Source organism: Euleptes europaea, chromosome 8 (genome assembly GCF_029931775.1).
Source record: "Euleptes europaea isolate rEulEur1 chromosome 8, rEulEur1.hap1, whole genome shotgun sequence".
Taxonomy (NCBI): Eukaryota; Metazoa; Chordata; class Lepidosauria; order Squamata; family Sphaerodactylidae; genus Euleptes; species Euleptes europaea.
In genome coordinates, this window is record NC_079319.1 from 26,454,211 (window position 1) to 26,598,389 (window position 144,179).

At 43.5% G+C, this 144,179-nt stretch overlaps 1 protein-coding gene across 1 annotated transcript; it reads right to left on the reverse strand.

The window, feature by feature from the left end:
* Window positions 1–10,697: 10,697 nt before the first annotated feature.
* SDC2 (syndecan 2) lies at window positions 10,698–98,831 on the reverse strand. Its single transcript, XM_056854005.1, has 5 exons — window positions 98,767–98,831; window positions 18,559–18,670; window positions 14,266–14,402; window positions 12,865–13,006; window positions 10,698–11,917 (listed from the first exon to the last, which is right to left on the reverse strand). Exons 1-5 carry the CDS (start codon window positions 98,824–98,826, stop codon window positions 11,754–11,756), a joined length of 615 nt encoding a protein of 204 aa, XP_056709983.1. The 5' UTR covers window positions 98,827–98,831; the 3' UTR covers window positions 10,698–11,753.
* Window positions 98,832–144,179: the final 45,348 nt, after the last annotated feature.

Sequence of the window (144,179 nt, forward strand, 5' to 3'; positions counted from 1 at the left end):
GAGGGCAATTTTTGCGAGTCCTTCTGCCAGTGTAACCCCTGTCACCTACTGGGAGAGAAAAAGTATCTGCAATAGATGCTAATATGAGGGATATGTGTTGCAGTCACTGAGAATGGAAAATGCTTTGTGTGAGTGGCAATGAGGCATTCAGTGATTTCCCTCTTCTTAATTTCCACACCGACTCCTTGCCCCATCAGCAAGCAGTGATATCTTTTCACCGTGTATGAAGAAACCCCAGAAAAATGTGCTTCTTCTCTCCCACACACACACCAGACAGAAGCAAACTAGGTGTGGACGTGGTTAAAAAGCTGTACTTGCTAGACCAATCCAGACTTTTGTGGTTTGAAAAATTAAAGGCTGGAGATGCATGAGCATCTTAGTACTGTGCTCAGTGCTGTATGTATACATAGACTAATTTCGATGGAAGGATGGAAATATTGTGGACCAAGATATCATCTGATTCAAGGCTCATCTATGGACCCAGCTGTTTGCGATGCTAGATGTCTGGTTTGTTTCCCTTAGACGCACTGGGTGGGGGGTAGAAATACAGTTTGGGGCTGCAGCACTGGAAAAAGAGGGGGGTAACAGTAGCTTGCACAGCTGACTTCTGTCTGGCTTAGCATATTAAAGGGAAAAACTGCACCAAGGCACAGCTGCTTTTGTGCGCAATGTTGCACACACCGGAGTGGCAAACATACATCACACTTGACTTGTCGCATACTTGTAGGGATGTTACCACATTTCGTGAACATGCTGTTTTGATTTGAAAATGCCATGTCTGTCTTGTTTCTCCCAGCTCGGGAAGAAATTGAGTCATCCTTTTTTCCTGATCGTAACCACAAAATCAGATCAAAACATCACTGCTAAAACTGACTCCGGTTTTTGTGGCAGTTGCTTTTAAAATAGTGTAAAAGAAACCAGGCTAGCCCAATCTCATTAGATCTCAGAAGCTAAGCAGAGTCGGCCCTGGTCAGTATTTGGATGGGAGACACCAAGGAAGTCCAGGATTGCTAAGCAGAGGCAGGTAGGGTTGCCAACCTCCAGGTACTAGCTGGAGAGCTCCTGCTATTACTACTGATCTCCAGTTGATGGAGATCAGTTTACCTGGAGAAAATGGCCGCTTTGGCAATTGGACTTTATGGCATTGAAGTCTGTCCCCTCCCCAAACCCCGCCCTCCTCAGGCTCCACCCTGAAAACCTCCCACCAGTGGCAAAGAGGGACCTGGCAATCCTAGAGGCAGGCAATAGCAAACCACCTCTGAACTTCTCTTGCCTTGAACACCCTACAGGATTGCCAGGAGTCGGCTGCAACTTGCTGGCAGAGAGAGAGAGAGAGAGAGAGAGAGAGAGAGAGAGAGAGAGAGAGAGAGAGAGAGAGAGAGAGAGAGAGAGAGAGAGAGAGAGAGAGAGAGAGAGAGAGAGAGAGAGAGGGAGGGAGGGAGGGAGGGAAAGAGAGCAACAAATCAAGACCACCAGTCATGAAAATTGGGCAAAATAAAATGCCTCAGGACAACAAACATGGAAAGTACATGAGAATGGCCATATCTGTACAGTTCTTTATAGTTGGCAAACTAGTTGGTTAATTATGTTTATAGACTTTGGAAAGTCAGCACCAATGACTTCCGAATTAAGGATGAATTTGCACTAATGTCATACATGGTTTGTTGTTGGAAGTCATCTTTATTGAAAGGTGAGGTATGATTTAAATATGAACCTACCCAACCACTGTGGTCATCTTTGGAGGGCCTGCTTTGGGTGCCCCTGCCTTCTTAGATGGGGGGCAACTCGGGAAAGGACCTTCTCAATAGTGGCACCCACATTTTAGAAATTTTCTCCCCAGGGAGAGTTGCTGATCTCCTTGTTCTGCCACTGGACAAAGACTTCCTTGTTTTGCTTGTCATTCCTTCAGTGATCCCTCCTTCCTCCCCAACGTTTTGTTATTTTTATCTTTTGTACTTATTTCAAGTTCTGGCTTTAATGATGCATTTATGTGTTGCTTTTATTGGCTTTTTAAGATAAGATTTTAATTTGTATGTTGTAATTCGGTAGGCACCTTGGTGGCCCTGTGAGGGCAGAATGGCAGGGTAAAAATCTAAATAACAACAACTAATTCCTCTTGCGGGTGACATGCCAATGTACTTCATTTTATGGGCTATATAAGTAGGTGCTTTAAACTCTCTTACCCAACACATTTTTCTCCTTTTGGGAAAATGATTCCCGTAACTAGGTTGCCAGGAAAGCCATGTTTGTGCTTTAGATACAGCCATCCTAAACCTCCATGAACAAAGACTCAGATTTCATACATGTTATTTAGGAATGGCTGTGCCACAATAAAGAGGTTGACTCTTACCACATCACAGTCCTGTGTGTATTTCTGCTCTTATTATAGCTCCTCTTCTGGAATCTGGTTTCATATGAATCCTGTGACAGGAATCACTGTGGGAACAGTTGTCTCATGGGGGAAAAATAGATTATATTGCGCAAATGAGCTTTACTCGTTAATTTCTCCAGGAAATGATTTCCAGATTATTTTCCTGGGATAAGCAGATGTCCCATCTATTTCTTATTGTGACAAGCAGTTTACAAGTCAACAATATTCCCATTGACTAGAATGAACTTTTCTAGGATTCAGACTGCCTCTTTAAAATAGAACGCACTCTTGAAATAATTAATCTATCAAATCTATTTCGTGTCAACCAAGTCAGAGAACCCATTTTTATGGGTTTCTTTAAAAAAATACAATTTGATCTTACAACCCTGGAAAATTTACCTTCCAGACCTTCCCATTCAAATAGAGGCCACCAGGGGTTAGAGGAGGGGAACGTGAAGACAGGCAGATATAGGTTGGCTGGCTGGTGGGTGGAAAGGAGATAAGGAAGCAGAAAAAGAGGAGAGTCTATAGGGGCTTCCAGGAAAGGGAAAGAGGACGTAGTTGGGAAAGGAAAAATGAGATGCCCTCCCCAGTTCCTTACTGGTCCCCCACTGGTATATTCAAATAGCAAAGTGTGGGCCCATCTGCAGATATCTGTATCCGTGGATTGTGGCCACTGAGAAAGAAAACAGATACTTCTGCAAACTTGTGGAACTTCCCAGGTTTGCAGAAACATTTGAAACTAAGATTTAAATCCACCCGGAAGTAAAGTCTTGTTTGTGCAATAGTGCATGTGGGGGAGGTACCAGGAGCCACAGTGGCCCCAGGGGCAGCAGTGGCGATAGATTAGGGGTGGAGTTGTGGCGGGCCTGGAAGAGGAGGCTGGGTAGGGTTGCCAACCTTCAGGTACCAGCTAGAGATCTCCTGCTATTACAACTGATCTCCAGGCGACAGAGATCAGTTCCCCTGTAAAAAATGGCTGCTTTGGCAATTGGACTGTATGGAATTGAAGTCCTTCCCCAAACCACACCCTCCTCAGGCTTCGCCCCAAAAATCTCCAGGTATTTCCCAATCTGGAGCTGGCAACCTTAAGGCTGGGAGCCATGCTGGGCCCATAGATGATGGGGGGTGGCCACAAGCTGTGTCAGCCCCGGTGAGGATGGTAAGTTAAGAGAGGGAAAGGGATCCCCTCGCGAGTATCACAGGTCACCCACTTGTTTCAATCTAGACTCCGTGAATTCTCTAGTCTCTCGAATAAAATATATCGGATAGGACTACATGTCACTTTCCTAGAGTGGGAATGTGAACCCAGATCTCCCAAAACCTAGCTCAACACTCTTAACCACCAAACAAAAAACATTAGCTTGGTGAAGCACACGTTGATTTGGGAAATAGAACTCACATTTCTGCTAATGTGTTCTGAATTCCTGGATAAATATTATTTTAGCAGTGAACTGACAAAAATGTATGGGTTGGATTTTTGCTCCGTTCTTCCATTTTGTTCCTTTCATGCCTGTGCATTCCTCTGGCGGAACACACCCTCAGCTGATGCAAGATGCGCCTTTTTCATCACAGAAGGCACATGATACTCACAGGCACTACTGGAACAGCATGATAGGATTCACAGGTTTTTAGTATATTTTATACCTGTTAATGTTTATCTTTAGTTGTTATATAAAGCACGTGCACCTTTCCTTTCTCAAATGTTGCAAACTATTCCCTGTTGTTTAGGCCAGACACTTGCCTTGTGACCTTAAATGCACAGGGAGCTGGCAAAATAGTCTTTCTGTTAAGTCATTTGGAAGGAAGGTGATTTCTTCTGCACCTGCTTTTTCTTCCAGGTAACATTGTTGTCTTTACTAATTCTGAAGTTGTTTTTAAGTGCTTTGGAGCATTCTTGAAGCCTGCCCTGTGATTCTCAACTGGTCAGCCAGGGCTAAAGTATCCCTTGCATGATTAACAGAGCAATCCTAAGAAATGTAATGGCCCATTGCCATCAATGGGTTTAGAAAGGGGAGATGGATCGACTCTACTAAGGAAGCCACAGCTCTCAGTTTGAAAGATCTGAGCAAGGCTGTTAACAATAAAATATTTTAGAGGTCATTCACAGGCTCACCATAAGTCGGAAGAGGCTTGATGGCACTTCACACACACACACACACACACAACTGACTTACTACTACTGCAACTACTGATGGTGGTGGTGGCAGTAGTAAGTCAGTAGTATTAATAACACCAGCTCAGGTCCTCATTTCAACTTCTAGGATTGCCCTCTTTCTGACAGGTGAGGCTTTCCTCAATGCTTTTCCAACTCTATCAAACAGGTTCCCTCTTCAAGGCCATAAGGCTTTCCCCTGTTTTCAGAAGCAATTTAAACTTTTGGTGAGGTTTTAAAGGAGTATGACATTATAGACCAGATCTTTGGAGTCTTTTTTGCTGTTGACGATATGCTGTTGTATATTTATTTTTAATTGATTTTGTTTTAAGGCAATACAACTTTTAAAGTATTCTTAATGTTAATGGCCTCAAATGTCTGCTTTTGCACATAAGCACATGGCTCAACTTACATTTTCTGTTAAAGTATACAACCAAATTATAAAGGATATATTTTCCAAATGATGGAACCCTTGGTTGCTTAACAGAACACAGATTATCCATTACATTTGTGGGAAACAGTAATTTAATTTCATTGGTTCAGTCATATGGCAGTTTTGATACACTTCATCATAGCTTTAAGAAACATGTTCTGGCGTTCAATATTGTCAGTCGCTCAATGTACATCTACAATATGGCTCATGAATAATAGCCCCCTGTCCCAGCTTTGCCATTAAATGCCAAGATAACGATTTCTCTCTTCGCTCCTGCTCCCCTGCACACAATAGAGTGGATTGTATTCACAATATTTCTTTGGTTGGTTATTTCCATTTGACAGGAATATTTGTCTACCCCCTTCCCTGCGGGTTCAACAATTCACAACCATTCTGGCACTTCTGTAAAACAGTCTATTTATACTGAAAATGCAGGCAACCGATCTTTTCACTAGAAACATTTGCTGAGAATTTTGGCTAAAATTATATTCTGATCAACCACTCAAGCATGTAGAATTTAAGAAGAATAATGGTTGCAGATTCCTAATAAAATACTTCAGAGACCAACACCCTTGTGTAAATAAAATAAAAACTATTGTAATAAGACACACATGCAAATAGGCACAGAAACTGTTTAGAGAACCGTCAACAAGAAAATCCCAGGTGTTTTGAGCAACAGTAGCTCAGATACCACCTCCTTTGGGTTGCATCGCCAAGCTGACTGACTCGTAAAAGACAGTGGAGTCCTCTTTCTGCCTCATACTCTCTCCTTAAAGCTTGCCTTACGAATCATGCCAGAACTTACAAAACATAAGTGCAATAAGAGACAAAGACCTATTTATAAAAACACAAAGCAAAAGCCAACAGCCACCTACTAAGGGTTGTAAGTAGGGTTGCCAACCTCCAGATATTAGCTGGAGATCAGCCGATAGAGATCAGTGCACCTGGAGAAATTGGCCGCTTTGGCAACTGGACTCTATGGCATCGAAGTCCCTCCCCTTCCCAAACCCTGCCCTCCTCAGGCTACACCCCAAAAATCTCCAGGTATTTCCCGACCCAGAGCTGGCAACCCTACTTGTAAGTCAACATGTGTCACCATCTACCACAAGTATATTGTTATTCTACAATGCAGGACACAGTATCAGCCTGACAGAAAAATATATTACAGTGGGATGGATCCAAAGAATGGTGAGCAAAACTCTGCTTGCCGAATGGATCTTCCCTGCCTCCCCACCCCCATCTTCTGTACCCCCTTCAAAACTGCTCTTTAGGATCGGACAGACTCTTGGGGACAGTATGGGTCACAGCACAAGGGAAACCTGGGGAAATCATAGACACACACATACACCATCCATGTAAACAGAAGTGTCCTTTAGCCCACTGGATCCAGTTCAACGAATTTTTTAAAAATTTGTTATCGCATCACCAGCTTCTGATTTGATCCTCTAACTGAATCAAAGTAATAAGTAGTGGCAACAAAAATGGGTAAATATTTATTTGAATCTACCTAAAATTATCATTGGAACATGTAATTAAAGCACCATAAAAATCACAACAAATGGCACGTGCTTACTGCAAGATTTAGTGTTTCATCATTATATCTGTCTTGTCTGGATTAAGTAGTTCAACTGAATCCAGTACCCAACTTTGGCTAGCATGGAGACTCGGGTCAAAAAATGATAGGAGAAAGGTAGCTATTGTCAGCATACCTGAGAAATCGAATGTTGTATCTCTGTACTACCTTATCTAGAGGTTTTAGATACACAAATGCAATTCAGCACTTGGACTGTAATATCAAGGAGATTCACAGAGGTTCACAGATGCACATTCATCAATTGAAGACTGCAATGTCAAGAAGATTTGTAAGTATCAAACAGCCAACATACATCATAGGCAGAGATTTTATATAATCTGACATAACCTCCAAGACATTGCCAGGGGTATTCTTCATGGATATTTGCTGCTGTTTCGACACTGTTTTGCGTCGGAGGCATGTTCTTGGGAGACTCATGAAGCCGCCTTATAGAGTCAAACCATTAGTCCATTACATTCAGTAGTCTTTTGACAGGCTGTAGTTCTCCAGGGTCCCAGGTAGAGATCTTTCACATCACGTAATACCTTTTAACAGGAGATGCTGGGGACTGAACATGGATCCTTCTGCATACAAAGCAGATGCTCTACCATTGAGCCAGGGCCCCTCCTCAACAGTGAACTGTTACACTATCACAGTCATTTAGTGACTTCCAGTTCAGCACAAGCCATAGTTTGCCATAGGGGTGAATCCACCCCTATTAAGCAGAAAGTGAAAGAGAAAACACTCCTGAGAGGGTGGGTCAGTCAGGAGGGGAAGGGAAGGGAAGATTACAAGAACAGGAACTTTAACACACAGCTGACAATTACTGTGCTAGAACACAGATGTTTAGGGCACTGATACTGAACTGGGATTTTTGCAGTTTCCTTGATACTTAAGTTAGCTATGGGTGAGCATTAAGACCAGAGGAAGCTTAAATTGTTTCCCCCCCCCAAAGTGTTTAGGGTTGACAGGTCCCTCTTTGTCACCGGCAGGTTTTTGAGGCAGAACCTGAGGAGGGTGGAGTTTGGGGAGGGGAGGGACTTCAATGCCATAGAGTCCAATTGCCACAGCGGCCATTTTCTCCAGGTGAACTGATCTCTATCAGCTGGAGGTCAGTTGTAATAGCAGATCTCCAGCTAGTACCTGGAGGTTGGCAACCATAAAAGTGTTGCAATCAACTCATTTGGAGTATATGTATTATAAACCGTAACCCCAGTCTAACACTTTAATTTATCCTTTCCCTGTATAAAATATACCAATATTTTCCCTTTTCTATCCTCTTTTAAATGCTTAACAAAAGAATATTTTTAAATTCTCTGTATTTTATGGACAGACTTGGAAAATGTCTTCCCTAGAAAACAGACTAAATGGGGCAATGAAATACTTCATTATAAGAACTGAAAAATCCAATGGAAATGCAAAACAAAAGCTTAATTCCAATACTAAACAAAGCATCATCTCTTAAATTCAACATCTAAACACTGTAATTAAATTAAATATCCCACCTTCAAGAAATCTAGTCTATTATAAATAATCTGGTTTTATATAGAAATCAATGTCAGACTATAGAAATGAAATGCGACGCTTGGGAACGGCAGACTTTACTTTGGCATTTTAAACTCAAGCACTTCTGCCAGAATCCTACTTCTTGGTTATTCTTTCAGGCTGCTGTCACTCTACAAGCTGGAACTTTACTTTTATTGCTAAACCCCATTTTAAACTTGCTTAGCTTGTGCCAGATAATAATAAAAAGGCATCCAAAGTACAGAACTTCTGTGCACTTTCAAGGACATTTATTAAACTATTCTAGAGCAGAAAATCTCTGATTTAGCCTCTTGCAAACTGTCAGCAAGTGAGTATTAGCTAGCCCAAATGATGACCTACCCCATCTGAATGCCTACTGAACAATGGAAGAAGGGGGGAAAAACAAGTTAAAACCTCATTCCATGGCAACCTCTGAATTAAGAGGAACACAACCTAGAAGAAAAAGCCATTTGTTGAACATGTGGTATAATGGAAAACGATTTGTCGCCTGAATTTCACTAAAGTCTGGCTCTTTCCTCATCCAGCCTGTCGTAGTTGTGTCACCTCACTGGGCTTTTTGCTGTAAATTTTCCATTTCAGTTTTTAAGTAGATCTTTGCCTCTGACAAAATCCTCATTTCCTGCTCCTCTGACTGCATCCCAGTTCTCACAGTCCCTGTGTTGGCTTAGTCACCTTTCACATGAACTTCATTTTTATATTTTAAGCCCCTGTTGTGCATGGCTGTATTGCCCACCCTTCCCCTCTTCAGTTTCCTGTTCCACTTTCTGCACTATGACTATCCCAAAAAGTGCTCCTAAAAACCCTTATAGTAAATGCTGCTTTCCTCGCTTGTGTTCCACTTTAACCAATACCCTATCTTTTCTTTCTCTCCATCAGACATCTTCCTCTCTTGATGCATGAACTGCTTGATGGATAAGCCACATGTGCCTAAACCACTCTCTACACCACTTGCTTCCTTTCTCTCTATTCTACCTTCATGCCAGTCAGGTTTCTCCTCCTTGTTAAACCTACATGGTCTCTCTTAAAATCGCCATTACTTCAGTTATTAGTTAACTTTCATCTGCCTCATCCTTGCTACTCCTTCACCAAGCCCCGTGTGCACCCTTATTCCTTTTCTACCCAATTCACAGCAACTATACAGGGACTCTTTATTTTTGTTGTCTGTGCAGCACAATGCACATTGTCAGCATAGGCTGGGCTATATGTTCATTGAGTATCTGGGAAGCCTAGTTGCTGCTATGGTAAGACTAAGAGGATGTGCGTGTGCATGTGCACAGTGGGAGGATGTTCAGGGAGAAAGTGGCAGGTGTTTAAGGGTTCTGCTTACCAATCTGCCCCAATCTGGGATTCCCTGCCTCTGTAATGTGGCAGAAACATGAGTGGTAAACCCTGGCCAGGGAGAAAGCATTGCAGGAGGAAACCAACTGGGGAGAAAAAGGTCAATGACAACCAGTGTGGTTTGAACACATGAATCTGCCTCGTTCCAAGTCAGGCCATTGGTCCATCAGGGTCACTATGGTCTACACAGACAGGCAGCAGCTCTCTGGGATCTCTGGGAGAGGCTTTTCACATTACTTACCAGGGGGTCATTTTAATGGAGATGATGGGAATAAACCTGCAATCTGCATGCAGAGGTGGTCCTCTACTGCTGAGCCACAAGGTGTTCAGTGTGTCAGCCTAGAATTGGGGAGCACCAGGTTCCAATTCTGACTCAGCCGTGACACTCTTAGCCCAACCTCTCTCACCTAGTTGTTGGGTGGATAAAGTGGGGAATGGAAGGACCATGCAAGCCACTCTGGTATAGTGCAAGCCAGTGTGGTGTAGTGGTTAAGAGCGGTGGACTCTGATCTGGAGAGCCGGGTTTGACTCCCCACTCCTCCACATGAGTGGCGGAGGCTAATCTGGTGAACTGGATTTGTTTCCCCACTCTTACACATGAAGCCAGCTGGGTGACCTTGGGCTAGTCACACTCTCTCAGCCTCACCTACCTCACAGGGTGTCTGTTGTGGGGAGGGGAGGGGAAGGGAAGGAGATTGTAAGCTGGTTTGATTCTTCCTTAAGTGGTAGAGAAAGTCGGCATATAAAAAACAGCTCTTCTTCTTCTTCTGAGGTCCTTGGGAGGAAAGGAAGGATTGCAAGCTGTCTCTTATTCCTGTCTCATTCCTTTGAGATGGTAGCTACTGAACAAGCAGATCTTCTGAATGCTTGCCATATGCATTTATGAATGTGGAACAATTCTGCCTCCACTCCAGCTCTTTAATTTCTAGATGTTGCTGGTTTCAAGGGCCGAGTCAGAGAACAAGAAAAACAACATTAATGCACGCTGAGAACGGAAACTTCATATTCATGTAAATTTGACCTGTACAGAAGCAGCACATATTGCTACGTACTTAAAATTTCATCAGTGTTAAAAGATTCAGCAATGATAGGTACAGTTAACTTTTAATGAGGCTAGATGTCTCTCTCTCAAGAAATTCTTGCTTTAACCACTACTTGTGCAAACAGCTTTGGGGGCCTTTTCTTCCTAACAAATCCTTTCATCATGTAACTTTTCACAATGTCGAAAATGACTAAGCTGTTATCATGAGAAACAGTAGAAAAAGAATTCTGCAATAAAATATTTCAGTATTAGGCCACATGATTTATTCAGTAGTGTTTATGTTCCCAAATTACAATTTATGTCTATCCATGTAAGACTACAAAAGTTACCATTAGAATTGTCTGTGCTTATAAAATACCAACATTTTCTTTTTCTTTAACTGTTATATACTTATTAACACCAGTCTGCAACAAGTTACATAGAATCATAGGCACTTCAAAGGCTTTAAAAGACGTTTACAACTTAAATGCATTTTTGAAGAACAGGAAAAAAAATTAATCCGTACTCGTACCTTCAAATTGCCAAAAATTAACCAACAGTGGCCATATAACTTTGCAGCAACGTCTCAGAATACTGTTCGAGTCTTTGGGTTTGTGTAGGCTTGTCAGTAGCTTACTACAAATCTCCTATAAAGAAGATTTCTTTTGTAAGGATATGACTACGCAGTTTGCGGTAATAGTCCAATTTTACACATTAATTTGCTGCTGTAAGTTTCAATGAAGCTACAGGAACATTGAGAAACAAAGCAAGGTGTAAAATGGGTTTCCTGACACTAAAATTCATACAAAGTGGAGGTTAAAGTTTACATAGCTGAAAAAATACATTTACACTAAAAGCTACCATTATCTGAAGTATCCGAAGACAGATTGCACCATGACAACTACAAAAAGGCATTTTTTTGGAAACAGATAAATTAATGAAATAAAAACTAACTTGTAAGATCAATCAGACATGCTGACAAAAATTAAACAACTTTCATCGAACCATAGGATAAAACAATCATTTTCATTTATGCATAAAGTTTCTTAAATGATTCGGTGAACAGCAATGGCGATATAAAATAATGTTTTGCCACTGTTATTCACAGAACACTGCAAAATGTTAAGATTTTAACTTTACATTTTCTTAAAAGGAATACATGAAAAGTTTTAAATACAATGGGATTTTTTTTATCATAAAGGTGCCATAAAGGCTCTTTAATGAAAAAAAAAAGTTCTTCATTATTCTATGCAAAAAAAAAAAGCTTTATTTAAAAAGTTCAGTGATCTCTTAAACAGAGACACTTAAGTAAGAGTTTTATGCATAAAACTCTTTAGTAGGTGCCTTCTGGTAGGCAGCACTGGATGGTTTACGTTCCCCGAGGTCATAGCTGCCTTCATCCTTCTTCCTCATGCGATATACCAAGAGCAAGATCAGAAAGACTGCAAAGAGAAAGCCGATAACTCCACCAGCAATAACAGCTGAAAGGGAAACAAAAAAGACGAACTCGTTTTAGATGGAATGCCAAGGAATGATGCATACTTCCAATCTGTTGCTCCCTGAGAAAAATTTAACAGTATATTGGGCTCTTCACATTTAAAGAAGGTTCAAAAGTAACACACGTTGTCCACAGTAATGTTTCATTCACTTAAAAAAAAAACCCTCTGTTTGTGACTCAACTGGGTTCTTAAGCCAATGCAGACCACAAAAACTGTTTTAAAGCCAAAATAAATACAATGTCCTCAAAAAATTTCAATCAGAGATTAGAAACTGTTCTTGACATTTTGACAGCCCCGCTTCTAAATATTGGAAGTTGAGTCCTACTGAATTCAAATGGGCTTCCAGACTAGTACACATGCTTAGACTTGAAATCTTAAGACCAAATGTAGACACACAGATACATGAACATATAAAGCTGCCTTGTACTGATTCAGAGAATTGGTTCATCAAGAAGTGGGTATGGGACTATTATTCAGCAAAAATGGAGCATGAGGGGCACTAAACTCTGCCTTCTCCCCTTCCTCCTTTCTGTGTTTTGTTTCTTGAAGAACTTTACCACCACCTCAGCTCCAAACTTGGGCTGGAATGCAGCAAAGCAAGGTGGCAGGAGAGACAAGATTAAGCTCCTCACACCCCACCTTGCTTGAGATGCGGACATGTGTACAAATATTCCACGCCCCTGCTGTCATGTCTAGTTTGGGGCCTGGACCACAAAGCGGCAGCAATCATATGAGGTATGGAAATGCTGCCATCTTCTTCCATACTATGTCTCAAGGAGAAAAGTGTCCCAGTGTTAAATATCAGGTAGGGGAATATGTATAATAAGAGTAAAGGCACAAGTTTCAAATGATGTACTTTCTTAACTAAGAACCTGGAAGTCCCTGCTACTTGTTAGGGAGCTGCAGAGCTCTTAATCCACAACACTCACCTGCCAGTACTTCTGTTCTCTGGAAAAGGTTTTCTGAATGTTTTTGAGTGACTACATCTGCATCTTCACCAGGCTCAGTTTTAGTATTTTTATTTTCAGCATTAGGCTTCAGCATCTTCTTTTTATCAGTCTCATCAGGTGACTATATGGCATGAGCAGTGTTAAAAAAAAACAGGCACTTAGTCACGGCAGAGTTATATGAACACTGATGACACATACAAACTTCTCCAAATGATCTAACACCACACATTAAGTTCAACATTGTTCTAATTACGTAGAACCTTAGACAATCATTTCTAAATTTGTTACTGGAAGCCCCAGAACCTCTTTCAAAATTATGATTCAATTCCATCATAAACTTTATTTTACACATATGAAATAAGATTACAGCAACTGATCAGGTTTATTACTGTACATACGATGATCCTTTATCTAACCATCTTCAAATCTACTCTGCAACATATGACACAAAAACCATTTTCTTGGGGGGGAGCCTGCTATCTAAACTAAAGATGCTTGAATGGAAAGGTCTGGCATAAGGGTGTGGGGAACCTCTCCAGTGTAACACGGAATCCTTTATTTTAACCAGGGAGATATGTTTTTAAAAAGCAAAACAAGATTTGCATAAAGAATCACAGAATTGGAAGGGTCCATACAGACTAGTTCAACCCTCTGCTCAATGCAGGATCAGCTTAAAGCATACCTGACAAGTGTTCATCCAGCTGCTGCTTGAACACTGCCAGTGAGGGGGAGCTCACCACCTCCCTAGGCAGCCAATTCCTGCTCTCTTACTGTAAAAATATTTCCCTAATATCTAGCCAGGACCTTTCCACCTATAATTTATACTAATTATTGCGCGCTCTATCCTCTGCTGCCAACTGGAACAGCTCCCTGCCCTCCAAGTGACAACCCTTCAAATACTTAAAGAGAGCAATTCATGTCCCCCCCACTCAACCTCCTTGTTTCCAGACCGAACATTCCCAAGTCCCTCAGCCTGTCCTCATATCTTTCCATTACTTCTCCTTTAGGTTTGCACTTCTGCCATTTAACAAACAGGGTTCCTGGCAACAGAAAAATACAACAGGAAACTCATAATACTTATAATCATAGGAAGGGACCTCCTAACTAAGAAGAATTGCTTTATATCTTCTCTAAGCGGTCGGTGGTTTCAAAATGGCAAACCAGAGTTCTTCTTTTATTTATTTAAAACATGCAAAAATCTTAATATTTATTTAAACATTAATAGCTGCTATGACGCAAAATGGAATTGTCTTTATGGTTAATCCACAGCTTTGCAATAGAAATAATAAATTTCAAATACCCTTTAAAGCAAATGGAATTCGAAGCTATAACAGTGTGACTAAAAAAACACAATAGAACACAAAAACAACTTGCACCTACCTTTGTTTGCAAAGGTACCTTGGTCTGTGTTTTCAATGTAGTTCTCTCAGTTCTAGGGGCATCACTAGTTGGTGGTATCTTTGGAAGTGTTCTAGATGTTGTATCCACCATTGTGTCATCTTCTTCTTCTTCAGCCCCTAAAGCATTTTGAATAGTATTAGTTCTGTACACATTTGTCCCAAATCTAATTATTTTTATTTTGAAGATTTGGGTTAAAAATGAGTCCTCAAGGATTGCTTACAATCAAACATTGTCAAAGTAAACAAACACCACAATAAATATATTAAAAGTGTCACACCAGCATCCTCAATATATGAAAAATGGATAAGAACCAAACATTCAACCAGTCTCCTCATTTACTTATTATGTGAAATATTTATATCCTGCCTTTCCCCAAAAGGGCCAAAGCAGCTCCCCAAATATGTCAATTTAAATATTCATCAGAAGTAATAAAACAGCCATCAAGAGTCTCCAAGAGGGTCCCACAACAGAAAAGCAGTTGCCTTCTTTATAAAAACCATGATCAAGCAAGCCTACCAGGGCATCTTAGGCAACAGAAAAAGATACTGCTCTTCATAACACTAAACTTAATCTCCAGAGGCAACAACGTTCAGAGCCAAGTTTCATCTGATGGCCTGTACAGGAAGGTAGAGGTGGGTTCTAGTTAGGGTTGCCAACCTCCTGGTACCGAAGGAAGGTTGTAAGAAAAGCAAGAACAGCACTGATGGCTAACTGGATATATAATAAATACCAAAAGGCAATGAGACACAAATGTACAATGCACAACAACAAAAGGCACGATAACAGAACACAAAGTCCTGAAAATGAGTCAGCACTCCTGATGAAACGCTCAAGGCAAGAGTTGTTCCGCTCCGGGTGTAGAGCATCTACACGAGCTGCGGATCAGAGTGGAGTCAAAGATGCCCAACAGCAACTGGGACGGAGATTGTGATCAAACAGAAGCATCCATGAGATGGGATAGTCAAAGCGATAGTGAAATGGGATTCATACCTGGTTCCCATCTTGGCGATGCTTCTGTTTGATCACAATCTCTGTTCCAGACACTGTTGGGCGTCTTCGACTCCACTTATCTCGCCTTGAGCGTTTCATCAGGAGTGTGGACTCATTTTCGGGACTTTGTGTTCTGTTATCATGCCTTTTGTTATTGTGCATTGTACATTTGTGTTTCATTGCCTTTTGTGATTCATTGCCTTTTGGTATTTATTATATATCCAGCTAGCCATCAGTGCTGTTCTTGCTTTTCTTACAACCTCCTGGTACTAGCTGGAGATCTCCTGCTGTTACAACTGATCTCTAGCCGATAGAGAACCGTTCACCTGGAGAAAATGGCTGCTTTGGCAATTGGACTCTATGGCACTGAAGTCCCTCCCTTCCCCAAACCCCGCCCTCCTCAGGCTCTGCCCCCAAAACCTCCTGCCGGTAGCGAAGAGGGACCTAGTTCTAGTGGCTCTGGGGTGCAATGTAAGAGCTGGGAAGCAAGATGCCCACATAACTGTTGGAATAATTGTTATCCTGCTACTTATAAAAGGCTACGATGGTATATAAAAGCCACCACTGGATTTTCTTCCCCATCACTGGTGGAGTGGGTATGTGTCTCTTATTCTTAAGATGTGTCATTCTTAAGATCTCAAAAGGGAACTTTTGTGTTTGCTTCTTGCCTTTTTCAAGCCCCCCACCCCCAGTAGCCCATTCTTCCCACTCTCTTTTGAAGGCTAGGATAAAAACACAAATCACACAAATATATTTTAGACAACAGCCCTCCCGCCCTCCAAGGCCACAAACTATTTTGAAGAAAGAGGAGGACCTCACTAAAACCATCCAATCGGTAGTAGAGACGGGCGGTGTGTACAAACACAGGTTGTTGGCTGATATGCCATGGGGGTGGGGTGGGGGGGGGAGATTGGGTCTGCTACTGTTAAAAGGAAGGAAATTAAACATGTCACTGGATATGGGTAAAGCAGCTTTTTGGATGCCGCCAGTAAATAACTAAAAGGAGCAAATATTGTTTACCAAAATTACCACAGCTAGAGCCAAAAGAATACAAAAGGTCACTTAGCTGCTTCAAAAATTATCTTGGATCAACGAAAAGGATTAAACTACTCTTCCCTGTGTACTGTCTTTGCATGTGAAGGAACCTCTTTTCCAAGGGGAGCATTCCATGATGCAAACATCCTTTGCAGCTTAAAGGAACAGTTTCGCCATGTAATTTGCCGCTTTTGCAGACTAGCTGTTAATGATTCTGCTGCCAGCTGATCAACAAGGGCTAAATTTATCTTGTGGAATTTGTTTAGCTGCAAAAGGACTGGACTGATATCAGACTGATTATCTTGCGACTCCTCTACATTGAAACCCAAGCAGTCATTATATTTTCTCTTATCCCCATAACTGATTGGATTCCCATTAGATGTGCCTGGCAGTGCACAGCTTTCTACGTTTAATTTTCCATTACTCAAATGCATTTAAGTCAGTTGTTCGGGGGCAGGGGAGGCTACATTAAGCAAGCAGTCTGTTATGGCCATTTCATATCTAATACATTAACCAATTATTCAACACCACATCTTTGTTTGGTCTCATCCACCATTTACCGAATAAATCCAACAAAATGTAAGAATTTAAATCTGTGTTTTGGCACCATGTCTAAACTTGAAAAGTACAATTGACCCAACAAGACATTTCAGCATAATTCAGGAGTACTGTATACATTCATAAAAGCCAATGAGATTACTACAATGGGGGAGAAGGAGAGCTCCAATATTAATAATCATATACTCAGCAACCTCCTTAAATCCCTCCATCTCTTTTCTCCCTATCCTGTGTCAGCTAGTTCCACAAGCTACTTATGAAATGTGTGAAGAAGTACTTTTGTCTTTCTTGAATTTAATATTCATTATGTTTCCTTGGGTGTCCTCAAATTTTATCCTGGGAAAGAGAGAAAAGTCTCTATCCACTTGCTCCATCTATATATCTAACAGCGACGTGTGGCCCCCCCATCTGTGGATATCTAAAACTGCGGGTTGGGTCACACCGACGCTAAGCAAATTTTCGTGCAAACTTGGGAGACACCCCAGATATGCAGAAAAATCTGACTCCTTTAAAAATACATTAGGGGGTTTAAATCCCCCCCAAATTTAAAAAAAAAATGTTGTCTATGCATGCGCAGACAACACATTTACCATGAGTTACCTTGAATTAGGTAATGAGGGGAGTTGGGATTCCCCCCCTTTGACCCTTGTGGGGACTCCCACTTGTATTATGCATAATTTTAAAAACTTTTATTCCCTCAGCATTCCCCCACCACCATCCAACTTTCTTCTAGACTGAATTGTTCATGTTGGTTGTCCTTTTCTTCCTATGGAAGAAGGAAGCCCTTTAAATATCCTGGTCCCAAGCTGTTCAGGGCTTTAAAGGTGAAAACCAGTGCCTTGAAACCTGCATGGAAGCCCACTCTTAGATAGTGCAGATCTTTCAGCACTGGTGAAATGTCGTTGGATGGGTACGTCCCAGTTAGTAATTTAGATGGAATATTCTGAACTGGCTGAACTTTCTGAAGAATTTTCAAGGACAGTATTACGGGACTCCAGCTTGGATATTCCAAGAGCATGGATGTGAAAAGGTTCTCTGTACACAGGAAGGGATGGCAGCTAGGACACATTTAAATTCAGAAAACCTCTTGGCTCTTTCTGCTCAATGAAGATAATTTTTAAACTTATGAGTTCTAAGAAGAGTTGGTTTTTATACCCTGCTTTTTCTTTACCTTTAAGGAGTCTCAAAGCAGCTTACAATCACCTTCTCTTCCCCTCCCCAGAACAGACACCCTGTGAGGTAGGTGGGGCTGAGAGAACTGTGACTGGCCAAGGGTCACCCAACAGGCTTCATGTGTAGGAGTGGGGAAATCAACCCGGTTCACCAGATTAGGGGTCACTGGTCATGTGGAAGAGGGGGGAATCAAACCTGGTTCTGTAGAGTTCCCCGCTCTTGATCTCTACACCATGCTGGCTCCCAATTTTAAGAATTTTACAGTACATTATATCAAAATGCTTGGTCTGGGCCGGGGAGGGCAGGTTATAAATTGAATAAATAAAATAAATAAAATATACTGAATGGTCTGCACTTTTGCAGGATCATGTTCCACTCTTGGCCATATTGACTAAGGTCTGCTTAACACACAGCACAAGATCCAGGTGTATAAATCCACCTGTGAAAACCTGCAGAGGAACAGTGAATTTGCAGCGTATATATAACATATTTTTCTTCATGAGCACACTAGCTTACCTGAGCCAGACCCAGAAGTATAATCATCATCATCAATTGGATAGACTCCTGATGCCTCTTCAATGGAGCTGTTGTCAAGGTACAGATCTTTATCAGAAGTCAATGCTGCTCTCTGGAAAGAAAAGTGAAATGCAAGAAGTGACTTCACTACAGCTTTGCAATTTAATTCAAGTTGTCAAGACGAACAGACAGTAGTTCTTGTAATAAATATTAAGTTGGCAACAATTTTTAAAACACCGTATCCTTTCTGTTGTTTATGACTATATTTCTACTTTTAGGGTTGCCAACTCCCTGTTGTGAAATTCCTGGAGATATGGGGGTGAAGCCTGGGGAGGGAAAGGTTTGGGGATGGGAGGGACATCAGTGGGGATGCAACGCTTTAAGACATTTTTGAGGGGAGTGAGAGAAAAGGAGGACTTTAGTTGAAGTCCGACAACAGAGACCAACACATAAAATAACCAACATATATGAAGAGTGCCTAATAATTTAAACAGAAACTAAAACCATGACATTTCATAAAGAAACTACCCTTTGAGACAAAAGGACAAGGGGGCAAAGTGACTATCCCAAAGAAAACATGACACCACTACAGGAAGGCTCTGTCTCTTGATCCCACAGACTGTGGGGGCAAATTAAGAGGATGTCAAGCGTGGGACACCTGAAGGACAAAGATGGCAAGTTCTGAATCTGCCTAAGAATATCCATCAAAGCCAATACTAAACTGTATTTAAGAAGAATTCAACAATAAATGAGGCACATCTTCTCACCTATTTCTGTTAGTCATGCTTACTAATTTAAAATATTATCTTGCTTTTTCAAAGCTCAAGGTGGCTATCAAAATTTAAATATATACTTCAACCAATAGATTGGAATAGCATATACAGTTAAAACAAGCTAAATATTTGAACAACAAATGACAAAATTGGCAGCCGCACACGTATGCCTTCTCAAACACAAAGGCCTAAAGTTGATAAGTCAGGGGTAGTATTCCCATTTTCTCAAAATGGACCAAAAGCCTCCCATTGTGTTTCTTTCAGCCTTCGGATCAGTTTGACACTGCAGCTTGCAATGACATATACTATACAAGTAGCAAAACAGGCCAAAAGAAAAGAACACGTTTGAATCAAGATGAGAAATGCTGAAAAGTTCTTGCTGTTCCATCCACTCTGCTATAGACAGCAGAAGCAATAGCTCTTGATAGCTCAACACTGAAGTGGAAGCAGACTATTCTTCCAGTAACACCATCTTCAGAAATGATCAAAGTGCAGAAAAGCTACTCATAGTATTATCAAAAGTAGATTTGTAGGATGGCTCAGAAGTAGGATGTAAATTTTTTTGCGTTAAAAGGCATCCAGCATATTTTGAATAGAAGCCAACAGATATTTCAATATCCTGTAGATGTCCAAACTGCCAGGAAAAAGGAAATTTGCTTTTCAAAGAGAAAACCAGTTCTAAGTCTATATACAATGCTACAGAAGCAGCTATTGTCAATGCTGGAGAAAGTGTACTTCCTCCATCTGGTTCTCCAGACTCTAGTCTAGACTTGAAGAGTCTGGAATAAGCAATGTAAAGATCCTGGAGAAGCAGAAAAGAGGAAGTACAGATGAACAACACGCACAAAAAAACACATACAACCCTCCTTCCAAGCTTTCTTTTACATTTGGTCAATTGTACAGATTAACAACACATTTATTAAGAAATAATACATAAGCCTCTAGTTTGGACCCATATCCAAGCAGTTCCCAGCCATGCTAGTATTACCCCATATTTCAAAAACCGTTTTTATTGATTTATGTAGCACCAGCAATGTGTGTGTCATCTGAGGGATCAGGAAATCTTCATATATTCAAGGGTGGTAAAGTTGGGAGGTACATCAACTTTGTACCAGATTGTGGCCCTCTTCAAGATATGAGCAACCTGTCAGCTAAGGCTTTCTGGCTTTCTGCCTCAGCCCCTCCCCCCCCGCCGGCATCTACACCTCAATGGAGACTAATCGTTATTAGTCCGGCTAATCGTTAGTGTGTTACCAGGTCCCGCGGAACAATGCCTGGGAGCCCTGGAAATCACCTAGCTATTTCACGCGTTAGTTTCAAGAATAGGTTTTTCCATGAGTAGTTACCGGCAGTTACCTTCCGCATTGTTTCCTTGTATCTGAACCATCAAGACAACTCTGCCGCACCTCGTCCTTTTGTATTATGCCCTGAACCTAATCAATCCTATTGTATGTACCCTATAAATGTACCAGTGTTTCCCCATGTCTGTATTCTAGCCTTATGTTTCTATGGACTTACTGAACTCGCTGGCTTTCTTAATAAAACTTTTAAACTTGCGACTACGTCTGGAGTGAAGTTCCTTATGAAAGAAACGCAATGAAGTACTGCAGTCTGACACAACCTTCCAAGTGCACAGGGCCAGCCTAACAAACCCATTAACTTGCTCCCATGGATATAAACACATAATTCTGTATCACAAAAGGACATGAGCTGGAACAGCAAAAGTTACACTCCTTGTTAAATATCAATATATCTAATTCTCACCATGACCAAATCTGTGGATGCTTAAATTCAGAGACTGAACTCATGCCAAGCCAGACCTTTCTACAAACCTGAAAACACCCCATAAAACTCAGAAATCTTTTTTAAAAATAGGGGATTTAAACCCCTACAAAATAATAGAAGCTGTGCCTGTAGCTTTAAGAACTGAATGTCCTCAGTAGCTAGGCAAGCACAACAGTATCGCCAGCTTTCAAGCCTTGGTTTCTGTCAATACAAGATGGGGAGGGGTTAGGCCCTTGCCAGGGCTGTTTTGACTTTGAGGGAAGGCTCACACAACTTGATACCACGCAACTTGCATGGCTTACCCAGGTCCAGCTACTGTTCAACAGCAGCCACTCACAAAAGTCACTGTGGTGTGGTTAAAGTTTCAGACTAAGATCTGGGAGACCCAGGTTCAAATACTCTGCCATGGAAGCTTATGGGGAGACCTTGAGCCAGTTACACATTCTCAGCCTAACATCTCACATGGTGGTTGTGAGGATAAAATGGAGGGCAAGAGAATGGTGTAAGCTGCTTTGGGTCCCCACTGAACAGAAAGGCAGGATATAAATGAAGGAAAGTAAATAAATAATCAACACTGAAGATGGGGAGGAAAAAAGATAGGCTGGTTGGTTGGTGGGAAGGAGAGAATCAGAGAAAGGTGAGGATATGTGAGTTGTAAGGAGGAGAGTAAGAGGAAATAGGGTGGGAAGGAGATACAGTGGAAAATAAGATGCCTTCGGCAAGTCCTTGTGGTTCCCCCACTTACACTTATTCTATTTTGCTGCAAACCAATGCATGTCAATTGTTTAGTAAGCTATTACATGTATGCTTGTTCAGGAAAAGTATCTATCTTTACCCCTACCATTCTCTTCTCCCAAGCTGTCAATTAAGGAAGAAGTTCATGGAGACACCTGTCATATGAATCAGCACTTCATGTGGGATCTATGGCTGCAGCTGCTGCAATCTGCACAATGAAAGTGGCTGGGATTCTCAACCAGGCTTCTGGGATAAAGAGTGGGCTCAAAAGGGGACATAGTAGTGATCCCCTTATAAGCGGCTCACATAAGTAGTAGTGTAGGCTCACTGAAGACATAATGGCTTGGATCCACACTCGCATTTCTATGGGCACAAGTCTTTGCATCCATGGATTGTGATCCTCCCTCTGCAGCAGCTCGATATGCCCCCCCATCCTGTTTCTGGGGAAGAAGGGACCCCCAGGAACAATGTTTCAGGAGATTATCAAGCTGTCATGGGAGGGGGAAGGCAGGAAGAGTCATACTCTGTAAGAGCAAGGCCCAAGGAGTCCTTTGCCCGTGTGGATCGAAGCTAGTAGTTCCTAATTGTCTAACCATAGTTAGAACATGGGCAGCCCATTCTTAAAGGGGGGTAGATCCGTGGTGGCAGGGAGCAGTGGAGCCACGCCACATCCTCTGAGGCTTCCTGGCCGCCAAAGAGGGGAAAAAAGGAATTAAAAATTAAAAATGAAGAAAAGGGGGGAAATTCCCCATTTAAAAAGCGAGGCTGCGCCACCAAAGGTGGTAGTGCAGCCCCACTGCCACTCTAGGGTGTGTTCCTGGGCCGAAAGGGTTGTGGAAGCTGCCTAAAGGCTGCTCCACCCCCAGGAACGCCTTCCCCTTGCCGGCGCGGCCGTTCTCTTCTGGGATTTAATTCCCGGACTAGCTGTGCTGGTGGCAGGGGCTGGCAGAGCTCTGTCGTTTCCAGATGCTGGCGTGTTTGCTCTCGTGCCACTGTGTTTGCCACTTTATCCCATGATAAAGTGGCACCTATGGCGGTGCGGGATCATGCCGGCTCCTATGGAGATTAGCCCCTCCCCCAGAATTGCAGTCTAACAGGACCTGCTCATATATTTCTCTCCCACTCATTCTATTTTGTAAAGCCATAGTTAACTACAAACCATAGTTTGCAATCCTCCTTAGAAAGGTCCCCCACCCAAAAAGTTTTTTGCCTTACAATGCTGCTAATGTCTAAATATGAAAAAATACTGGGGGGGGGGGGGAGAAGAACCATAGAAAAGGAAGGAACATGTAAACATGTGGGAGGCTCCTGATCTTTTAACCATTGTTAGAGGAAACTGGGCAATATTACATCTGCACTGGCCCTTGGTCTCAGGAATTCAGACATGGAAGTACTTCTCATATAAGCAGTCGTCTACAGCAGTTCAAGTCCTAATTAGCATGACTCTATTTTTCTCATCTTAAAAACACAGAACAATGCAACAGACACGGGTTATTAAGATCCTTCACATAAGACACGTAGTTTAGGCCATAAAAAAACTGTCTGCTGCACTCATACAGGGATTGTATTCTCGTCCATCAATTACTATCCCACTTACATTGATATTCTTAGAGTATAATGCTGCAAAACCCTGTGACCTAAATTCTTCACATATTATACACCAATGATCACTGAAGCCCTGTCTGGTTACTGAATAAACAGGAATAAATCCAAATCTAGTGGATGTGCAGCAGATTAGCGTCCACTAAGCACTAAATACAGGTTACTTCCATCTCAAATATATGCTGATTTGAGTTTGCACATCTGGGAGTGATTAGTTCATTACAAGTCATCAACAAATTAAAAAGGAATTTTACAGAACTCATGTCATCCTAGACCCAATGGTAAAGACATTTCCCCTAGCTACAAAGAACAGAGTATTATGTAGGAAGGTTTTTACTGTTCATTGTGAATGTGTATCTAAACAAAAGCATTCCTAAATTTGGGGGAAAGATCACTACTTTGCAACAGCAGGAGGAAAGACATGGGAAAAGCAATAGAAAAAAATTACAAGTTCTGCAGAAGCAATTCTAACAGAATAGCTGTCATCTCCAATAGGGCTACACTCAGGGATGAAGTGGCATTCATTTCAACAAAACAGGAAAGGTATTTAAAACATTTCTTTAGCCTGATGTGCAAATGCAGTTTAAGGGAATATCTACCCTACTTAAATTGACATAACGGTATTTTCCTCCCACAGAATCCTGGAAAGTATAGTTGTATTTCAAGGAGGATTCGAAACTCTCACAGAATTCCCAGCACCCTCACTAGAACACACGACTGAAGGATTCGTTGAGGGAAGACCAGTTTTAAAGTGGTATGAAGCAGCCGTTCTCAAATTTCAGTGAAGAGAGGACCCCAGCTCTTCCCTGGCAAATGCCACCCACGAAACAACCACTTTTCAAAGTGCACGAAAGCAAGTCTCACACTGTACATCTCATGGGAGCGTTCCATTCCCACTGCATTCTCAAAACTATACATATTTGAGAAAAACTGATAACATTATCAGGTTGTAGGGTAATTATTAAACTCTGGACAGCTGTTTCCAGACAATACCTTCCTGGGATACATTGGGAAGGTACAATTCTAGGAGATAAGTGGATTTTAAAACGGAATTAAGACACCGGGTTCAGTAAGTGCCAAACAGGATAGATGGAAAGAGAATACAGTCTCTTTATGGATGCCTTTAATTTAGTAATCCACTTTTTTGACAACAGGAAGGAAGCCGGCATTTTATTAAATTGATACGTTTTTGCCATGATGCTTCTACATTGGGTGCGGTATCTCAGGCAGGGAACCTCCCTCGGCTTATAAGAGCACTGCCCCGAGAGCTGTGGTGGTGGCAGCCTGGTGTGGCTCAGGAAGAAGCAAGTCGCAGCCTTACCAGCTGGCAGGTTGGCTCCCCCTCCCATGTGGAGAGGGATACCTATGAGTAGACAGGGCGGCCATTACCTGCCAGGCCATGTTTAAGTGGCTGGGAAAGTGGCTGATGTCAGTGGACTGCCCTACACGGGCTGGGAGAGGGAGCTGTCAGGAGGAAGAAAAATAAGGTATTAGAAATCCCCCTTTGTCTAATTTTTAGGGCAGTGGGCAAGATCAGGAAGCAGGCCTCCAGAAGGACAGTGCCCTGACTCCCTGACGAGAGCCAGCATGGTGTAGTGGTTAAGAGCGGTGGTTTGGAGTGGTGGACTCAGATCTGGAGAACCGGGTTTGATTCCCAGCTCCTCTACATGAGCAGGGGAGGCTAATCTGGTGAACTGGATTTGTTTCCCCACTCCTACACACGAAGCCAGCTGGGTGACCTTGGGCAAGTTATAGCTCTGTTAGTGCTCTTTCAGCCCCACCTACCTCACAGGGTGTCTGTTGTGGGGAGGGGAAGGGAAGGTGATTTTAAGCCGGTTTGAGTCTCCCTTAAGAGGTAGAGAAAGTTGGCATATAAAAACCAACTCTTCTTCTCCCCAGGCAAGGGAACTGTGACCAAATCCAAGAGCTGTGGGCAACCACATTCTTCACATGGTAGCATGAATGTCCGAAACATCCATATACTTCGTTGGCTGTCTCTAAAGTACATTTCTCAGTCATTCAAACACTAGTTCTAATCAGAATAACAGATTATCTGTGAGTAACTTCAATGCAATCCTATGCAGAGTTATATCAATCTGCGTCCACTGTAACTCTGCACAGGATTGCACTGTTAATCAAGGACTACAATGGTAAATTACAGTTTGCTCTCTTTCCTGTGGCTATAAGAAGCTCTATGCACCCTGACCTCACTCGCTGTCCCATTTTGGACTATGCCCTTTATGGCATAGAAAAGCATAACTGTTACAACAAGATAGCCTCAGCTTTTCCCAAATGCATTATATTTGTACCGCATCACAAACTGCAACACTTCTGGCTCTGATAATTGAGCATAGCATTTTAAGTTTACAAGTTGTTTAGTATTTTTAGTACGTTCAGTCCTGCAATAACATAATGACTTTCACAAGGCCGTACAGTGAGCCTGCAGCAGAGGCATGATTAGGCAAAAAAATTTTCCTGGACTAGTCAAAGAGAAAACCCCAGCCAATAATAAGGAAGAGGATGTCCCCACACTATGTAGCCAATCAGATTTGGTCACACTGAGAGCTGAAAGTGCTTTATCGATTAGCCTCAGGTATGATCTCCAGAATGAGGTCCTATAGTGGTCAGGCAAAGTATATCCAAGTTGCAGGCAATGCTTCTGGTATGCTAGTACGAACTGCATAAAGCGATTTTTTTTAGGAAACACGAAGTTGTTCCAGTCGCCCTCAGACTCAACACATGTCTCCCAAACTCAAGTTCAAAGCTCTTAGCTGCAGGACCACCAAGACACTCAAAGAACACAGCTGGTAGTTACAGAGTTACCTTACCTCATGGCTTGTATTTTTAGAATAAACTAAGTTTTTTTGGTCCATATGTAATAAAGGCTTGCTAAGATGTACTAGATTCTGAGTTTCTAGTAGGAGTTTTTTTTTTAAGACTGCACAAATGAATAACTGTGTGAGATGTAGTTTTGTACTCCATGGACTTTATATAATTGATTTATTAGTATGTGCCTTGGCTTCTTCAAAACCAAGGCAGTAACATTCTACAGTGGATGGTTTCTTACTAAGAATTTGGCTTCACTTTCAGCATGCCTTACCAAGCACACTTTCCACATTGTACAATGATGAGAGCACAGACCCATAACATCTGTCCGGAAAAAAAAGTCTCCTCTGAGGAAGGTTAAATGGTACTCAAAAATCAAATTAAAGTCTACCACTTCCTCTTCCAAGCTTTTTCCTTGCACCAAATGACAGTGAGAGAATTTTAATAAGGTCCTCAAGATACATACTGCATCTGTTAATGTGTTTATACAATGTCTGACACAACAAAGCTTTAAGCCCAGACTAGAAAAGCTTGCAGTTCTCTGTTGGATGACTAATGCCCTTTGGCTGAAGAGTTTTAGCTAATCTCATGGCAGTTAAAAATTTTTGCTGCCCTGACAAGGAAAAGACACAAAATTTAAGGAAACTACAGCAGAATGCAGAAAACAGTTTTATTGCTCCAAAGCCAAGAGAAGAGCTAGATTCCAGCCCGGTAGCACCTTGTGTGTATAAAGTGCCGTCAAGTCGCAGCCGACTTATGGCGGCCCCTTTTGGGCGGGGGGGGGGGGTTCATGGCAAGAGACTAACAGAAGTGGTTCTTAGAGACCAACAAAATTTCCGAGGTATAAGCTTTCGAGAGTCAAAACCCCCTTCATCACAAGGTGAACAGAGTGCTTCTTCTCCATTCAACATACATCCTGTCCCAGACCCAGGTTTCCTTAGCCCAATGTAGACAGTGCCATTCGTTCACTGAATGCAGAGGAAGGGAGAGTGGGTGCGAGCATGCTGACCATGCCCCCTGGCTCTGCTCAATCCCCTGGTCATCTGCAGGGTGCATCCATGCAGAGGAAGTGGCCATGCGTACACCTCACACCCCTTGATCATTTTCTGAACGTTGCTGATCACAAGGAGGGAGAGTTTGCGTAGCTACTTCCTCTGTGCGGTCTAGGGTTGCCAACCTCCAGGTGGTTATTCAAAAAGGTACATTGTTTACTCACCGAGAAGGTCCTTTCCGCTCTGAAGTAGAAGGTCATCTTGTAGCTTGGGTGTTTCTTGTCCCATTGCTAGGAGAGGCAGGACTTAAAACTAAAGTTACTTCCTGTCTCGGGGCGAGGAACGCCCACACTTCCAGTATTCTAATAAGAGCTCAGGAGAGACAGGTAAACGGTAACAGTAATAACAACAAGTAACAGCTTAACAGAGAACAAACATGAAAAACTGCATAATAATTTGAATGCAATATAATGCTATGGTGTGAAGGTACTGTATTTGTTACACTAATGTAGCTCTGGCTGAGGAACATATAGCCACCCGTGGAAGATGAATTACATCTCCGGGTGGGCAAGATGACCTTCTACTTCAGAGCGGAAAGGACCTTCTCAGTGAGTAAACAATGTACCTTTCCCGCTCTGAAGGAAGGTCATCTTGTAGCTTGGGATGTCCAAGAGCTATTAAATTGGGTGGGAGACTATGTCCTCATCTTCCACCACATGTTGCAAAATGCGTCTGCCGAAGGCGGCTTCTGCCGAGGCCAAGGTGTTAATTCGGTAGTGTCTAATAAATGTAGATGGATTAGACCAGGTGGCCGCCTTGCAGATTTCTTCGGTGGAAGCCTGTTTGAAAAAGGCCGCTGAGGTGGCCGCGCTTCGTAGGGAGTGTGCTGTAATGCCCGAGGGGGCTGGAATGCCGCTGGCGATGTAGGCTTCCCTGATGCAGTTGCGAATGGTTGAGCTGATAGTCTGACGGGACATAGGCATCCCTTTGTTGGGAGCCGCTATGGAGATGAAAAGGAATTCCGTCTTTCTGATGGAAGCAGTTCTAGAAATGTAGATATGCAGGGCCCTGCGTAGGTCCAGTGTGTGCCAGGTTCGTTCTTTCGGAGTGGCTGGATTAGGGCAAAATGAAGGTAAGTTGATTTCCTGGGCTTGATGAAACTTGGAACGGACCTTGGGAACAAAAGATGGATCCGTTCGAAGAACCACTCGGTCCTTGTGGAAAATGCAGAGGTCCTTGCGAATGGAGAGCGCTTGCAGTTCTGATACACGCCTAGCTGAAGTGATGGCTATTAGAATCAAGGTCTTCATTCTAAGACGTAGAGAAATCCCCCTCATAGGTTCAAATGGTTTTTTGGTTAAGGCTAATAGGACTGTATTGAGTCTCCAGGTGGGGAAACGATGTATGACAGGAGGAGTGGACTGAATGACCCCTCTAATGAAGGCTCTGACCTGTGGGTGTGATGGAAGTGATACCCCGTCTAAGGTAGGACAAACTGAGGCGATGGCCGCTATCTGTTTCCTGAGAGTAGAGGCCCTGAGGTTTTGTCTTACCCCGTCCTGAAGGAATTCCAGAAGTTGAGGAAGTGTTGGTGAGGTGGGATTGGCTCCTTTCCTGTTACACCACCTCGTGAAGGCCTTCCAGGTGTAGCTATAGATCCTCTTGGTGGAAGGGCGTCTGGCCTGTAGAATGGTGGAGATTACATCTTGGGAAAGTCCGAGTTTTAATAACCTAGACCTTTCAATCTCCAGGCGGTCAGTTGGAACCAACCTGGATTTGGATGCGTGATCAGTCCTTGACTCAGGAGATTGGGAGTTATCGGCAGCTGCCACGGGGGGCAAATAGACATTTCCATTAAGGCTGGGAACCACGGTCTGCGTGGCCAGTTTGGAGCTATCAGGATGATGTCCGCTCTCTCGATGCGTATCTTTCTTATCACCTTCGGGAGTGTCGGAAAAGGTGGAAAACCGTACAGGATTCCCTGAGGCCATGGTGAAAGGAGAGTGTCCACTTGCTCCGCCGCTGGGTGAAAAAATCTGGAGAAAAACCGCTGAACCTGACGATTCTGTATCAAGGCGAACAGGTCGACTTCCGGAGTCCCGAAGCGGTCTGTTACCGCCTGGAATACCTGAGGGTCCAGAGTCCACTCCCCTTCCTGTATAGATTGGCGACTCAGCCAGTCTGCTTCCAGATTGAGAATGCCTTGAATGTGCTCCGCTCTTAGGGAAAGAAGATGTTTCTCTGCCCAAGTCAAGATGAGTGAGGCCTCCTGATGTAGGCACTTGGATCTCGATCCTCCCTGTCTGTTGATATAGGCCTTGGAGGCCACGTTGTCTGTGTGAATAAGAACATGATGATTGTTCAGGATGTGACGGAACTTTAGAAGGGCTAGGCGGATTGCTCTCAATTCCAGTAGATTGATGTGTGCTTTTGTTTCCAAGGATGTCCAGGTGCCCTGGGCAAAAGCTCCTGGGGTTGTTGCGCCCCAACCCTCGAGACTGGAGTCGGTGAACACCTGGATGGGTGTGTCGTGAAGGTAGGGTTGACCTGAGGTCAGGTTTATTGAGTGTGTCCACCAGGTTAGGCTGGACCTGGCTTCCTTTGAGAGTGTGATGTACCTGTCTATCTTGTGAGATATGAGGAGCTGGAAGGGTCGAAGCGCATTCTGGAGAGGTCTGGAGTGGAATCGAATCCAGGGTTGCAATCCTATGCATGAAGTCATCAATCCAAGAAGGCGTGCGAGGGCCATGACTTGATGGTGTGGAGACCTGATGGTTGTCCTGACTATGGCTGTTATTTTGTCTGCCTTGTCCTGTGGAAGGGAGACAATATTTTTGGTCGAATCGATGATGGCCCCCAGATGAAGTATGCGTTGAGTAGGTACCAGTGAACTCTTTTTTCTGTTTATCAGATAACCGTGGGTCTCCAGCATCTGAATGACTCGGGTGGTATGTTCTGTCTGTACTGGGATTGGACTTTTGTAACACATGGCAGTGTTAGTAACCTGTGTTTGCTTCCTTACAACCTCCAAGTGGTGGCTGGAGATCTCCTGCTATTACAACTGATCTCCAGCTGATAGAGATCAGTTCACCTGGCCCCTTTGGCAATTGGACTCTATGTCACTGAAATTTCTCCCCTCCCCAAACCCCGCCCTCCTCAGGCTCCACCCCCAAAACCTCCCGTCAGTAGTGAAGAGGGATCTGGCAACCCTAGTGCGGTTGCCCTTGCAGATGACATGGGGATTGTGTAGAGACCGGTGGTGAGGGCCAGCACACTCTCCCCCAGCATTTAGTGAATGTGAGGGGCTGTCCTCTGAGCTAAAGTCTGATTACTGTTCAGGTTAGGATGAGATGCAGAAGAAAACAAAGAACTTTCTAAGTTAATATTCTATAATAACACTCTGCTTAAAATCGTGACCCAAGTACGCAGAAGGCAATATAAACAGGAGAGCTATGGAGATGTTTTATGGGAGGCGGGAGGCACATATGAAATGCCCTTTCACATCACAGGTGTGTATTTAGAAAACATATATGCTACTTCTCCAGAGAACTGCTCGAGGCAACTCACAAAGTAAACCATGATACAAACTCCATTAACATCATTCATATTAAAAGGTAAAGGTCCCCTGTGCAAGCACCGGGTCATTCCTGACCCATGGGGTGATATCACATCCCGACGTTTACTAGGCAGACTATGTTTTATGGGGTGGTTTGCCAGTGCCCTCCCCAGTCATCTTCCCTTTACCCCCAGCAAGCTGGGTACTCATTTTACCGACCTTGAAAGGATGGAAGGCTGAGTCAACCTTGAGCAATTCAACCCAGCAATTCAAAACCCAGCCAAATCATAACAGCAGCATGAAAACAGCAGATCATTTAACAGCCTAAAGTGATCCTCCTAAAACAGGCTAACCTGGACGGCCCAGGCTAGCCCTACGTCAGAGGTTAAGCAGGATTGACCCTGGTTAGTACGTGGATGGGAGACCAACAAGAAAGTCCAGGGTTATTACGCAGAGGCAAGCAATGGCAAACAGCCTCTGTTCATTTCTTGCCTTGAAAAACCTTACAGGTTTGCTCTCAGTTGGGTGTGACTTGACTGCACTTTCCATCACCAAAACAAGCTAGAAGCAGATTGTAAAAAATAATTTAAAATTATTTAGTTTAGCCTGGGTAATAGAAAAATTTTGGTCTGGCTTCTACAAGAGGTAGGTGGCAGGTAAGCCTCCAGGTGGAGGACATTGGCCAGGCAAGGTAACACCACTGAAAAAGTCCAGTCTCTGGCCACCACCTGCCTCACCTCCATAGGTAAGGACACAGAATCCAGGGCTTGGCAGGAGGATCTTAACTGGTAGGCTACGTAAGTTGCACATATACCCCTTTGAGAAGATCAATTTCCTTAGGCCATCCGAATTTTTGTGTTCCATACAAGTTGTTTTTGAAGTTCTTGCAGAAGCCTTTAACAGATCAGTGAGATAAAAAAACCCCAAATTCCTTAGACTTGGGAACAAAGAAGCAAAGAGGCCTAAAGATACAGAATTTGGAGCTACGTCGTGTGAGAGGCCAATTACTCTGAAGCAGAAAAGACCTCAGCTGCTTCCACAGTGAAATTATGTGCCACCAAAATCCTGTCCTCTTTCTGACTCTATTCTATAACAGTCAAATTATGCATTCAGATATCACAACAAAACTCTGATTGGGATGAACCTGGTTTGTTGCTGGGCTTACATGCTTTTTTCTGCTCCCTCCTCCCTAGGTTTAATCACAGTTTAGAATCCTGGTTTGTGCAGAGGAAACAACTTCTAAGTTTACCAGGAATCTGCATCTAAAGGTCATGGTAAAAAGGAGTTGGATTCAAGGCTCTTTCAACCATGATTTGTATATAAAGCAAGGAAGTTCATGGCAAAAAGTCAGGTTTGTGCCTGGGAAACTGATCATGTGCAGAACTGCTAGGCCTTTGTGGGAGGGGGGGGGAGAGCTTCCTGCTTTCACGGTAGGGTTGCCAACCTCCAGGTAATAGCTGGAGATCTCCTGCTATTACAACTGATCTCCAGCCAATAGAGATCAGTTCACCCGGAGAAAATGGCTGCTTTGGCAATAGGACTCCATGGCATGGAAGTCTCTCCCCTCCCCAAACCCCACCCTCCTCAGGCTCCACCCCAAAAACCTCCTGCTGGTGGCGAAGAGGAACCTGGCAACCCTATTTCATGGCCTGTATGGGTGAAATCTTGTGTGTGAAACAAGAGGAAACCTGTTGCATCCTAAAGATTTTGTTATTTCTTTGAGTAAAGGGCAAGAACTGAGTGATTTACTCTCCCCAATGTAAAAGGCCTGCATAGTTTGCAAAGTGACCTGGAGATGTTTAGCTCCAATGCCAAAAAATGATGGGCCTTACAGACCACAAAAGATCTACATCTCTGCACTCTTGCTCTAATTTACTGGCTCACCAGGCAGATGCCATTTCCTATACCTCATTATTGTTACATAGGACTGATACTTGCATCCACACCAAAAAAGCTAAAACAGAAAATAGAATCTCTCTCTCTCAAGATCTCTGAATTTAGTAGGTTGCTTCACATCCCCTCTTTCAACTGTATAAAGTGACACATAGCTTATATAAAAGGGCTTCGAAGTACCAAAGGGCATTTGCAGATCTCCCTTATGTAAGTATGAAACAATACTAAGTCAGCATTTGTATGAGCATCAGCAGTGGATTAAAAACCCTGGCATTTGCCTGTGGCAATGAGAGCACAGCCGTAGAGCTGAAAATCGCATTCTGGACAATAGCCTTGCTTGGCTCGCCATCACGGTTACTATAACATCCCAGAGTCGATGCCAGACAGATTATTCACACTGTTTATATCTAAGGAAAAGCTTCTTCCCTAGCACCAAGCATGTGTGTAACTTGGGGGTCCTAAAATCTCTCATCGCAGATGAAAAATGGCTTGAGTGTTCCCCAGCCACTGAGAACATGAAAAGCCCCAAATCCTTTGTTATTGTTTTAAAATATATCTATAGAGCCATGGCACAGAGCTAGAAAAAGGAGAACCTCTACAGATCCTCCAGTCACATGGTTCAAATCAAAGCTGCCCCAAGCACATGCTGAAATTGTCACAAAGGTTCGGTCAGCAATTAGATGCTGAAATTGTACTGCCTTTGAAAACCATCTTCCCCACAATGAACAACCAGCACTGTGTTCATATGGAGGCACACCCTCCGGTACAGCAGCACAGTAGCAGCTGCAGTTTAACTACTGCAGCCGACATCGCTTTGGTGGTTCACACACAGGTTCAAAATTGCCTTGGAAATTCCCGGCTATTGCAACTAACTATTCACTGCATGCAAAATTCTACCAGGTTTCCTTTAAAATCCTGCTTATGGGTAAGGGCATGAGGCTGCCCTCTTCCAGGTGAGGAAAGAGGAAGGGCATCGCAGAATTGAAATGCAGGTTGAGAGACAAGCAGCAGTGGCATTTCATTCTACTTGCTCCCTTGCACACCAGCTATTTTGTGGAAATCTACAAAATGTGAGCCCACGCTTCACAAAATACAGTTGGAAAAAGCCTGGTGGATTTGCCCAGTCCAACACTGGAAAGCCAGTGCAATGGGGAAGTTGCAGAGTTAGACTAGAAAGACCCAGGATCAGATTCCTGTTCCAAAAAGCTTACTGGGGCATTCCAGGTCAGTCATCGTTTTCCAGCCTAACCACAGAATAATTATAAGGGGAGGAAGAGCTTTGTATCCACTCCAAACTCCCTGCAGGATGGGTAGGCTAAAACTAATACACACAAGCCAAAGAAAAAAGCCGTGCCTAAAAACAACTGAGCTAAACATATGCCTCTGTGATTATAACCATAGAACTGAATGTTGAGCGCAGAATTCAGCAACCTGAAAATAAATCTTGAATTTTTTGAAAAAATGGCCAACAGGTGTTTTGTGCAGTGCTTGACAAAGTAGCGGGGCTTCAGTGCTGTATGTGGCACATTGCTTCTCACCCTATTATATGTTCTCCAGCAGAAGGCAACATACATAGCCAAGAACACATGAAGCTGCCTTTTACTATCTGAGACGATTGGTCCATCTAGCTCAGCATTATCCCCAATAATTGACAGAGGCTGCCCAAGGCTGTTTTCCCCACCAGGGGTTTCTCAAGAACTTTCTAACTGAAGAAGAAGAGTTGGTTTTTATATGCCGACTTCCTCTACCACTTAAGGAAGAATCAAACCGGCTTACAATCAACTTCCCTTCCCCTCCCCACAGCAGACAGACACCCTGTGAGGTAGGTGGGGCTGAGAGAGCTCTAAGAGAGCTGTGACTGGCCCAAGGTCACCCAGCAGTGGAGCAACAAACCCGGTTCACCAGATTAGAGTACGCCACTCAAGTGGAGGAGTGGGGAATCAAACCTGGTTCTCCAGAAAATGAACCCGAGATCTTCTGCTCCCTTTCTCTAGAAATGATGCAAAATATCGCACCTGTCCACTTTTGAGTAGCAGAATACATTTGTACCAGGTTTTCCTGGCAGAGAATCTGCATTACCCTAGTGCAGAACTCTGATTTTAAGGGTACAGTGCAAGCAGGCCTGGTAATGCCAACAGACCTTTTCAGTGTATACCCAGCAAAAACACAAAAACAAAACAGAGACTACAAGCGTCCTAAGGAGTTAATTCTATTACTAAGGTTTATCTTGTGGTGTAGTTTACCTGGCTATTTACCTCATGCATACCTAAACTTTCTCCCCAATCAGGACCCAAAGCAGCTTACATTGTTCTCCTCTCTTCCATTTTATCGTCATAACTTCCATTTGAAGTAGGTTAGGTGGAGAATGCATGACTGGCCAAAGGTCACCCAGCAAGCTTCCATGGCAAAGCAGGGATTCAAACCTGGGTCTTCCAGATCCTACTCAAGACACTCCAGCCACTACTACCACACTAGCTCGGTTGGTTAGCATAAATTCCATTGCTGTCCCCCCCTCCAAACCAAATCAAACATTCTTATTCTTTGACTAAAACTTGTGAGCTAAAGTAAGCAAATGCTTAGGATTTTAAGAAATAGGCGCATTTCTGGAAATCTAACCAAAAGCTCCCAGCTGCACAGTGAAACTATAGTTGGAGTAGTAAAAAAGGGCACAAACCTTTAACACTGATAAATTCCCCTCTAATTCTAGATGTAAAGATCGGAGCGTTGGTTTGCCTCCACACTGACGGAGGGTGAGCAGTCAAGCTTCAGAGAAGTCAGAGAAGTGGCTTCTGAGAAACTGCCTGAAATTCAGTCCCTGAAGTACCACTCCAGGCTGAAGTTTCAACAGATAAGTTGCTCTTCAAACTGCAAACAGCGAGGCAGTCAGCCAAGAGCCAAGCCACTGTGTCACAGAGAGATTTTCCTCAATTAGCATAGCAATTTTCTGCACATTTTACCAAATGGCGGGGAGGGGAAATATCAGTCAGCTCCCTTTAAAAACAGAACCTTGGTATCACCAAGCAATCCATTTAAGATCAAACTGGAGAGAGGGCTTCCCTTTGTTTTTCAAAGACGTCTTTGGAATGCATTTATAGTTACAGAGGCTGAGGGAGTTACACCATCCTCCACCCCACCCATCCCAAATCCTGATCTGGCTTTACCCATCAGATCCATTTTATACCTTTCAGAAAACCTGATACTTTCTTTTCAATGCAGGAGAAAGTGAACGAGTGCGAAAAGGGCAACCTTGCTGGCTTGCATGCCAATAACTCTTCACCTAAGCCCATGTTGGCGAACCTATGGCACGCGTGCCAAGTCCGGCACGCCGAGCCCTCTCTGTGGGCACGTGCGGGGGTGACAGGGGCTTTGAAGGGAGCGCGGAGCTGTTCAAAGCCCCCCCCCTTCCCTGGACTCCCCACCGCCTGGCTTTGAAGGGCTTTGAAGCCCTTCAAAGCCGCCGCCCCCCCCTTCCCTGGACTCCCTGCCCGCCCCTTGCCGAGCTGGGAGGAAACCTCAGTATTCAGGTTAAATTGCCGTGTTGGCACTTTGCGATAAATAAGTGGGTTTTGGGTTGCAGTTTGGGCACTCGGTCTCTAAAAGGTTCGCCATCACTGACCTAAGCCTTCCTTCTGCCGAAGCCTAGTGATAATTACTGCCAGCTCTCAAAGTGGTCGAAATTGCAAGGCATCCCCCCACGAAAACCTGCTGATACTGGTTAAAAAACAAACAGAACAGAACTAGTTAAGTAACTTTTTTAAAGATTCAAGAAACAGCAGCTAAAACAGCAGCTACAGACATGGAACGGGGGTGGGGGGACAAGAATGTCTATTAAACTGCAATCTAGACATATTTCCATGTTTACATTCACAATCGAGGTCAAAAATAAAATTTTCAAAGTCTCATTATTTACCCTGGGAAACAAGCTGAAGCAGTTTTTGAGAGGGGTAATGAAGCCGGGATTCCTGCTGGGTGATGTGCATCCTATCCTTTCCACAGAAAGACCTTAAATAGTTAGAAAAAAAGGGATATAAATGTAAAGGTAGTCCCCTGTGCAAGCACTGAGTCATTCCTGACCCATGGGGAGATGTCACATCCTGACATTTACTAGGCAGACTATGTTTAAGGAGTTGTTTGCCAGTGCCTTCCCCAGTCATCTTCCCTTTACCCCCAGCAAGCTGGGTACCCATTTTACCGACCTTGGAAGGATGGAAGGCTGAGTCAACCTTGAGCCGGCTACCTGAAACTGACTCGTCGGGATAGAACTCAGGTCGTGAGCAGAGCTTTTGACCGCAGTACTGCAGCTTACCACTCTGCACCAGTGTGGCAAGGCAAGGTCTCGGCTACGCCACTAAAGGCTGCTCCCCACCTTTGTTAAAACAGAGATTGGCTCCTCCCATGTTGGGAACAATAATTACTGGGATCAGCTGGCTTCCTGCCGGCCCTACCTATCCATTGTGCTTTGCAATTTTTTTAATGAATGATAAATATAACAGGATGCTGGTAAATATATTAAATGTCCTTCTTGGGAAAAGTGGGCTTTTTGTTTCTAGCATTATGGAACGCAAGCTCTTTGACAGAGTTTTTGGCAGGATGTAAGGTACGAAAGGTTGAGAACCACTGATCTAGTCCACCTAGCTCAAGTCACCTGAGATCCTTTCAACCAGGGATGCCACAGACTTAACCTTCTGCAAACCACATGCACTTACGACCAAAGCCATGGCTTCTTCCACAACATGTCACCCATTCAGCAAAACCAGCCGTTCAGCTTTGACAGACATGGGAGGAGCGGAAACCAAACACGTAGAACTCATTCATAGATCCAGTCTTCAAGCAGCTGGAAAAAAAAGTGACCAAAAATGTACCCTGTGCTACCAAAGCTGCACAGAATTCCAGCCTGAGTGGATTTGCCTTAAAAATGCATCCTTTACTATTCTGGTATATGCCGTATATCACATAAATAAGAAACAACAAAGAGTAAAAAGTTATTAAACAACAGCCTAATGTCTATACATATTGTTGCTGCGAAGAGAACAGACATTAATCTTGCTGTGTTTCTATATTCAGAGCACCTAAGCTGTTTATCCCCCTCTCGATCTACTTTACAGGGCTCCCGGGTAATTTATCTTTGTTGGAACTTAAAAGCAAAAAGATATTACTAACTATGTGGCTTTTTCTCCTCCAGCATGCAATGTATTATGATCAGATGATCTGTAAACAGGAACTCCTAATTTGGTGCCTACCGTCGTTTTCCCAAAGGGCAATCCAAAGATTTAACGTGTTAAAAAGACACTTCTGACCAATCATATAGAAAAGTTTAGTTGTCACATGAGAAATAAGTTTTATTAATCCAGTTCCTGAGCTGACTTCTTTAAAAAAAAATGAAAGCATGCTTAGGTAATAATTTTCCATTTGTGGGTTCTGGTTTTATAACATAAAACTCACTGCAGAATTAAAGACAAAACTTAACATTTTGGAATGGCCAAAAATATGAGAATTGCATATGTATAGAAGCCAAGATTCTGGTTTCTAAGCTATATACACGGCAAACCATTTATCAGGGAAGTGGGTATTTTTGTGCAAGCAAGGTAGAGTCTATGTTTTCCACAGATTCTTCCATCCAGCTGCATCCCTCCATGATGCATCCTGACTCTCACATGTTTTCAGGGATGGCAGAGAGTTACAGCAAAAAAGGGGTAGAATTATAAACAGAGAATCACCTTTTTCTGATCTAGCTGTGAGGCACGGGTGGGGTGTAGGGAACTGTGAATGAAAGCAGTGATGTGGGTTTTCTGGGAAAATCTGAATCAGCAAGTTTCCTGAGTCAAACGTCAATAGTTAAACCATGTTAGCAAAATTGAAATCATGTTAGCAAAAGAAGGCAAATGCACCGGGGTTTGTCCATGCTTTGCATCCCACGTTTAGCCTATATAACATGACTGAATTGCAGCACGACAGCCCTGACAACTGTAAACAGAGACTATATTTACATATACAGGCCAGAAAATTTTTCCATGGATCACATCACTGATTTAAAGTCCATGGGCATGCCACACTGTGAATCTCAGGCTATAGCTTTAGGATTACAAGCGAGGTAAGAACATCTAATTAACAGAAGGCTTAACAGAAAGATGATGAAATATAATATACCCAATAAAAGAACAGTGAAGGACAGGCTCATAATCATATTTTGGACCTTAGTGTTCTTTCCCTCTGGGTGGTCTCTAAGAAAATCATTTCTGCCTTACGCATATTGTAGGGCAGTGGGGGAAAGGTTAGGAATATCCCAACGTCCTGCTCCTGCCACCTGTCACCCTGACAGAGCATGTCTTAAAATAGTCACTCCATGTCGTCACATCAATCCATTTGTGCACTAAAGAGAATTTAAATAGCGTTGTCAGAATTTCAGGCGCTGTACAATTTTTACAACGCTGCACAGTGCCGTGGGAAATGCTACAGAAAGATGCAGATTAAATATGGAAGTTGAGAGATTTTCTGATGCCGTGTCTACAATGGTTTAGTCATCATTAAGCTTGAATAACCAGTCCACAATCTGGTTAAGATGGGAATAATGAGGGCTCAGGTTCCAGACCACACCAGTCCTGTCAACAAAGAAACATCTGAAATTAGAAAGCAACACTGGTTGCATCCAAGCAATGCCGTTACCTGTGCTTTGGGCCTAAAAACCAAGGGATTTTATTTATTTATTTAGTACATTTCTATGCCGCTTCTACAGAGTCCTGTTCAAGATGGCTGAGCCGCTGGACATAAGCAGCATAAAAATAATCTATTAAACAGAAGCAGGCCATTAAAAAGTTGACATTCTAAAACCCCTAATTGAAAACTTGGGTAAAAATATGTGTTTTGGCCCGGCGCTTAAAATAAAGTAGGCACCAGGCAAGCAACAATGAGTAGGGCATTCTGTAAGATACACAAAATTAACTTTCTAAACTCTAGCTCTAAGTCCCCCCCCCCCAAAAAAAACCAAATTATTTAATCTTTGGTGTTTGAAAGAGCTAAATGTATATACGGTAGTTTACTCCTATTAATACAATCATTGATTGTTGTCAAGGTAAAGCAAAACTTTGACAGTTTAAAATACGATAAAAGCAGGGGGGGATGTTTTTGGGTTGATGCTGTTGCCCGTTCAGTTTGGATTGTTCAGTTTTGACTGCTTTGTTGCAAGCTAAGCAATCTTTTTTAAAAACAAAAACAAAAACCAGTGCCTTAAGCTACTGTGGTCAGTGGGAAAGGGATACTACAACCATGTCAATAAAACACATAAACAAAAAATAAAAAGTTTGTGAATTCACATGCCCAATACCAAATCCAAAAAAAGGTCCTGCCTCTTATAATTTTCTTTCCAATAATAAAACTCCAACAATAAACCTGTTCTAATTAGTGTCCCTTATACACAGTTAAGGGCATTACATTAAGACATTCCCAGTCCACACATTGCATTGTCAGAATTTGAAGACTGATGTTTGTAGAGCCATATGCCTGATATGATGCTATGTGCATGAAGTGCCGTCAAATCACAGCTGACTTATGGCGACCCCTTTTGGGGTTTTCATGGCAAGAGACTAACAGAGGTGGTTTGCCAGTGCCTTCCTCTGCACAGCAACCCTGGTATTCCTTGGTGGTCCCCCATCCAAATACTAACCAGGGCTGACCCTGCTTAGCTTCTGAGATCTGATGAGATCAGGCTAGCCTGGGCCATCCAGGTCAGGGCATATGATGCTATACTGTAGCAAATTTTAGCTACTGAAATCTCTCGCTTATTTAATTCTGTAGGTATATGCCAATTCTGAGTGACGTGTAATGAAATGAACGTATGTAGCTTAACACCAAACTGGATTTCTGGTCCACCTAGACCAGAATTATCTACTCTGACTCCTTGAAGCCCACCAAGGGCTCAGACAATTGGTGGGCAGCAACTCTATTTTAAATAGTTCAAGTGTAGATGAAAGGGATCAAAGCTAAAGCAAAGCACATGCTCTGCCAATGAATCATGTAAAAAAACATACTCATGTTTTATGCCACTGTTCAGATCATAGGTCTTAGATGGCATATGTCAACCTCAGAGAATAACAAGCAAGACTTTATGCTCAAGTGCTTCTGCTGGAGCTTTGTTTGAAGGCTATTTCCCAACTCAACCACGTCTCTTTCCAGTGTGTCAGAAGCTACTCGGCAGGAAGTTCATTTCTTTGTGCTCCTGAATTAAAACATCTCTTTGCAACACATACCTGTTGTTTAACAATATAAACAACTTACCAGGTAAATTTTAAGCTGTGCAAGACCAAAATGTATTCCAAGCATCAAAACTGATAGCATTTTTTTGTTAAGAGTCATCACAGAGCTTTGGAACTGAACACTGTATGTACTCCTGAATGTGTCCTGTTTTGACTTAAAGCTCTGAAAGCAGTAATTATTGTGCAACCAATACAGCTTGAAGATTGGAAGAAAACGCTCCACAGCCAATGCTGACGCAATTCTTCAGACCCATCTGAAGTACTGTTGCAATTGATGGTTACCAAATAACTAATCTCTCTATTCATATGTAGTGATACCAGACTATGTGGTTTGCCAGTGACATTGGATGGGGCCACTTTTTATCTGGCAGAAGAAGTGGGATGGAGAAGGTATCATCAGAAGCAACATCAGCATGTATAAAACGAATCATGTTTTGTTCAGATACACATAGCAGCTATGACTAATCCAACTGTGCAGCACACCAATACTAATAGCACAATACTAATAGTTTGATTATATACACATTCACCCTACTTAGTTCACAATTAGTGTTGGATCATGGCATGGAAAGAAGATCTCTACACCCACATCTGGAATAACTTCTCAACTGTTTTGGTAATCTCTGTTGACAGCTGCTATGACAGTCTGCTTAGCAGCAATGTTTCAAGCATGGATATAGTTCTTCTACTGTACTGAGTGCTCCAGGGTCATTCATTCAAGACCTTTTCAGAAATGTGCTCAGTGAATGGCTTTCATTAGGCAAGGAAAGTACGATGAATAGTGGGGGTGAATTCTGAAGAACATGTTGCAGGTTTCACTGGGGAATGAAGTACTAGGAAGACTACAGCGGCCAAGTCAGAAAAGGAAAAGGAACTGGGAACATTACAGGCAGCTGGACCAAGACCTGGGCTGAGCATCTGTCCCTCACTTTCTTTGGGTAAATTAAATCCTAGGCGTGGCCAGAGAAGTGAATCTTTGACTAGCCTGTGGCTTGAAGATGTGGTCCTGTGGAAGCCAGGGTACTGGATTAAGTGACAGCCCAGGACAACCTTGTGGCTTATCACCTGCTTCTAGGTGGTGTGTCAAACTGTATTTTGCTTTGTGTACTTCATTTTGTAAGCCACGTTGAACCTTCAGAGTGAGAGAAAAGTGGGTTAAATGTACATATAAATAACAAAGGGTAGGCAATGGCAAACCACCCCATAAACATAGTCTGTAAACGTTGGGATGTGACATCACCCCATGGGTCAGGAATGACCCGGTGCTTGCACAGGGGACTACCTTTACCTAAATACTGAGGAGAAATTATTGTCCTCATTCAGCTCTAAATTATAGAGGCTGCCCCAAAGAAATAATCTCACAAAAGTTGAAAGCAACCATCTACAGAAAATACTGTAGTGTGTGTGTATTTAAAATGGAAGGGATATTTTCTCTTTATGTTGGTTTTGGATCCCTTATTTCCAATTCTGTGAATATCATCACCTTTAGCACGAGCATGTTTTCAGGGTTCTCTTTTCTTTCCTTTTACATATTACTATGTGTAAAATTTTCAATGAAATATTAATTTTAGCATTGTAAGCCAGAAATGTTTGAATAGGAAATTCCTTCTTTGTAACTACATCATTGTGCCAAATCTGGAAATATAATCTCTGCTCAGAATACCATTAGAAAGGCTATGGTGTACAAGACCAACATGTCCAAGCCCAACATTCAACATAGTTCATTTAAATTTTAAATCACAACTAATAAACAGTGAAGCTGAGAACACAAAGTTTGTCTCAGGATTAAGAACTACAAAGCTTCTAAAGAAAACAAGGTCTTTAAGTGGAATTATTATTGTTTATCTATCCACCCATTTTTTAATTAGACAATGGGTCTAAGATGTCTTCTTATAAAATGGCTGTTTTAGACCTCATGCTAGATAGAGCATTGTGAAATAAAAGGGAAACTCAACCCAAAGATGTTCTTCCACTTGCGTAAACAGAAGAATGAGAACAGATATAGAACTTTCTGTAGCACTGGGCAGACTCTTGTTTAACCTTGTATACAACAAGACTAGTGGCTATTACCATTCCAATCACAGTGCTTTGGATCCAATCCAGTCTTCAAACTAGGTACTGGACAGCATCTTGAGATATGAAGTGAGAAGAACTACAGCGCACCACAGATTTCCCAACAGATTTCCTGAAATGAACTACCGGAACTTTGCCCAACATTTCAACCTAGCTTAGCTACTCAGTGTGCAAGATTTATGGGGAGCAAGTGAATTCTGAAGGCCAAATGGTGTGCTTTGTGAGGTGGAGTATGAAGGAAACAAGGGGAAATGGTGCTGCTGAAGTCATCTTGTTTGGGGGCTTCCTTGAGGCACCTGGTTGGCCACTGTGTGAACAGACTGCTGGACTTGATGGGCCTTGGTCTGATCCAGCAGGTCTTTTCTTATGCAGAAAGAGAACAACAGCAGGATTTCCATAATTTTGCATTAATCAGAAGAGTATTGTGACTATGGGCTATAATTACTCAGTAAAGAACTGGGGGGGTTTCTTTTCTTCACACCACCAATGGTTATTTATTGCATTTATTTCCCATCCTTTTCCAAGGATCTCCGGGAAGAATATATGGCTCCAACACAACCTCCTGCCTCATTTCAGGCTCACAACAACTTGGTGTGGTAGATTAAGCTTGAGAGAGAATGACTGGCCTATGGTCATTTAACAATCTTAATAGTTGAGCAGGGATTTAAATACAAGTCTCCTCAGTCACAGTTTTGTGTGTGTTTGTATTTGTGGGAGCAGGCAGGTAAAAAAAATGGGCTAGTAACTTTAAGACTTACTGGCAAGACTTAAATGAAACAGATTTGGAAAGGTACAAATTAAGACACTTGAAAGAAAATGAAGTAACGTTTGAGCTGAAACTTTGAATGACTCTATCATTATATTGCATTTTCAACCTGGCTCCTAGAATGCAGATCTAACACCAATCAAATGGGGCCAGATACAGATGGGGAATTTTTCAGCAGATGGGGTAATGCCTAGGTTTACAGAAAATTCAATTTTAAAAATGAGGGTGGAACCCCCAATAAACATTGCCGAGGAGGGTAGCCTTTGGTGGTAGAAGAGCAAGGGTGTGCAGGGAGAAGAAAAGGTGGGGAGGGCAGTGAGGATTGGTAGGGGAATAAGGTGGATAGTGGTGGTAGCCACCAGCATGGGGAAAAGGGGAGGGAAGAGGCGAGGTGGGCATGCAACAAGGTGCCAACATTGCCTGGGAGCAAAAGGAGGAGGCAGCAGCACTCCTTTCTTCTTCCTTCCCTGCAAGGGAGAAAAGGCGGGGAAGTGGCAGTGTGACCAGGAAAAAGAAATGGTGGCTCCTCCCTGCCATGAGTTCTTTAAGGATCTCTACTTGTTCAACTCTAAAATGAAACCTATTGAATGCCTTGCAGAATTTGCACCTTGAATTGCTCCTGCAATCTGCCAGCACAGAGCTACCTGTTGGGCTTCAGTGTCTTCGTTATTAAGACAGACCCTTGCCAGTTTCAGAAAAGCAAAGGAAGACTGCAGTGCCTGTGAGTGCCAGGGCTTTCAGTCTTTGTAGAAAGATCTGAGGCCTGCCAGGAACAGAAGAAGCAGACAATCATTCTAGCTGTGACAATTACCTTCTTAAAAAGAACCAGTTTCTTAGACCTGTGATATATAAAGAAAACAGCAACGAATTAAACTTTCTAGGCCAATTTCCTCCCCTCTTTTCCACAGCGTCTCATCACATCCATTACCAGGTTTTCCACTCAAATCAAAGCTGCTACGCCCAGTCAATTAATAAAATGAGCCAACTTAAATCTTATTGCAATAATCAGGAAGTGCTTCATTAAACACCTAAAACCCAGTGCTTTTAGCTGGGCGAAGACTGGAAAGATGTAACACCTCTTTAAGTGACTCCCCCTTAAAATATGTCTTTTCATACCACACCTTGTTTGGAGATGGAGCAGTAGCTCAGAGGTAGACCATCTGCCCTCCCTGCAGAAAGGCCCAGGTTCAATCCCCAGCAACTCTACTTAGAAGAACGTGGTAGACGTACTGTGAAAGACCTCTCCTTGAGACCCTGGAGAGCTGCTGTCAGCCAGAGGAGACAATACTGACCTTGATGGACCAGTGGTCTGACTCATATAAGAAAGCTTCATGTGTTCATGTAAAGGTAGAACAAGGACCTGAGGGATAACATTTCATTTGGTGGGAACTCATAGAAACAGGGATAAAAGAAGTTACAATGGTAGACGCATATCTTTTAAATAAGGCTCAGAGCAAACCTCAAAATCAAATTAGTGGGTATTTTTCTAATTAAAAGTTAATTGGAACACTTTTTTTCCAGACGTACCTCTAAAGAACAGCAATAAAATTGAAAGTGTACTGTGTTCATAGTGATAATTAGTTTACAGAGATATGCTCTCTGCTTCAATAGTGAAATTAGTCAGGATTGACTATGATCTGTATTTCTAATTTTCTGGATCACCTCCAACAAGGAAGACATTAACACTATTCAACAAGTAATTCTGTTTTAAACAGGGTTGTCATGGCTTTCAGATACAATTCTTTTCCATCCAAGCTGAGCATATTCCCTCCTTCGTGCCTTGTTCTCCGCCTTAAACCCGAATTCTTGCAATATCAAACACCACAAGAATTGCACAAACCTGTATATTCAAAGGTTTTAACCTGAAGCCTTTTGGGCAAATGAAGATTTGCATTTCTATCATTTCAGGTTCTCAGTAAAGGCTTTTAAGCTTGTGCAAGTCTTTCGGAGGTCAGAGCTGTAGTGTTAAAAAAACCAGATTACCAAAAAAAAAGTTTTAGTCCTTTATTATAAAATAGCTATTCATGGATTCCTAAAATACCTACAATTCTTTTCATTCAGTACTAAGAAATTCTAATAAGCTTAATGAATTGAAGAAACACTATCCCTTAACAAAGGCAAGATGCTTCAAGAAAGGGGAGGAATGTTCATTCAGTATCTCACAGCAACAAAACACTCTAAAGAGAAATTTAAAGATAGGTAAAGTAGTAGATGTGCGGGAGAAGGAGTAGAAAAATAACCTCTCCCTTAAGACATTTCGATTATAGTGAGAAATGCAGTCAGGCAAATTCCACAAAATATTTGTATCTCAGTACAGAGCGAACAAGCCTATGCAAAATTGTTGCAAGAAATCAAATACAGATATTGTATGAAGAAACCCTGCTGTTTAAGAGGGGATAGAGTGTGAGCCAGAGAATGTAGTCATTGTATCCTATTTGTTAAAAAGGTATTTCAAAACCTTCATGGTTCCAGGTTGCGACTAAACACAAGCCCCATTTCTGGACCACTTTATCCATTTAATGCAATCTCCTGTTGCCTTTGAGAAATTAAACTCAGATTGAACACAAATTAACAGATTTAAAGGAAAGCAAAATCATCACAGTAAACACAGAACTCAGAAGAATATGGACCCATTCACAGTCTCTCTTTCAAACATGTCATAACTTTAATTTTTAATACTGAAATCAGTCTCTCTAAATTGAAGAAAACCAGCAGCACATTGTGAAACCTACAACTGTGTCTTAAGGAGATGAATTACCTTTTAAAACATATAATTTCTGTGTTGCTAGGAATCTGAGATCTGGATTTTGGGTTTTTATTTGCTTTTAATTCAAGGAAGTCACCCAGGACTACTAATTTCATTGGGAAACAGGTAGGATATTAAGCCTTTTCTCCCGTGCACTTTCCCTAATCTAAAAATCCTGCCAGTTGATTGGGTGAGGAGCAGATAGTTATAGCATCTTTGAAAAAGCTAAAAGATTAAAGCAAACAGATGACAGGACCCAGAAATCCAGGTATAATCCATTAAATACTACTGCTGATATATCAGGAAATGGTAATAGCATTTACAAACAACAATGCCAGGAAAACAGTTTTATCAACACAAATGATACTATGCACAGCAGGAACTGTTGTGATATGAGATGACTGGTAACACAACAGAACAATCCCTGCTATGCGAGAAGTGTTCTGTCAACGGCAGTGCTTTTTCACTGCAAGCAACGCAGGGAAGGCCCTACTTAAAATGCAGAGGTACATATGCAAGACCACACAAGCTCAAAGTATGTAAGGCCTGATGATTTATAATACTACAGAAATTATCTAGTATCACCTGTTTGGCCCAATCACATAAAAGAACAGCAGTGGAGAAATCAAAACAAGTCAAAATAGAGACTTAAAACTGATTTTGCAGAAGGGATTTTTTGTCATTTTGATCCTCCCACTGTAGAACTCTGGTAACTTGAAAAGCCACTTCTGAAAACTGGGGACTCTTTTCAAAGCTAATCTCATGCGAATTCCTGCTCTGTTTCTTTACTGTACCTCTCACGTGGCCATATACAAGGCCCCCAACCCTCAGGAGCAGTGGAGAAGGGGGAAGATTCGCATAAATTCCTCCCATGAGTTCCATTTGCCACACTAAATCCAGCTTGGCTCCTGCCGTCTAGTCATTTTAGTCAAATAACTGAAAAAATAAAGGGTGAAGGACACAAAGCCAAAAAAGTTACAAATAACAAGTTACTTTGCTCAGCATGCTGAAAAGATAAAATGCTTACTGATAAATGTGCCAAGGAATCAGAATGGGCCAAAGACTATAATGGACTGCTTCTATGGTTTATTTCCGGGGGGGGGGGGGAGAGAGAGAGAGAGAACAATTTTCGTGGTTTTCTTCCTCTCATCACTGACCCCCAATTTCCCCTGCATTCTGTTACTGAAGTTTCCTGTCCCCCATAAGTTGACATTTGTGGAGCTCAATGAACTGCAGTAGGAGGGGGGAGGCAAGAAAGAACCACGCCACTGCCAGAAATGTCTTCCATTAGCGGGAACTGAACTTTGGACCCAACCAGACGTTAATACCAGGCTAGAGAGAAACAACATAGTGGGCCAAGAGAAATAAGATGCAGCAGACTATGACCTGTGAATAATATCTAAGGCTCATCCCTATTCAAGTTTCACAGGAAAAGATATGGAAGTGCCATGACACATGACAACACTTAAAAACATACAAGAAATATTTGTAAATGAGAAAAATGAACACGACCTAGCGAGACTTCTCCCATTCTGAAATATTTCACAACAGTAACATCAGACAACACTGTGCATAAACAGAAAAGCTACCAACTGCTGAAGGAAGATATTATCAGACGGGAGTAAAATTGTGATAAAAGCAGCTTTTATGTGGTATATCAGCCTCCTGCAGGCTTGGACTGTAAGCAGTCAGATTTACAGAATCTGGCCAGAGAAAAACATCCCAGAAGAAGCTTTTAATATATTGTATAGCTAGATTACTGCTGTTGAGACTAATATTGCTTGTTCCTGATCTATTCAAATTGTGCGTTTGTAAATGAACAGTTTATTACAAATGGTTATATTGGACTCAAATACTTTCTCATCTCAATGAAACTGACTCCACGAACTTCCCACTATTCCAAGAAATGAGGAGCATGAAATAGTGTTCAATCCAGTCAAAGAAAGCATGTAATTTGTCATCTCAAGATCATGAGGTCCAGTTCAACTTCATCAGATATCATTTATGGGCTTAAATTACCAGATCTTAGATTACAGTTCAAAATTAGCAGAAGCTTGCTAACAATTTGAGTATTTAGACAACTGAACCAACTGCAAGGAAGAGAGAAGACTCTCCCTTGAAGGAGGTCTTCAAGATGAGGCTTGACCGCCATCTATTTGTGATGCTTTGGGATATCCGCATTGAACAGGGGATTGGTCTAGATAGCCTATAAAACCCCTGTGGGCTCTAGGATTCCATAAGGGGAAGGGATGAGGAAAGAGAGCTTGTAGCTACACCCTTCTACATCCACTGAAATCAATAGGCTTAGGAGGGTGTAATTCTGTTTAGGATTGCTGTCTCCGGAGGACATGTTTTATTATGTCTTGTTACGCCTGATGTATAGGGAGCCCAGAGCTAAATTTCTGGGTGGGATATTGAAAGGAGTAAACTTCTTTGGTTCTTGTAGGTTATCCGGGCTGTGTGACCGTGGTGTGACCACGGTCACACAGCCCGGATAACCTACAAGAACCAATGAACTCTGACTGCGAAAGCCTTCGACGAGTAAACTTCTGTTCCGAATCTGACAAATTGATTTTCCTACTATCAGACTCTGATGCTCACGTGACTTATAGAATGTCTCAATTTGCCCTGGCTGTTAAGAAAAGAGCTCTCGAGGTCGCAAAGAAGGAAACTGTTTAGGTATAGCCAGTGAGAGCACTTTTAGTTTTAATTGATTTTTTTTCTGTATGATAATAGACTTGTGATTTTGCGATAATTACTGTTTTACTTTTTATCCTGTACCTAACTTTTTAAAAGAAGCCCCGGGGCGCAGAGTGGTAAGCTGCAGTACTGCAGTCAAAAACTATGCTCAACCTGAGTTCGATCCCGACAGAAGTCGGTTTCAGGTAGCTGGCTCAAGTTTGACTCAGTCTTTGATCCTTCCAATGTCAGTAAAATGAGAACCCAGTTTGCTGGGGGTAAAGAGTAGATGACTGGGGAAGGCAACGGCAAACCACCCTGTAAACACAGTCTGCCTAGTAAACGTCATGATGTGATGTCACCCCATGGGCCAGTAATGACCCGGTGCTTGCAAAGGGACTATCTTTACCTTTTAGTCATTCTTTGAATTTTGTAAATATTTTAGGATACTTTGTAATGGCCTATGGCTACACAAATAAACTTGAGTTTAGGACTGCACTGACATCTTTCAAAAAGTAGTCCCTCTCCAATATATTTTCAAGCAAACCAAGTTGTTGGGCAAGAGTAGGATGGGTGATAGTAATGGTGCTTAAAAGCATTTATAGTATCCTTTCTCTCTCTTTGCCAAGAAGAGGTTTAGAGAAAACAACTCACGTGTGCAATCAATAATACTGAATGTTAGTCACATCTCCACACCAAACCCATCCCTCAAAACCCATCTCTAAGTTATTATTAAATTAACCGGTAAATTATAAGGTATATGCCAGATGCTTATCAAAATCAGCTAAAATACAAGTTGTGGAACAAATGGATTATAAATACCCTAAGCCATTCACCTTCAGTTAGCAGGTGGGGACCCAGCATTTTCTTAACATTATTTGTACCAAGGAATGGAAAAAGAAAAGATGGTCATGTACAGTAAACAAACAGAGTGGCTTCAATGTTGTGGACTGGGATTTAAGGAAAGTATATGTCCGAAAAAGTTGAAGACTACAGCACTACACCCATCTGTTTCTAAAAGAAGAAAAAGAAAACAGGAGGGTTGATCTGTACTGCTTACAAGCCTTGCGATCCTATAGAGCTACTCTTTCAAAGAACCAAAAAGGAATTAGGAATAAGCAAATTTGGCAGAGCTGAGTTCATATTCATTGGTTGTCCTGTGGAATGATGCCTTTTTCTGTCATTGTTTCTAGAAAGTAAAAGCAACAGCTGTAGCTTCATAGTAAAGTCAAATTACAGTACAGAAATCACTTTGACTAAAAAATTTTCAGAATCCAGATTTGTCCCAAACTAAACATCTTTGAATCAACAATTATTCAGTAACAACAGACTATTCTTATGGTGTCATTTTCATTATTTCTCTTCTCTTTTCCAAAGAAGGAGGGGATTGGTTTAGTTTTTAGGCATGAAGATCAAGGCCATTTATGCAGGGGTATTTACTTCGTAGTCCCTGCTGAACTGCTTTGAGGCTTCTTTTGCATTATTCATGATTTTACTGACCTTCAGACGTGACTTCACTCCAGCCTCGTTCTTCCCCCACAGTTTTAGGATCCTATTTTAGGATGAATTTAAATACTGCTTGGAGGCAAGAGCAATGGAAATTCACCCTATTTCCATGCGTAGCTCTTAACTTCGGGTTTCTTTCCCCATGCCCATTTTGGCTCCTCCCTCCCACATGTCTATCCCTCCCATCCAACCTCTTCCCTCAAAGCAAAGCACAAAAGAGGGAGTTAAACCTTCATGAAATGTGCAGGAAGACATTGAAGAAGGCTGCAAAGGTTGGAAGGCAGCCCCCGGCAGGGAGCTGTTGAAGAAAGGTGGGGAGGAATACCTAGCAAAAGCACACACAGCCCCTTTAAGAGCTGACCCACCCCCTCCAAGTAAAGTGCAACAATGCTGTGTTTTCAGGGGAAGGGACTCAGAAGTTCCCTGATTCACTAGGGATGCCTAATTAATCACAAGGTACTCCTGGAATGGGGAGGGGGGAGAATCCCCCATGCATATGATGTTTGAGAATTTGGAGCAGAAAACTGTGCAGCAAACCAAACGCATAAATGACCGAAGTGACCAGCCACAGAAAAATATCAGAAGAACTGCCTTCCATAAAACTGTCCATTTACTACTACTCTTTGCTTCCTGTTTGACCAGTTTTAATCCATCAAAGGACACATCCTCTTATCCTATGACTGCTTAGCTTACTTGGTAGTCTTTGGTGAGGTACCTTGTCAAAAGCCTTTTGAAAGTCCAAGTATATAATCTGCACCGGATCACCGTTATCTACATGTTTGTTCGCTTTCTGAAAGAACTCCAAAAAATTGTTGAGGCAGGTCTTCCCTTCGCAGAAGACATGCAGATTTTCCCTCATCAGGCTCTATGTGCCTAATAATTTTATCCCTAAGAAATCCGAAGTTAGGCTTTCAGCTAAGTTAAAATGGCCTTAACAGGCACTATAAACCATAAAACTGCCTTCTAAATTCTAAAGAGAAATCCCAACAACAAATACATTTATAGAAGCTGACAAATCTAGAAACTGATTGTTCTCTCAACAGAGGAAAGTGAGCAATGGGGTCCTACAAAGATCAGTGTTGGGTCTGGTGCTATTTAATTTATTCATAAATGATCTGGAACCAGGGGTGAAAAATGTAGTGGTGTAGTCTGAAGATGACCCAAAAGTAAAGCCACAAACTGGGTGAGTGGACAACAATGTGGCAAATCAAATTCACTGTAGGTAAGATGGCCCAGGCTAGCCTGATCTCATCAGATCTCAGAAGCTAAGCAGGGTCAGCCGTGGTTAGTATTTGGATAGGAGACCACCAAGGAATACCAGGGTTGCTGCGCAGAGGAAGGCACTGGCAAACCACCTCTGTTAGTCTCTTGCCATGAAAACCCCAAAAAGGGGTCGCCATAAGTCGGCTGCGACTTGACGGCACTTCACACACACAAGATGATGCACATTGGAACAAAAAATCCTTATTTCAATGATATGCTAATAGAGGAATCTGAAGTTGCTAAAGCTTAGAGGAAAGATCTTGGGGTCACAGCTCCATAAAAATGTCAACCCAGTGTATGCCACAGCAGTGAAACAGATAAACCCTATATATTGAGGGTTATTAGGAAAAGGACTAAAAAGAAATCAGCCCAAAAGAGATGTATAGAACTATGGCTTCATTTGGAGTGCTATGTGCAGTTCTGCTCACCGTATCTCAAAAAGGACATTGCAAAACTGGAAAAAGTACAACAGAGGGCAATCAAGACAGTTAAAGACTTATTGGGTTTAAAAAGTGACAACTGAGGGGAAGCATGGTAGCGGTTTATAAATTATGTAAGGGGTAGAGCGTGGACAGAACTTTTTCTCCCTCTCCCAAAAGCGTCAGGGGCACCCAATCAAGTGGGTGGGCAGTAAATTCAGGATGGACAAAAGGAAATACTTCTTGACACAATGAGTGATTAAAATGTGGAATACACTGTCAGAGATGGCTTTAACAGGGGATTAGACAGATTAATGGAGGATAGGTCTGTTAGCATCTACTATCCACGGTGACTAAAGGTAAACTCCACATTCAGACGAAAACCAGTGCCAGGAGGTAGCATCAAGGGAAGGTCTCGGCTGCTATGCCCTGTAGTTGGACCTCCACAAGAACTGGTTGGCCACTGTGTGAGACAGGATTAGATGGACCACTGACTGGTCTGATCCAGCAGGGCTCTTCTAATGTTTAGACAACCTAATATCAATCTGTGTCCCTAAACGTTTGTAATGGGGAAAGCTGCACAAACTGCAAATTGCACCACAAAATGCAATGACCATCAGGCAAACTCACATTTCATAACCTCAGTGAAAACAAGACACCACAATAGGATGTGTCATTCCTGTCCATCGCCTGATTGCCATGCTGCCACAGATTTGTGGTATGGTTGCTGAACTCAAATTACAGCCTTCCCTGAAATATCACATCAATGAGCTTTCACAGTAACTTCACAATTTACACTCAAGAGCCAGTCTTTTTCCGTGTAGTCTAGTAATAACCTCCCCCTTGCCTAAATCACATGAAGTAAATTAAAATAGCTGCTTTATAAAATGATCCATAAAAATTATTTCTTAACCATTATCAAGTTCACAATGCAGCCCACTTACGCATTCTTACATATTACCAACTCTGCTAATAGTTACGAAAAATTAACATGCTGCGCTGTCAACATTCTGTTGGCACAGACGATCCTGGGATGCACAGGTGACCTTTGCCAGTTTTTCCAGACCTTGGGAAAAGTCAACATTTCTAGCAACGCATAAACATTAAACAAATCCTGGTTGTTTAATCGTTTAAACATTTAATGTTTTATATCTCTAATCATGCACTGGAAATTCCCACTACCGAGATCCATTAGTACAAAAAACAAAACAAAACACCAAGTCATATGAATTTGTTCTTAGTGACATCAAGCTTGTTAACTGCTTAAATTTCCACTGGTAGAACTAGCTAGTAAAATCCTTCTAATTAGGAGCACCAAGTAAGATGCAGCCAGTTGCGATGCAGCCTCACCTTCCACTCTAAAGTGAAGGCTTCTGCCAGAGACCATACAAGGGATGTTCAGGTGTGTGCCTCATGTAACTTAATGCCCCTTATGAGGGTCAACAATGAGCACAGATTCATTTTCAAGGTTTGAACAAAATCACTAGAAATGGATACCAAGCATTAGCCAAATGCCATACACATAAAATTCATAATAAAATGTTTAGCATCCGTCATAACATTGAATTACACATCATCTCTTTACCACTGTTTTTGATAACTAATAAAAACCACATAAGTACCACCATTGTAGAAAGTGCCGCCAAGTCACAGCCGACTTATGGCAACCCATAAGGGCTTTCAAGGCAAGAGGCAATCAGAGGTAGTTTGCCATTGCCTGGCTCTGCATAGCAACTGTTGGACTTCCCTGGTGGTCTCCCATCCAAGTACTTACCAGGGCCAACCCTGCTTAGCTTCTGAGATGTGCCAAGACTGGGCTCGCCTGGGCCAGTTAGGTCAAAGTACATAAGTACCATACAAGCCAATAATAAGAGATTCCAAATTTCAGCTAATAGTGGTTGTAATAAATAGAAGGCTCTTACTAGATTACACTGTACGGCTCTAAATGTTTCAGACATCATTCAAACTATTTAGATAAATAAAGTTACATAGCAAACCTTGTACCTTAATCTGACTGAGCATTTAACACAACCCGTAGGCGGTACAGCAGTTATGCAAGCCTGCTTTACAGCTAAAGTTTACTGAATAGCATATACATCTTTCAGATCAGACATGTGCAACCAAACGTCCACATTCCATGTTCAGGCCACCAAACCTGTGCCCCCTCTCAAATGCCCCAGGTGCTTTCCTTCGCCTGCCATGACCTCTTGGATGAACCACCACATGAGGGCAGTGCAGAGCCAGGCAGGCCAAAGCTGAGCAGAACCTACCCCCAACCAAATAGAACCTACCCCCAACCAAAGTTTATAGCGTTCCCCCTCCCATCAAAAAAGAACCCAGAAGCAGGAGTGTCTGCATAGCAACAAACACCTTTAACTGAAAATCCAGATGGCCCACCACTTGTATGGCATGCTTCTTCTTTTTTTGCCTTGGCATTCTGTTTCAGAAATAATTACTAAAAAGTAACCAATAGCTTAAAACTCTTTTAGAGTTAGTTGCCCTTTCTACTGGAGAAGATTCATAGTTCTCTATAATAAAGCCTTCCATTCTGTGGTAAATGCTTGTATTGCCCATTTACATGCTTTCAACAGCAACCACACTCTTCAGCTGCCAACAATAAAATCCAGCACATTTCAACTTTGGGTTATTGTTTCTGTGTCCTAAAAAACACTTTAGAAAGACAAACGTTTCTAAGGAAATCTGCATGAAGGCCAAATCCCATTTCTTCTCAGAATTAATCGGGTTTTACTACTTGCTGCCACCTATTCTGCTCAAAGCGCCAATAAAATGTCCTTCTTCTAACTATTGTTTTGCTTGAGAATGGAGGACTGTGGCAGGCTGCAAACTCTGGGGATGTGTGAAGAATCTGGAATGGAGGTTCAGTTGTGGAAAAGTTGGACCTTTGCACACATACACACACACACACCAAAAAAAACTTCGCTCCAACTCTTTAACTTCTTTCAAAGCTGGAAAAAAAATTCAGTATTGGGAACGAAGGAAGGAAAAGATCATTCTCCGTGAACAGGTCTGAAAAAGTTTCCCTCCTTTTTATTTTAAAGGTTTAGATGCTTTTCCATTTTTTTTAAAAAAAAAGTATTCAAGGAGGCTCAAATCATTAATATAAACCTGAATAAAAAGAGCAATGAAAAACAGAAGGAACACTTTCCTCTAATGTAGCAATGTGAATAATTTTGCAGAGTGCAGTTCTAAACCAAAACCGGTTGCAGAGTTTCTCCCTCGCTGAATATCAATCTATATGTTATCATCCTTCCGAAGAGCTCAGGGTGGCATGCATAGCTGTCCTCTCACATTTCTGAGAATGGAACCTTGGCTTACCTGTGAAGGTTCCTTCTACACTGAGGGAGGAGGACATCTTCAGCAGAGGGTGTTTACCTTCCTATGCTCAGGGAGAGGCAGGATCTAAAACTTTACTTCCTGTCCCCTGGGCTAGGACCGCCCTCTGATCTCCATTTCGAGGACTTCCAAAGCGGGATTAATAGTAACAGAATTCAGGAAGACAGGAGACAACCACTGTAACATTAAACTCAAAACACGAGAATAAGTAACAGATAAACAACCTCAGGTTCAGAACCATGGGAAGACAAGTACCATATTTTTTGCTCTATAGGACACACCGCTCCATAAGACGCACCTAGTTTTTAGAGGAGGAAAACAAGAAAAAATCTTGTTTTCCTCCTCTAAAAATTTGTCTTATGGAGCGAATGCCGGCTGGGCGCGTGCGCGTCGGGACAGCACGAGGCGGCGTTCCCCGCCCCGACGGCCAGCTGGGAGGCGGGCGGAGCGCACCGAGCCGGCTGGGCGCGCTGGAATGACGCGAGCCGGCTTTCCCCGCCCCGACGGCCAGCTGGGAGGCGGGCGGGGCGCACAGAGCCGGCTGGGCGCGCTGGAACGACGCGAGCCGGCTTTCCCCGCCCTGATGGCCAGCTGGGAGGCGGGCGAGGCGCACAGAGCCAGCTGGGCGTGCTGGAACGACGCGAGCCGGCTTTCCCCGCCCCGATGGCCAGCTGGGAGGCGGGCGGGGCGCACAGAGCTGGCTGGGCGCACTGGAACGGGGCGCACAGAGCCGGCTCGCGTCGTTCCAGCTCGCCCAGCCAGCTCTGTGTGCCCATATATATAAGATCATATAGTTAAACAGCTGAGTTACTCCATCTATTATGTTCAAAATAAGAATATGCTCCCCTCCTACCAATAAGCCACCTTAGGCCTGTCACTGGAGAAATGGGGCTTAAAAGCATCTTAAATAGATAAAAAGTTACCCTAAAAATAACAAGAACACAGTACTAAGAAGTAATTGTTTCCAAATAGCTGATTTCCCCACTCACTCCTCATAAACCTGTAAACACCTGTAAGACCATACAAACACATACAGAGACTTCTGGGCTAAACACTACAGGTGCCCTCTTAGAATGGAGGAGACAGAAACACCCAACCTAAAATTGCTCCCAATTAACCAAGATTTCTTTGATCAGTTACAGTCTCTGGATCAATTGTAAGCACTGGAATTATCCCATCTTCATCCGCATCTAGCTATCTTGCAACAATACAACAACATTAAACCAAATTCACATGGACAGAGCAAAGTTCCCCATCTCTACTCTGCCACCATCTAGTCCAAACTTTGTCTCTAAAGAGCAGCTGGTCTTCTTGCAACTCTCCATCAAATAAACTGGAAGGATGATGAGTAGGGACGGATTCTCTCTCCAGACTCAAAAGTTGACCTGGACTTTGGAGCTCTGGCACAGCACCACACTTATGCCCATTTGTACTAGTGGTTCCCCCTACTGTACTTCAAGATATTTGGATGCTGTCAAATCCTCCCCCATAGTTGCCTAGAGCCTACTGTTTAAGTCAGTGATCCTCATTGTGGCACCTCTGGGGGGCGTGGCTCCCCCAGATGATTTTCATGGTGCCCATTTGTTTTTCCCCCACAGCATCTCTTCCTCAAAGCAAAGACCAATCCCAGTTTTCTTCCACCTCACTGTAGCAGAAGAACCCAAAATTAATTGACTTCATGGCAGAAGGATACTTCGTTTGCAATTTCCCAACATTTTCTAATTGGCCCCAGCCCTCTATGGCAGCCATTTTTTGGTGCAGCTCATTCCTGGTTTAAGTAATACTCCTTCCCACTTCAACTGCACAGCAATGGGGTTTTTAACTCACAACCTATTGTAGGTGTCAGTTATTTTCAACTTTCCACATTCAGGCAAAGTTTTCCACATTGGCTTATCCCCTGAGAGAGCATCTGCCATGGAGCCCCGTAATTCTGGCCATGTTTTAAGGCATGTTCTGTGGTGCACGGTGTGTTACATGGAGCAGCTGCTATGCCCTTTGGATATTTCATAAGGAACATTCTCATCTGGCAGCATTACTTTTGTTTGAGTTGCAAGGTCTGTGCAGATGCAGGCATTGCCCTGTGTTGGCATGGAAAGGTTATTAATGATGGCAAATAAGCCTTTTTGTGAAAGCACCGCCACTGGGGGATGGTTTTTCCCTCCCATGGCAGAACTCCCTTCTCATGCTGGTCCTGGGGGTACCTAGTAGCAGCACTTTGAGTGGTGTTTTGAGCTGTGTGTGTGTGTGGGGGGGGGGGGAGATATCACACTCTGCTGACCAAAGTCCCCCCATCAGTGATTCTGACCAGAATCCAAGCCAAGCATTTCCCAGAGGACCATATGAAAATGCTGATTTTACATTGCCCAAGCACCATCATGACTGTTAACTTTCACTAAGCAGTAAGATAATGGTATCAAGCAATGCTGGGGAGGCAGAGCTAAAAGCATGCAAGGCTTAAAACGGCACTGTTGGCACTTCTATGCAGATAAAAGTGCTTGAGGAGTGACAAGTTTCCTAATAGATAGCGATTTATATAAGACCACATACAAATCATGCATGTATGAACACACATAAGTCATTGGATTATACACCATTTCATTAAAGGAACTTTCTTTCAGTGTTAGGAAGCTGTCATATTTTACGGAAAACAGATGGATTTTCAAGGAACAATTACAAGTTTGAACAGCTCTGAAATATTTTTGCACCTTTTCCCAAACTGGCTACAGACAAAGAAAGTTAAACTAGTAAAATTAGCATCTAGGTATTCATAGGAAGAGCTAAAACACTGCACACTCACTCACATAAAACAATTAGCAGAATCTGCAGTTAGCTAAGAACCTAATCCCCAGGGTACCAAGAAATACAAATGTATTGGCTTGTTAAAATAGTCAATGAAGGATAGACTAAAGGAAAATTAAGTTTTATTACATGCAGTTCCCAATCAGAATTAAATAATATATCTCCTAGCCTTCATAATGGAATACATCTCCAAATACAAATTATTTTTCTTACTGCTATGACAGCTAAAAAAAAAAAAGAGGTAAAATTGCTCTGTGTTGCTTTAAACAGTAAATTATTGTAATGTGCATGCAGGTCACACTCTCTCTATTGACAATCAATTTCACAGTAATTTTCCTGCAGCCTGATCCTAAGACTCACTAAGTTCATACATTAAACATACCGGGTGAAATACACCAACAGAACAAAATACAGTATTACACCAGGTTTGTAGTGATGTTACTCCAGCCCAAATGTTCATTTGTTCAGAATGAAGGCACAAATATATAATTACATCACTGAAAATTATGTTGCTGCCAACAGATTTCACACCCCCAGCTATCCTCCCTCCCACCATTCAGTTTGCTGCCACCATAATGCACAGGCCACCTGTAATTTGTACAGCAATTCAAAAAGCTACCTGAATTTTGGCAGGGTTCAGGGGGTGCATCACATATGTTACTATTAAATTAGGGGGGATTGTTCCCCCCTTCAGGAAACTTAGGGTTTCCCCCAAGTTGTAGGTGTAGCTAGCTAATCTGCATAATGTTTCCAAATTACCTGCCTTTGTTATAGTTATAGGGATGCTGGACATGCAAAAAAGAAATCCAGGCTATATACAGCTGGCATCATGTTTAAATTGGATACTTATTTCAACACATGCAGCATTAGAATGCCAGTATCCTTGCCTGGTGGTCCCAGAACATCTTGCTTGTTGTGCAATTTTTTAGAAGTCGGTTTTTAAATGCCGACTTTCTCTACCACTTAAGGGAGAATCAAATCAGCTTACAATCACCTTCCCTTCCCCTCCCCACAACAGACACCCTGCGAGGTAGGTGAGGCTGAGAGAGTGTGACTAGCCCAAAGTCACCCAGCTGGCTTCATGTGTAGGAGTGGGGAAACAAATCCAGTTCACCAGATTAGCCTCCACCGCTCATGTGGAGGAGCGAGGAATCAAACCCGGTTCTCCAGATCAGAGTCCACCACTCCAAAGCACTGCTCTTAACCTTTAGTTTCAAATATAAAACACTTGCTTATTGAATCCTAGTGGGATGTAAGTCCCACTAAGTTCAATGGATCTTAGGCACCTGTCCTAAGCCCATTTTATTTATCTCATTTATACCCTCACCTTTCTCGTCAATGGGAACCCAAAGCAGCTTTCGTTGTCCGGCTTTCCTCCTTTTATCCTCACCACAACCCCGTGAGGTAGTTTAGGTTGAGTGTGTGTGACTGGCCCAAGGTCACCCAGCAGGCTTTCATGGCTGAGTGGGGGTTCGAACCTGGCTCTCCCTGACCCTAATCGGATAGTGTAACCACTACAACACTTAGGAAGTGCTACTATTATTTTCAGGATGTATTAAAGAGCCAGTGTTGCACATTGGTTAGAGTGTTGGACTAGGATCTAGGAGACCCAGGTTAAAATCCTACAGGGCCATGTAAGCTTTCTGACTGACCCTGGGCCAATCACACACAGGGTTGTGAGGATAAAAAGGAGGTGGGAATGGTGTAACATAGCACCAAGAGTTACAAGTTACAAAAAGAGAGTAAGAAGCAGGGTACATCATACCAGACTGTAAAAATGAGGAACCACATACAAATAGGGGGACCAACAGAGGCAGCCTGTCACACAGGTTAAACAAAAAGCACACAGAAGCTTGCAGGGAGGGGGGGGGGTCATTCCTTTACGCATCCTATCTTTCTCTATATTAGCGTCTGCATATAATAATTCTGGGAAAGCAACTCTCTGAGCACTCCAGAATGCGAAAATCGCTCTAGGGAGTCTCAAAAAGGGGTTGAACGTCAAACAGAAAATTGAGTTGAAACACTGCAGTTTAGAAACTTACACACTGTCATGTAAACCTCAGCTACATTTCTTAAGTACTACAGCCACCCCCCTCCCTCAACCCTCACTGCCATTCTAGGACGTCTACATTTGAAGGCAAGGGCAGAAGTGCCAGCAAGCATCATATCTGGTGAGCGCCGTCTAATGCACTTTCCCATGGCATGCACAATGGGAAAAGCACTTCCTGACCATCTCACAGAGCACAAAAGGGTAAAATGCACTAAAAATATCCTCATTCACAGCACAGCTGAACGCAGCTATGCCACTGGATTCCATTTATGCTACAATTAATGGTGTATCTTTAGCTGCATTCTAAAGCAGCCACATAAAGCAACAAGAGTAGATGGCCAATTGATATTTTAACACATTTCTGACTCCTGTGAGCTTCACACTTCACTTAACATACTAAAAATAAAACTATATTATACAGATAAATATATGTACAATAGTGATGGTTAAACCAAGCTACTGAATAATAGCTTAGGTTTTGATTTATTTAAAATATTTACATCTTACCTTTTAGTTCATAAAAATCAGAACAGGTGAGCTTAAAAGCTACAGGTTTTTTTTCTTTCTTTAAAGGGCATCAAACAATTTATCGTGCTATTCCAACAGCTGTGGCATCAGGCTAGGCCAAAAAACTCAGCAACTAACACTTACACCCCCGCTTTTCTCCCCAAAAGAAACCTGAAGTGGCTTACATCATGCTCTTCTCTCCAGTTTATCCTCACAACAACCCTGTGAGGTAGGCTAGGCTGAGAGTGTGTGAATGGTGCAAAGTCACCCAGCAAAGGTGGACATTTGAGCTTTTTTTAAAAAAAAAATCCAGATTTATCTGCAAATACAATCTGGCAAAAACTAAAAAGACTTACAAGGTTTAGCATCTTTGAAGATTCACCACTCTCAGCTTTGGAAACTGATGCCGCCTTCCTTATGCCCCGGGGGGGGGGGGGGATCAGTGCCACAATTCTGTGTGTTCTTCAGTTATTTAGGTGGCTGCCCAGATCCCAAGCCATGCTGCTTATCACATCACACACTTAGCTGCTCCTATGACATCTTTCTGGTTTGGGGCAAACAATGTTTCAGAAATCCCCCAAAATGAACCTAACAACGCAGAGAGTTTGTTTTCTACGTGGTTCGAGATCATGTTACAGGGTACACTAACCACACACCAATTTAGGACAGCCTCATCCCATGCGTACACACACCCAAGATGAAAATAGGGTTTTCAGCTGATCAGGAAATGCATTTTCAACTCCACATTGAAGTATGTGCTTATCCTCACACCATGCCAAGCAATTCCATCTCCAGATGTTAAAAAACTTTACCTCTTGCCTTGTCCATTTCAGGAGAAACTAACTAGTGATTGTAGTTCTCTCCGTACTACCACAGCTTTTTTTAAAAAAATAAAAAATCAGAGTGCAAGTGCCAGCAGGTAGGGCTTCAAGCATCAACAAGAACCCGCAGTACGAACCTACTGCATACTCTGCATTACCATCCAGACATACTCTTGCTAGCCATAAGTTGTATCTGCTTCTTCTCTTTCGACATAGCACTGCAAAGACACAGCAACATGCTGACCGCTACAGAAAACCCAGCCAGGATCTAAACAACCATATATGCAAGTGGGAAGAAGATGTGCATGCATGGGGGAGGAGAAAAACCTTCCAGTTTCCCATTCTAGCATTAGCATGTTAACACCCAAACAGTGCAATTCTAAAGGGGGGGGGAGCCCTTAAGAGGCGGCGTGACCCCAGCGCCAGCATAAATGCCACTTGCACTGGCTAAATGTGTTTTTACGCCGGCTTTGGGGCACTTCCACTCCAGGAACGCCCACTTTTGCCAGTGCAAATTTGCACAGCCCCGTGGAACTGCTCTATGCAGTTCCACGGGGGTTGGAGGAGTGTGCATTTTTGGTTTGCTGGCCACAGTGCAGCAAACCGCTCAGGAGGAAGCTCGGCCGCACCATGGCTGTGCCGTCCCCAGCTGCAGCGCAACTATCCCCCCCTCAGGATTGTGCTACAATAGGTTACAATCAAATTAACACATGAGCAAGTACTTTTCAAACTTCACCCTGTTGTTGGAGAAAAAAGAGAAAACCAAAAGTATCAGATTCTGGACGCACAAAGAAAGAAAAGTCGTTTTAAATGTGCCTGCGCTGGATTTCTGGATTGCTCAATGACCATCCAGGAAGATTTGTTTACAGTTGCATTTTAACCTTTCTGCATATATATAGTGTGCATGTGATTTTGGCTTGTGTATTTGTGTAGCCCAGTGATAATGAGGGGATGCAATGAAAAGAGCCTGGGGAAAAGTTCAGGAATGTGAAAAAGAGCCTTGAATTACTTACTGTGAAGGCTCCTTCTGCTCTGAGGTACGGAGGGTGTCTTCAGCTCAGTTATTTTCCTTTCCTTGCTTGGGAGGCAAGAATCAAAATACTAGGCCTTCCTGTCTCCCCGGGGGAAATGACCCCCTCCTTTCTGAGAGCTCCAGTCATTGAAGAGCAAAATCATAAGGTAGACGGAAGAACCTAACTGGAAATAACTGAACTTTCCCTATATTAAAACCTCAGGGAAAACAATTGACAAGAGGTAAGGGACAAACTCCCCTGAAAAAATGTAATCATAGTAACAATTCCTGTTTTTTTTAATTATTATTGCAGGTACCATTGGGAGGGGAAGACGCCCTCTGTACCTCAGAGCAGAAGGAGCCTTCACGGTAAGTAATTCAAGGCTCTTTCTCGCTCTGAGGCAGGAGGGCGTCTTCAGCTCAGGACGTACTTAAAAATAGGGAGGGAGCGATTAGGTATCCTGCACCTCCTGAAGCACCCTTCGTCCAAAGTTGGTAGCTTCCTGGGCAAACAGGTCGACTCTGTAGTGCCTGGTGAAAGTAGATACCGACGACCAAGTCGCCGCCCTACAGATTTGTTCTAAAGACACTCTATGGTTAAAGGCTGCCGAGGTGGCCGCACTCCTAATGGAATGGGCTGTAACGTTGAGTGGAGTCTGGAGACAAGACACCCTGTATGCATGCAAGATACAGCGCTTGATGGTGTTGCTGATTGCAGCCCTAGACATTGCTTTCCCCCTGCTGGGGGCAGTCAGCGTTATAAACAGAGAGTCGGAGGCTCTAATATGCTGTGTATGCCTAATATAAATCCTCAGTGCCCTCTTGACATGCCGAAGTAATGGCGGTCAGGAACAAGGCCTTCATTCTTAGCCACTTTAGATCCACTACTCGCAGGGGTTCGAATGGAGGTTTGGTAGGGGCTTTTAAAACCGTACGTAGGTTCCAGGTGGGGTATCTGTGTGCGACAGCTGGAGAGGAAGATTTAACGCCTCTCAGGAATGCCTTGATGTGAGTGTGGGCAGAAATTGTGTGGCCTGACAAGTGGGGAACGATGGTGGCGATGGCGGCCAATTGACGCTGCATAGTCGAGGTCTTGAGCCCGTTTCTTTCCATCCTGGAGGAAGGATAAGATGTCTACTACTCTAGGTTTGAGCGGATCCACCTTATTACGGTTGCACCAAGTTGCAAAGGCCTTCCAAGTGGCTCCATAAATTTGTTGGGTGGACGGTCTCCTGGACACGAGGATGGTTTCAACAACGTCAGAGGTATACCCGAAGGTCAGCAGCCTTCTCCTCTCAATAGCCATACGGTCAGCACTCCTTAGATGTCAAGAGGTTCTTCTCAAGGTACCGTCAGATGGGAGTGGAAGAGGTGGATGCCCTGCTGTCCCCTTGGCCACCGGGGCTCCTCTATGCATTTCTCCCCACCACCACTAATCCCAAGAGTTATCAGGCGCATTCGCATGCAGGGGGCCACCGTACTCCTCGTGGCTCCGGACTGGCCAAGACGGCTGTGGTATCCGGCGCTACAACAGATGTCCATTCGACCTCACTGGCATCTCCCAGACAGGCACGATCTTCTCCTCCAGGGACCCATCTGCCACCCGGGGTGGTACCACCTGACTCGGCACGAAGGATGTCAGAACTTGGAGCACTATCCATCAGACCTGATTTGTGCATCTTCCACAGGGACAGAGTCATCCTACGCACGGATCCCTAAGTTGTTCCAAAGATTAATTCACATTTTCATTGTGACCAGGAGGTGGTCCTACCGACCTTCGTTCCTCATCCCTCGAGTCAGCAAGAAAGTCACTCCCTTTCTTGCTGACTCGAGGACCACCAGGTAAGAACTGTTCTCAGGGAACAGCGACTACAGCCAAAGAAATAGCCATGCTGAATGTGGCCACGGCCAGAACTAGTTTGGTACTGCAGTTCTAATACCTGCCAGTCAGATGCTTCCAGAAGTTCACAAGCAGGACATGCAGATAATGCCCACCCGTTGCTGATTGACTCTCACCTAAGAAACAATCCAGGATATACATGCAAGGAGCAGTTCCCCATCTCTGACTTGTGTCTTGGCAAAAATCTGTGGGTTCCTACCAGGAATATGTTCCTCAAGGGGCTTTATTTGTCATACCAAACACTACGCTTCATCAAGTAGCAACAGATCTAATTAATTTTTTGCCAGTATTTTTTAAAGTAATGGTTTCAGTGCACAAACTCATAACCTGAGAGACAAATAGTCTTCCAGTAGCGAAAACATTTCAAAGAGGTATTTAAACACAAATCTTCGTTCAAACCACCTTGTTTTTATTCTGGAGGGGAGTGCGCGCGTGCCTACGCATACATACATACAGGAAACCCTGCCTCATACAGCCATCCGGAATTTTTCCAGTGAACAGAGTATTTTAAACTGATCTAAAACTGGACTGAAAACTGGGGGGTACGGAAAGTCAGAATGGACAGATTCATGCAAGAGATGCCTTAAAACAGCGACATCAAAACTCAAATGTGTTTAAACACCAAGCTCCTTATTCATTAACTACCAGGGTCTCCACCCCTAATTTTGCTCAAAAAAATATACCAGCTTTCATGGGGAAAGGGAACATTTGACAACAGGTCTTTTGGTTAGCATCTAATACTAGTTCTTGACACCCAGTCCCCCAAAATGCCATCTCTTCCATATTTTGCATTCCAAAGTCTATAAACAAGCAATTACTATCTTCCCCCCTCATGAACATTCACCTACAGCTCACAACACTCTATCATCTAAGACCCTTCCTATGTGCCACTGCATGCCATTCAAAAAGTTTCAAAATGCCAAAACATCTCCCTTCCCCCCAATCCTGCCAGAAGAAACATCCTTCGCTTCCAAATCTCCCTGTGCTGCCGGGACTTTCCACACTTCTCAACCCATCAGCTGCTAATTCAAATGGAATGGGGAAGAGGCTGATGCTGTGGAATGTGGCATCTGCCATGCCCCACTGCTCTAACAAGGACCTCTCTGTACAGCCTTGATGACGTAGCAATGTGTATGTAATGTAGTAGGGCACCCTTGAGTCTTACATGCATCACAGCCCTGATTAACAGGATTAGTGGCTCTTCCAGTGTTTGAAAAAAACTTGGATTGCGACCAATGGTAGAGCTGCATGTTCATGTGTTGTATCAGAGGCTGCAGTAGTTCTTTTTTGCCATCAAGTTGCAGCTGACTTATAGTGACCCCATAGGGTTTGCAAGGCAAAAGGTGTTCAGTGGTGGTTTTGCCACTGCCAGCCTCTGCGTAGCAACCCTGGACGTCTTTGGTGGTCTCCCATCCAAGTACTAACTACAGCCAATCCTCCTTAGCTTCTGAGATCTGATAAGATTGGGCTATCCTAGGCATGGCTTTTTCATGGCGCCTTTGTGTGTGTTGCCTGATATTTGCAGCTGTACATGGTAAGGGTGGGAATAAAAGATGGCTATTGAAAGCAAGGGGTTTGGGCAACTGATCATGCAAGAGTATCCCTAGCTGAAAATTCAACTTGAATTCCAGTCAGTCTTTTTTCAGAATGTGCCATTCAAAGCATCTATTGAATTCCCTTGTCACTTTCTAGAAGATCTTGACGCTCCTGACAATTTCTGTGTACATATACACAAACTAACTTCTCTTCCTTCTCTCGTTTTTATGGGAAAAAATATGAAAACATTTGATGGGCATCAAACGTCAACAAAAAAAATTGAACAACTGGATGCCATATACAGTGGTCACTCCTTTGTTCGTGTAATTAAACACGGACTACTTTGAATGATAACAGTCAAGGGTCTCCCCCAGTCCTGCTCCTGGGATCCTTTTAACTGGAGGGTGTCACTTCGTTGACACATATTTCTACAGAAATCTTTTTAATATTGCACTCCCAACATTCGGGAAACACTGTATGTATATCGGTCTATCCAGAATCAGAGGGCTTACTCAAGTCATTCGGCCATAGCCAACTGTAGTAACTGCTCTAATCCCCAAGATTTTGCCACTCTTCAATATCCAGCTTTCATATTGTCTTGTAACCTAGGACAGTGAGAAAATGCAGTGTGCTGTACTATAGTACACATGTAACCATGACAAGCAAAGCAATTATCTTAATGGCTGCTGCAGAGGCCTTTCTTCTGGCAGGTCACTGGAGCCAAGCTGAAACACGTGCAAAAAGCATACCAAACGGAGGCTATAGCACTTTGGTCCTATTATGAGAAGACAAGACTCACTAGAAAAGACAATAATGCTAGTAAAAGTTGAAGGCAGCAGGAAAAGAGGAAGACCCAACAAGAGATGGATTGACTCTAAAAAAGAAGCCACGGCTCTCAGGGCGCATGACCTGAGCAAGGTTGTTAATGATAGGACAATTTGGAGGACATTGATTCCCAGGGTTCCCATGAGTTAGAAGTGACTTGACGGCACTTAACACACAGTCCAAGAGACTTCCTCTATGCCTAGGAAAGGATATTTTTGTCAGGTGCAGCTTCTTCCATCACACCTGTAAAGACAGCTGCACTTGGGAGCATTTCCCCACCTATGCACCTGTTCAAGGTTTAGCAGCCCTTTCATGGTCAGAATCTAGCAATCCTGAAGCACAACAGCTTAAAACCAACACAATTTCAGCTGGCCATTTTAAGTTCTTTTATGCTGGATGGAATTTGGGGTCTAAATTATGGGTGGTTTTTTTTTTTAAAGTAATAGATAAAATTCTAAAAGTGCCAATAAACTAGACTGTTCAAAATGCTAGCAGTTTTAACACATAACAAGGATGCAGGATGACAAAAGTGTGGCGATATAAAGAAATAATTTACAGTCAAATCGGAATTTTACATATTTTAGCTGTTCGGTTTTTATGCTTTTCCACAGCTCCCTTTTATTTTGCTCACAGACTTTCATTTTAAGAAAAGCAAGGCCAACCGCGCACCTGGATACATTTCAGAGCCTTTGATGCATGAACTATTACATTCCACACATACCAACCCAACAGCAATATTAAAATGTCTCCCTTAGGTTCATAACTCACAGCTTTATTTTCAGAGGAGATGGCCGAAGGAACAGGGGGCTGTTCTTCAGGCTACATTTTCCCTGTCTGGGTCACACTTATGTTTCTTTTTTTCAAAATCATAAAGAAGTATCTGCTTTTTTAATAAAAACAATTCTCTCATCTTGCCAGCCATATATTAAATAAGTACAAATTTTACCATTTGAATAGTAAGCGTCAAAAGAATTAACTTTGCCTACCACTTATTATAGTGGGCAACAACTCTTTTCAAAGTACGACTGAATGAGGCCCAGTACAGGCCTAACACTCATAATTTCCTCAGTAGGAACAGATAGATTGTGTGCTGTAGGTCTCAACCATTCCCCGTTCTTCCTCCTTTCCCTCCTCTCATGGTTTGATTTAACCATAGCATAGCCATCATATTTGCCATTGGCGCTACTCTGGTTAAAACTAATCTGGATTATAAATTCAATTGCCATGCTTAAAGCAAATCATGGAAGGGGAAAGAAATGGCTGAGCCCACATAGCATGGTCCTAACCCTCTAAGCATAGTGCGAGGAATGATTCGACAACTGGAAACACAGAAAGATGGGGTTTGTGACTGATGTGGTGTCTGCACGACAAGCTACCTGCCTGGTGCGAAGGCTGCAGACATCACGTCCCATGCAGCTCTGAGGGTGACCTGGGAAGAAATCAGAAAGGATGCTAAGGGAGACAACTTTGCAATAATGGGGGATTTCCAACTACCCTCAACACTGATTGTCATAATTTGAGCAGACATTTGCCCAAAGAGAGAAAATTTCAAGGCATAACAAATAACTATGCCCTGGAACGGTTTGTCATGGCACCAATCAATAGGGAAGTGAACCTACCGTGAAGGCTCCTTCTGCTCTGAGGTACGGAGGGCATCTTCAGCTCGGGTTCTTTTCCTTTCATTGCTAGGGAGGCAGGAATCAAAAATATTTAGGCCTTCCTGTCTCCTGGAGGAAATGACCCCCTCCTTTCTAAGAGCTTCAGTAGTTGAAGAGCTAGATCCTAAGGTAGACAGAAAAAACCCAATCAGAAGGAACGGAACCTTCCCTGAATATTGTCGCAACTGTAACACAGAACAATGTGGGGTAGACAACGACTCCCCTGAAAAAACTTGTATTAACAACAGGTAAGAACTGTAATAACTGTAAGAATAAATTTTTATTGATATCTCATTTGTTTTGTTTTGCAGGTGCCATTGGGAGGGGAAGACGCCCTCTGTACCTCAGAGCAGAAGAAGCCTTCATGGTAAGTAATTCAAGGCTCTTTCTCGCTCTGAGGCAGGAGGGCGTCTTCAGCTCGGGACGTACCAGAGCTACCTATGTATAGGGCGGGAATGACTAGGTATCCTGCACTGCCCGAAGGACCCTTCGTCCGAAGATGGTCGCTTCCTTGGCAAATAAGTCAATTCTGTAATGTCTTGTGAAAGTGGAAAGCAACGACCAGGTTGCTGCCTTACAGATTTGTTTCACTCCACTCTCTGGTTGAGGGGAGTGGTCGCGGCTGAACTTTTGATGGAATGGGCTGTGACGTGGAGTGTAGTTGGAAGACCAGATGCCTTGTAGGCGTGGGTGATACAGCTCTTAATGTTGCTGCTGATGGCGGCTCTAGACATTGCCTTCCCCTTGTTGGGAGCTGTCAGTGTTATGAAGAGGGAATCCGATGTCTGATCAGCTGGGTACACCTGATGTAAATCCTCGGTGCCCTTTTGACGTCGAGGGAATGCCATTCCTTTTCTTGTTGATTTGAAGGATTGGGCACAAAGGTGGGTAGCACAATCTCTTGCTCCCGGTGAAACCTAGTATTGATCTTTGGAACGAAGGTAGGGTCAGTGCGGAGAATCACCGTCCTTGCGAAATACGCACAAGTGAGACCTGATGGATAGGGCTCCGAGCTCTGACACCCGCCTCGCCGAGGTTATGGCCATTAGGAACAGAGCCTTCATCCGCAGCCACTTGAGATCTACTACTCATAGAAGTTCAAAAAAAGGCTTGGTAAGGAACTTTAACACCATACGGAGGCTCCAAGTAGGAAATCGGTGTATGATTGATGGAGAGGAGGATTTGACTCCCTGCAGGAACGCTTTGATGTGTGGGTGAGAACCTAGAGCGTAACCTGAGACTCGAGGGATGAGAGTGGCAATGGTTGCCAGTTGGCGTCGCATGGTGGACGGTTTGAGCCCTAAACTTCTCCCGTCTTGGAGGAAAGATAAGATATCTCCAGCCGATGGTTTAAGCAGGATTACAGAATTGCGTTCGCACCAGGTTGCAAAGGCTCTCCAGGTGACTCCATATATCCAGTGAGTGGCCAGTCTCCTAGATGCCAGGTTGGTATCTATAATATCAGCGGTGTACCCCAGGTGTACCATGAAACGGGCAGGTGTTAAGGAACTCTTGGTAAAGTTGACTATGTAACCATGTTCCTGAAGAACCTGCACTACCCTCGTAGTGTGCTGTATGGATTGTTCTCTGGACTGGGCACAGATCAGGATGTCGTCCAGGTACAGATGCACCTGGACGCCCTCCTGTCTGAGAGCCGCTATGACCGTGATGAGGATCTTTGTGAAGACTCTCGGGACGGAGGCCAGTCCAAAGGGCAGGGCCCTGAATTGAAAATGGCATTGGCCAGAGGCGAAACGAAGATACTGTTTGTGGCAAGGGTGAATAGGGACCTGGAGGTAGGCTTCGGTTAAATCTACTGCCATCATGAAGGTGCCGGGGCGTAATGACTCTACGATAGAACGTAGTGTTTCCGTGCCATCCTTTTGTTGACGTATTTTAGGTCTAGGATGGCCCTCCAGTCCCCATTTTTCTTGGGGACGGTAAAAAAGATGGAATAGACCCCTTGATGTAATTCGTGTATCGGTACCTGCTCTATGGCCCTGATCTGTAAAAGATGTTGTATGGCCCTGAATGTCCTGGTATGTTTTTCCCTTCTGCGTGGTGTTGGGGAGAGAATAAATCGGTCGCGTGGTTGGTAGATAAACTCCAGAAGATACCCCTCTGTTAAAATTCTGGAGACCCAGATGTCCGGGTTGGAGGCTAGCCATATGGTTCTGAATAACTGAAGCCTCCCCCCCGACCCCTGTGGGGTTGATGTCACTGGGTATTGGATTTGGTGAATTTATCACCTTTATTGGATCTGTTGTGATTTTGGGATCTTTGAAACCTTCCCTCCCTTTGAAAGGACCGGGAAGTATTCCAGGATCCCCTCTTGTATTCAGATCTAAATCTGGATTGAACTCGAGAGGAACGAAAGGAGGCGTAGTTAAGGGATCTCTGTTCCTTTCGGATTTGTCTAGGCAGGCCTTGCTTTTTATCCTTGGTTTCCACAAGGATCTTATCTAATTTTTCACCGAATAGTCTGTCCTCTTGGATGGGATAGGCCATGAGGGTGGTTTTGGCTCTAAAGTCTGGTGGCCAAACTCTCAGCCAGAGCGCCCTTCTCAATGAAGTAATTGAGGCCATGGACCTAACTGTGAACGACATAGAGTCCAAAGAGTCATCGGCCATTAAACTGAACACGCTTAATACCCTCTCTAAACCTCCAACAATTCTGTGGTTCTCTTCAGGTACTAACAGAATGAGTTTTTTAACCCAGAGGTATGAGGCTCTGGCAAAAATAGACATAGTTGCACTGGCCTGGATTGCTAGAGCCGAGGACTCATGTGCTTTCCTAGCCAGAGAGTCCGACTTTCTGTCCAGCTGGTCACGTAAGGCCCCCACTCCATCCTCCGGAACTAGACCTGGATTCTGAAGGTCTGCCACCGGGGCATCTACGAGGGGTACCTTGAGCATTGGCATGGCATGTGGTGCGAGGGCATACAGTTTTTTAATATTAGGTGTCACCTGTCATGTAGAGGATGGATTATCTCACTCCTCTCTGACTGCTCTTAAAAAGAGATCAAGAAAAGGAACCAGGTTATTGGTCACTTTTTCTTGGAAAGCACTTTAACCCCTTGTTTTAGTTTGGGCCAAGGTTCCTCTGGAGTGTCAGCCTCTTTGTTTAAATCCAGGGCTAAGATGGCTTTTGCTAACAGTCCCTGGTAGTCTTTTCCAGTGAACAGCCTGGTGGGCTGTTCTTCTGACTGAGAGGACTCGTCCTCTGAGTCCAATTCCCCTTCTCTCTCATTATCGGAATCTACAGAGGAGGCTGTGGATTCCAATTAGTTTGTCTGTGGCTCTATTCCCTTTGCTCTCAGTGCAGCCTTAGTTGGCCACTGAGATGAGGTAGAAGCCTGTGTTTGAGAGGAGATAGAAGCCTGTGCCTGATTTTGGACTGATTCCTCCTCCCTGGTACTCAGTGAATGGGAGAAAAACATGCAGAGAGACCCCAAAGGCCCCGTCCAGGGAAAGAGAGGGACTCTTAATTGGTAAGCCTGAAAGGCTTGCCATTGCCTCTGTGAGGCGAGATTAACCAAACCGTCAGCCTCCTGTTGGGATAAAAGCCGATCACCCGCCGCATCTACCGGGGGGGGGGGGTAACGTTACCAACTCCAGGCAAGAAAGCATCTGACGACAAGGCCGAGAGGGCAGAGAAGGTTGGGCTCGCAGCAGCATCAGAATAGGCGGGAGATTTCTTCCCGGCTTTCTGTTTGGATTTTGTCTTGGAGCTGTAGGCAGCCGCCGTTTTGAAGCCGTGCTTTCCTCTTTTTGGCCCCTTGTTGCAGCGGCGCGGCTTTTCGTGCCTTTTTTGGTGCCGACTTCTGCGGTCCGATCTCTGCGCTCTGTAGCGCCTCCCCCCTGTTGGCAGAGTTGTTCCCGGAGGGCTCGCTATTGCGGCCGTTGGGAGAATCGGACTCGTGGCGGGCAGATTTAACTAGCCCGACTCGGTAGTCCTCTACTGAAAGCAAGTCGTCCTCCCGGGGACTAATGGCGTCCACCACTTTGGATTTTACAAAGGGAACCCTCAGAGAGAAAGGAGGTCACACCGGGAGGGGAGTAGAGGACCAGAGATAGAGTGGAAAAAGGTTTAGAATAAGAATAAATGGATAGGCTGAAGAAAAAATAGAGTAATTAACCTACACTGACCAAAGCACGGAGCTGTGCTACAGAGCCTGCTTCCCCTTAGAAGGCAGGAGGAAACTGGGCTTCTGTAGGCTGTTTTCCCGCCAAAGGGGACAGGAAGTTAGAATTTAGTCCTGCCTTCCCCAGATGGAGCAAGGAAAACAACCCACTGCTCAAGACGCCCTTGCCTCAGAGGAGAATGCTGTGTTTTAATGAATTTTCTGTGGCTGCAAAATTTAGAAGTCAGGCTCATTTCTCCAGCCTTCAGGGTTTCTTTCTTTAATGACCACATTTTCCTGCTTGTTGCTGCCACAAAGCCCAATCATAGCCTCTTCAGTTTCTTATTTGACGAAAAGAGCTTTGACCCTCAGAAGCTCTTACTCCAAAAAATCTTGTCGGTCTCTAAGGTGCTCCTGAAATGAAATCTAGCTGTTCTTCAGTTTCTTGTGCTAAATATGTGAGTAATGCTGTTTGCCAACCCTAAAACAAAAACCTTACCTCTCACCCAAACCTAACCTCTTCCCTATTTCTCATAATTGCATTACTGCTTTAAAAAGCTTCATATAATTGAATATTGGAGGCAGTAGAAACTCATTAAGAAATGAATTCATCAACTACTGTGGAAGGGTATAAAATTAATATATAAACAAGCAATAACAAGAACTTCATGCATGCACATTTTTATGTCATGCAGCAAGGCATATTCCAATGACGTTTGTACAAACGAAGGATTACCAAGAGACACTACAAGATTCCTGCTGAAAGTACTAGGTGCCACAATGAAATTCCTAGGTGCCAGGGCATCTTGGTGCATGGGATCTGTTGATCCCTGCTGTATTTCTTGCAAAAGTTGCCCTGTCTCCTACATCTAAACAAACATGAAGTTTGAAAATCAGTTCAATACATTGTGATGAATGTACATTATCATCCTCACACCGTTTGCTGCAGTAAACTGCCATGTAACCCATGAGGAAGAAGAAGAAGAGTTGGTTTTTATATGCTGACCTTCTCCACCATTTAAGGGAGACTCACCTTCCCCTCCCCACAACAGACACCCTGTGAGGTGGGTGAGGCTGAGAGAGCATGACTTGCCCAAGGTCACCCAGCTGGCTTCGTGTGTAGGAGTGGGGAAGCAAATCCAATTCACCAGATTAGCCTCCACAGCTCAAATCAAACCTGGTTCTCCAGATAAGACTCCACTGTATGCAACTATTTTTTGGAGGCTGAAGAAGAGACAAAGCAAGGTGTTTTTAGAGATGGATAAGTTTTATGGTTTTATTATTTAAGACCTTGGTCTAAGAACAGGGGAGGGGAGGGGAGGGGAGAGAGAGAGAGAGAGAGGGGGGGGTATGCAACTACTTTACATATGAAGAAAATATGGTTATAAAAATATCAACAAAATATACATTTTATCTTCATTAATATAACTCTGGTGTTTAATTAGCAATAATGCCAAATATTCGTTTTAAAACTGCTGTGTGCATTTATAGCAAAGTATCTTCTTCCTCTTAACATAACACATAGTTAAGTACCCTTCAGAATCCCTTGAAGTTTGTACTAACCATATTTTTTTCCACTAGCAATCTTGCTTACTTCCTTCACAAGATGCAGGATCTTTTTTTTAACCAGCATACACTTTTACAATGAGGAAATATCTCTCAAACCTAAAATATTCTCTCATTTTATATTCACTGCTCCAGAATGCCCAGCTAAAGGTATTTTGCTAGGGACAGCAAAAGCAACCCAACCCACCCTCAAAATCTGGTGTTCAGATGCTTACAGTTACTGGTTTTTGAATGAAATTAGCTTTCCCATCACAGAATCAATCGTTATCCTCAAGAGCCATTAGGTTTTGCCTACCCATCCCAAAGAATGTAATGGTCTACCACTGTAATCCACTGTCTAACGACAGCATATAAAACAGAGACCTAGCAGATCATAACAAATTAAGATCATTCATGGGAAAACACAGTCCAATGGGCATTTCAAAGTCCCGCTTACCAAAATATGTATTTGCCTAGTAGACAATTATGCTGCCAAAAGACATTCTGTTCCCTCAGGAAAATGCCAGCCTTTTTTACAATCTTCCACCAAACACACTTATTTCCTTTGACTTACTCTGGAGTTGTTTTCCGGACTTCACATACTACATATACACACACAGAGAAAATATAAAGCCTCATATTAAATCACCATAGTTTCTATGTATTTTTCCAAAAAGTCGTTCTTTTCTTGGGGGGGGGGGGTGGAGAAAAACTCACATTCTACATTCCTTTTTGGTTAAAGCACACCTAGAAAGGGAAAACAAAGACTGTTCTCTATTGTTTACCTGAAAAGAAACACATAAATTTACTTTTAGAACAAGGATGCAACACAGTTCCAAGGACACCTATTCATCTTTAGTGAAGAAAAAGGTGTTTCACGTGCACCAGCTATCAACATACAGAATGCATTTACTGTTGCAACTTCCTCAACACAAAAATGTCAAAAGGAGATTTAAAAAAACAAATTCCGTTTCAACAGCTCTGCTTTTTGATCTCTTTGTTCTTTTTCCCTTTCCACTGAGGAGGATGCCAAGATCTCTCAAGAGGCCGGGCTCCCAGTAAGCAGGCTCAACAAAATTCCACAAGCAATGACCTACTGTATGCAAACATAAGGATTATACACACCTCCTTCTAGTAACCAGCTATAAGAGATAACTGCTTGCAGCCATTTACCAAAAAAAAAAAAAAAAAAAAACCCTCTCGTGTTGCTTTCTTCATCTTCAGGCTGGATGCCCGACAATCTCTGGTAACAAGAACGCCAATTGTTTAGAAGGCTTAAATGCCTTCTAAATAAACAGAGTGGGAGTTTTATATAGTACCAAAGCAGTGGTGGCTCTGAACTAAAACTGCAACATATTTGTGCCTTTTCATTTTCAGAGCAGAAGGCGCCCTCTGAAATTGCAAGTTTCAGTTCAACTTCTCAGCAGGCCTTTCTTTGCCCAAATACGAGTCCTACGTGGAAAGGACACACAAAACGATTTAATAATACTTTGAAAACCAAAATAAATGTATCAGATTTATGTTCCTAGGGCTTTATCCATGAGGCTCTCAGCAGCTTACATTAATACTTGTAATTTTGATTTTTAAAGGGGGGGCCAGCAATGCAAAGAAAGGAATGCCTGCAATGTTCCATAAATGCCCTCCAAACAGCTAGCACGCTATGGGGGATACTCAGGGGGTCCGCTAGAAAGTATCATGCATGTTCTGGCCGTGAGGGAGAGGGTTAGGGTTGCAAAAGACCTGGAGAAAAAATCACCTATCCCTTTAACGGAGGCTTAATGTGAGGAAGTGGGCAGCTGAAGTTTATCAAGACATAGGATGCTAGTAACGTTCACTGGTAAATTACATCCATCAAACCTCTATTAAAGGGGCAGGGCTTTTATCCCCCTCCAGGCAGCTGGCAACCTTAGGAGGGTGCAACCCTTTGGTCCTCTTGAACAGGAACTGGGACCAAACTAACCCCCTCCTCTAGCCACTCGACAACTGAACTTTCTAATATAGGAGGGTGAAGTTTGGAACCGAAATTAAGCCAAATGCAACATTTCCCACTTCGCTCTGCAAAACAATCTCAGAAAAAGAAATGAAGGAAACCTCAAGGATGGAGGCAGGGAGAATGGGAGTGGTAGAATTCAAAGAAGGAAAGCCTGAAGGAGGAATGGAACCACACAGCGACTAAGGAAAGCCCTCCCAATCTTCTGGTGGCTGCAGCTGCTATGCAGCCACAGAAAACCCTTTCATTAGAATGAGGGTAGTCAATACAAAGCCTTACCTTACAATGGCCCACCCATTTTTTGAAAAGCTCGGTGAGGGAAGTAATGGCAGGCACCATGGTTCCCATACGTGCCACGTTGGGGAACTCTGCCTTAGTAGATACAGTAATACGTTTTAAAATCACATGGGCAGAAATGGACCAGTTCTGCCAAAGTCAGAGAAATTAAACCAAAAGAGGACACTGTTGGTTCTTGTAGGTTATCCGGGCTGTGTAACCGTGGTCTTGGTATTTTCTTTCCTGACGTTTCGCCAGCAGCTGTGGCAGGCATCTTCAGTGTTACTTCTCTGAAGATGCCTGCCACAGCTGCTGGCGAAACGTCAGGAAAGAAAATACCAAGACCACGGTCACACAGCCCAGATAACCTACAAGAACCAATGAACTCTGACCGTGAAAGCCTTCGACAATAAGAGGACACTGTATTTCTAGAAGAATGTGAGACTGACTGGGAAACTGATCCACAGGAAACTCAGTATCAACAGCCAACTACCAAAGAAATTATGACTGGAACCAGTGTATAAACTAACAGCCCAACCGTACCTATATTCTGAAATATTATACGCAATGAGCACAAACATAGGATCATGCTGCTAAGGTTTTATTTGGATATGGGATATTTACCACCATATTAAAACAGGCTAATTTTACATAGTTTTCCCACGCTGTTAGTGTCAAAGGACTTGGATACCAAGCTTTTCAGACTATATATAAACAAAAGGGAGATGGAAAAGTATCAAGCACTGCATCTTCTCTGGAATGGAGGGAATGATACAGAACTTCAAGAATACAAGAAAAAGGAATTGAAGAGATGGTCATTCACTCCTCCACTCAAAAGATCTTGCTTGCTAATCTAATGGTTCTGTGCCTCCAAGTCATCTTCCAATGCTAAAGAACAACCTCCAAAGATTCTTTTTGGACTAGTGTAACTTGAAAGCTTTCCTCCGGAAACAAATGATATACTAACTATCAAAAAAGAAGGAGAAACCAGTCAGATTTCTACAAAAAGAAATCTCAGGAAAATCTCCATCAAAATCTCTACTCTCGCTCAACATTTTACTGAGTCAGACCTTCACTCCAAAACAATGCATATCATAGGCAGAAAGCTTTCCCGGTCCTGTCACCTAAAGGCCATAGCACACATTCTATTGGAGCTTTGTAATCAGCAGTGCCATCCTAACCAGAGTTACACCATCCTAAACCCATTAGATCTCTCAACATCTGGAGAAGGGACCACTTCAAAAATCTGAGTCTCCCACATAGCATGTAGATTGGGACCTGAAAGTTAAGATGCCAGGGGTAAGACCTTGTCCTTAGGCATGCAATGTATGGGCTCCATCTTTGAGCTTTCCTATATAAACTCACATTTATTCAGTCTATACTGAGGCAGAGGGTGTTCATAGGCCCTGCTGCCACAGTGCCTCCTCTCTCCCAATCACAACTCTATTCTCTCTCCCCATCATGGCTCCTTTCTCCCTCTCCCACTATAACATTGCTGGAGGGAGCAGAATACAACCTTCTCACCATCCATTTAGCCTCATAGCTATCAGCAGATTTAAAAGGGATATGATATTGTCACTGATCAACTCTTTCTACCATCCCTCACACCGAGAAATGGAAAAATCAACAAGAAGCCCTGCACTGTTACAGTGGCTTCTGGGTCAACCAGAAGGGTTGCTTGGAAGAGCCACGGATATTCTTGTGCTCGGCTTTTTTTCATTGCCACTAACATTTTTCCCACTGGGAAATACAAGAACAACCCCCTCTTTCCAGTCAGGAGCAAGCCCTTTGCCAGGTCGTGGTCTTGATAGATACCCAACCATGACACCCCATTACATGTCCTGAGCAAAATATTACATATTCAGAGCACATATTTAAGTCCTGAAACATGGATGAATTACTCAATGTGGAATAACTAAGAGTATAAAACCATTCAGCATCATTTTGGATTAATGAAGTCTCGACTATGTGCCCTGCAAGTTACAAAACAGAAGACCCAAGTCCTGAACTTACAATGCCTTTCCAATTACATGCAAGTTTCATCCTGTGTAAGAAATGCTTCTATGTGGGAAAAAGTGTATTGAGTGAAATCCTGCCCATCTATAAAGCCTACAATGTAACTCTAAACATTTTGCCATCATTCATCCTAAAAATCTGTGGGCAGGAATAAAATGGGATGACAACAAAGGCCACGACGGCACTAAACCAGATTTAATCTGGTTTAACAATCATTCCTCACCTCTGAAATCCTAGTTCTGTGAAAAGGGTTCCAGATATTCAGAAGATTTCCACTACCTTCAGCAAACTTAAACTCCAAGTTTACTCAGAGAAAGCCATAGCTGTTAAAGTGATACAAAACAGATATTTGTACTATAAATTAATTATAATAGAAACCTATCTAGAGCTATTTGGATAGGGCAGGAAAGAAATCCAAACAAACAGATTAAATGTGGTGAGTGCTACTAGAACAAACTGGGAAACACATAAAAGGGATGAAAATCTTAAACACCTTGACCTACAAATCTGATACTACCGCCTAGCAACTCAAAACATTCAACTCTAGCTTCAGTCATGCTTTAAAAGGGGATTTAAACTTAATTGTACCAGAATGTGGACTGGGATGTGACTTCCACCAAAAAACATTGCAGTAGAAATAAAACAGCATCAACACCTGAACTTAAATCCAATTTGTACTCACAGTTCCTGAACAACAAATGCGCAGATCACCTTAAAACAAGGAGAGGGGGAATAAGGTATTCAGCTTGATGTCTAAAAATATGATCATAACTCCCCATAATTAGACATATTTCCCCAACCTTCTTATGGATTAGCAAACATTCAAAAAAATTAAAAACATGAACCCACCACCACATATGTAGGTCAATCCTGCCTTTGAGAGAACCATTGGTTTGTTCCAATTTGCATATTCAAAGGCAGATGATGGAAGAACATAAAAGGTGTGAGTGCCTGAAAGAGGTCCTGGAGATCTATTAATTAAGTTGTTCACAATGCAAGGTGTGTATAAACAAGCTCCCAGACAGCAGCCGCTGATCTGGAGATAATCTGTCAAGAGCTATCGGTCCCTTGCCTAGCAAGACAGTTTGGCAGTAGACCTTAAGTGGCTGGCCTATGCGCTCCTTTCAGTAACCATGTAGCAAACAAGTTTTATTGAAATATGATCTAAACGTAACTCAACTGAAATATTTAAAGATAAAAACCACCCTATTGCATAAATTAAATCCACAAATACATGGCACCACTTCCCATGCATCCTTGGAATCAAGAGTTTAAGCTTTAGGTAAATGAATTTTGTGCAAATATGGCATATTTTCTGGGAAAGTGGCAAATGGGTTGCTATCATGCTCATGGGGGTTTGAGGAATGACAATTGCAAAGTGCTCCACTGTAATGCCTGGAAGCCAACTGGACATTTCAGTAGGCCCCAATTTGGCTCTTCACAACAGGCAAGGAAGAGGAGGACTGTTTTGCCCATTTTGTAGCCAACATAAACACAGGGGTTAACCTATAAAATCAGACTGTTTAGGCCCACCATACTCACGGCAAGTATTGCTGAGGGATCCTTCAGTTTAGCAGGATACAACTGTCCAAGTATATAAATAAGAACAGGAGTTCTTGTAGGTTATCCGGGTTGTGTGACTGTGGTCTTGGTATTTTCTTTCCTGACGCTTCGCCAGCAGCTGTGGCAGGCATCTTCAGAGGAGCAACACTGAAGCAACATCTTCAGTGTTGCTCCTCTGAAGATGCCTGCCACAACTGCTGGCGAAATGTCAGGAAAGAAAATACCAAGACCACGGTCACACAACCCGGATAACTTACAAGAACTGATGAACTCTGACCGTGAAAGCCTGCGACAATATTAAGAACAGGAGTGTTATCTTTTTATTGAGTCACACACACACTTCTTTTAATAACCTAGCAGTGAAAAAGAGTCAAATTTAATCATGCCTAAGTAAGAAACACGGTGTTGGAGAAGAGTTTTATTGATACCACAGACTGCCAAAAAGATCAATAAATGGGTCCTAGATAAAATCAACCCTGAACTCTCCCTAGAAGATAAAATGACCAAATTGCTCTATTGTACTTTGGTCACATTAAGAGAAAGGTGTGTGTGTGTAAAGTGCCTTCAAGTCACAACCGACTTATGGCGACCCCTTATGGGGTTTTCGAGGCAAGAGACTAACAGAGGTGGTTTGCCAGTGCCTTCCTCTGCACAGCAACCCTAGTATTCCTTGGTGGTCTACCATCCAAATACTAACCAGGGCTGACCCTGCTTAGCTTCTGAGATCTGACGAGATCACGCTAGCCTGGGCCATCCAGATCAGGGCCAAGAGAAAAGGAGAGTCACTTAAAAAGTCAATCATGCTAGGAAAAGTTGAAGGCAGCAGCAGAAGAGTTGGTTTTTTATAAGCCGGCTTTCTCTACCACTTAAGAATCAAAACAGCTTACAATCACCTTCCCTCCCCACACACACACACACACAACAGACACCCTGTGAGGTAGGTGGGGCTGAGAGAGCTCTAAGATAACTGTGACTAGCCCAAGGTCACCCAGCAGACTTCATGTGCAGGAGTGGGGGAACCAACCTGGTTCACCAGACTGGAGTCTGCCACTCATGTTCAGGAGTGGGGACTCAAAGCCAGTTCTCCAGATTAGAGTCCACCACTCCTAACCACCACTCTTAACCACTACACCACACAGGAAAAGAGGAAGACCCAACATGAGATTGATTGTCTCAATCAAGGAAGCCATGGCCCTCAGTTTGCAAGACCTGTGCAAGGCTATTAATGGTAGCACATTCTGGAGGTCATTAATTCATAGAGTCGCCATAAGTCTTGGCAGCATTTAACACCCACACTGAGAGAATAGACAGATTGCTTCAGTTCTGCTCAGTTAACATTGCACAATTCTATTATGGCTTGGATTCTGCTCCAGTAGCCTTCAGGTAACAAAGGAGAATTTTGTAAAGTTGATGGTGGATTTGGTACCAAATAGGGCCCTATGGATTCTGAACGTTACCACAAACATTTCCTACGGAGCAAAGGTGATCATGGCTTCAGCTGAGGTCATCATAACGTTTGGAATGGAAATATAACTTTTTGATGCTCTTAGGCCAGTCAAAGTCCCCTTTTATTTTTTGGCAAGGCCTGGATGCTTCCAACATCTGCTAATAAATATACATTAAAGACTAGCTAGAAGTTATCAAAGCCACGTGCCTACGAAACAGCTGAAAGACATCTGAGCTGTAGAAGAGAGATATTTTTGAAACTGGGGAGACAGGGAAACAGTTTCTGAAGCCGATAAGCAGCAGCTTTGTGGAGCGACAAGCAGGGGTGGATTCTGGAGACTGGTGCTGCTGCTTGCTTCTTCCTTGCTCTTCCTGTAGATTTGTAAACACATTCTCTACAATTCTTTAGTCCTCTCTCTTGTAACTGAACCTTTAAAGCAGCCCAGTTGGGGAGGAGTAATGGAAAGAATGAGAAGCAGCGCTCTATTATCCTTTTTATTACAGTCCAGATTAATTAGGCACCCCACATAGCATGGTCCAGTATTGCCATCTACGCTCCAGGTCTCTAGTCCACAGGCTACTTCTGCAAGGAAAAGACCACCAGCAGGCAGCAATAGGTGACTGGGGCACATTACACATTATATACACAGGGTGCATTACACTGTAAACGGTACCACCACAGTCTACCATAACATTTATGAAATCCATTCCCTTTCTTTCATGATTTTTTTCCATTATTAGTATTTTCACATTTCATGATAATTTGTTTTTTAGAAAGTTTTTTTTTTCATCCTTAGGTTTCTTTCATCCCCCACCCATCAAACCATATACATGTTTAATACAATACGTTTGGACTATTAGTAATGTCAAGAAAATTAGTAAAGAAAATTAGTATTTTTCTTTTTCTGTATGATTTTTTGTTCTTCCCATCCAGTTTTCCTCTGCTTCAACTCTTGCCTCTCTCATATCACTTGGCTGCACTTTTAGCCTCTGTCTCAGAAACCAGTCCCTGGTTCAGTCCGCTATTCCTCCTTTCCGTCATAGATACGTTTGGACTATTCATAAAGTTTTACGAAGTAAAATTAACCATCATTATTTTTCCCTTTTTCTCTATATGTTCCCATTATTTAGGGAATGGGGACATGAAAGAGATATGAACAACTGCCTGGTATGACTTTTTATACATTTTGTTCTTTCACTGAATTTATTCTGTTAGTTCTTTAAGTTGCTAGCCAATCCTTTTCCTCAAAGCAAGGCACAGATACCCACTGGGTTTCTGCTGAATAGGGTTACATTATCTTTCATTTCTCCCTACTAAGTTTCTACAATTTGTACTTTGCCTGTTAATAATCATTAGTTACCTAACTAACTAACCTAAGTTACCTAACTTGGACATACCCTTCTTTTCTATGTATTTAATTACCAGCACCTTATTTTCTTCCTTTCTTTTCTTCCTTTTTTATATATTCAGTTTCCATCCTTCTTCCTTTTAAAATTGTGCTCCCATTTTCTTCTTCTATACGATTTTTCGTTCTTCCCATTCAGTTTTCCTCTGCTGCAACTGTTGCCTCTCTCATATCACTTGGCTGTACTTTTAGCCTCTGTCTCAGAAATCAGTCCCTGGTTCAGTCTGCTATTTCTCCTTTCTGTCATGGATCCTACAATGGATGCAAATGGTTAACTGCCAGTTTTCAAATATATACATACAGACAACTGTCACTTCCCAGTTCTGATCACAGCCCCTCCTTCCCTGCCATCATTTTTCTTTCTGTGCATGTCATCATATTTCCCTTCTCCGTTGCCAGAACTGTCAACTTCACTTATTCCTTCTGCCCATGTTCAGAAATGTATACCGATAATGTTGGGTATTTTCATATTTCTGTGAAATCGGCAAACTCTTTGGGTAACAGCAAGTGACAGTCTTTCTGGAGCAGGCTACAATTTTAGAGGTTGGCTGGCCTGAATGCAAGTGAAGCCTCTCTCTTCCCAAACTGTGATATAAGCTAGAATGCTTGAGGTCAGTTTAACCCCACCCAACATCAGCCATGTTCTCTCTTCTCATCCCTCCACCCATCTTTCAAGTTCCTCCGCTTGTCCTCAGAATCCTCCAAACAACAGTCACGCAGTCCAACTATTCTGCCCCAATTCTTAGCTTCCCCCACCCACAAAATGCAAACATTAAAAAAACCATAACTGTACTACATACCTCCAGACTCACATCCCCAACCACTTCCCGCTATGCACACTTTTGCACCAAGCACGCACAACGTATTGATGGAGGAAAGTGATTTTAATATGTTCCATTTACTTAAATGAGAAAGGAGGGGAAATCAATTTTTTTCACGAGAACAAATAAGCTTTGGCACAATGACATACCAACTAGCATCCTTTTTATGCAGGTAGTGGGCAAAGAAACAGTTTGGGCTCAGTGTCCATTCACAAAAACCTCCAGCAAATAAATCTCTCATAATAACAGCTAATTGACAACTGCAGAGCACAAAAAGAGACTACCTCCACTTAATTGTAGGTCAGTCCTGTTCAGCTTCATGCTATATTTAAAATGCCAGCTTTGCAAAGGACGGCCTCCTCCTGTGAAAACGCTCTACAGCGAAGTTTCTCTGTGCGAGAGCGCTTTAAGCCATGAAGAATTTACCCCAAAACGTTTCCCAACAAATTAGCAGGACAAGGCTGATTTGCACAACATTTTCTCAGCAAACTAGGTCAGGACTTCTCTGAATGGCTTCGTTTGAAGACTGTGCCCAGAATGCAGATCAAATGTTTTTTAGTGGATTAGGACTAACAGTTTAAGAGGTAAATTTATATACTACTAATTATTTCCAGAACAATAGGCTGCGGGCCTCTTCTTAACCTGCAAATAATTTAAGCCCCAGCATCTCTCAAGTCCTTGAAGTCAAATCAAACCAAAATGACGTTTATAGGAACAATACAATTCTGATTTGTCTTTCAAAGACAATCAAAACCTATTTTGTCTTGATGCTTGCTTGAACTATTTTAAGCATCATTGCTACTGGGATTTTCACCTGCTCCTGAAAAATACTGGGTGAAGAGAAGGGAGGGTGCTTTCTTATTGACTTGTTTACAGCAGCTGCACAGACATTACTAAACCAACCAAATATTGTCTTTGCTTTCACTGTGTGTGTTATAGGGGTACCAATGTTCAGACTGCTAATGCAAGTTGCTGGTAAACTGATCCTTATTCTGGCAAGAACAAGTTTTTAAAGAAGGGAAACTATTAGATAGTTGGCACGGTAGTGACAGACACAATATCCTCCTCCCAAATGCCTATACATCAAGAAAAAACTGACTATGTACAACAGCCAGATCAGACCACTGGCCTATTTGGCTCAGTATTATCTACTCCAATTGGTTGGTGTAGAACTGAGGCAGACAGGGGCCTTTCCTAGCACCTGAGACTTTTAAATTGAAGGTGCTGGTAATTGCACCTGGGACCTGTAGTATGCAAACTGTGCTCTACAAGAGAAGCACAGCCACTTCCCATAACAAAACAGTGGTACCTCTGCAATATTGTACCACACACTACAACAGATCCCCAGCTAGCCAGCAAGGAGAACCACAACTGTGAAACCCCCAGCCCAACTGTGTGCGGCAGGACTACAAGTAAACATGCACAGGATCAGGATGTCAAAATCATCTCAAACACCCCCCTCCAACAAAACCCTTCATTTAACTGGATTGCAGATCAGGCTGCTAGAAATGCAAGGCAGGGTATAAACACAAAACTAGCACCAAGCTCAGCAAACTTAATAGGCTTGGCAAAATGCGGGCTCCAGGGCCATTTAGTCTCCCGCACGTTCATGCAGTTCTTTTTTAAGACTCAGTTGCATGTTACAATGGAACTGCCAAACCTCACAGCTAAGAAATGATCAAAGGGACTTTGCTGAAGAATGATAGACAAACCTATCAAAGACTGGATGCTGTGGACGGTATTCCAATGCAAGGAGATATGTATGAAATTTTCACTAAGCAAATAAAACCAAACTTTTGGCCTCAGGGTAGTCTCCCCACGAACCAAAACACTGCACAAACACCAGGTTTTTGTTTTTTTGTTTTTTGCAAAACATACAAACAAACATCCGAAGAAAGCAGAAACAAGGTTTCTAAGTATCAGAACTAGGCAAAACAATCATTCCAAAATTTAATTCAAGAAAACTCCTAGGGTTTTGAACCCAAGTTGCCAAAGATTATCACATTTTATTACCTAACAGTACTTGTATCCTATTTTCTATCCAAACATGATACCCAAGAACATGGAGGACAACACAGTAGAAAAAAATAGCTCGTCAGCCCAGAAATGTGACCTGGCAGATGCTTTATAACCCTTTTGTATTTCTAGTGTCTGGCAGCAAAAACAGGAGATTTATAAAGCCTTTCACCATACATGGCTGAGAGATGGGACTGGCTGAGTGGGATACAAGTTGTGAAAGACTAGCTTATCAACTCCCGGTTTGACTATTATTATTATTGGGATACTGCACGAAAATATAAAAGGAGCAAACATCCAGGGTCATGGACAATAGCCCTTTCACATCATTGAGTTATTGTGAACACTGCAGTTACAGGATGATAATGAGAATTTAATCTCAACAATGTCTGAGGGGCGAATGCATTTGTCACATATATAAAAACCATTCATGAAGCCACGGCACCACACCAAAATAACGAGGCAAGCCAGTGTACCCCTTGGATAACTAGTATTATGCAGAAATGTTGACCAGTCAGTAACTATTTTGAGATAGGTGGTATGGTTTGCTAAGAACCGATAAAGCTAGAAGATACAGGGAGCTAGATTATCACATTTTAATGGAGTGTGCCCAAGCAGGTGAGATCAACCTCATTTCATTTCTCTTATCTGTGATCAATCTTCTAAGCACATTTTTAATTGACTTAGATTGGTGTAACTCTGTTTAGGATTGCACTGTCTTGTAAATATCCGGGTACATTTCCCTTGTTCATACAATTTGTATAGGCGTAAACCTGACCTCTCCACTCCCCATTAAAGAATCCATGTAATACCTAAAAAGGACTACTTAGTTAGGTTAGCTGCTAAATAAGGAGTTTGAAATCACATTATTAACATTGTCTAAGCCACATATGGAACTTTTGTGGCTAACAGAGACAGATCTTTTAAATAATAAAATTAAACCCCCTCTCTGAGGAGGATTTTCCACCTAGACCAGTATTATTCTGGTGCAGGGTTGCCAAATACATAGACCTCCACCTAGAGCGTACTAATTAATCCATTTCCTTAGGATTTTAACCCTCTATGACCTTAATGCTGAACTATGTTCAGTTTCATGGTTATAATTCATATTCTTTATCATTCTTTAAGTAATTCCTCACACAGTTAACACAATAATTCTTAAATATTAAGTTTGTACCCATTTGTTGCCCTGACCTGGATGGCACAGGCTAGCCTGATCCCGTCAGATCTCAGAAGCTAAGCAGGGTTGGCCCTGGGGAGACCGCCAAGGAAGTCCAGGGCTGCTGTGCAGAGGAAGGCACTGGCAAACCACCTCTGTTAGTCTCTTGCCATGAAAACCCCATAAGGGGTTGCCATAAGTCGGCTGTGACTTGATGGTACTTCACACACACACCCATTTGTTAAACCTTTCATTTTCAATAAACATCTGAAGCATGGTTTAGAGTGTCTACAATTTGGGAGAATAAAGTCCAAATCCCTGCTCCATCATAGACGCTCGCAGGGTGACCTTGGGCTGGTTGCTCTGTCATCCTACCATACCTCACATAGTTGTTGTAAAAATAAAATGGAGGAGGCAACCCTGTCAGTTTTTCATTGGGGAGAAAAGTAGGGTACGAATGAAAATAAAAGTTTAAATTAATTAAATAACTGGGAAAATAAGGTGAAAGGAAAACAGAAGATCCAGACACTTACAGCCCTGGGCCTTGGAATACAGCTCCTAGTGAAGAGAAAGTACTACCAAGTGTGTTGGGAACAGAAGATTTACCTTGATACTTTCTAGTACTGCAGGAATTTTCATTCCTGAATTTATACAATATTGTTCTCCCTCCCATCCATGTAAAGAGAACTGCTCAAATGACACAGGATTCTTCCCCACCCTTAAGAGCAAACCATATTTGCACAGGCAAATGTAATTATGCAATCCAGGCAATCACATATATACTGTAGCGATTTTTGTAGCTGTGGCTGTGGAATAAATCTTACTGAATCCAAGATCAACCAGGTCATACATTATATGTCTGTTCAGATTATCAGACTGGGCCTTGCCAGGAAACACATTAGGTAAAACTGGATACAATAAGTATATGATACCCTTTGTGGGCTCCACTGCTCTCAATGCCAACTCCATTCACAAAGTCTGCCTTCGCAGGACCAATTAAAATGAAAAACTGGAGGCACGAGCTGTCACAAGAGGGGTGTAACAAGCTTTGCAAAATTTCGGAGCCAGGTCAGAATGAGCAAAAGTGAAGAGCCGAGCACATCAGTAAGAAGCTTTTAGTTTGGTGAGCCACCTCAAAGATCATTTACAAGAGACAGAATATGTAAATACAGCATTCTTGCTGACAGTCCTTTTTATCCCCTCCCCCCGCAGTGGGCAATATTATCCAAGAAGCGCCTACTGAGAAATCAGAGTTGGATGCTGTACCTCTAGTGCAGGGGTGAGAAACTTTTTTCCACCAAGGGCCATTTGGATATTTATAACATCATTCGTGGGCCATCCAAAATTATCAAGCCCCAAGCAAGCAGCTGCCCCAGATGACACCCCCCCAGTGTGGGCAAGCAGGCAGGCATCCAACCAGTGGTGCACTCATCCACTTGGTGGCACAGGATGGTCTGTTGCACCAGCCGGGTGTAGCCGTCCAGCCACACGCCAGAGTTGCTCCTGCTCCGCATGGTCGGGGCCAGATTCTACAGCCGGCTCTTGCTACCTCCGCCTGCAGGGATGAAATGAGGACTCACTGGCTAAGAACTGCCCCCTCCATGCATTCTGGCCCTGCCTCCTTTAACCCCTCCATTGTTACCACTTCCGCCCCCAGCCCTCTTGTAGTACAGAGGGAATACGTTTCTCGATGGCCTGGGTGGGAAAGGGTTAACAGTTTCTTGGGCAGTCCTAGCAGCTCCATACCTAATGACTCCTCTGCAAGGGGGGGGAAAGGTTCCTTTTCTCAGCAAAACAAACTCTGTCCGTGGGATCTGTCCGCGGGAGGGGGCAGATCACCAGTCTTAGATCCTTCTGAGCTAGAGATCTGCCAGGACCCATGAAGGGCCAGACCAAATGATTTCACGGACCTTAAACGGCCCCAGGGCCTGACGTTCCCCACCCGTGCTCTAGTGAATGCTTGCTGGCTGCAATTACATAATGGTTACATAATGGTAACTTGCGCCATTTTTTCTTCCGTGCATTTTAAAAATAAATAAATAAAGGTGCCACACTTCAGAACAGAGGGCTGAAAGCAACATAAGGAACAGATGCCCGACTCACGTATTGTTAGGAAGACGTGCTGAACCTTTTCCCAGGCAGCCACTAACCAGCTCTCAGTTGTCAACACCCACCCCTTTCTCTCTCCTCAGAAGAGACTAAATACAAGAACTTTCCCATGTGGGGATGGAAAAATTTTGAGCTGAAAGAATGTCTGACATTGAATGAATTTAGTACTTCCTCTGTCGTCGGCACAACTTTCTGTAGCTTTTTGTTAAAGTAAAGCCCAAGTCAGTGGGATAAAAGAGATAAAACAACAAACAATAGTTTGCCAGTATATAAGTGGTGGCGTTGGGGAGGGATTCTCAGATTTCTTCCCTTTTTTTCCTACACAGCTCAGTACTGAAGGACTTCTGATTTTGTGGCACTCTAGATTGTTGCTGCATCCAGCCCACAAAATATGGTTTGCTTTCTTTCATCCATAGCAGAGCACCAAACTGTGGTTTAAGGCCCATACATGCCACCAATATAAACAAAAAAAAGTTATGCTAAATGTGCTTTATTAAAAAGTGAACTATTTTCAAAGTTAGATCTCCTCGTTTCCAATATGCTGGAAGCTGCTTGGCACATATAAACTGTGTTTGAAAGTGAGAATGAGAGAGAGTACAAAGTGTGTATTTGTGTTCAACACACAACTCAAATAAAGTTTAACAGATATTAGTGAAACAAACTAAAATAAATTCACCTTTGGCCATAGATAACGTATGCCATCGGGTTAATATTTTCTAAGAAAACTAATTCAGGAATTAAAAAAAATAAAAATGGATTGTAAATTTTATGTATAATTTGCACAGGTTACTTATGCAATATTAATACAGAGATTGCTTATTGTCTAACTCTTAATATTTCATCCTAGCAAATTTAAACCAGATAAAAAAACAATTCACATAGCTTGTTGGAAATGAGTCCCTTAAGATTTTTACTCGGTGTACAATGGTTTTCCCCAGAGCCGCTTCAGAAAACAGCTGGCGTTTGCAGATTGTTGTATCTAATATTTTCTTTGATGATGTTCCTTGAGACTACACCACTGGATAAAAACAGACAAACAATAATAATTGTTATACGGTCAAATATTAGTCTCCCTTTGCTCAAAAGGATTTTAAATTATACTTCAATGTGAACTAGAAATACCATGTTTTCAGAGCATCAGCTGTGCAACTACAAGTACATTGCCAGTTGTGCAAATTGTAACCTCCTCACTCGCCTTCTGAGGACAACTAAGCAAATCTTGTTCACATAACAGCCTGAAGTAATTCTCCCATACTACAACAGGAAACCATGTCATACCACCTCAGTAATATGTCTTGAACCAAACTCAAATTGCTCACTCATTACTCGCTGCAGCTCAGATGAGACACAAACATAAAAAGAGGGTCTTTATGACTTGGATACAAGTAGGGCCTTGGGGGGAAGGGGGGGGAGACCTAATACAACCTCTCCATCTTCAAAGAACAACGCCACTCTTTCTTTTAAGCAGTCACATCTAATAAGATGACAGACTGCTTTTCAGACAAGTGTTCTTTTATTCCATCTCCAGATCACAACAACATTATTTGCCATAAGGAAAACATTTGAACTGGTGGCCGGTATAAGTTAACTTATCCTGCAGGGTAATTAATAGCTATTTGACAAAGATAATCTAATTATAAGTCATTATAGATGTGCCAGTTGTTGGAAATAAGAGAAAATTTTTACAAGCTCCCACAGGAAGGAAGGTGTGAGAAATCCCATTTACTACACCATTTATTTTAAAATGTTTTTCCTTTTATACATCCTGTCTTACCTAGAGATCAACAGTCACTAACAGTTTAACACAAAAGAACTGAATAAGATGCTACCAATGCCAAAAATATCCGCTCTTCCTCATGCTTTACTATTATCAAAAAAGTTGCATGCACATTAAGAGTAATAAAACAGAACATTTTAAAAATGACTGGATCTTATGGAGTTTTCTTAAAGAACCTTCCTCTAAATTAGAAAGAGAGAATTTTTCAATTCAGACTCAAATTCTACCAAGGCTCCAAGAAGCATATAAGAATTTCAACAGAGCTTAACAGGATTTTTAAAAAATTACTCTTGTTATATACTGAAGGTTGTTCCCATGATCACTTGAACACTGCAAGGTATTTTTTAAACCTGGAAGAGGAGGGTAAGTAATCTATAGCCCATACTAGAAGCCTTTAGAATTGAACTGGTGTAAACTCAATATGCATCCTGCTTAAACCTGTCTTATTTAAAAGTCTAACTTTTACTGTGTTGATATGTATCACCATTTTTATTTGTGCTTTGAACTCCTACGCGTTAGTAGGTCTGTGACTCAGGAGATCCTTTCCAGCATTTCATTTGCCCAATAGACACTTCCAGTTGTACTCTCCATCTATGTAGTATCCTTCCTTCAGTACCATGAGTCATCTGGCAGTACTTCAATACTACAAGTACACACTTAGGTCAACACTTCATAAAAACAAGGACATTCAAAAGTGAACCATTTATCTTCATTAAGTGTAGAGTGGTCAGATCATCCAGACGATCTAAACACTCGCCCCCAAACCAAAAGGAATACAAACTTTCATCAAAATGGCCAGCATGGTAGCCATAAACATCTTGCGACCTAAATCCAAAGTGGCTTCAGAAGTGACAAGGAACACGTCACAGAAGTCATTCCTGCTTTCTGTCACTTGAAGGCAGTGCTTAATGAAAGGATTTTTAAATCTTTAAACACAAGATAGATATCTCCAGAGCTGCAAAAGTTCTTCATTCCCCCTTTGCCTAAGGCAAGCCCTTGCAAAGGTTGAGCTACCACCCCAAGACTTACTAAATCTTTTGCTTCGTTTGTTCATGTCCATGCATTTCTGCTTCCTGTGGAAGACTCTCCTGCATTATCCCAGTCTGTTCCAACATTTGACCGCCCCTCCTGGTACACCCCCCGAAGGATATTAAGATCTATGGATAATAATCTGCTGGAGATCCCCGGCCCCAAGAGTATGTGGCTGTCCTCGACGCCCTGGTGGAATGCTCTGTCTGGTGACACCAGGGCCCTGCAGGACCTTAAAGAGTTCCGCAGGGCCTGTAAGACAAAGCTATTCCACCAGGCCTATAACCAAGGACAGCCACAGGTGTTATCAATGCTGGACTCCCTACCTCCTCCCCATACTTTTTTGGTATTTCAGTGTAACTGTACTAGAGGGGGCTGGCCCGCCTGCTTGTTTGACACAGCGGGTGCTGCATCAATTGTGCGCCATCTATGGTTTTAAATGTAATGTAAGTCTGTATATTTTATCATTTTAAATGTTTTAATGATTGTGTATGTGTATGTAATAGGGGATTTTATTGTTGTTACCTGCCCTGAGCCTGGCCTTGACTGGGGAGGGCAGGCTAGAAATTTAACTATTAAATAAATAAAATAATAAGTATTTCACAACTCTCAGGAGCAACCTAGGTGGGAGGAGGGTTGAACTAGGTAGGAGGCAGGTGTCCCTTCTGCAAATTTACCGAGAAAGGCTTGATTTGATCTTTCAGCATTTTGAGGCTTTGCTCCTTCCTTCCGCCCACCAGAGCAATATTAAGCATTTTCCCCCTCCATATTTTTAAATAGGAAACTTCTCTTGCCCAACATGATATATAAAACTGAAGCTAATTTGAGATATATGTCAATTTGAGATATATGTCAATTTGAGGTGTGTGTGTTGCCATTCCTAGCTAACTATCCATTCGCAGCTACGAAAGTAAAAAATAAAGAGGTTTCTGTTCTGCTAACCAATCTGAATAGCCCTAACTAGCCTGATTGCATCAGAAGCTAAGCAGGGTTGGTCATAGTTAGTACTTGGATGAGAGACCACCAAGGAAGTCCAGGGTTGCTATCCAGAGGAAGGTAATGGCAATCCACCTCTGCTCATCTCTTACCTTGAAAGACCCACAGTCCTAGGAACATCATGAATTGTTGGCACATAATTAGCAGTTCTGCTTTCAATTATTTATTTTATACAAATCAACCCCCACCCTTCGGTTCAAAGAATTTAAGGTAGCTTCCAACAACAAAATCAAATAAAAACAGCAAAATCATTGTAAAAAAGATGCTTAATTCCATTGATATCTAGTAAGCTACCACAGACCACAGGTGCATATCCTAGTCAAGCATCCAACCTAAGGCATATGTAACGCAGAAAAAGGAACACACAGCCCTGCGCGGCGCGTGTGCCCTGCCAGCTCCATTTTTATTTTTGTGCATACCAGCACATCAGACACAAACATAATTCTTACACTTCCCTGCTTGCTCACTAGCAGAGTTATTGCTGCCTCCTCACATGGCTAGGAAACCAAGAGCCCTGCAGCCAGCATTACAACATCCTCCAGTCTGTTCTGTAAGATGAGTTACTTTCTAGATGGAGGAGAAGGCAGCAGCAGCAGTTGAGCTACAAGCTGCAAGACAGACATATCCCCATTCAATAAAGTGGTATGCTAGTCAGATCTTAGCAAACAGAGCTGATGCTGTATCCATGAAAAGGCAAGTTCCCTTTCTGCATTATGTTTATCTTTGGCCTTTGGGATGAGCTACACTAAATGAGAGATCCAGAATCATATTTTCCAACATTACTTCATGTAAAACAAAAAAAGTCAACCACCCAAAGTGGAATGAGAAATGGTAAATGAAGCGGTGGTGGAAAGTGCCATCAAGTTGCTGTTGACTTAAGGCAACCCCATAGGGTTTAGAAAGCAAGAGAAGTTCAGACGTGATTTGCCATTGCAGGCCTCTGCATAGCGACCCTGGACTTCCTTGGTGGTCTCCCATCCAACTACTAACCAGAGCCAACCCTACTTAGCTTCCGGGATCTGATGAGATCAGGCTAGCCTGGGCCATCCCGGTCAGGGCTGTGAATGTGGTATAGGAAGGTAATTCTTCACTCTATGCTGTTCTCCTGTTTTTCTGGAGAGAAAAGGGATATGATTTCTTTTTTCTTTGGTCAGGGAAAACAATATGGTGCCAGACTTTTTTTTGCCAAACCAAGGAAAACAGAAACAGTTGCTGCCCTCCCTTTCCCAAACTGTTATTAGGAAAACTTCACAGGGTAATAGAGTTAAACTCATTCCCTCTCCCCATATGCTACACCCTTGGTCCACACTGCCCTCGCCTTAATATAAAAAAACACATAACGTGCATGTAATTGAGCCCTACGTTTTATGCATTGCAGATCCACAGTGACTCTCAGAAATACTTGCAAGAGGAGCCTTCAAGCGGTGCTTTGAATTCATCCAGATTGCTTTCTGAAGGATGTGCATATATGCCTTTAAGCCTTCTGCACTATTTGAACACATTCCAGACAATTCGTAACCCCAGCTTGACTCACCAATAAAAGAGGAGGCACAAAACTCCTTCCACTGGATGGGTAGGGTGGGTTCTTAAGAATGCAACTGTCATCATCCATCAACAGAACGGCCGTATCATCCTACCCTGTATTTGTGGCTGATGAAATAGTATCATCATATTACCTGCTAGAATCCCAGTGCAGCTGGAACAAATGATGTGGCAAAGTGGTATGTTTTCAAGACGTCCAAATATAGTCTCTGGGTTAGATGCCAAGTACCACAACTGTGTCACCTCAAAATGATGGCTTTTAGCATTTACTATAATCTCGATGTAATTTTCTTTGCAACACATGCTTGTACAGCACTCTCATTTAACACACCACAACGTCTGTAATTCCTCAATTCTCTTGTGAAGGCAGCCAAAATAAATCCTCCCTTCTTTTCTAGCTGGCTAGAACTTTGTATCCCATAAAGATAAAAGGAAGAGCTACACGAGTCAAACATATTTAGACAGTACAAATTTTAAGATCAAATGATACTGGAGCATTACAATCTGTTTGCACATTTGGAAACAAGAACTGATACTTCCAACTATAGAGATGCTCAGTCAAGATTACACACTTAAAATAATCTCAGATGCATCCTCCACAGAAAATGTCTTACGGACTTTAACTCAAAGGAATCATTCATATGGAGTTTGTTCTAATGAATGGAAGAACCGTAATTCCACCCAAGTTATTTTTATTGTCCACAAAGGCATGTTGAAAAACATTGGTATTTGACCGGGGAGGGGGGGGACACCCAGTCAAGCGATTCTACTCACTTGTACCAGGATCACCAGTGGGTTTACTGAGAAGTCCCTTTGATTTCAACAGGCCATACAAGAATTCAAACTTGATCCAACATTCATCAAAACAAGTAGCACAAGAGCCATGGATCTCCAAAGGGCTCTCCAAGATGGCATCCACAAGGAAAAACACACTCTTTCCGAGTTTCTTTTTGGTCCAACAAGCTTGATCTGATCCATCCATCCCGATCAACACAGCAGAGACAGTTGTGTGGAAGTATTTCTCTCCATGCACGTTTATTGACAGTACAGTTTGGCCAGCCACTGAATTTTCAAAGACTGTTTTGTCATTTGCTTTAACATGCTTTGATTCTACACAATCCTCTTCCATCCGTTCTTTTTTTTCCTTTCAGTCATTGCATCCAAAAAAGAAAAGAAAGGACATTGCCAATTCAACCACCTAACCTCAATCATTCATTATACCAATCACAAAGCAAAAGCACTCCTAATTGCTGCGGCTCTTTGATAGTTACACTTTCAGAGAAGGACAAAATAATGGCTTCAGCAGCAGCTGCATTAAGTGCAAAATCAAGCTTTCAAAGCATTTTGACGTTCAGAACACGCTGCTAATAACAAAATCCAAACTCACAAATCTGGAAGCAATTGTTCTCATAACGGCGTCAACACACTTCCACGACTATCAATGCGGGAAAGTGCCAGAAGCTGCTGAAACTCATTACGATGCCAGGTTTATGAAGAGAGGATGAGAACAAGCATTAAAAGATTCACCCAGTTAAGAAGCAAGGATCAGTCAGGACAGCGGCAGATCCAATACAACAAATGAGGTACGAACACAGCCCCATCCTACGCAAGCTTATGCAAAGGTTCAATCAGGCTTGTTCTCAAGGAAGAGTAGGTAGGCTTGCCACCTAATGCAATCCTATGCTCATGCAGCTATCCATCCAGCCGGTCTCAGCTAAGATCCAGGCACTGATGCGCAGGATTGCACTTAGACAACAATCCTATGCACACTTCCTTGGGAGTCGGCCTCAAAGAACTCAGCAGGATTTATTTCCCAAGTAAGCATGCATAGGATCAGGCTGCTTGTTTTAGGAACTCATGAAAGCCACTAACAACAGCATCCACAAAGTCTGTAAAAACATTAGTTGGAAAAGGGCATACACTCAGTATTTTGATCTTTTCAACCACAGAGAAGCTGTTGTTTTTCCTTCTCCCTGTGACTAAGACACAAGATTGCTTGGAATGTTTCTCTCAAGGATTCTAAGCCAAACAGAGACAGGAAGCCCCTTCTTCTTTCGACCCAAAAAAAAAAAAAGCTCCCAAATTAGAAAACCAACCAAACGCTAAATGAACAGAGGAGAAATTAAAGCCACATCAAACACTGGGGGGGGGGGGAGAGCAGTTGTGCTGATGTTATGCCCTCGCCACTTCAGAGTATTATTTCAACTTGGCTTCACCATTATTATTCAGTAGTTCTGATGCCCTTGTTGTACATAGGGAAGACTTCCTACAGAACAGAAGATGCAAACAGCCACCCTCAGATAGCAACTCATGTTGTTTGCAGATTTCACAGATCCAAGAAGTTATGAATGAACCACTCTTATACCTTGAACAACTCCAAAACAAAAACAGAAAGAAAGAAAGAGGTAATACAGCTGTAAGTAGTACAACTGGGTTTTGTTTTTCCACAAATAATTTACAGATACGCTAAAGCAGTCGGCAAGAGGGGAGCCACAATACACACTGCATGAAATCGGCAGCTGAACTACACAATTCTCATGTGAGCACGTCTGGCAACAGAAACCAGCAGGGATTTGAGCTATTTTGCCAAGAGACTTTCCCCCTTACTCCTCTTGCATAGTCACTAGAGGGGAGACTGGAGTTTCTACTGCACAAGCAGCATAAAACACATTGGCTTTTTAAGGCAGAAGTGTACGCTGAACTAATGCTGTATGCAGGCTACCCTGCAAAACTACAACAACCAAAAGACCAAACGTCTTCCACCACCCTGGGTAAGTACCATAGTTACCGCCCAGAGGAATCCCTTCTCCGTTTCTAACTTTTTAAAAAAAAGGCTTATTAGTCAACTGCCAAATGATTTCCCAAGAGGGAAAGTAACTTTTTTTGACAATCTCCGCCATCCAGTGTTCCCATAAGGCCAGCCATTCTCCTTGAAATAACACAGGGGAAATGTTTAACTCTTGATGTCCTTTATGTGTGTTGGGTGCGTGGGCATCCCACAATCCAAGCTTCAGTTCCGATCCATCGACTCAAATGCAAAAATCGATTCCGAATCTTCAAATTCTGCCCACCCAAATGAGTACATTTGGAATCCCCATCATATCATGTTCTCCTCCAGTCCTCCTAGGAAAGCGACAAGTTGAAGCAACATCAGATTTCCTTTGGAACACACTATTAAACTTTCCTCCTGCACTAACAGAGCACAGCCCAGAAATTCATCCTCAACACACTCACTTTCTAAAGTTCTGTTTTCACAGTCGGTTTATAGATGCTGCCCGTTTATGGAGCAGGACGTGTTTCTGATTTCAGTCACTTTTGGAAGAACTTCAGCCAGCACCCCAGCAAAGCATCAAAGGCTGGAAGTCCAGACTATCCTATGTCCCTGCCTGCAAAATGCTGGCCTTGATGGGGGGGGGGGACCACTGCCCCCATGAAATACAAGGGGACGCTCTCCCTCTTCCAGTTTCGCATACCACTGCATAAAGGCGAATGGGCAAAGCGCCCCTTCCGACTTAAAAAGTTTTGATCTTTGCCAGTGACCTCAGCAGACTTCTGCGCCGCAGATGTGGGAACGGCGGAGGCGTCTCATCCTTCTGCCTTTCCTTCCCCCCCCTCGCCCGCTCCCCATTCAGCCCAGCCTCTAACCGTCTCCTCTCCCCCCGATCCAAAAAGCGGGGAAGGCAGCGTTGTTTTGGACGCGCCCGTCCCCAGCAAGACGAAAAGCCCCGGGGACCTCCGCTGACAATCCTCGCCGCAAAACACGACGTTGGCAAGGGCGGAGGGGGGGGGGGTCCTGGCGAGTTGGAAAAGTGCGGCGAAGTTCTTCCCGGCGTTGGGGTGTGCGTGTTTTTTTTTGGGGGGGGGGTGTCGATCTGCATCCGTCGAGCCCATTGCAGAGCGCAATCGGGGTTTGCTGCAAGGGCTTGGGGAGGGGGAGAGGGAGGGAGGGGGGGGAGAGGCTTGCTCCGGGCAGCCAGAGGCGAGCGACCCGATGCACCCCCCCGGCCCGCTCCCCACCCCTCCCCTCGAAGCAAAACAACTCCAAAAAAACAAGGGGGGGGGTCTTACCGTCTCCCCGGCGACGCGGGCTATCGAGGCGAACGCCAGCAGTATCCACACGTTCCACATTATCCCCGCGCGCTTTGCAGCCACCCAAGGACACCGGCGCGCGGCCCCAGCCAGGCTCCAAAAGCAACGGGGTGCTGGGGGGGGGGGAGGAAAGGGGGGGGGTCTCCGGGCAGCTCCTGCGAGGGTCCCTGGGCGGACTCGACGGCCCCCCTCGCCTGCCTGCTCCTCTCGCCGCTCCCGCACTGCCGCCGCTCTCGCTCGCTCGCTCGCTCCGAGCCCACCAGCTTCAGGGCGGAGTTGGCTCGCCTGTGGGGAGCAAAGGGGAAGGGGGGGGGGAGCGCGGCCGGCGTCGCCCGCCTTTCCCCCGCTCCAAGCCCGGCCCAGGAGGCGCTCGCCCCTGCAAAGGTGCAAAGGAGCCGCGGCTGCAGGGGCGGGGGGGGGGCGGTTTGCAGGCAGCGGCCGCTCCCGGGGCTGCTGGGCCGGCGGTGGGCGCAGCGTGTGGCGCGAGCGGCGGCGCGGCTCCCTAGTTCAAGCCCGGGGACATTCCTGCAGGATTAGGGCGCGGATTGGCAGGCCGTCCAGCCAGTAGGGAGGGGAGGCCCGGCCGCCGCTCGCCTCCTTGCAAAGCCAAACTAATCCCTTCCCGGCCCGCGTTTCCCTCGCGCTGGCCCTTGCAGCGCGGCAGGTTTCGCCTGGGCTTGGCGCTCTGGGGCCATTTATTCATGGAAGGGTTTGCCTTGGATTGGCCCCTCTCTAGAAGCACTTTTTCCCCCCCATCCCTATTCTCAAAACTCAACCATAAGCCGCCATGCAGAGTTTTGAGAGTTCAGTTGGGGAAAATGTGCATCTAGAGGGTGGCAAATCCAAGGCAAAACCTCTGTGTGTGTCTGTGTGTGTGTAAAGTGCCGTCAAGTCGCAGCTGACTTATGGCGACCCCTTTTGGGGGGTTTTCATGGCAAGAGACGACCAGAGATGGTTTGCCAGTGCCTTCCTCTGCACAGCAACCCTGGACTTCCTTGGTGGTCCCCCATCCAAATACTAACCAGGGCTGACCCTGCTCTGCTTCTGAGATCTGGTGAGATCAGGCTAGCCTGGGCCGTCCAGGTCCGGGCTTGCCGCTCTCTAGATGCGCTTTCCCCCCCTCCGAATCCTCAACGCTCAGCCATAAGCCCCCCCCCCCCGTGCAGAGTTTTGAGGATTCGGAGGGGGAAAACGCGCATCCAGAGAGCGGCGAAACCTTCCGTGTGTGAACGGCTGCCTCCAGCCGCCTTGGATGTCGCTGGCGGCGGAGAGCCGGCCAGGGAGGGCGAGGCGCGGGGCGTTTTCCCAAAGCTCGCCGTTCCCCCCCCCCCCGCACGGGCCCTTCGCCTTGCCTCGGATAAAGGATGCAGGCAGGCTGTAATACAACCATTTATTCATGGAAGGTTTTGCCTTGGATTTGCCACTCTCTAGATCAGTGGTTCCCAACCTTTTTTTTGACCAGGGACCACTAGGACTTTTTTGTTCGGTGCAGGGACCCCAATTCTGAGAATTTGAAAATAAACTTTAATCGTAACTATAATTCACAGTGGGTAGCCGTGTTAGTCTGTTTGCAGTAGTCAAAAAGGGCAAGAGTCCAGTAGCACCTTAAAGACTAACAAAAATCTATTTTCTGGCAGGGTATGAGCTTTCATGAGCCACAGCTCACTTCTTCAGATACCTGAAGAAGTGAGCTGTGGCTCACGAAAGCTCATACCCTACCAGAAAATATTTTTGTTAGTCTTTAAGGTGCTACTGGACTCTTGCCCTATTTAATCATAACTGTTAGTTAACAGTTAGTTAAACATTATGTTAACAGTTATTAAACATTATAACATAATGTTAGTTAAACATTAAACTTAGAATTATAATATATATAATTATATATATATAATATATATAATTATAATATATATAATACACACACACACACACATATATATATATATATATAATAGAGAACTTTTAATTGAAAATATTAATTTATTATGGGTTTATAACTTTGTTTCGTGGACCTTAATTTAGTTCTCGCGGACCCCTGGGGGTCCATGGACCCCTGGTTGGGAACCAGTGCTCTAGATGCACATTTTCCCCATCTGAATTCTCAAAACTCTGCATGGCGGCTTATTGTTGAGTTTTGAGAATAGGGATGGGGAAAAAGTGCATCTAAAGAGTGGCAAATCCAAGGCAAAACCTTCCATGAACATAGGAATTTCCTAACTCCGGCCAAAAAGGAGGGGGGGGGAAACACACGTGCACCCATTCATCATGGGGTTTAGCTTTGGCCATTTATGCTTGTTAATTAGCAGCGTGTTCCAGGCTGAAGCGCCCCGCAGATTCTTTTTTGAGGTTTTTCATGGTGAACCTAGGGTTGCCAACCTCCAGGTAATTGCAAAAAAATATGCATATTTGATAAGTACATAAGTACATGTGTAAAAATATATATATAAATCTTTTTGGATTGCTTATAATAAGTGTAATTCACTTTGTATATGAGTCTTCGTGCTGTTGTTTTTGCAACTACATTAAGTTTCAGCATAGGTTGTTTGTTAACCTCCAGGTAATAGCAGATCTCCTGCTGTTACAACTGATCTCCAGCCGATAGAGAACAGTTCGCTTGGAGAAAATGGCCGCTTTGGTCATTGGACTCTATGGCATTGAAGTCCCTCCCCTCCCCAAACACCCCCCTCCTTAGGCTCCGCCCCAAAACCTCCCGCCAATGACAAAGAGGGACCTGGCACCCCTAGCTGAACCGTCATTCAGGAAGTGACTGCAAAGCCGGCGCATACCTGCTTCGCGTTTCTTAAGAGCCCCTTTAACGTGACCGTTTCTGTTTGCTCCGACCCGCGTGGAAGAATCCCCTCAAGGAAGCTTGCAAAATAACAGCCGCATGTTAGCTATGCAAAGGGCAGTTGCTAATGGAAGGAAGGAAGAAGCAGGCGAGTGTGTGTGTAATTTCTCGTTTTGCGTGGAGACTGTGAATAGGCATTTTAAAGGTAGCATTTAAAAAAGGAGCTTTGAGCAAACATCAAAATTGACCCTGCACAAATGGCCTTTGACTCTTGAACACAATCCGGTTAAATATTGAGTTCACACTAAAAGCACAAAGGAGTCTTGTGGCACAGGGAAGACGAAGAGGTTTGTTAGGGTTGCCAGCTCCGGCTTGGGAACTACCTGGAGATTGTGGAGGTGGAGTCTGAGGAGGGTGGGGTTTGGAGAGGGGAGGGACTTCAATGCTATAGAGTCCTATTGCCAAAGCGGCCATTTTCTCCAGGGAAACTGGTTTATTTTGCCTGGAGATCAGTTGTAATAGCAGGAGATCTCCAGCCACCACCTGGAGTTGCAACAACCAGCATATGGGCTCAAATTGAAAATAAGTGGTGTACAAAACACTATACCACTATATCACTACACTCTATAATAATGAACATAAACTAATTTGATAGCAAAAATTGGTGTTATTGTCATATGTAATAATCTAGAATGGTGTTAATTTCACACAAAGTCCTTCTGGACTCTGCACCCTCCTGGCCACGGGACTAATTTTTTCCTCTCTTTTCTGTTTTTCTCCGTTTGAATACGGCATTGAACATTTATAGGACTGTAGTTATTTGTCCATGTGATAGCTACTTGCTTGGACTTTTATTTTGTGCCTAATGGTATTTTGGGATTGTGTTTATGTTCATGTAATATATGTGTGTGAAATTAACACCATTCTAGGTTATTAAATATGACGATAATACCCATTTTTGCTATCAAATTAGTTTATGTTCATTATTATAGAGTGTAGTGATATAGTGGTATAGTATTTTGTACACCACTTATTTTCAATTTGAGCCCATATGCTGGTTGTTGCAACTAACTTTGTTATTTCAGCATAGATTGTTTTACCACCTGGAGGTTGGCAACGCTATTTATTGTGGCATAAACATTCTGGAAATAGTGAGCTTGCTAGAGTGGATACTTGAAGTATGTCCTCAGTCGGCAGATAATGGGCAGGTTTAGAGAGGTCAAAATACAACTGTGGGGCCAAGAGGTCATAACATTCCTAAAGGACATCTCTATGTCAACTTCAAATGTAAACGAGATAACCACAGTGATGGTTCACAACAGCAAAAATTGGTGATAACATAAGACACCTTACTTTGCGAAACTAACTTAACAACTAAAGGTGAGAAAACTTTGGTTTCAGTTAATGCCTAAATTCATATAGATTCTAGTTCCTGATAGATTCTAGCTTAGCAATTTCATACTGAGGTCTCCCTTGGACATTCTTTTGTAAATAATGGTGATTTTTAAGTCAGCGGGAGAGTGTTCCAGAAGACAGAGAGGTCTCCCACTGGGTTCTGAATGCTCATGTTATTTATACTGTTCGTAGTATTGGCAGAAGGCATTGACAAAGACATTAGGAATCCTAACCACTGTGAATCGATCAGAAATTCTCTTATGAGAGTACCGTAACCACAATGTGAGAAGTTTTAAACTGCTGTCAGTTGACCTGGCAGTCTTTAAGCAGAGGCTGGACAAGCACTTGTCAGGGATGCTCTAGGCTGACCCTGCATTGAGCAGGGGTTTGGACTAGATGGCCTGTATGGCCCCTTCCCAACTCTATGATTCCATGTGGAGGTCCCACCTCATATGAGCCCATGTGGTTATGTAGTGGTTAGAATGTCAGACTAGGATGTAGGACCTCCGAGCTACCATGGAAACTCACTGGACAAACTTGGCAGCAGCGAAAAATGCATCTTGCCTTGAGGAAATGAGCAAAATAAGTAAGTAATAACATCAGATTATCATCGTAGTAGAAAACAGTAGCTTGTGCCACTTCAGCATGCAAATTCAGCTCTGACTTCCAATGAGTATATGACCTGAGGCTATGAGAGCATATAGTCAATGGGGAGTTGTAGCACATCTGAAGCTGACATTTTGTCCTGGGGAACTGATTTCTGTAGTCTGGAGCTCAGTTGTAATTCTGGGAGAATCCCAGGCCCCACCTGGAAGCTGGCAACCCTAACCCCTGCACGTCTGCAACCATGCATGATTCAGGGTTCTGGGAAGTGATCTAAGTCAGACTCTTAGGCCAGGAGAATGAAGTGGTCAAATGCAGAGGTGATAGAATGGACCATACCACTTCAAACTGCAGGTAAAGAACTCCGGCTTTGAATGTTCCTTCAAACTTTTACAAAACCCTTTAAAATAGAAGGCTATCAGAGCAGGGATAAAGTTCTGTTTGGATGCTGTGCTGGTTTTAGGTTCTCAGGGAGTTTTTAACAGACTGGAATATCACCTACAAAAATATTTTGGAAGTTCAACATTTTTCACCTACTTATAGCAGGATTAGATCATGATGGGTTAGTCTGTCTGAAGCAGTAGAAAAGAGCAAGAGTCCAGTAGCACCTTAAAGACTAACAAAATTTCTGACAGGGTATGAGCTTTGGTGAATCACAGCTCCCTTCTTCAGATATAGCTAGAATGTGGGTCCATCTATCCTTAAGTAGAGAAGAGTGAAACTTAAGGATAGATGGATCCACATTCTAGCTGTATCTGAAGAAATGAGCTGTGACTCTTGAAAGCTCATACCCTGCCAGAAAATTTTGTTAGTCTTTAAGGGGTTGCTGGACTCTTGCTCTTTTATACTGTTATAGCAGGGTTGTTGGTTGTTTTTTGTTGTTTTTTGCTGTCAAGTCACAGCTGACTAATGGCAACACCATAGGGTTTTCAAGGCAAGTGGCATTCAGAGGTGGTTTGCCATTGCCTGCCTCCACATCATGACCCTGGTATTCTTTGGAGGTCTCCCATCCAAATACTAGCCTGGGCCAACCCTGCTTAGCATCTGAGATCTGATGAGATCAGGCTAGTCTGGGGCTATCCAGATCAGGTACCTCCCTTAAATAAGCAAGAACTTCTTGAAATTAACAAAGAATGCTTAGCAGTTATGTATCACTGTAGATTATTCTTTACAAACAGGGTATGAGTAATCCTGTACGGCAATGTATTGCCTTTGTGGGACCACATCACCCATCCTCAAAGCTCTCCTGAACAGTGTGAGTAAAAAGTAACATGAAATAATGGGCACTATGAAATAATGGCATTATGCATGGGTGGAACTACATGTGACACATGAATATGTTATTTTCAAGGATGAGTTTTTCTTTTACAAACCACAGACACTGGGGGTGTGAGTGAACACCTGAAGCTGGCTTAGACTAAATCAGACCATCAATCCATCAAGGTCAGTATTGACTACTCAGAATGGCAGCGACGGTCCAGGGTCTCAGGTAGAGGTCTATCACATCACCTATTGCCTGGTCATTTTTAACTGGAGATGTCAGGGATTGAACCTGGGATTTTCTGCATGCCTGGCAGGTGCTCTACCATTGGTGGGGACCAGGAGGGAGGGCTTTGTAACCCTTGCCTTCATGGCCTTGCATCCTCAAGCCAGTTCCAAATTAGCATGTATGTGATTCCCCCACCCCAGGCAATAAAAATAGGTTGAAGGTAGAATGGGCAGCAGGAGGGAGAAGAATGTCCTGGAAAAATGATTTTAAAAAGTCCCCTGTAAAGTGCAGAGCCCCCAAACCCAAACTCTGTCCAAATATATGAATTGATCAAATAGCCTCAAGCAAGCCACTGCTCTGTTAGGTCTTCCAATCTACACTGGAGGGGTAATAAATAATATTGACCCGCTGTCCAGGATTACTGAGATCCTGTTTGTGAATAACCCTCTATGGTGCTATATAAATGCTAAGCATTGTTGTCTCGTTAGGAGACTCACAATGATAAGTTTCCTAGGATCCTTTTCTGTCTTCCTGCTTCCTTTGCATGCCTGCAGTCTGGGTTCTACGCCGCTGCAGAAAACGTGTGGCCCAATTACACAACAGCTGTGTCACATTATCGCAGGGAATTGTGCAAGCACCTGCTCCTGTTGTTGCTGGGGTTTTACAGGCAGAGAGCCATGAAGGAGGCCCGGCACAAAGTAGAAACAAAGTGCTTTTCACCCCATGGAAGTGTGCAATAAGAGCTACAATGGCAGGGTAATCAGAGACAGGCGACAGAAAAGTATTTCCAAGAGGAAGCAGGAGGCCTGCCTGGGGCATTTGGGATCCAAATGTTCAGCCATTAATTTCTGTGTCACCCCCTGTATATATAAAAACGTTTTCCTCACTTCATTCCTCACTCTCTTATCTACTTTATATCTCTCCTGTTGACACAGAAGTGGTTGGTGATGACTGGTCTGGATGATGAGAACGGTCTCATTCAATTATGTGAATGGCGGAACTGTAAAATCTCCTGTATGTTCAGGTTCCACTAGGACAATGACTGTTATACACCAGGCAGAGAGCATTCAGACATGCCAGCCTACACCTGTTGTCTGAAGAGGTGCAGCCTGGGAATTGTTTTTTAGCACTGATTCTGCTGAATGTAAGAACGAGGTCTGAGAGTAGGGTTGCCAACCTTCAGGTACTAGCTGGAGATCTGCTATTGCAATTATTCTTCAGCTGATAAGAGATCAGTTCACCTGGAGAAAATGGCCGCTTTGGCGATTGGACTCCATGCCATTGAAGTCCCTCCCCTCCCCAAATCCAGCCCTCCTCAGGCTCCACCCCCAAAACCTCCCGCCGATGGCGAAGAGGAACCTAGCAATCCTGAGAGCCACTTAGACATATTCATTCCATTCTGTGAGTCTGCTTGTTTCAAATGCTTTCTCATGTGTACTTTTTCCTTGGCCATTGTCATATAGTGGTTAGAGTGTTCCACTAGGATCTGAGAGACCCTGATTCGAATCCTCACTCTGCCATGGAAGCTGGCTGGGTGACCTTGGGCTACTCACGCACTCTCAGCCTAACCCACCTACCAGTGTTGTTGGGAAGATAGAATGAAAGTCATGGGATATACATGAGAACAGCAAAAGACAAGGATCTGGGTTTCACCCTTCATCATCATCATCACCAAAATTCATATCCCACATTTCTGTCCTTACAAGGGCCACCAGGCAGCTAACAAATTAAAAAATAAAAAATAAAACCACATTCTAAAATGCAGTGCAATGAATGCAAATGGCCTCTAACTATCAGCCTGCATGGAGAAATGTGCCACGTAAAATGGCATTACACAGGTTCCCTTCTAAGTACTGCCCACTTCCAAAAGCATTGATGTGTGTGTGTAAAGTGCCTTCAAGTCGCAGCCGACTTATGGCGATTTATGGAAATCGCTCGTTCAGTTTATTTGGCAATAACTGTCTCAGACCTTAATGTGTGCATGTGATATGTACTGTATATACAAGCATATCTCAAAGATATTGCGGGTTTGGTTCCAGACCACCGCAATAAAGCGAATATTGCAATAAGGCAAGTCACACACATTTTTTGGTTTCCCAGTGCATATAAAAGGTATCTTTACATTGTACTGTAGTCTATTAAGTGTGCATTATGTCTAAAAATGTACTGTAATAATAATGAAAAAGTCTGAAATATTGCGAGAATTACAGAGACATGAAGTGAGCACATGCTGTTGGGAAAATGGCATCGATGGACTTGCTCGAAAATGCAGTATCTGCGAAGTGCAATAAAGTGAAGCGCAATAAAATGAGGTCTCTCTCTCTCACACTCACTCACTCACTCACATATATATATATATGTCCTGACCTGGATAGCCCAGGCTAGTCTGATGTTGCTGTATCTTAGAAGCAGAGTCTTTCTGGTAGTATTTGAATAGGAGACCACCAAGGAAATCCAGGGTCACTACGCAGAGGCAGGCAGTAGCAAACCACCTCTGAATGCCTCTTGCCTTGAAAAGTCCATGAGGGGTTGAATCCACGACAGCTGAGCTGTTATTAAAAATTACTTTCCTAATCCTTGGGTTTTGTGTATGAAATTTCTAGAGGGCCCTTGTAACTTAGGAAAGGTTGTAGTTCTGTCCTTGGGAGTGAGTCCCATTGAATTCAGTGGGACTTAATTCCAAAGAAGTATGCGTAAGAGTGATTGAGCTATAAAAGGAAAGAAGAGGCAGGGCAGAAGTCTGAACAGGAAACAAAATGTTGACCCAGGCTCATCTCTTTCAGCCCACGAACAAGCTTTGAGATTTCTTTGGCCTTGCAGCATCTGGAGAAGTGTAAAGAGAGGATCTGAGCTCCTTGCCACAGCAATAAAAGAGGCAGTGCAAATGTATTTAGCACTGCTCAACATTTGTTGTATAAACCACCAGTGGTTTTCCTTCCGGTGGGAATGGAAGAAGGCTGGAGCAAGAACCACATAAAAAGAAATAAAAGATTCTCAATTCTCCTTCAGAACTTCTACAAAGAATTAGAGGAAAGTGGTAGATATTTTTTTAGATGATGGCATAATTATAACATTATAACTATAAACATTATGGAAATGATTAGTATATCCCAAATTTATGAGAACAGACGTTTGTAACGCAACGTTGCAACAATCATCTGTCTTTTCTGTGCAAACATAGATCTCTAAAAATATTCCAGAACAGCAGTGTTCTTTTAGCTTTTTTACCCAAGCACTGAAAATGGAATTACCAGGTGTGGAAAGAAAGGATGAACTGAAGACGACAAAGTATCTCATGGGATTGTTTGAAATAGTAGCTTTCTCCATTTATTCTATTGCTGGCAATTTGTAGTAGACTTGGATAAGCCAGTGGTGATCCTGGAAAATTTAAAGAAGTCTAAATATGGCAGAAATGGTGAATTTGGGGGCAGTATAAATAATTTGCAGAGAAAACAATGTCTGTATTGCAGATTATTTAGTGTAAAGGATGTTTGTTGTGTTTGGTCTGCTTCTTTTTTGGTGTAAAATGTTTCTCTGATGCTCAGCCTACATCAGGTACTAATGGGCACTGATGATGTGGCACTGCCTTTCCATTTTTCACACAGCTGCCCAGAAAGGGAAACTGGAGATACCTAATTTCCATGAGAAAACATAACTGGAGTACTAAGAGATAACTGATAACATGGCTCAGTGGTGGAGTGTCTGCTTGGCATGCAGAAGATCCCAGGTTCAATTCCCGGTATCTCTAGTTAAAAGGCTTAGGTGGGAGGTGATGTGAAGGACCTCATCCTGAGATCCTGGAGAACTGCTGCCCGTCAGAACAAAAAAAACTGACCTCGACAGAGCGAATGATCTGTCTCGATAGAAGGCAGTTTCACGTGTTCATGAGCAAATCCAGAAAGTTGGGTGACTCTCATGCGTCAATAATATACCTCCCTATATAACACACTGCTCAGTCTTCACTACATACACACACACACACACACACACACACACATAAATGCAAGTTGCAACTGGTTTATGGCAACCCCCGCAAGAGGCTTTGAAGGCAAGGGAGAAGCAGAGGCGGTTTGCCATTGACTTCCTTTGCAGAGCCTTCTTTGATGGTCTCCCATCCAAGTACCAACCCAGCTTAGCTGCTGAGATCTGCGGAGATTGGGCTATACCATGCTGCCTTCCCTCCCTAAGCACACCACCCTACTATATAATATAACTCATTGCAATAACTTGTGGCTGTTTCACATACTATGCCGCAGCAAACCTACAAGGGGTAGCAGCCAATTGTGGCTCCCCAACACATGCACTGGTGTAACATCCTTCTTTGTCACTGCTACGATCTTAGGCACACATATAAAAATGTGGTATGAGAAGAAGGTGTTGACTGGCAGCCGCTCCATAGAATTCTGGAAGTTCCCCCTTCCTGTTTCCAAAGAACTAATCCTACAAGCCCTAATGCTGTCCCTGTAACCCTTGTGTGTGTGTGTGTGGGGGGGGTCTCCTGTGCAACCAGTGCAACCACAATAAGTTGCATCATTTGGTTGTTCTTGGAACAGAATGAGATGAGCAACTGTCCTGGGAAAAGGCAGGTAAACACCCTCGAGTCCTTCTCTGACATGAAACACAACCATGTACCTGAATATTCATGCTGATCAGTGATGTGAACAGGCAGGTTTCATCATAGGATGGAGAAACTGGTGGGTTAAGGAGTCTGGATGTACTGAAACAACTTGTCCAGTGTAAGCAATGGAGATCCTGTCCATTTAATTATTAATTTAGATTTTAATCCAGCTGGAAAACACAATATAAATTGCTAGACAAATAAATGAAATGGACCAGGGCAACTAGCTTAGGTGCCCGGTATGCAACTGAACCTAGGTTTTGAAGGGTCAGTTTTCAGCTCTAACATGATGTAGTTTTTTTGAATGTCACGCTAGGACTCGGGAGATCGTAGTGGATAAAGGGAGAACAACGTTATAAACTGCTTTGAGTCCCAAATGAGAAGAAAAATTGGGGTGTAAATATTTCAATAAATAAAGGGTTTTTTTTTTCCTTTGGCTTCCTTCTCTAGACTGTTCCAACAGACCCACTGGTGGTCCCTGTTGGATTCCTCTTATTAGTGAGAATTTTCAATATGATCCAAACAATATAAATGTTGTTTCCATCACAATGACAATTTTGAATGTAATGCGTGGGTGGAGTATTTTCAGGCTTTAGTGAAAAATATTTCTCTCTGGAACACATTCTCCATCATCAAGGGACGACTTTTCCCTTTCAAGATTCCCAGCGTTTTATTTTTATGTCCCTTTGCATTGCATATGCCTCCTCTGGGTGCACATGTATATAAATAAACATGTCATCAATGTAGCTTTATATATTTTTATTCTCGGATTGTGCATCCTATGTATAATCATGAAGTTTTGAGGTATAATTCAGGGCTTCGACATGAACTTGTTGCCTGCATTGATTTTAAAAGTGATAGCTTCACTGTCATTATGAAGGGTTTTTTTTCTGTTTTCAGTCATTATGCAAAAGTTTTATGGCTGTCATAGGAAGATACTGTCACATGGTAAGGCATCGTAAAGATAGAGAAATCAGCTAATGCTAAGGAAGGAAGAGAATGAATGAAAGAAAGAACTGTGACTGAAATACGTATGTACAAAGCAGAGCATTAATTTAAAAATATTAATATCTTTGCTTTGTGTGTGTGTAAAGTGCCATCAAGTCGCAGCCGACTTATGGCGACCCCTTTTTGGGGGTTTTCATGGCAAGATGCTTTGGGCATTGGCAAAATCACCACAAAGTGATCTTTCTCTGCCATTTTTAAGTACTGAATTTTTCACTGGAATGTGAGCTGGTATGTACAACAAGGGGAAATTGCTTTCATTCTGATTTCCTTAAGTACACATTGGGGAGGGGGGAAGGTTAATCATACAGTTGATTAGGGAAACGCACCCAATGATAACTTAAATTTCTTTATCTTCATTCTTACCAGCCATGGAGAGCTCAGATTGGCTATGATGTCACCAGGTCGCTTCCTCCCTATTTCTTAGACTTCTTAACTTTTGAAAAGTTTCCAGGTTGGGAAACACCTGGAGATTGTGGGGGTGGAGTCTGAGGAGGGTGGGGTTTGGAGAGGGAAGGGATTTCAATGCCATAGAGTCCAGTTGCCAAAGCGGCCATTTTCTCCAGGGGAACTGATCTTTGTCACCTGGAGATCAATTGTAGTAGCAGGAGATCTCCAGCCACCACCTGGAGGTTGGCAACCCTAGAGCAATTGGATATTATAAGTTGTACTTTTAAAAGAAAATAAAAGGCGGACAGCCCACTAAGGGTAATGTAGGACGGATAAGACAAAGCCTTGGATTAATTTACTCATTAGCAAGTCCTGTCAAATGAACTGTAAAGGTTGCGGGGGTGGGGGAGTCTTGAGATGCATGAAGATGAGATTTGGACTGGGCCCTAACTAACCACACTTAGCAGAGTAGTCTGTATTCAGATGACCACATTAATTATATTTTAAAACTGGGATTTTGTGTTATGTCTGAACTATGCCTTAATCTCTTAACTGCTACCCTAGCTCTGTTTATTGGCTTTAAAACTAATGGAAGATAGGCACAGCCTCACCACATGGGATGGACCAAATGCCAGCCATTTATTACAGGTTTAGGGAGCAATCCTAAGCAGGTCTACTCAGAAAAAAGTCTCATATTATTCATTGGTGATTACTTGCAGGAAAGACTGCAACCTTTGTCCTTGGGCAGTAGGGTTGCCAACCTCCAGGTACTAGCTGACGATCTCCTGCTATTAGAACTGATCTCCAGCTGATAGAGATCAGTTTACCTGGAGAAAATGGTGGCTTTGGCAATTGGACTCTATGGCATCGAAGTCCCTCCCCAAACCCCACCCTCCTCAGTCTCCATCCCAAAAACCTCCCGCCGGTGGCAAAGAGGAACCTGGCAACCCTAGACCAACCAGCTTTTCCACTGGTGAAAAAGGGGGGAGAAGGTCCCCTTTGTCTACTGAAAAGACTATGCTGGGAATTGTGAGGCAAAGGGTATGTGGGATGGGGCCTGTAGTAAGAAGGGGAATTGGGTGACACTGAGTGAAATATCTGGATGGATCCAATCCTGGGACAGCAAAGAATGAATTTCCAGTTCCAATTTGTTGATCACCATACAATGAGATTGATCACCATACAATGAGATTTTTTTAGATGTACCACAACCCAAGATCCTTGGCTGAAAGAAAAGTAGTTCAAACCGTCATATTCAACAATGGTAGAATGTAGAACAGGCTCTGTCTGCTTGTGTTTTGTGTATCAGAAACTACTATGCTGAATTCAATCAGTGTTAACCCAGCGTGAGCTGGGAATTATACCTCTTGTTCAATGGAACACTCTCTGCTGAGACTTTAATGGCTGAAAAGGATTTAAAGATCCACGAAAAGGATTTAAAATTCTAGTCCAAGTCTGGGACACAAACTCATTAAGTACTCTGTCAAATTACTAATTAGCTCCAAATTTTTGAATGTGAAGCGACAAATGCTGAAAAAGAGATAAATGCGAGATCGTATTTAACAACAGCTGGGGTTTCTCTGGGAAAGAAAAACTAGGTGTTTCTAGATGCAAACCTACCCACAAAAGGTAGGTACAGTCTCTTACCAGGTAATGTTTGTGTGCTTTTGTGGGGGGGGGGGGCTGGATTAGGTTAATTGGTTCTGAAAAACCTGGAACCATAAGGCCAAAAAGGGAAAACAAATCCCATGTCTATCCTTTCTCCAACCCAGGATTTACCAAGGAATAATACATAGCCATAACAACCCTACTGTGTTTATTTTATTTTAGTGTGTTTTTCCTGCCCTTCTTCCAAGGAGTTTCGGATGCTGTTCATGGTTCTCCTCTCCTCCATTTTATTCTCACAAGAACCCCATAAAGGGAGAATTACTGGCCGAATGTCACTTAGTAACTTCAGTGGCAGGTAGGTATTTGAACCCTGATCTCCAGCATTCTGACCATCACACCACACTGGCTCTCTCTTTGGGTGAAGAACTAGAGAGAGATACTATCAGGGATGATTTCTTTGCTGTTGTCAATTTGAGATGTGTAGTGGACTCCAGGGTCCCTTGTAATCCTGCCTGGTGCTTTGGTGCACAAGGAAGTGTCTTTCCCGGGACCTTTTTGTCTCCTCAGCCTTCTAAATACACAACCTTGTAAAACAGGTTGAATGTTTTCCCCAGAAATATTATACTGGAAGTCTAAGCTTAGTAAGAAATAGCAATTGAATGTTTTGCCATAACTGCATATTGTTTCCAGGTGTCATCACTCAATTGCCATTCCTCCAAGGAGCTCATAGGGATTATACAATTTCCTCCTCACAACTACCCTGTGAGACAGATCAGGAAGAGAGACAATGAGTGTCCTAAAGTCATCCAACCAGCTTCATGTGTGGAGCGGACCTGAAGCCAGGTGTTCTTGATCCAAGCCTAACATGCTGTCCACTGGGTCACTCTGTACCTGCCTGGTCCCCCTCTTCATTAATACCATGTTAGATTTAAATTGCAACAGGGACTCCTTCTATTGGTCCTCTTTCATATAAATATTACAGGTCCACAGAGACTCACTGTCCACTGAGATGGCCAAAACTGTGCTCTGGAAAACATTGTTTTAATGTAGCATTATTCTAATTACGGTATTGTTTTACAGTTTTTCTGATTCGATCATTCCTTGCAATAAGCTTGCAGCAGATTTCAATTCCCACCCCCCACTGCCACCTAGGAAAGGTTCTCCTTTAGCAGAACCCAGACTCTATTGCTAAATGGCATTCTTCATAGAATCCAAAAGGTTTGGGGCTGCATGGCCGATTTAGATAAAGAAAAGAAGCATTGCTTTCACTCTGCAAAGTGGTGGTGGTGGGGAATTGCATGGAAAGAGCAGAAGGTGGATACAGTTAAGCACTCTTTCTACCACAATGGCAAACCACCTCTGAATGTCTCTTGCCTTGAAAACCCTACAGGGTCGCCATATGTCAGCTGTGACTTGATGGCACACATGCACACGCTCGTGACCATCACTACATCTACTGGCAGTGAATTTCGGGATTTATAGCCCATTCCAGAGTGGGGGGCGAAACCTCTTAGGAGGCGGCCTGACCCCACCGCCGGCATAAGTGTGTATAATCACGAGATTACATGCACTTACACCGGCGGGGAGGGCAGCTCCCCTCTGCTGGCGCGGCCTCTCCGTGGTGCCGGCAACAGCGTAGAGAGGCCGTGCCAGCACAGGGGAGTGTTCTGGGGGCGTTTCGGGGGGGGGGGAGCCGCAGGTTAGGCAGCTTCTTACCCCCTTTCAGCCACTTGTGCCGGCAGCTGGAATGGCCTTGCTGCGCCTTCTATTTTGCAGGTGCAGTCACTGTTTCCAATGGGGCGAAAAGCCCCAGTTAAACAAAAAAAGTTGCAAAACGGCTTTTTTTGTGTGTTTAACGGCGTGCGCAATTCGGCTTAGGAAGAGGAACGACAGTTTGAAATTAGATCAGAAGAGTTCCCGTCTAAACATTAGGAAGAACTTTCTAACAGTTAGAGCGGTTCCTCAGTGGAACAGGCTTCCTCTGGAGGGGGTGATCTCTCCTTCCCTGGACGTTTTTAAGCAGAGGCTAGATGACCATCTGTCAGCAATGCTGGTTCTATGACCTTAGGCAGATCATGAGAGGGAGGGCATCTTGGCCATCTTCTGGGCATGGAGTAGGGGTCACTGGGTGTGTGGGGTGGGGAGGTAGTTATGAATTTCCTGCATTGTGCAGGGGGTTGGACTAGAAGACCCTGGTGGTCCCTTCCAACTCTATGATTCTATATTCTAAGTCCTTTTGTTTGTCCTGGATCTTGCCTATCTGTGTGCCCCCAAGTTCTAGTATTAGGGGAGGGTGGGAATTTTCTTTATCCGCCTTCTCTGCCCATGCATAATTTTATTAATCTCTTTTTCTGCCTCCTATTATCTTCTTTCACAAAGGATGAGCAACCTCTTGGAACTTGTGGCCGGCCTGGACTTTGGAGCCCTGAATCCTAAAGACTATTATTAATGGTCTGCTACTTCAATTCTGCAAAAGACTCCAAGAGCCCAACTTCCCCATTAGAGATACATGGATGGGAACACCAAAAAGTATAATGTGTGTGGGTTTATGGTCCTAGGGAAATGGAATGTTTCTTTCCTGTTGTGTTTTCTAAGCTCCATGCAATTTTATGACCCAGCGTACTTGATTTTTTTCAACAATCAAGAAGCAAATTAAGTGAGGCCATCCTCAATGTCTCCCTGTCACAGGAATGGTTGGTGCATCCTTTAAAACCAGCTTGGAAGGAAGGGGGAGGACTAAAATGATGATCATGCATTAAAATAAAACAGCTGCTAACATCAAAGCTATGACTTCGCTCGAGCAGAGTTCCATTACTGGGTATCATCCAATCAGTATCAGTTCTATTCCAGCGTTTTATTAAAGCTCTGCATTTGGAGCATTAATTAAACATATTCCAGTGATATTTTTTTAAACACACACCAGCTGGCCACCATCCAGTGGCAAAAGAGAAAGGGTCACGAGGACTTTGATCTTTGGAAAGCTTTGTAGTTGCGGAAGGAAATGGGAGGATCACCATGAGCAAGAAGAGCATCAGTACTGGGGGTGGGAATGAGCATGAAACGCTCAGAGGATGGAGTGAGAAATAGCGCCTGAAACTTGAAAGAGAAGAGGTATGCTTCTTCCTCCCTATCAACGATAAATATTGCTTAAGCCAGGAGTTTTCAAACTGGGTTCCAGGAAAGCCTGGGGTTCCTTGGAAGTTTATGAACAGTTCCTCAGATGAAATGTCCCTAACTGTTAAACAGCTTTCCTGAAAGAACTACCACTATGGACCTTCCCCTATGCAGTGGTTCCCAAACTTTTCAGGCCACCACCCCCTTGGTTCCACAAATTCAACCCCAGCGCCCCCTACCCTATCCAACAACACAATTGACAGGGCCCACCTCTAGCGCCCCCTGCTGCCTCCTTGCCTCTTAGTGCCTCCTTGGTAATCCCACCCCCCCAGGGGGTGGTACTGCCCACTTTGGGAACCACTGCCCTATAGCATCCTAATGGGCATCTTCAGTGTTGCATTGAACTTAAGAAGAAGAGTTGGTTTTTACACCCCGCTTTTCTCTACCATGAGGAGTCTCAAAGTGGCTTACAATCGCCTTCTCTTCCTCTCCCCACAACAGGTATCTTGCGAGGTATCATAGAATCATGAGAGTTGCTCCTTTGGTGTCAATGTGTGTTATGACAGCATAACTCGTTATCCTTTAAGGGCTGATACATGTTATCGATATGGGCAAAATCTATCCACTGCACATGTCATGATCCCTACTGGGCTAACTCTGGACTCTAACTCAGAAGACTCAGAGGAAGAGCCTGAACAGCCATAAACATCGCCCCGGGGAGAACAGGAAGACCAGGGAGACTCAGCCCCATCTGTTCCTCAGGCTGCCCCCAAGAAACCTGCAGTTGAGGCTCCTCCACTAGAATTTCCTTCTGTCCCTCCAGGTCCTGGGGCTATTAAAAATGGCAGTCCAGGACCAGGACCAGGAAGACCACGAGCCCTACGGGCTCCACCTCCACCCAGCAGGAGCAGTGGAGGCAGTGGGCCTTATGCTGAGGTAGCTGAGAGCAGGCATCGTGCCAGTTTAGCAACCTCTGCACCATCCATTGGACCAAACTAGGCCTAGTTGTCTGCAGGATTCCAGCCCAATTAAGACCTCCCCAGAATAATTCAATAAACTGTTTCCAGAACAGCTGGGACTGCTTTTCCTCAGACTATTTCAGATGAGGACAAGGAAAGGGGCGCTGATGGATCAACCAGTTCACAAGGCCATAATCCCTGTATGACTGCACATGTGTGCCTAGGAGTGCCAGGTCCCTCTTCGCCACTGGCAGGAGGTTTTTGGGGCAGACCCTGGAAAGGGCGGGGTTTGAGGAGGGGAGGGACTTCATTGCCTTAGAATCCAATTGCCAAAGTGGCCATTTTCTCCAGGTGACCTGCTCGCTGTCGGCTGGAGATCATTTGTAACAGGAGATCTCAGCTAGTGCCTGGAGGTTGGCAACCCTATGTGCACCAGACCCTGCTAAGTGATAGTCTGCAGGGTAAGTCCTAGCTCTCAAGGAGACGGGTGGACCAGGAAACATGAGGCTAGAACAGTGGGTCATTTAAATGATGCATCCTATTGCACTGGCTAAAAGAGGGAGAAAACTATCACTTACCCGTGCTTGAAAAGGAGATCAGTTTAATGATCTGTGACCCTGGAGGGTATGTGCTATCTTCTCTGGCAAATGAATTAGCTGACTCTGCAGGTGAAGATGTGGCTGTAAACTGCAACACAGAAGTAAATGAAACTTATTTACCAAGACATGACTGACCCATGACCCTGCAGCACAGATAGTTACGGCTGGTCAACACAATGTCCAAGTTAAAACATTGAATTGCAGTCCAGCTCAATGGTCATCCAGTGAGGAGTTGAATGTAAGCAGGAGTTCAGTTGAAGTAAGTATGGCTATGATTGCATTCCCATCAAACTTCCCAGCATCCTTCATTGCCACCACCGAGTCTTCTCATAGAAATTAAATTGATACCAACCATGTTTCCTTGCTTATGGGCCTGGCACAATAGCTCACAAGATAGGAGTCCCAGCACCCGTACACCACCAGGATAATCCCACAAGTGCCAGGGCTCACCTCTCAGTATACCTGTAGCTTCGCATTTCTTCCATACTGCCTAATCCGTCATCTAAGAACCTGAAACCTTTTGGAGGATTATGGCTGGGACAGACTGAGAGATAAAGCACCAAGACAAGGGGATGACACAGACTATAGAGAGGTGGTTATGTATACAAGGCCTGTGCAACCTCTTCAGTGTTCTTTAAATTCCTGGATACCCAGCCCTCTCAGAGCATTGTTAAAGCCTGAGATAAGGACTGAAGGGGGCTAGCCATTAACCCTGCCTGTTAGCTCACCCTCTTCCCCACACAGGCCAAACTACAAACTAACGTTCCATTAACCCCAAAGCTAACCATGGCATGATCTATGCTAGCACACAAGGATCCTCCTAGCCTGAAGCATTGACATTTCCAGTCTTGTGTAATGAAATACAAATGTTAAATCTATTGATTTTGGCTTGCAGAAGGAGCTACGTAGCAGGACAGACGCTTCAGTATGACTCACAGAGAACATTGGCTTCTGTGATTTCTAGGTCCCAGTGCTACCTCCGAAAGCAGCTTCTGCAAGGTGGTGAAGAGATTGCTGCTGCTTCTGCTTCTTCTTTTTTGCCATTGTTGTTCTTTCTTTAAAACCCAGGCAACAGTTCTGTTGAACATAATGCCCGAAGGACAAAACAGATACAGCTCTGAAATCTCAGAAGAAAGGAAAGGGGGGAGCTTCCTCATAAGAGTTTTCACTGTGCCAGATGCTGCCTCATGCCCTTCATTTAAAACTATGGCAAAAGGCAGCTCCGGGGTGGGGGGTGGGGGAGGAAGAACATAAGCAGCTTCTATAAGAGAAAATAGCCTCTTTGTAATTTTTTCCCTCTTAGTTATTCTACAAAACCTTGCTTCAGAATTACTGGGGAGAATTCAGTTTCATTAAACTGGTACAAAACTTTGTAGGGGCTTGGATAAGAATAAGAGAGGGAAGTTCAGCCATGGAACACATACTTTGCATCTGTAAGAGAGTGTAATCCCTGGCTTCCCCAGTTAAAGGGTGGTCACCTTGGGGAAGACCTCTTAGAGACCATTCCCCAGATATACCAGGGAATTGCTTCATGTGTTTATAAACTGAGTGAGGAGCAGTTTTGCTGTGGGCATGGTACAGGGGGCTATCTTCTCCTCCGGAAAAATGGAAGAAGTGCACTCAGTCCTGGGGAAGAAAGGATGTCCTTTAAACAATGTCTGTCTGTGTCTCTATCCTAGTCCTTTTCCCAAACTCCACCCTCCTCAGGCTCCACCACCCAAACCTCCTGGTATTTCCCAACCTGGGGCTAGCAACCCTACTTATAAGTCAGCTCCAGGTTGTTCTGGATCTGGTGACATCTTTATCAATGATCAACAGGTCGCTCCTTGCTGGTTCCTTCTTTCCCAGCCCAACTCATCTTAATTCACACAACTGTGCCCACCAGGCTCCTGCTCCCCCACTCTTATCACTTGATTACCTCTTCTCCACAATTCCAATTGTTGCTCACTCACTCATGCTTCATGTTTGGACTAATAACAAATCACAAAATCACACAAGGTTGGAAGAGACCACAAGGGCCATCCAGTCCAACCCCCTGCCATGCAGGATCCCTCAATCAAAGTGCTCCCGACAGATGGCCATCCAGCCTCTGCTTAAAGACCTCCAAAGATGGGGACTCCACCACCCTCCGAGGCAGTGCATTCCACCGTCGAACCGCCCTCACGGTCAGAAAGTTCTTCCTAATGTTTAGGTGGAATCGCTTTTATCTTAGTTTAAACCCATTACTCTGTATCCTAGTCTCTGAAGCAACAGAGAACAAGCTAGTTCCCTCATCAACATGGCATCCCTTCAAATATTTAAACATGGCTATCATGTCACCCCTTAACCTGTTCTTCTCCAGACTAAACAAACCCAGCTCCTTAAGTTTCTCCTCATAGGGCATGGATTCCAGACCTTTGACCATTCTGTGGACTGAGGAACACTAGAATTTATGCCTGCTCCCCTACCTTCCCCTCTTACTCTCTTGGCCTGTCTGTGACATTGGGTCCTCCACAATTCCTTTAGCCTTTGCAGTCCTTGAGCACCAGGAGTATTGTCCCTCCATCTGCTGCTACAACAAAGGAACTTCCGCCTAGAAAATGGAACCCTAGGTAAGGTTCACCTCATTTATTTTTCATCTTGCACTGAGTCAGCGCAGTCAAAGGACAATCAAGGATGAAGTGGATAATGAAAATGTCAAAAGCAGACTTATGCTTGTCATTTGACCTATCTTTGTCTTTGCATAGAATTGCTCTGCATTTAAGACAGTCAAGCTATAGCTGGGGATGCGGAGACCCCAATCCCAGACAGGAGCTGCTGTGAGGCAGAGGGGCAGAACTGTGGAGACCTTCCCCTTTAATGCCCCCCACTGCTCCACAGCTGATTAACAGTGGCATGGAGTGGCTTGGAGGGAGGTGGGTCTTGGCTTTAGCTGCAGATTGGCTGGCTCCCTGCATCTCATGGGGAGAGGAACCCTTGCAAGAGGACAGGGATTGCCAGAGGGCATGCAAGGTTTAATCAGGCAGCTATCTTGAAATAGAATAGAGAGGGGGCTGAGGTGGAAGAACCCAACAGTTCTCCACAGGCTGCAGTGAGGGAGCCGGCAGGCAGGGGCAGAGTAAGATGTTGAGAAGACCCTCCCTCATAACTCTGAGGCCATTGAGGTCAGTAATTGTCAGGACACAGGCCAATGGAGGAGTGGGACCCCTGCCCCTCACTGGTTGACTCAACTGGTTTGACTATGTCCTCAGATTCTACAGGAGAATTTTGCTAATCTCAAGTGATTATAGTTAGAGAGCAAAGCCAATGCACTTTCTGTGGAAATCTGGATGCCTGGCTAACTTCATGCTCTCCTCCACTGGAATGTTCTTGCCTTCATGCAAATGACAAAAAAGACAGCTCCGGAGAGATTCCCCAGTCAAGGCAAACTCTGTGATGTAAGATCTGTGATGCACACATGTATCTTTTTGGCATTCTCCCAATTCTTTTCAAAGATAAAGTACAGGATGAACATCTGGTTCACACTATTAAAACCTTAATTAAAACGGCATCGCTTTTCCAGAATAACACCATCTGTCACAGCTCCGTCTCTTGCTTCCTAACAGCAATCCTACTCGTCCCTTCACCCCCGCACGATAACTCTCTAATTGTTACTATCTCTAGAATCTCTTTTCTTGGAGAGTAAAATGGCAAGACTGGCTCTTGCTATGTTATTTTTACTCGTTCACTTGCTTTGATTCAGGAAACAATTTTAGTAGCACTCTTTATCTAGATTGGAGCATCCTTAAACTATTGTATATATTTCTTTCCATTATATTTTACAATCTAAGAGATTAGGGGTTTACGATTTTCTAGGCTTATCTATCTAAAGTGGATGTTGATTGTGTGTGCATGTGCGCGTACACATAGATGCGCATGTATGGCTTTCAGTGAAGACAAAGTGGTAGCACAAACCCACCCAAACCAGCCTACCAAAATGAGAACCTCAGGTATTTTGAGTGCCTCTTTCTCTCATTTGGCCTACAAATGCAAAATGACATTCAATCAGCACATTCTACCTTGCCATTGCTTCAGCTGTCACCCCAAACTAATACTTGAGCGTCCTGATCCTGCTACAGAGGGGGGCAATTAGCAGCCTGCAATCATCAGTGGCTTCCCATACAGCAGTACTTGGATCAACATTGCAAGGAGGATAAGGAATTCACATCCAGATTGCTCACCAGGCATTTAGGGCATCCAAGGTAGACCCAAATTATCTTGCTTTGTCTTCAAATTCTACAGGAGAATTCTGCTCACAGGAGAGGGCTGTTGTTAGATAACACTCGGAGCAATCCTGAGAAGTGGCAATTAACTCAATGTATGTTACTTTATGTATTTTAGCCAGCATGGTGTAGTGGTTAACAGCAGTGGTTTGGAGCGGTGGAGTCTGATCTGGAGAACTGGGTTTGATTCCCCACTCCTTCACATGAGCGACGGAGGCTAATCTAGTGAACTGGATTTGTTTCCCCATTCCTATATATGAAGCCAGCTGGGTGACCTTGGGCTAGTCACAGCTCTCTCAGCTCCACCTACCTCACAGGGTGTCTGTTGTGGGGAGGGGAAGGGAAGGTGATTGTAAGACGGTTTGAGTCTCTCTTAAGTGGTAGAGAAAGTCAGCATATAAAAAACAACTCTTCTTCTTCTTTTATGTTTTTAACTGTGTATGTTTATATTTTTTATGCTGCCTTGGGCATTGTAAAAAGGTAGGAAATAAACATTTTAAATAAATCCTAAACAGGTCTACTCAGAACTAAATCTCATTTTATTCACCCATATCCTACAAATATCCATAAAACAGACCTCCAACAGCTTTAAAGATACAAACCCTTAAACTTGAAAGCCTGCGTAAAAAAAGAGAGAAAGTTTTAGCCTGGTACCTAAAAGGCAGTAAGAGGCGCCACCACAGAAAATGCCCTGTGTCTAGTTGCCACCCACCTCCTTTCTGGGGGCAGAGAGAGCAGGGCTTGAGAGGCAGATCTTAACTGGCAGGCTGGACAGTATGGGGCAAGATGGTCCTTCACCATAAGATAATTGACTCAGGCTGGGAAATAAAGTGCTTTATGCAATAGCGCACAGTAAAGTAAGGCATGAAACTGGTATTTAGAAGCTCACTCCTATGCAGAGTTACAACTTTCTATACTCATTGACTTCAATGGACCTAGAAGGGTATAATTCTGTTTAGGATAGCACTGTTACTCTCCTAGGTCCAGGGTGAGAACTGAAGCCCCCCCCCCTTTACCTGTGAATGAGCAAAACTGTGCATGGATTCCTGCCCCCCCCCCCCCCATCTCCTCTAGTTTGACCCTGTTGCTTTTATGGCTGAGTGGGAATATGAACTTGGGTTCCTGTATATTAAACATATCCACATCAACCAACAGATGTAGAGCAATAACCTCAAACAACAGATGAATTTCTACACATTTTCACAAATGGGCCTAATAATGGAAGGTATCGCAGAACACACTGCAAATCTCCACAACCTCTGAAATATTATGGACTAGCTCAAAGCCCCACATCTGCAATTATTCTCAGTAGACCTGTCTCCTAAATAGCTTTTTATATAGGGATTTACACCGCCACAAGTGAGAATCTGGAGAATTGGAAGTTGTTGTTGGGCTTAGCTAAATTCCCTCAGCTCTTATTCTTTTTCAGTGCAAAATTATCTTTTAATGAAATCTGAACTAGTGTTTGCAAGGAATTTAATTGAATTTCCTACATTCCAGGGTAGCTAGATGGTGACAATGAAATGTGTACGTGCATTAATAGGTCCGTTTTGCACTTATGTAATATCTAACACCTCAGCCATTTGTGTGCACGCTCATGCGCCAAACTATTCACAGTATGGCTAAACACTCTTATTCCCAATTTAGCAATGGAGGGAAATGAATGGAAAAAGAACTAGTGACCTGATTCTAGCAGCCTGGTACCTAAAGTTTTAGCCTGGTACCATGCTGTCTTCCATCACGATGAGGAATAAATTAATGACTTCCAACAATGGCCATAGATAGGGATGGGCAACCTGAAGAATACTGGTCCTACCAGGAATGGCCATTGGAGTTAGATTGCTGTCAAGGCAAAGGAAAGGACAATGAAAAAAAAACCCTACCACATATTCCTGGGAATGCTTTTCTTTCCCCAAGGCAATGGACACATGAAGCTGCCATATATGGAGTCAGACTATTGGTCTATCAAGGTCAGTATTGTCTACTCTGACTGGCAGCAGCTCTAAGGTCTTATGTGGAAGTTTTCATATCAGCCACTATTTGGAGCTCTTGGGGATTGAACCTAGGACCTTCTGCATGCAAAGCAGATGCTGTACTACTAAGCTATGTCTCCCAATGCAGCCTTAGTCTTCACATACAACCCAAGAAACCTCTGACTACACTTCCCAACAACCACCACTCTAGAAGCCTAAGCTTGGAAGTGCCATGGAGGACTCTTTCCCCAGTGATGGCTGTCGGAACCTCCTTGGGAAATCAGATGAGAATCTAAAGAAATGTGTATTGTTAGGTATGGCAGTTTTGATGCACACATGCAGTCAAAAATGCAGTCAGAAATCTGGTTGTTAGTGGATATGCAGAATGGAATAGAGTAGGCACTGGGTGGGCAAGATGGCAGGCATGTCAATGGATTCTCTACTAAGTGGACAAGCAAACACAGGCTGTCTGCAAGTAGCTTGGCCTCCATAGTAAAGACAACTTGTTCTTATTGAAAAACCTGGCCAGACTGACTTTCTAAGGCCAGATGTTACAACATCCAGCATGGTGCAGTGGTGGACTCTAATCAGGAGAACTGGGTTTGAGTCCCCACTCCTCCCCATGAGTGGTGGCCTCTAATCTGGTGAACTGGGTTGGTTTCCCCACTCCTACATATGAAGCCTGCTGGGAGACCTTAGGCTAGTCACAGTTCCCTCAGAACTCCCTCAGCCCCACCTACCTCACAAAGTGCCTGTTGTGGGGAAAGGAAGGGAAGGCAATTATAAGCCTGATTGAGGCTCCTTAAAGGTAGAGAAAAGCAGGGTATAAAAACCAACTCCTCCTCCTCCTATTCTCCTCCTCCTCCGTCTTGCTAGCCAGTATGGTGCAGTGGTTAAGAGCGGTGGTTTGGAACGGCGTCTCTGATCTGGAGAACTGGGTTTGATTCCCCCCTCCTCCACATGAGTGGCAGACACTAATCTGGTGAGCTAGATTTGTTTCCCCACTCCTACACATGAAGCCAGCTGGGTGACCTTGGGCTAGTCACAGCTCGTAGAGCTCTTTCAGCCCCACCTACCTCCCAGGATGTCTGTTGTGAGGAGGGGGAGGCAAGGCAATTGTAAGCCGGTTTGATTCTTCCTTGAGTGGTAGAGAAAGTCAGCATATAAAAACCAACTCTTCTTCTTCTCTTCCTCCTCCTTCTTCTGTTGCCTATCAATCATGGAGTGAAAAGTTGCAATACCTCCTGCTGGCCATCTGCACTGGTGGCGCCCAAGCACAGCAGATAGTGGAAAAGCCACTTACTGCCCTGGTGAGCTGCCTGTCATAGTGTTCATAGAGCACGGATTTAGCATCTGGTTGCTTAGTCTTTGTCCTTCCCCTGGTGCCTTTTCTGCAGATTTCAAATTATTTCTAATTTTCATACATCCTGCACATTTTACAAGTGGAAAATACTGATAGTTCCTCCTTCTAAGAATGGCTAGTTAATCCACGGCCATTTATGCCGGGGAAATTTGCACTGGGTTCGCCGCTCTCTACATGCCCAGTTTTCCGACCCAAATGATCAAAACACTATCCATGGAAGCCCCCAAAGAAATTCCGAGAGTAGTGGAGTAAATTTCGGTCATGAATAAAACTCCAGGAATAATGTGGACCGTCTGAGTCCCTCCCCCTGAAAAAGCTACTTTGTAATTGGTGTTGTTTTTTAAAAAGTCACCAGCCCCGGCCAGCCCCAGTGATCCCAGTGGCCATTTTACAGCCATAACAGAGAGGGGTCCAGACAATCCCCGCCCAACACTGGCTATCTCAATACTCTATCTCATGACAGCAAAAACGCCCTCCCAGAGGGGGGGGAACTAGTCCCCTCAGCCGCCCCTCACTGTTAAACTGACCAAATAAGCAGCCTTTAATGCGACCGGTATAAGGGGAGGCGGCAAACGGAGCCAAGTGGCCATTTTACATCGAAACTTCACATGCACACCCATGAAATTCCCCCCTTTTTTATTTTGGCATGATTTTAGCGATAAATTGTTACATTTATAAATAAAAAGCCGCCGAGTGGTAGAACGAAGTTTTTGTGCCCCCCTCCCCGGTGATCACAGCAAGGGCTGTGTGTGTGTGTGCGTGTGTGTGTGTGTGTGTGTTTATTTTAACCCTTCCATGCTCTTTGTCTCCCCCAGCCACCCTTGCCTTGTTCTAGGTCGCTCTCTGCGATTAGCCTATCAGCCACATCCGTTTTCAGCCCCTCTGGAGGGGGCTCACTTGCTGCACAGAGAAATTGCCCTGGGAAGATTGAGTTTTGCTGGTGGCTTTGATGGCCGCTTTGCTTTGCAAGGCAGATTGCTGGGGGGTGGGGTGGGGGTGGCGGCGAGCAGAGACTGCATTCTGCTCACAAAGCGAAGCAGGAGCTGCAGCAGGAAGAGAAGGGCTCCTGCTGAGGAGTTGGGAGCAGGGCGCACGTGGAAGCCTGTGTAGTTGCTCGGGCTCCGTGGTGGCCGGGCCCCTGAGAACTGGAGGCTCAGCTGCTGTGGCTAAGCTGTGGTTGGTTGGATCCCAGGAAGGTTCTTGGCTGCCTTGTCACACACCAGATGGCAAAGTGCCCAGGGCAGCACTGCTCTAGGGAACCAGGAGGAGGCCCTATAGACCATCTGCAGGAACAGAGGGGGACAGTTTGGAAAGTAGTCATCCAGCTCCACTTCAGCTCCCGGCAGAATGAACACGGAAGGGCAAATTCTAGCCTTTTTGCTAGAGAGAGAAAAATATCTCCTCATGTAGGCAGAAGCAGAAAACCCCCAGCCGAATAATAAGAAACTCCCTTCCAACTCCATTGACAGGTTGGTCTTCAGCTAAGAATCGGATCCCTCGTGAGCCCCTTCGAAACAAATATGGTACAAAGCCATGGAATTGCTTAGTGCGTGTATTAAAGCTACATCGTTTTCTGAACCCAGGTTGCAGCACAGTAGAACTTTCAGTGTTTAGGAGTCAATTGTGAATTTGCTTTGAGATTTTACAAGCTTCAAGTTCCCAGAATTTTTAGGTACTCACAATTTCATTCTCTGTTGTTCAATCAATATTGCTTCTTCAGAAAAGATTGAAACCTTTAAGACAGATACACTTTCCAGATTGAGGACACGTTTTAAAATTGTGTGTGAGGTTATGCAGTGTATCATTACCCACAGAATCATACAGAATCATAGAATAGAATCATAGAATCATAGAGTTGGAAGGGACCACCAGGATAATCTAGTCCAACCCCCGGCACAATGCAGGAAACCCACAACCACCTCCCCCCTACACCCCAGTGACCCCCACTCCATGTCCAGAAGATGCCCAAGATGCCCTCTCTCTCATCATCTGCCTAAGATCATAGAATCAGCATTGCTGACAGATGGCCATCCAACCTCTTCTTAAAAACCTCCAGAGAAGGAGTGCTCACCACCTCCCGAGGAAGCCCGTTCCACTGAGGAACCGCTCTAACAGTTAGAAAATTCTTCCTAATGTCTAGACGGAAACTCGTTTGATTTAATTTCAACCCATTGGTTCTGGTCCGACCTTCTGGGGCAACAGAAAACAACTCAGCACCCTCTATACGACAGCCCTTCAAGTACTTGAAGATGGTTATCATATCCCCTCTCAGCCTTCTCCTCTTCAGGCTAAACATACCCAGCTCCTTCAACCTTTCCTCATAGGACTTGGTCTCAAAGGAGAACTGAGACTGAGCTGGGCTGGGAGAAGGAGCATGGGAGAGAGCTGCTGGCGAGGTGAGTGTTTTTTGCCTTTCCTAAACTGCTGGGGAGCATTAACTAAGGTTGTTGTGTGAGAGGACAGTGTTTGACAACCTACAAGATATCATACATTGCCCGGAAAAATGGATATGCCGCCATTTTGACCTGGCCTCATAACATTCCATTTAAGGGCCTTTTACTCTGAGATGTATGGCACACATCAAATTACGATGTCATAATGCTCGAACTCTGGTGCTTTCACAAACCTCCTGTGGATGTACCAACATTCACAGTCACAATGAAAGCATTAAACAGCACATATTTTAAAAATACACTTTATAAACATGGTTTCCCCAGATGAAGGAGATGATAAAAGAAAGAATATCCTTAATGAGGTGAGTTCCCTGAAGAAACTGCTGCAGAGTGTTTTACCTACTGAACTTCAAATGTTCTACATTTTTCAAGGCAAGAATTTTCCTTTGAAGAATATTAATAAAATATGTCATATAGAGAAACATACCTGATAGGCCTTAGGTCTTTTAACAGAATTCTAAAATTAATCCTGGGTGAGCCATAGATGTTTTAAAAAAATATTTGAGGTGGAATAGATTACAGTTTTTTATCAAAATACTGGGTTAAAGTTCCAGCCAACTGGACTCAGGCCTTAACAATCCTAATAAAGTCAGGGAGATTTCAATCTAAATTTGGAAGAGCCAATAACTTGGCATGTTCTGTGAATATCTGTTGTTTCCTAGGAACTTCTATACAGCTTCAAATACAGCATCGTTCAGTTTCATCCACTCATTCCTGAACAGCAGAAGAATCCATCTCTTTGTTTTATCCGTATTTGAATTATAGCTGGAAGGCCCTTGAGAGAGGCTTATGGGTGGTGGCACCTAGCCTCTGGATCACTATGCCCTGAGAGGTCTGGTTTGTTCCTTCCATGATTTTCTTCAGATGCCAGATTAAGACTCTTTTTTTGCCTTTTGTCTGCTATGGAAGGTGATTACCTGGCTTTTTATGTGTGAAGGGGGCCACACACACACACACACACACTATTAGGGTTGCCAACCTCCAAGTGGCGGCTGGAGATCTCCCGCTATTACAATTAATCTCCAGCCGATAGAGATCAGTTCACCTGGAGAAAATAGAGGCTTTGGCAATTCGACTCTATGGCATTGAAGTCCCTCCTCTCTCCAAACTCCAAATCCAGGGTCTCAGGCAGAGGTCTTTAACATCTCCTACTTGCCTGGTTCCTTTAACTGGAGATGCTGGGGATTGAACCTGAGACCTTCTGCATATCAAGCAGATGCTCTACCACTGAGCCACAGCGCCTCCTCAGGCCCCACCCCCCAAAATCTTCAGGTATTTCCCAACCCAGAGCTGGCAGTGGCAACGCTGCCACTATACCTCCAGGAGGAAGAAGTTCTACAGCTTAGGTTTGACAATTGACCAAAGAACGGTACACTACTTCTATCTGGGATGGTCGTCCTCTTCCACCAAGCACACAGCTTCAGGAGGGACGCACATGGAGAGGTGAGGGAGGGAGGGGAAACTTGCCTAGCCAGCCAGATCAGCCAAATCAACCCTGGTGATCAATGGGTGACAGATGTCACAGCCAGATCGCCCTCACATCTGGTTTGACAGTTGAGAAGACCTTCCCTCTATCTCCACAAGCCATCTGACCTGATACAGGTTTCCATAGCTTCCACAGATCCCAGGCATGTTCATATGGGTGAAAATAGTCTCTTAGGTACCACTTTAAAGAAGAACCTATCAACCAGAAAATGCACGTCCGCTGCAAAGAAGCATACGCTACAAATGAAATTTATTTCAGATAAAGCCTTGAAATATTGCCCCAGTCACAAGCAGTCATCCACACAGTTTGCAAAACACAGCAAATGGAACCCTGTTCCTTTTATTTAAAATATAATCTTGGATGGCTTACTGTTTAACCAGCAGGATGAGCACGCGTGCAGATATGCGTGTCAGAGATTTGCATGCAAAAGGAGAAAAATATTAACCTTGGGCAAATACAGTAATTGAACTGCAGCCGCAGTTTCAATTTTGCTCTGAAAAGGTATGGGATTTTTCATTCAGGTGTTAACTCTGAAAAATGGTTAGCATAAACTATTCCCATCTCGGTAAAAGAGCCCTTGATTTAATATAGCCAGCCAAAACAAGTTGGGGAGTTACATTCTATGCTCTTACAGCAGCTCAAGTAATATTTAGTCACAGTGATAGGGTCTAATTAGGCTTTCTGCTTTAATTCATGACACTAGGATGCCCTTGAGAGCCTGGATAATAAGAGACAGAATATATGACCAGGTTTAATGCAGAATATTACTATCCACAGAAGCCCCAGAAACAAAATGAAGAATATTTATCCATGTTATATATCTACAGCAAATAGCGGCTCTGAGAAAATTTGATTATAGGAATGTGCAATGCCAAAATGATACATATTTCTTGTCTGAATTAAACCCCTGACACTCCTCCAAGCTTCCCAGTTGGAAATTCACCTAGTGTTTTTTAATTTGCTATAATCATTTTATGACATGGGACTGACCCATAGGTCCCTACATGTGCTGTGCTTCACATTGTTGTTCCTCATGCTCTTCTCCATTTGCTCTTCATTGAATATGCATATTTTTCAGGGGATGGACTGTGGCTCAGTTGTAGAACATCTGCTTAGCGTGCAAGAAGTCCCATGTTCAATCCCTGGCATCTCCAGTTGAAAGAACCAGGCAGTAGTACGCAGGGCCGGTGCTAACCATTAGGCGAACTAGGCGGTCGCCTAGGGCGCAGACCTCAGAGGGGCGCAGAACTGGCCTGAGCAGCACAGTTTTAAACTGATTAGTTTCTTGAAAAAAATGCAATTGACAATTTATATATATTTTTATTTTAAGATAAGTATCACAACAGTGCTATGGAACATAATTATAATACATTGTTCAAAGTTTTGTACTTTTATTTTTCTAAAAGACATCTGTTTTTGAAAATTGGTTAGCAATTGGGGGGGGGTGCACAAGTAGTTAGCCTTGCCTAGGGTGCAAAAATGACTGGCCCTGGCCCTGGTAGTAGGTGATGTGAAAGACCTCAGGGGGCCTGAGACCCTGGAGAGCCTCTGCCAGTCAATGCAGATCCCACTGACTTTCATGGACCAATGGTCTGATTCCATATAAGGCAGATTCTAGTGTGTTCATTAGGAGTGCCAGATGTCCCTTATTATATAACTTTTAAGCAAAGTTGATGGAGCAGCGTGCCTTCTCTTGTTCCATCCACAATCTGCACTCAGAATAAATTGTGCAAAATATATACAATTTTGCATCGATTAATTTTAAAAGTTTAGAAGAAATCATCTTCCAAAGGCAGCAGGGTATTTGTTTAATACCCTGCTTTCTCCCTGAGTGGCTTACAACATCACTCTTCTCTCCTCTGCTTTATCCTTACAACAAGAGCCTTGACAGCGTGTGACTGGTCGAAAAGTCACGCAGCGAAGTTCCATGCCAGAGTGGGGATTTGAATTCTGGTCTCCCAGATCCTAGTCAGACACTCCTACATCACATTGTGTGCAGAAGAAATATCCTGCATGTGCAGGATCCTACAGCATCCAGACAAAAGAGTAGCCTTCCTGTGCTCCACAGAAGTCTGTGCAGGATAGTTCTAAATGCTGAGTGGATCTGCAGATTGATGTTCATGAGTTCACAATATTGTGTAAGTAGAAAAATGGGCTCCATGGTCAGGCAGTTTCCAGACTGGCTTATCTATGTTTTATTGCAAGGATGAATGTGCACATGCCTCACTGTATCCACCATGAGCAATGTGGTTGTTTTCTGCACAACTGTCCTTAGATTAAGGTCTGTGAATGGCTTTACTTCACATGGAGGGTCTGAGGGCCAACTGATCCAACCAAAAACAAAGCCTGACCGTGTGATTAATTCAATGTGCAGCTTGCAACGTGGTAACGTGGCTAACTATGGCACATATAGATAGGCTGTTTGCAAGAGATTCTGGTGGACATGCAGCACAACAATCAAGAAATCCCTTTTCCACTTAGTGAACTGTAATGTGCATCGAACATGCAGCTTAGCTAGGCACAATTTTTGGTCACATGAATTGGCATTAACTAATTATGACATTTAGCTCGAGGGAAATTTCTGGGTATTCACTGAGAACTGTTTTAGTGTCAAGGCTGCCGGTGCCCATTGCTATTCACTCTTCTCCTTTCTTTCTGGCACACTCTAGACACAACTTTTTAGATGGATCAGAAACAGAACTGGCTTAATCTACTTTAGAACTGACACTGCAATTCCCCCTTTCTCCCAGTTCATTCCAATTGTTTAAACTAATGCCACTGGTTACCTAGTGCAAATCATACTGGGATTTGATGTGATTGAAATCATTCCATTTTTCCCATTTAGAGCCTGTGGCTTTTTCTTTATGAAAAATGTCTGTGTCATTCTCAGCATTTAGAATTAATGTTCAGTAGCTCTAACTAGCCAAATGTAAAGTATGTTGAGAATAAAACCCAGAGAAGGGCTTAGATGTAGAAAATAAGAAAACATTTGCTGTAAAAGATCATCAAGAAACACAAGGAAATTCAGGCATTACAAAAGAAGAAAGAAAGAATCAACCAGGCTCTGAAATCTTGCTTGTCTGCAGCAAATTTTAAATATCAGAACTTTTCAAAACTGCATTAGATGCATTTTGGCCAGAGGAGGCAACTTATCTGATGTGCCATTAAATACAAAGTCTGGGTTCTGTTGGTACACGACATTCAGACCGCTGGACAGAGATAAGAGCCGAAAGGACTGTGTGGGAGAAACAGCTAATACCATGGGCAGGATCTTTAGGGTACCGAGGATTATGTGGATGGGGAGCATAGCCATTAACAACGTAATACAAGCCCTTTTCAGGTGTTACAATCACATGTATCGAGAACCTACCAATTGTGTGCAATGAGAGCATGTGCATCTTGCGATTGTCCCTATATGCATAGTCACCAAGTAGTGTGAACGGGGGCAGTGTGTGTATTTACCATGTATGTTCAGCCTTGATACATGTGAACCCTGAAAAATCTCATGGTCAGTTTGTGCGTACTGGTAAATACAAACATTACTGCTGTTCACACAACATGGCAGCCACACGTATTGGGAGGATCGAGGGTTCAGCATGCTCCCATTACACAAGGTCAGTAGGCTGCCAGTATGCATGACTGTAATATCTTGAAAACATCTACCTTAACAGTGCAATCCTAAACAGGGTTATAGCCTTTGAATGGACTTAGACTTCAGCAGACTTAGAAGAAGAAGAACAGTTGTTTTTTATATGCCGACTTTCTCTACCACTTAAGGAAGAATCAAACCAGCTTTCAATCTCCTTCCCTTCCTCTCCCCACCACAAACACCTTGTGAGGTAGATGAGGCTGACAGAGTTTGAAGAGAATTGTGACTAGCCCAAGGTCACCCAGCTGGCTTCATGTGGAGGAGTGTGGAAACCAAACTGGTTCACCAGATTAGAGTCCGCCACTCCTAATCACCACACTTAACCATTACACCATGCTGGCTCAAGTTGGTTACACTTAGAAGAGTAATTCTGTTTACACCGCAAATTATGGCACTGTTCAGACTGATTTCTCACTAAGACACAAGAAGGGGGTGAGGGGAACTCAATGGGTTGTTAGTGCTCAACTTGTAGGGTTGCCAGCCTCCCGGTGGTGGCTGGAGATCTCCCGCTATTACAACTTGTCTCCAGCTGACAGAGATCAGTTCACCTGGAGAAAATGGCCACTTTGGCAATTGGACTTTATGGCATTTAAGTCCCTCCCCTCTCCCAACCCCACCCTCTTCAGGCTCCACCCCCAAAATTTCAAGGTATTTCCCAACCCAGAGCTGGTAACCCTATCCACTTGGCAGGGGCTGGAAAATGTGTTTCTGCTTCGAGGAGTTTCTTGGATCATTTCTCGGAAGCACTGCATTACAGATTTATCAAACACTGGACACCCTTTGATACCAGGATGCTATTCTTCAAAGAATTAAATAGTTCTTAAAGCTGCGTCTGATACACAAAGCTTTGCCTGTCAGAAACCAGAGCAGGAAAACAAAGATATGCTTTTGATAGCATATGTAGTACCTGCTTTGGTATGTGCAAGTGCTTGACAAGAGATAAATGTAAATGTCACCTTTTCCTGTTATCCTTACTGGTTCAGGCCTACATCTAGGAAACCAGCGACCCCAGTTGACATGACTGAGGAAATGTGCCCCCACTCAAACATGTGAAATGTCACAAAAACAAAACAAATTTATTCACATATAAAGAAAAAATATCATGAACACTGGTTGCCCTGCCAAATGCAAGAAATTAGTGAAATTATTTCACTAATACTTGCTGCCAAATGCCCAGCACCCCGGAGTGAGTGCCAAGCTTTAGGAAGGATGATATTGCCTGGCTAGGGTTGACAATCAGCAGGTACTAGCTGGAGATCCCCTGCTATTATCTCCAGCCGATAGAGATCAGTCCTCCGAGAGAAAGAAGAAGAAGAAGAGTTGGTTTTTATATGCCGACTTTCTCTACCACTTAAGGGAGAATCAAACCGGCTTACAATCACCTTCCCTTCCCCTCCCCACAACAGACACCCTGGGAGGTAGGTGAGGCTGAGAGAGCATGAGTTGCCCAAGGTCACCTGGCTGGCTTCATGCGTAGGAGTGGGGAAACAAATCCAGTTCACCAGATTAGCCTCTGCCGCTCATGTGGAGGAGTGGAGAATCAAACCCGGTTCTCCAGATCAGACTCCACCGCTCCAAACCACTGCTCTTAACCACTACACCATGCTGGCTCTTTGGCAATAGGACTCTATGGCATTGAAGTCCCTTCCCTCTCCAAACCACGCCCTTCTCAGGCTCTGCCTCAAAAACCTCCCGCCGGTGGTGAAGAGGGACCTGGCAGCTCTATGCCCGGCACACATGCTCCTCAGTCAGGAATTATTTTCACCCATCCTCCCCAGAAAGCAACCTCAGGTAAGTTTCTGGGAAATTGGAGCTTGCGCCGAAGAAGCCATCTCAGTTGAGAAAAGCAGCAAAAATAGTAATAGCAAAAAAAGACAGCTGTTTTGGGTTGCCCTTCTCCAGGAGGGGCCTGGCGTTCTCCTGGAATTACAGCTGATCTCTATACTACAGAGAAAATGGAGAAAATGGCAGCTTCAGAGAGAAAACTCTACGGTAGACCATAGATTCTAGACAAAATTCCTCCAAATTTTTTCCCTCCTCAGGCTCTGTCCCTCAAGTGTGGAGGGATTTCCGAGGATGGAGTTGGCAAGCCTACAGCTGTAGGGATTTTTTGTGTGTGTGGTTTGTCGTCCACATTTGGGCAGATAGCTATTTGCAAAAATAGATCACAACAACCGCGAATTTTTCCACAGCTCTCATACTTCCCTCAAGGCTTCACAACAAAGACCTAATTCCAAGCAGCTATAGCCCTAGGGGAAACTCTGTGTGAAAGGATTGTTCCTTTCTTTAAGCTGCCAGTTTTCAGAACCTTACACCTCTCCTATTTCCAGTGCCACTCAAGGTTAGGGTCAGCAGGATCAGCACATGGTATATGTGCTTCCTCAGATAGCAGAAGCACAGTTACTTGGTACAAGCTTATTTGTGTCCCTATCTGTTTATTACACTGTTCCCAGATTTCAGAAACCTCTGCAAAGCAATATGGAAATAAATCCAAGCCAGCTATGCAAATTCGTATCCTCGCTGCTTGTTTTCCACCATTAGGTGCTGGCTATTTTGAGACATCCACATTTATTGAAAAAAATATATAAGAACATATTAATTGAACATCACAGCAAGTTTAGCCTATTTAACAGCAGTACCACATTTTGACAAGTCTTCTTATTAACATTAGTTCTGGTAATTTTCAAGAAGTAAAATGAACGCGGCTGGTCTCACCATTTTGCGTTGCTAGTTGGAAGAGTAGAGGATAGGGTTGCCAGCTCTGGGTGGGGAAATACCTGGAGATTTTGGGGGTGGAGCCTGAGGAGGGTGGGGTTTGGGGAGGGGAGGGACTTCAATGCCATCGAATCCAATTGCCTAAGCGGCAATTTTCTCCAGGTTAACTGATCTCTGTCACCTGGAGATCAGTTGTAATCCCAGGAGATCGCCAGCTAGTACCTGAATGTTGGCAACCCTAGTAGGGGAGTATATTTGTGGCTACAGCAAATGGAAAAGATTATCAGTATTTCCTTCCACTGGTCAGAAGCTGGGCAAGAAGGATGGGTGGAATCTTGGATTCCCTGTCTGCTTCCAAATGTCTACTTTGTCCCTCAGCCATCACCCAAACAATTAAGCCAATAAATTCCTGCACTGGATTTTATGCCAACCATCTAAGGCCATTATACAACTACCTTAACCTCTCAAACGATACAAAATCCTAGCACGAAGACCATTCTGCATTGCTAATGCTATTCTTTTGTATCTTTTGATTCTTTTGCCTGCTATGTGCACCAAAGGGGAATGTGCCTGCCATAAGCTCATGTAGGTCCCAGGCCCAGCAAATAAATAAAACATTGTCGAATGAACCCTCCTGCAAAGAGTGAATAGGTTCTGTTCTTGATTGTGGCAACGAAAAGTAAACACCCTTCTAACCTCTCTGCCTTGCTTTAATTATTAAAAGCTATTCATAACTCCTTAGTTATATCACAGCAAACCTTCTATTTTAAGCAACTAGCTAACAACTGAGGCTATAAAGGATTATTTCAAATTCTCCCATTATTCAAAAGTGCCATCATTAGTTTCCCCCCCACACCATCCTGAACATTTGTGTAATTGGTATGTATTTTAAGCAGTCTCTGCCTGACTTTGGTTACAGTCAGACAAAACATAATGGAGAACTGCAAACTGTGCCTTGTGCCAAGGAGGCTGCAATTCACATTATGCACCAGCTTTTATGGTGAAGGGAGCAGCCAGAGGGCAGCTGCCCATGTACCTAGTATTCTGGCTATCACATTGGAACACATGAAACTGCCTTTTACTGATAGGGTGGCCAACTTCCAGGTACTAGCTGGAGATCTCCTGCTATTACAACTGATCTCCAGCCGATAGAGATCAGTTCACCTGGAGAAAATGGCCACTTTGGCAATTGGGCTTTGTGGCATTGGAATCGCTCCCCTCCCCAAACCCCACCCTCCTCAGGTTCTGCCCCAAAAACCTCCCACCAGTTGCAAAGAGAGACCTGGCAATCCTATCTATCAAGGTCAGTTTTGGATACTCTGTCTGGCTGTGGTTCTCCAGGGTCTCAGGTAGAGGTCTTTCACATAGGGTTGCCAGGTCCCTCTTTGCCACCGGTGGGAGGTTTTTAGGGCAGAGCCTGAGGAGGGCGGGGTTTGGGGAGGGACTTCAATGCCATAGAGTCCAATGGCCAAAGCTGCCATTTTTTCTAGGTGATCTGATCTCTATCGGCTGGAGATCAGTTGTAATAGCAGAAAATCTCCAGCTACTATCTGGAGGTTGGCAGCCCTACTTTCACATCGCCTAATATCTGACTTCTTTAAATAGAGATGCTGAGGATTGAGCCTCCCTGGGACCTTCTGCATGCAAAGCAGATGTCCTGCCACTGAGCTATGGCCCCTCCCCATCTATACTTTTTGCATCCCACCCTCCCACCACAGAGTTTATGTATTTTAACGTTTTTCCCCCTCCCACTTCTCAGCATAGCTCCCAAAGTGCCTTGCAAAAGGAAACAAGAATGTCATTAAACACTTTAAAACGTAATAATGAGCACCAGAGAAGTATAAAATCGATAGTGTTGCTTTCACACAATTTCCTCTGTTTCTGCTACCTAATTCATGTGGATTTTCCCCGCTTCTGTTTGCACATGCAATGCCCTGCATTCATGCCCCCAACTACGTGGAGCCAGTTCTTCGCTAAAAATAGACACTTTTTTTTAAATCTGGGAAAAAAACTTGATGGCTTTGCTCAGGTGTTCTTTTCAATGTGTCCAGAATGGAAGGTATGCCTTCAGGTTCAATGAAAAGGAATACCTCCTCTCACCTTCCTCCAACTATCCATTAGGTTTTTTTTTTTTAAAAAAAAACTTTTTAAAAATCTCTCAGCTTCACCTACAAGTCACAACAGCAGGAAAAACACGGTGGATGTATTTAGGCTTTTCTAAATATACTGTTTTCTTTCTTTTTTTAAGTAATGCAGAATGTGACATAGGTGTGGGTCTTGGCATTAACAATAAAGAGGGGCAGGGGATTGTGAAGGAAAAATTCCCAAATAAAAGGTACCCCTTGAGTGTCAGTGAAAATGCACCCCCCTTCCTCTATCTATCATTAGCTTATTTTATTTTTAATCTCTGTAATGTCATGCTCAATACAGCAATTTAAAATAACAGTTTTGCATGTGTTTCCCAGTGCTGTAATGACTCAGAAGGATGGAAATAGGGATGCCAACCTCCAGGTTGGACCTGGGGATCCTCTGGAATTACAGCTCATCTCCAGACAACAGAGATCAGTTCCTCTGGAGAAAACGGCTGCTTTGGAGGATGGACTCTATAGCATTATACCCCACTGAGGTCCCTGTCCTCCCCAGACTCCATCCCCAAATCTCCAGGAGTTTCCCAAGCTGGATCTGATAACTCTCCCCCATCTCCCACCAGTGGCTAGGGAGGGGGGTGGCAACTAGGGTGGTGGAAGGAGATCTCCTGCTATTACAACTGATCTCCAGGTGACAGAGATCAGTTCCCCTGGAGAAAATGGCCCCTCCCTTCTCCAAACCCCACCTTCCTCAGGCTCCACCACCCCCCCCAAAAAAAATCTCCAGGTATCTTCCAACCCGGAGCTGGCAACCCTAAGGGGGAATCACCCACAGTGTCCTACCCAGTGCTGAAATGTAGCCCTGAACTCGAGAGGGGGGGAGCATGTTCATGGGTGGGAGGTTGTGATATAATAGGCAGTCAAATATAAGCAGTGGGGTGCTTCAAGTTTTGCATTTATCACTGAACAGTGCTATGGAAATAGGCAAAACATTTTTTTAAAGGCTTATATTATTGCACAATTTCTCTTCAGCGCTACACATGTGCCCGAAATTTTTTAATAGGCAAAAGATGGTGGGCAGGGATTCATGACGGAGGAAAGACAGCAGGAGAGGGAGAGTGTTATGGTAGTATACGCCTGTTATGGAAGGGAAAACACGGCTAATACACTGTGCCGTGTGGAATCTCCATTGCAATTGTGAATTGATAAAATATCACACTGGAACATGATGAGGACAGCAAAACTCTCTAATTGTGTGTGTAGTACCTTGGCCAGTGGCTAGTTGGGAAAAAAGCAAAGAGCCAGCATATGTACACATACACATTTCGTTCTATCCCTTGCATGTTTATGAAAAACACACTGCTAATCTCCCTCTGAGCTTTTAGGAACCGTATTGGAAGTCTGCTCCCCCTTCTCTCAGTGACTTCATACCTCTCAAGTGCATATGCTATGTTTCTGTGAAGTCCTTATTCCTCACTGCCACCTACTTTGTTACGCAGCCTGGTCACCTGTGGAAGAATGGGATTCGGGAGCAAAATACTGTCCCAGTCTTATCTGGTGACCAGGTAGTGATTTGTGGCTGGTGAATACAATCACCTGCCCTACCCCATACAGAATGCACAAGTTGGCCACCTCAGTTTAATGACTTGGAATTTATCCAGTTCTATACGTAGCGCACAGATCAAACACCAGCCACGGAGTTATGGATAAAGGCCGTTTTCATAAAGGGAACAGCATTGCAGTTACTCTCTGTGAAAGCCTAGGCAGCTTTAATTGTTTTGCTCATTATATATAGTATACTGTTTTTGTTGCACTGTTCTTCAGTGTTATAATCCTACTTTATTGGTCTGTACTATACCATTTTTCTAGTGCATTCCCTCATTTTGTAATCCAAAATAGTAACTGTTCTTATTACATTGTTTTTGTATATTGATCCTATTGCATTGTTCTTAATTTTGTGATTCACCTGGCATCTCAGCAGGAAAGGTGAACTATAAATGAAGTAAATAAATAAAATTACTACCATGCTGGTCCATTATCATATACAGGTTCACCCCACCTAATCAAATGGCTGAGTGACGGATTGCATCTAGTATTTTATTTTCAAGGAAATAGAAGTGCAATCACAGCAGACATTTAAAAAAGGAATGAATGAATAAATGTTTGCTTTAAAAGATCAAGGTTATTAGTTAATATTAGTTTTCTGATAACCCAGGTTGCAGTTAATAATTATTAAGCCAGTCTTCCAAAAAAAGAAAGCAAGGATAAGTAATTTTGACCTACCGTATGTTAAGCCTTAATGTCAAAAACTATTATCAGGGTTCGGGTATGATGCTCCCCAAGAGATCTAGCATGGGTGGTGAGAATTTGTGGTACAGCTGGAGTACTTTTAGTGGCTTACACGGTTCTAATTTGCATCATCACAGCAATTTTATGATCAGGACATGTGTTGATATTATTAGACTTGCTGCAGTTTTGCAGTGTTCCAAGTTTTGACTGAAGAGAGAATCCAAATTAGATTGCAAAGTAAGAAAGAACCATAAAGTTTTATTCCAAAGATTAATTCCAAGGTCCATTCAGGACTGTATTTGGCATACATTTGTTAACTCCTGAATTCTACAGCTGCTTCCCTAGCAGCAGATCTCAAAAACAGCCCTACCATTATAGCTACCAGTGGTGATGGATTGTGGGTGCCATTAAGGATGATAGGCAGTGGCATACAAATCTGACCCATGGCTGAAATGCACCGGGAGGTTCTTCAGTAGGGCTGTTGGAAAAAAAAATTCAGTAAAATTCGGATTCAGCAAAATTTGGCCCGTTTTGATTCGGGAAATGCCAAAGTCCGAACTCCCCCAATTCGGATCCGTGCAATTCGGCAATAAGTTCGGAGTTCGGGGAAAAATTTGGCCGAATAAAGCCATTAAAAACACATTCGCCACTTCCGCTAGGGATGCTGAGCTGAGCACCATGTCTCTTAAGTGGTAGTAGAGAAAGTCTGCATATAAAAACTAACTCTTCTTCTTGTGCTGTCAAATTGCAGCTGACTTCTGGCAACCCCAACAAGATGCTTTCAAGGCAAGTGAGAAGCAGGGGTGGTTTGGCATTGCCTTCCTCTGCCTTCCTTGGTGGTCTCCCTTCCAAGTACCAACCCTGCTTAGCTTCCGAGATCTGCTGCGATCAGACTATACCATGATTCCTTCTCTCACAGATTCCATATGACACAGCATAATTCAGTTTTCACAATTATTGGCGGGTGTCCTTTCACATCAGATTCAGATGTGGACTGCGTCCTCCTCCGCTGATTTCATGCCACTGTTCTCATTCTCTACCCACCTTTAAAAAACAATGATGTATGCATAGTGCTGCTTACTTGAATTCTTTGGTAATGCTTATGCTGGAAGGGGCTTGGCGTCCCATTGTGGTCATCGACATTGAGTAAAACTAATTGGCTTCCGACTGCTTTAGGGGAAGGGGAAAGAGCACTTCAGGGCCTTTCTTATTGCTCTTTTGAATGGTAATCAAGAGAGGAGAGAGAAACAGTTGCCTCTTCATCTTGTAACAAGAACAATTTCTGCCAACTATCTCTTTAGTGGAACCCTCCCTTTCGTGAAGAATTATACCCATTACCTAATTCCACCCCACCCACCCACCCACACTCCTAAAGGCAGCAAGACAGGGATCCCTTCTGGGCAGGTGGAAGGAGAATCATAGAATCACAGAGTTGGAATGGACCTAGGGTTGCCAACCTCCAGGTATTAGCTGGAGATCTCCTGCTATTATAACTAATCTCCAGCCGATAGAGATCAGTTCACCTGGAGAAATTGGCTGCTTTGGTAATTGGACTCTATGGCATTGAAGTCCCTCCCCTCCTGAACCCCTGCCCTCCTCAGTCTGTGCCCCCAAAACCTCCCGCTGGTGGTGAAGAGGGACCTGGTAACCCTAAATGGATCACCAGGGTCATTTAGTCCAACCCCCTGCACAATGCAGGAAATTCACAAGTACCTCCCCACCCCACCCCCAGTGACCCCTACTCCATGCCCAGAAGATGGCCAAGATGCCCTCCCTCTCATCATCTGCTTAAAGTCATAGAATCAACATTGCTGACAGATGGCCAACTAGCCTCTGCTTAAAAATCTCCGGGGAAGGAGAGCTTACCACCTCCCAAGGAAGCCTGTTCCACTGAGGAACCGCTCTGTTAGAAAATTCTTCCTAATGCCTAGACGGAAACTCTTTTGATTTGATTTCAACCCGTTAGTTCTTGTCCGACCTTCTGGGGCAACAGAAAACAACTCGGCACCATTTACTGTGTAATTAATTTGTTCCTCTCTGTTCTGGCTTCATTTCTGCCCTGGGCAAGACACTAATGCTGACCACTCCCCCCCCCCCCGCTGCTCTCTCTCTCTCTCTGATTAATAAATTTATTCTTTTTCTATGCAGCAATCCCCTACCCCTGCAATTCCAAGTGGGGAAGCCCCTAATGCATATATTGAATACATTGATGATGTGCCATGTTATCATGTAATTCTGCTGTTCTGTAATATCTGTCCCTCCAAAACTATAACATTACAAATATGTGGTGAAATTCTCATGAAGGATAGTCAAGGCAGACCTACAGATACCCACAGATATGGTCACAATGCATCTGAGAACCGTGTATGTTTGTACTGTGGTAATGCAGTAACAGCTCTATGACATTACTCAGATTCCCCTCATTTAAAAAAAAACTCAGGTCAGCAACAACACCAAGGCCATTCACTGTGAAAATGCAAAGCAGGTCAAGGGGCATTTCTTTTCATTCAAGCACAAGGCGTACTTTCCCTTCTAGACACATGAAAAAGATCTTCCCAACCATGCCTTGCAGGAAAGGTTTTTCCCCCCAGGGTTGTTTTTTTTTTTTTTAAGCAGAGTTTTTAGCAAAAAATAATAATAGGCTGTTTTGTGCAGGAATGGGCGATATCATGTGGAAACAAAGAAAAGGTGTACAACTAAAGTTGCTGAAATGACAACAAACCTCTGCGGTTTGATCTCACCTGCCCTGCACCTCCCTATCAATGCTTCCTGCACAGAAAGTAGGGTTGCCTGGTCCCTCTTTGCCACTGGTGGGAGTTTTTTGGGGCGGAGCCTGAGGAGGGCGGGGTTTGGGGAGGGAAGGAACTTCAATGCCATAGAGTCCAATGGCCAAAGTGGCCATTTTCTCCAGGTGAACTGATCTCTATAGTCTGGAGATCAGTTGTAATACCAGGCGATCTTCAGCTAGTACCTGGAGGTTGGCAACGCTACATCTGTAATGTAGTTTTTGTCTTTAAGAAGTTGTGGGGACTCTGTTATTTTGTGCATGCTTTGAATCTTTTTTAGTATTCCAAGTTAGACAATAACTTCCTGGGGAAGTGGTGCCCAATTCATAATACAGCCAAACATTATGAGCTATACACATTTATATACCGAATCATATCATTATGCAATTCTGTAATATCAGTACATGTAACGTGGAGAATTTTTATCATGCTCTTGCATGGTATGGAAATATATAGAAACAAGGAGATGGTACAAAACTCTGTATTTGTGTAAACACTTCTCAACATGCTCCCCATATGGTTAGACGCACACTGTGCTAAGGGGAGCATACTTCGCTCAGTGGCAGAGTACATGTTTTGCATGGAGAAACCCCTATGTTCAATCCCTGGCATTATCAGCTAAAAAGGGTCTTATGTGGTTGGGGGGAAAAATCTCTTGAAAAGTTACAGCCAATCACACCACACAGCATCAGGCTGGACTATTGATCTGTCTCAATATAAGGCACAGCCAGCATGGTGTAGTGGTTAAGAGCAGTGGTTTGGAGCGGTGGAGTCTGATCTGGAGAACCGGGTTTGATTCCCCACTCCTCCACATGAGCGGCGGACGCTAATCTGGTGAACCGGGTTGGTTTCCCCACTCCTACACATAAGGCCAGGTGGGTGACCTTGGGCTAGTCACAGCTCTCTCAGCCCCACCTACCTCACAGGGTGTCTGTTATGGGGAGGGGAAGAGAAGGTGATTGTAAGTCGGTTTGAGTCTCCCTTAAGTGGTAGAGAAAGTCGGCATATAAAAACTGACTCTTCTTCTTCTTCTGTTCATACCCTCTGGCAAATGGTCTGCTGTAGTCACAATGTGTGAAAACGTTCTTCCTGGGCTACGCAGAGGTATTTAAACTCTTGACAAGAGGTGTCTTGTGTTAGGAAGTGTTTGTTTCATTCAACTTACTCATGACAAGACATGTAAACTAAAGTGAGGAGACTTATTTTCCTTCCTCATATGTTGCTTTAGAATATCTGTGATCCCAGATCTTCTCCGTTTATCAACACATGCCTCAGGAAGTGAACTGGGTCTATCCCTGTCCAGTCTCAACTGAGAGTACATAATGGGTAACAGAATGTGTCCTGCTGCTGACTCTTCAAATGGAAAGGTTCCTCAGTCATGGATTCAACAAAGACTGTCCCCTTCTATCATCCTTCAGGTGTTAAGAGGTACTGACTTGTTGTTTGCTTCAATAGCCATCTTCCTTACAGTTCTGTGATTTAATACCTTTCGTTCCCAAAAGGAACACTGTTAATCTTAAGTTTTACAATTTTGCCTTCCATGTTATCATCTGGTGCGCACTGTTTTCTCTAAGTACATCAATAGATACTCAGTGCCTTTTTACTTCAGAATTCTCTTACTAACAGGCTTTGGGGTAGAGGTGACGATTCCCTCCGATCAAACCAAACATTTAAAACAAACTCTTACCTAGCCCAGCCTGGCATGAAGCAAAATAAGTGTATAAAGCCACCTAACGAGGTTGGCCTCTGGCTCATAAAAATAATCCCTCACCATATGAAAAC

What these genes read in the sequence shown, in the direction of transcription:
- SDC2 (XM_056854005.1), bottom strand. Translation starts at nt 98,826, where the DNA reads ATGTGGAACGTGTGGATACTGCTGGCGTTCGCCTCGATAGCCCGCGTC. An exon ending in CCCGCGTCGCCGGGGAGACG is followed by an intron (nt 18,671 to 98,766) that starts GTAAGACCCCCC and finishes TTTTCTTTCCAG; the next exon opens with AGAGCAGCATTGACTTCTGA. An exon ending in TACTTCTGGGTCTGGCTCAG is followed by an intron (nt 14,403 to 18,558) that starts GTAAGCTAGTGT and finishes AAAATGCTTTAG; the next exon opens with GGGCTGAAGAAGAAGAAGAT.